Consider the following 141,380-nt stretch of genomic DNA (forward strand, 5'->3'; position numbering starts at 1 on the left):
GTAATTAAATTCCATGTTGCCCTGCATCTGTTCAGTATTAGTATAAATCTGCCAGCATTCTATTACGAATGCCGTGAGCTTATTGGCTACGCTACTCACTATCTATTCTGTGGTAGATAGTGAGTAGAGTAGCAGTATTCGCTTGTTAACAAAATGACAGCCGCTTCAATGAAAAACAGTTTCTAGATGTATCTATGTATAGTGTTATGGGTGTTCTGTTATGTTTAGTGTTATGTATAGTTTTGTGGGTGTCTAGTGCTATATAGGGGCGTCTACTGCTCTATAGGGGTGTATAGTGCTATATCAGAATGTAGCGTGCTATATCAGGGTGTATAACTATAGTGCTGTACAGGGGTGTATACTACTGTATAGTGCTGTATAGGGGTGTATAGTGCTGTCTAGTGCTGTACACGGGTGTATAATGGTGTATAGGGGTGTATAGTGCTGTATAGGGGTGTATAGCGCTGTATAGGGTTGTATAGTGCTGCATAGGGGTGTATAGTGCTGTATAGTGTTGTTTAGGGGTGTATAGTGCTGTATAAAGGTGTATAGTGCTGTATACGGGTGTATAGTGCGGTTTGGGGGTGTATAGTGCTGTATTTGGGTGTATAGTGCTGTATAGGGGTGTATAGTGCTTTATAGGGATGTATAGTGCTGTATAGGGATGTATAGCGCTGTATAGGGGTGTATAGTCCTGTATAGGGATGTATGGTGCTGTGTAGGGGTGTATGGTGCTGTATTAGGGTGTGTAGTGCTGTATAGGTGTGTATTATGCTGTATACGGGTGTATAGTGCTGTATAGAGTTGTATGGTGCTGTATAGGGGGTGAATACTGCTGTATTTGGGTGTATAGTGCTGTATAAGGGTGTATACTCCTGTGTAGGAGTGTATAGTGCTGTATAGGGATGTATAGTGCTGTGTAGGGGTGTATAGTGTTGTATAGTGGCGTATAGTGTTGTATAGGGGTGCATAGTGCTGTATAGGGGTGTACAGTACTACACAGGGGTGTCTACGGCTTTATAGGGGTGTCTAGTGCTGTATAGGGGTTTATAGTGCTGTATAGGGGTGTATAGTGCTGTGTAGGGGTGTGTAGTGTTCTATAGTGCTGTATAGTGCTGTATAGGGGTGTATAGTGCTGTATTTGGGTGTATAGTGCTGTATAGTAGTGTATACTGCTGTATAGGGATGTATAGTGCTGTATATGGGTGTATAGTGCTGTATAGGGGTGTTTAATGCGGTATAGTGCTGTATAGTGGTGTATAGTGCTGTATAGGGGTGTATAGTGCTTTATAGGGATGTATAGTGCTGTATAGGGATGTATAGTGCTGTATAGGGGTGTATATTCCTGTATATGGATGTATGGTGCTGTATAGGGGTGTATGGTGCTGTATTAGGGTGTGTAGTGCTGTATAGGTGTGTATTATGTTGTATAGGGGTGTATAGTGCTGTATAGAGTTGTATGGTGCTGTATAGGGGGTGAATACTGCTGTATTTGGGTGTATAGTGCTGTATAAGGGTGTATACTCCTGTGTAGGAGTGTATAGTGCTGTATAGGGATGTATAGTGCTGTATAGGGGTGTATAGTCCTGTATAGGGATGTATGGTGCTGTGTAGGGGTGTATGGTGCTGTATTAGGGTGTGTAGTGCTGTATAGGTGTGTATTATGCTGTATACGGGTGTATAGTGCTGTATAGAGTTGTATGGTGCTGTATAGGGGGTGAATACTGCTGTATTTGGGTGTATAGTGCTGTATAAGGGTGTATACTCCTGTGTAGGAGTGTATAGTGCTGTATAGGGATGTATAGTGCTGTGTAGGGGTGTATAGTGCTGTATAGTGGCGTATAGTGTTGTATAGGGGTGCATAGTGCTGTATAGGGGTGTACAGTACTACACAGGGGTGTCTACGGTTTTATAGGGGTGTCTAGTGCTGTATAGGGGTTTATAGTGCTGTATAGGGGTGTATAGTGCTGTGTAGGGGTGTGTAGTGTTCTATAGTGCTGTATAGTGCTGTATAGGGGTGTATAGTGCTGTATTTGGGTGTATAGTGCTGTATAGTAGTGTATACTGCTGTATAGGGATGTATAGTGCTGTATATGGGTGTATAGTGCTGTATAGGGGTGTTTAGTGCGGTATAGTGCTGTATAGTGGTGTATAGTGCTGTATAGGGGTGTATAGTGCTTTATAGGGATGTATAGTGCTGTATAGGGATGTATAGTGCTGTATAGGGGTGTATATTCCTGTATATGGATGTATGGTGCTGTATAGGGGTGTATGGTGCTGTATTAGGGTGTGTAGTGCTGTATAGGTGTGTATTATGTTGTATAGGGGTGTATAGTGCTGTATAGAGCTGTATGGTGCTGTATAGGGGGTGAATACTGCTGTATTTGGGTGTATAGTGCTGTATAAGGGTGTATACTCCTGTGTAGGAGTGTATAGTGCTGTATAGGGATGTATAGTGCTGTATAGGGGTGTATAGTCCTGTATAGGGATGTATGGTGCTGTGTAGGGGTGTATGGTGCTGTATTAGGGTGTGTAGTGCTGTATAGGTGTGTATCATGCTGTATACGGGTGTATAGTGCTGTATAGAGTTGTATGGTGCTGTATAGGGGGTGAATACTGCTGTATTTGGGTGTATAGTGCTGTATAAGGGTGTATACTCCTGTGTAGGAGTGTATAGTGCTGTATAGGGATGTATAGTGCTGTGTAGGGGTGTATAGTGCTGTATAGTGGTGTGTTTCGGTGTATAGTGCTGTATAGTGCTGTATAGGGGCGTATAGTGCCTTATAGGGAGGTATAGAGCTTTATGGGGGTGTATGGTGCTGTAGAGGGGTGTATAGTACTGCATAGGGGTGTCTAGTGCTGTATAGGGGTGGCTAGTGCTTTATAGGGGTGTATAGTGCTGCACAGGGGTGTATAGTGCTGTGTAGGGGTGTATAGTGCTGGATAGTGCTGTATAGTGGTGTATAGTGCTATATAGGGGTGTATAGTGCTGTGTTTGGGTGTATAGTGCTGTGTTTGGGTGTATAGTGCTGTATAGGGAGTATAGTGCTGTATAGTGGGGTAAAGTGTTTTATAGGGGTGTATAGTGCTGTATAGGGGTTTATAGTGCAGTATAGGGGTGTAAACTGCTGGATAGGGATGTATAATGCTGTATAGGGGTGTATAGTGCTGTATAGTGCTGTTTAGGGGTGTATAGTGCTGTATAGGGGTGTATAGTGCTTTATAGGGGTGTATATTGCTGTATAGGGGTGTGTTGTGCTGTATAGGGGTGTATAGTGCTGTGTAGGGTTGTATAGTGCTATATAGGGGGTGTATAGTACTGTATAGCGGTGTATAGTACTGTATGAGGGTGTATAGTGCTGTTTAGGGGTGTATTGGTCGGATAGTATACTTTGTGCTGATACATGAAGTTGACCCTCACTAGATGTTATTTAGATTTCTCCTTTCTTACTGGGCACTGTAAATTTCTGGGAAACATTTACGACGTGACATTTATTGCGTGACAGTGAAAACGATCTGTACCGTTCGAAGAACAAGACAGCAACTGTAGAATATTTTTTTTATAAAATGATAAAACATGTTTTTTAGTTCATAATTTTTGTACATGTTCTAACCTACCTCTGATATAAATCCATGCCATTCCTTATGTTTTAGTCGGGATCATTTGCGTCCAATACGGGGATCATTTCCGGTTCAATTTGGGGATCATTTGCGGACCCGTAGCTCTCCATGAGTTCTCGTAGCTCAGTGGATAGAGCACCCGCCCAGTGTTCGGGAGGTCATGGGTTCGATTCCTGTCGGGGACTCAGAATTTTTCTTTGTCCCACGCTCGTGTCATGTTGATTAATTCACCTTCACAATATGTTAATTGTCAGTTATATAGATTACAAGGTTTCTTCGGCACGAACGTAAGACTTTCTTCATATCACTCCCGATATGCTGTATGGAAACCTCACTCATTATCAGCAGGGTGTAGATAAGGGAGGTGGTAGAGAGCAAGTATTGTATGAAACCCTTTTATTATATAAACACCAGTGAAATACCAGGATTTTTCCTTTTACTTAGAAAATCATATCTTCAGTGCATGCAGTGAAGATACTTGTGTGAAGATATCATTCCTTTCTGATAGCGTTTTTCTTTTGTTCTTTTAACTACACTTAAATTTGTTGATGTATGATCGAAACATCTTCGGATCTACTTCGGTCGTCTTCGGCAATCTTCGGTTATCTTAGGAAAATGTTCGGAAAATGTTCGGAAGCGTTCGTCTGGCGTTGGGAAAAATTTTGGAAAATCTTCGGAAAGTGGTCGGAAATCTTCGGAAAATCGTCAAAAACGTCGTCATTAGTATGTTTATATAATAAACAGAATATTACATGCCTGCTTGTGGATACGAATTTTATCTTCTCGTGTTCAACTCAATATCTCACTCGTTCGCTGCACTCACTCGTGAGATATCGAGTTGAACACTCGAAGATAAAATTTGTATCCACGCACGGGCATGTAATATCCTCTATATGTAGGCAGCGCTACTTTTGAACGCAATTAAAAATACATAATAGATTTCAGTGGCAGATCCAGACCTTGAGCTAAGGGTACACCCCGTTTTTTCTTGCTTGCCCTGCCGGCTTTTCTTCCTTCTGCGATTTTTGTTTTTTACCCAAAATAGGCGGGGGGGCGGGGAACGCACCCCTCCCCTAGATCCGCCACTGGATTTCATGCTTTCTAAACGTAGCAATTTATTCTTTTCATATCATTGATACAGTGCAAACACGGGTAGTTAATTGAGTCCAGGTTGTGCACGCGAACTTCACTCTTTTTAAGATAAAGCACTGATAAAAATGTTCGATAAATACGCAGAAATGCTAAGGCTTACCTTGTGTTTGTCTTTTTTTTTCTGGAGCTGAAGCAAGTCCCTTAAAATTTTCCCCTTTTTAACTATATAAATGCAAGCATATAAAATCCTCGGGCAATTCTGAATCGGAACGGAATGAAACGTCAAACACATAAATTTGCATTCGGGTCAGACATTACCTGAGAACTGTCTGTATGGTTGTCTAGGTCTTTTTAAAGCGAGTAATAAACCAAGCCTTAGAATGGTCTAGAACGACTAGAATTAGTGTTCATAATCCATATCTGAGAAAAATCAATACTTGGGCGGGATTTTTCACGGTTTGCGATAATCAAATAATGTAAAAGGTTTTTGTCTTTTTCCACGGATCCACAGTGAAAAAAAATAATTGCAGCAGCTATCAGGGTTGGCTGTATGCTCCTTGGGCGGTTCATGAACAAATATTGACGAGAGCTCATTTTTATTCATCTATGGCGCCATGCAAAAAGTAATTTTCCGTTTAAAAGTAATTTCCCCCCTCGGAGAGCATGACTCAGGGAAATCAACCCCGCACCGTCCCCCGCATCTCGCTAGCGTTTAGCAAACATTCTGGAAGGAAACTCGACAATTTTCGTGAAAGTGCTTTGTTCTTCGAGAACTATTTAAAGCACGAAAAAAAGAAAAAAACGAAAAATTATTCATATTGATCTTGCTCGAACATAGTTGGCTCAAAGGGTTTTTTGAGTTATTGATTCGATTCTCATATAATTAACAGAGCAGATTACATGTATGATGTAATAAAAGCAAGATCCTGAGTTTTATTAATTTTCGGACCATGGCGAATCAATGATCTTTATAAATTCAACCTACAACATGTCTCTATCCTTCATCTCTTTAAGTTATTTGTATATGTCTTGCGGTTTTTACATAGTTTGCCAGTGCTGAGTCACGCCGGAAAAAGGTCAGGAGTTCGGCAGCTGTTATCTATAAGCTGTTTTGAAAAAATATAAAAATCTTGACGTCAGTTTTGTATAATGCTGAGTGTGTACATGGTTCAATGCGAAAGAAACTGAGAATGTGAAAGTTTGAAGAGACAATACTGGAAGAATTTATCTAGGGTTAGAGACAAAACGAAGGCTTTTTCAACAGGGAGGCATTTTCGCGATGTTAAATAACATGCTCGATAAAATGCTTACCCAGCAAATGTTTGTTTGCTGTTCCATGTCTCGTACTTGACGTGCTGGTATTCTAGTTATGCCAATTTGCATGATAATAGAAAGCAAACTCAGCAAAGAAAAAGAATTGGTTCATGCTTTTAGCTGTGCACATATCGAGTTATGGATGCACTTGGGAAGTTTGGAGAGCACTCAAGAAGCTAGAGTTGTCAGAGTTGCTCTCGGCTGTCGCCTCGAGCTTTTCTGTAGAGCCAAGCGATTTGGAGAAGCACACGAAAAGGTTCAGAAACTCGAATATTTCTCACTTTTTGTTCAGGTTGTGTTTCAATGTTCGGCACGTTTTAGTGGGAAGAAGGAATTTCTTTCCAGTGAATATTTCCGTGAAGTGACTACAAAACCATCCAACTGTACTCTTAGTCTTAGTTTTAATAGTATTATTTTAATACGTATTGCAACGAGGGGGTCTAAGTAGTCTCCTTCGCAGCCTTTTTGTGGGATGTCACGCAACGCTCCCTCCAAAGAAACGTTGGTTTACCATGTTTACCGATAAATTTCCCACGATTTCTTTGGGGGAACGTTGCGTGACATCCCAAAGAAGAGGCTGCGAAGGAGACCAGGGTCTAAGGGTCTAATATTAAGCCATTTTCTGGCACTTTGTGTGAAATCACTTCTATTTTTCTTTGTTCGTGTATACATACGTACTTTTTTCTCTGTATGTGCTGCGAACAAAATAAATTCTTCTTCCAGCTTTAGCACTTGACTTCATGTTTCTCCGTACGCGTCCAAAGTTCGGCCAACAGCTCGGCTTGTGGGCAAGTTCGGCCGATGAGTAACACTTTTTTCAAATTTTCTTATCGTTTATTTATTTTTCTCTCAAGGTAATGATCCTTTTTACAATTTTCGACCCAGCGGCAAGACGTTTATTAACCTGGCAGTCGACTCTAGGAGTCTACGTCCTCTTGGTTTTAGCGGTAAGTTAACTTTCGTCACTGTTTATAAGCGAGCGTCACAGGTGCAGAAAATCAAGCAGACTCGCTGATCAACTGAGACTAGCAAAGGAAATTTATATCTAAATTAGACGCTGCGTCTCGATTATGAGCTCGACCTGATTCGACCAATTGAGATCCTATCACCGGGTAATCCGCGTATTCGCAAGCCCAGGGGTTTCGGAGCCTCGATTTCATGCCCCAAGGGCCACGATGAATTTGTCGACTGGGATTACTATTTGCTCTGCTTCAAAATGCTACTGCTTTTCGTTTTTTGGTGGAAAGAGATACTTTGTGGAGAAGCCTGTTTTATGTCAAAAATGGATACGTACTACGGTACAAAATACAGGTGCTGTAATTCGAGTTTTTAGTGTATAAGAGTATATAGTCAGTTGAAAAGCCATTCAGAAGTTCTTAGTTATCTGATCTTGAGAAATTCAAAGTTCGATGTTTCTGTTGAGTCTACACAATGCTTGCGTATCTGAATTGTCAGCTGTTGGTTGACAATGGAAAATCAGACAATTTGTTATCATGGACAATGTCAATGGCTTAATTTAGCCCTTACAAGTCCTAAATGATGCATGACCAGCTTTCTTTTAATAGTACAGTAATACTTTGTTAAAAGGGACACATTCTGTGCACGGTCAGTGTAAAACGCAGACTGCAGACCGGGGGTAAAATGCAGACTGAGGTAAAATGCAGACTGTAGACTGCAGACCAGGGGTAAAATGCAGACTGAGGGTAAAATAAAATATTAATAACAAAAAACACAATGATCAAATCCGAATCAAATAAAGACTTGGGAGTGTTCGTACACGTACCTGTAATCTTTTTACCAAAATCCCGAAAACTCAAACCAAAAGACGTTTCCTAGCCTTAGACAAACATTATATTATCAACCTCGAGATCTTGAACCTCCCATTTTGTTGCACCAAGTTCACAAGGGCCCGAACTAATCATAATTCTATGCATTTTACCTTTGTTTACGTCTCGGCCATTTTGAATTTTGTTAACGTGATTAGGTCTGGGACCGACCAACTCTTGCACCGCAATTCCTTCATCCTATTTTCATCGACAAAGGCTTAAGGTAATTCCTGTGAAATAAAAGTTACAATAGATTTTTGTTCAAACTTTGTCCACTAAATATTTGTCATATGATAACTTCAATTTTGAAATAAAAAAGGGGGGTGCCCATGCTCATTAAGGAGCAGTGAGGCATTGAAAATGCCCCATTTTGGCATTATTTAATGCTTATTATAAGAACGCATTCCCAGTAATTGTGACATCTTTGTAAGCCCAGACTCATAAGAACACGCATTAAACTACAGTCAATACATTGTGTCAGACCACAAATAAACGTTTAAGTTTGATTCAGACAGAAAGCTAAATCCTTGATTAAAAATTTGAACCAAATTTCTTGACGTGGTTACCGACTGAAAAATAGAAAAGACCACAGTGTATTTGCTATTTTTCTTATTTATTCAATTTTCAGCAATAGAAATTAGATCAGTCTTTTCTCATGCAAAGTTTATGATTAGTTGATTACAACGACTGGAAGAAAAATTGGGGTGCCCATGCTCGTTGGTGAGCTAGAGCCATTTTTCAACTGACACAACTCAATATCAAGGCAAATCCGTCATGTTTTCAATATGCGCGTGCACAAGCGCGCGCTAATGGTGCCATAAATTATGCGCAGTAAGGATGTGCAATGCAAATGTGAGGAATGACCTTAATAGCGTTCAAACCACTGTGTGTCTTAGCTGCTTCAAATGGACTTGGAATCATTCGGAACAAAAGGCAAGAAAAACACGACAGCACAACAACAGTGCAAGCTAAACTTGTAGGTATCGAGCCTAGTTTGTGAAAGACATTCAATCGTTGTTTACGACTTAAATATATCAAGAGGTTTGTGAATTGGTATTTGCTGAAAGGTGACAGTCGGCTATCCAAACACGAGAAATTATAACATTTCGGCGTTCTCAAATAATCGTTAGTATGACCATTTTGTTTTAAGAGATGCCAAAACTTGACGTGTACAAAATTCAACTTCTGAGTGAGGCCTTTATGTGTTTCGTGAGTCCTGATGTGGCATTTTACAAACACTATTTATTTTATCCTTATGACTCATTTTTTATTATTAATATTTTTTATTTTACCTTCAGTCTGGATTTTACCCCCGGTCTGCAGTCTGCGTTTTACACTGACCGTTCTGTGCATCTATACCAACTCTTCCAGGATATCCAGCCACCAAATCTCCCAGTCATGAAGGAAAGCACTCAAAGTGCCTTTGAGTAAAATAAAGTACCTTTTTCGGCCTATTTTTGGTATTTTGGGGTGAAAAATTTGGAATATTTGACATATTTTTATTATTGAATAGGCGGAGCTTTACGATCAATAACGTTTTCTAATCTTTCTAGTGGTAAGAAGATAAAATTTGCCAATATTTAACTGAAATATTCAAGTCCATTATAAATTGTTTTGCATTTTTGTCTTTTTTCTTTCTTAGATACCTGTAAGGGTGAGAACTCAATGTCCAGAGTGCACTGGCCAATATATAAAAACAGTCGACACTACAACAGGGGAGTGCATCAGTTGTTTCCCTTGTCCACAGTGTGACGGTGATTACACTTCATCAGTCTCTTGTGGAACAACTGTTCCTTTTGGTACAGAGATAAAATGTGTAATTCAATCAGACCCTGTGGTTCTTCCTAAGGCTAGCACGCAAACACCAGCCACAAGCATTCATCCCACTACTAGTTCCAGTGCTCCTACCAGATCAAGTATTAAAGGAACTGACAGATCAGATACCACAAAGAAGCAGGAGACTGAAAAAGAACTTGCGTCAGCAGGATGGAAGAAATACTCAAGTATCTATATATTTGGTGGAATATTTCTTGCAGTTGCACTGGTAGCTGTCTTGTACAGGATTAGCAGAAAGAGCAGAAAACAAGTACCACTACAACCAGATGATCCTGTCAGGCCTGATTCTTCCTCACCAACACAGTCAGATGTTCTTCCTCAAGACAATGAAACTTGCAGCATCAATTACACAACAAATGCTGTTGAATTTAGACGTCTCAATGGTCGTACATCTGAGATAGGAGATAGCAATCAGAGATCCCAGTGTTTTGCAGCACAAGGTTCTTCTGAAGGAAATAGCAAATCCTCAGATTTTGTTGCAGCTCCAGGTAAATAGTAATACATACCATCTTGCCTGTCTCTATGGTAGAATTGTAAATTTTAAGAACCCCTTGACCGTAGGCTATAATGGTGAGACATGATATGATATGGCCCTCAAAAATGAGCTACCATGAGTTTCTTTATGAACACCGGGTTCTAATGAACTACTGGATCTACCAGAGCAATTTAAAAATAAAAGCCATTAGAAGGCATTAATTTAATAAAGAAAATATGTATATGATTATTAAAACGAAATCTGATAGAAAATCGAGCAATTTTAGCTTTTAGTGGATTAATATCAGTACCAGAATAATTTTAAGTATTTTACAGTCCTTTTTACATTTTCTTAAAGCTAAAGATATAAATAATTACCTGAAATAACACCAAAAACAATTCTCCATGGAAAGGAGAGAAAATAAATTTCAAAGTTCAGAGAAATTGTGCAAACATAGGTAAATTTCATCATCAGTTTCATTTCACCAGTACTTTCAAGTGTTTCATACAAAGTTCAACATTTGTTTTGACGTTTGGTGTTGCTAGAAATGATTTTTTTTGGGAAGACATTTAAAACAGTCACACAGAAGTTGGCAATGTGGTGTAAATAATCTTGGTACTAGGTTTTTGTCTACTTGTTACTCAAACTTCTGCAGATTCCATCTTAAATACAGATATGATAATACTGTTGCTGTGAAATAATTTTTATGACTGCACAAGAACAGCATGGTAGTACAGCATTTGTATCAATATCCAGAAGCAAGAAACTGATAGTTCAGTTTGGTTTTAGTTTGTAGATCTATTTGGGAAGTGGAAGGTACAGATTACATTGTGTGTGATTCTGTTTGTTTGGCATGAGAGCCTGGTGTGATTTCAACTCCAATGTCAGACATAATTCTAATTTGAATTTTAATTTATGTATAATTATAATTCTTATTACAATTATTATTTCAACTAACACTTTAGAGTGGGTTAGGATTAGGGTTAGGGTTAGGGTTAGAACTGAAATTTAGTTTCAAGTTAATAGAGGGACAGAAAATACCAAATCTTATTGCAAGTCAACATGCTGACACTACATTTAATTTATTTTCTTGTTTACAGTTTATGCTGTTCAGTTGCATACCCGGTCAAGTCCTCCTGTACCGCTGTCTCAATTTCTCATTGTACAGAACGGTGCCATTGCTGATAGTATATTGGAGCAAGGAGGACCTATTAACTGGTCAGCTCTGTCACAAACACAAAAATACAACACAAAGGTTTTGAAGATGCCATATCCTCTTCTGTACAAAATTTGTCTCTTACTTGATATACCGAGAGCTGATGGGAATGATGTTAAAATGCTGGCATACAAGCTTGGAATTTCACTTTCTGACCTTGCCATTCTTAAACAGGCAGCCATAACACAACAACCAGATAATAATTATTTTAATTCCACCAGCTATGTTGTTCTAAACAAAAAGAATTCTCTTTTAGTAAAGGGTTTTGTTGATATAATGGAAGGAATTGGAAGGGATGACATCATCTGTCTGATAAATGACTGGTGAAATTAAAGATCAGATATCAATTTATTCATTAACCACAAGGGAAAATACAGACTTGTAAGCAGGTATGAATGAGGGGCCAAAAGACCTCAACCTTTTCCAACCAATTATAACACGCATATCAATCAGATCAACCATCATGACAGATCTATGGCATTTTGAAACTTAAACCCCCAATATATTTCCTGTTTCTCCTTACCACCCAGATGAGATCGTAACAATAATAATTATTTATGACCATGTCAAATAACATGATATGGTGAATTAATTTCAAAACTCGCTAAAATTATTTGCATTTTCCCATCACTTCCAGTAGTGGAGAGCTCCCTTCTTCAGTTTGTGTACAATTTTTCTACATGATTGAAAGAAGTGCAACTTACCCAGTACCTAGTACAGGGTAAAGGCAATTGAAATTCATTTGGTTCGATTTTTACGGCTCTTTTTTGTCACTTTTAACCAAAAGTTCTCTTCAAGAGTGAAATAGTTACCAATATTTTTCCACAAGCACACTTGGATATGACATTATAGATAGCTAATGAGGTGCATAGTGCCAAGTTGTTTATAATATCATCCATATCCAGCAAGAACGAGTGGAACAATTGTTTTGCTAAAAATGCCCACAAAATGTAGAAAGTTAAAATAACGTAAGAATAAAAATGCTCAAAAAAATACAGGTATGCTCACTATATTCGTATGGCATGGTATAATTAAAAATTATACCATGCTGCCCGAGTTTTCTGTCGAGTGAATACAAGGTCAATGAGGCCTAGCTAAGTCAACTATTACTCATAGAAAACAAAGGCAAGACACGACCAATAGACTAATTGGTTTAGTAGACACTAAAGGATAACAGCCTAAAATTATATGTATAATTTTCAGCTTCAAGAGTAGCATGTGCAATCGTTGTCTATCAGCGAATAAAAAATGAGAGAACCAATCAGATTTGTGGATCTCCAATAGAACACTAAGCCAATGAAAACTGCTGAATTGCATTATCTAGTGATCCAGTTCTCATAACCAGGCTTATCATTTCACAAGTAGGGGAGAAGATAGCATGTCAAAGAGAAGCTCAACTTAGTAGTCCGTTTTGTACCTTATTGAATTCTCTTAAGCTTATGTTTAATGATCATTATTGGTATCTGGTCACTTCGCTCCATGGTTAGATTGCTCCAAGCTGCTCCAAGTGAGTTTGCTCCAACTTGCATATAGATTATTCGTTGTTCTTTCATCCACTGCCAAGCCAAACTCAGTTACCTGTGTGGAGCTATCTAACTTTTAGTTGGAGCGAACTGACTTGCAGCTAACTAACCATGGAGTGAAATGACAGTAATTCTCATTATTGCTCATTATTTTTTTAATCCATACTTTGTTTGCAACAAACAGCAACCTTAAAGTCAATCCTGACTAGCAATTTTTGAAGTTTTTTTCTTATTAAATTGATGCATTGTCACTGCTGTTATCATTTTTGAAAATATATTCTAAGCCATACCAAAAGTGGTAGGAGAGTGTTAGTCATGGCAGTATTATAAACCTGCCCACTTTTGCAATGTCAATGTATATGTGCCACTTGTCACACAAGTGATCATGAGTCCCATGCATTGTCACACATATTCGCCAATATATCCAGGGCTGTATGGCTGAGTATGCTTGATTGAGGACCTTGATGTTATGGGTGAACTTACCTTTTACTGACACAATTCACTCACAAAGTAGCAAATTTGTTATAGGTGTAAATATCAAGGTAACAGGTGACTCAAACTTAACAACAGCCCAGATATCGCATGACTTAAGTTCACTAACTTGACATTCAGGTACCTCAAATGAACTACTCTTAGTTAAATAGTTATTTAATTGTTAACTTGATCCAGTCTGAGGCTTGGAAGTCTATGCCTTCTATTTAAGCTTGAGTTAATTGGTTCAAGGTTGTTTCCTCTTCCAAATTATTATACAGGGACTGCAGCAGAGGAAGGGGGTGGGGTGACACTGGTAGGGCTGTATCCTTTTCTTTAGGGTTCCAGATGACATGGATAATGTATGATTTTACCACTTGAGAGTACTAAAACAGCAGAGCAGTGGCCCTCTATTAATGTTTGTTTGTGTTGGCCAGAGTTTTTAGCCCTACCACTTTAAACTGGTCTCTGTAGTCCCTTTTATAGTATGCAAATTTGGAATTTGGAACATCTTTGGAACTCCAAATGAATCTTAGAACATCTTCTAGGTCCAGGCACTAAGAATGGACAAGAATAGGTAAAACGTTGTATTTGATTTAATCAGCATTATTAGGTTCTAAGATTTGAATATCTATAGTGATCTAAGCCCTGGCCAAACAATTGCAACATTTCAACCGAACATATGGCAATATTGTTCGACGCAACATGTTGTGCCGTAATTTTTGGCACCCTGTTCCAAACTTGAGCCAACAACACCCGACATGTCGCATACACCCAACATGTTGCAACACGCCACAACAGGGTGGCCAAACAGGTCCAACATGTTGCGCCCAACAATTTTGTCATATGTTATGTTCAAATGTTGCGATTGTTTGCCCAGGGCTTTAGACTACACGTGCTATTTTTTTACAAAAGAAAACCGTTCTTAATAGTTTTCACGTTTGCTGATTGTTGTAAGGGATGTTTTGTTTAAAAAGTCCTTGTGCAGCCTCATGATTGATAATAACCTTGTATAGAACTCCTCATTTAGGCTAAGAAAACAGCAATATTAGCTAATGTTGGTTTATTTAAAGTATGCAGGCATCCTTAGTATTTTTATGTTTAAGTGTTAAAAGTTTAAATCTTTATATGACAGTTTTGGGGTTTGACAACAGAAAGAATGCTATATAGACTGAAAGCTTTAAGTTTTGTGTGGATGCCTGGTATTTGTTTTGTTTGCTATGTTATTTCACATAAATGTTGTTTGTGTTCTCTTTTAGATCACATTTTTACAAATAGTAAGTTTTAAATAGCAAGTTTAGGGTAATAGAGTTATTGCATATCTACATTTTATGAATAAAAATATGAATTAAGTTATAAAAAAAATTGTGTGATATGTTGATTGTGGGTGCTAAACTTGGATATTCCCCAGTTTTAGCTGGGAAATATTTGGTCATGTGATGCGTGTAGACTAATCTGTGAGCAAAAATATTTGATGTCAACCCCTTGAGCAAAGCGAGAGGGTAATGTTCGAGCCACGAAGTCGTGAGCATACTTGACGGCATCTCCATTTTTGATCACTTCATTCTAGAAATTTTGTTTTAGCAAAATTTCTGTGTTTTTGTTCAGTACATTTGTTGTATTAATAACTATCCTAGCGTCACCTATGTTTGTTGCAGTAAACTATGTTAGGGCTGTTTATGTCTGATCAATAAACAAGACTTGTATTAAATTCGAAATTATTTTGCTTTCATTTCACTGCAGAGTGATTAGACAACCAATTCATTTTTAGTGCAGAGTGCACTATTGGGATGGTTATGGGAGCTGCCTGCTGCTAAGGAACTAAGACGCTAAGGTACTATGGTGCCATGGCGCTAAGGTGTAAACTTTAATGTTTGTTTAATTAATTAATTTCAATTAATTAATTAGTCTAGAGGCAAGGAAGTAGTGGGGGTAGGGTGGGAAAGGTACATGTGTACTCTACGTAAAACACGTTCTATCGCCGTCACTTAGCTTTAATAATAATAATAATAATAATAAAATATTTATATAGCACCAATCCACTATTTGTCCATGGCGCTTTACATTAAATAAAAAAATATTTAAGCTAAAAAAGAGGAGGGGAAAAAAAAATTAAAAATCATCTAAAAATTAAAAGAGTTAAAAATCTTGTTTAAAAAGATATGTTTTTAAATGCTGTTTAAAAATGTCAATCAAACTACTGGATCTTAGTTCAAGTGGGATTGAGTTCCATAGTCTTGGTGCCGCCACAGCAAATGCTCTCTCTCCATATGTTTTCAGTCTAGCTTTCGGAGTCGCCAGAAGGTGTTCAGAGGATGATCTTAATTTCCGTTGAGAGGTGTTGTACTTAAGTAATTCACTGATGTAGTAAGGCGTTGTTCCATTGAGAGCTTTGTAGACCAGTAGGAGAATTTTAAAAATTATACGGTAGCAAACAGGTAACCAGTGGAGCTGTTTTAGGACAGGGGTGATATGATCAAATTTCCTAGTACGTGTAACAACTCGAGCTGCTGTATTTTGAATAGATTGTAATCTTGAAAGTAGATGTTTTGGAAGACCATATAGCAGTGAATTGCAGCTATCTAATTTCGCAGTAACAAAGGCATGAACAACAATTTTAGCACTCTCCTCGTCAATGTACTTTCTGATTTTGGCGATATTTTTCATGTGATAATGAGAAGACTTGCAAATTGATTTTATGTGTTCCTCAAAGTTAAAACACTTATCAAAAATAACGCCAAGATTACCAGCTGAGGATGATAGAATAACTTTCCTCGCATCGCAAAGCTATATATTTGTTTCAGGTAACCCCTTGGCTCTCCTTGTGGTACCATTCTCCTTAGAACAAAACTAATTTGTCCTAAACGCATGCGTAGATTAGTTAGCATTCGTGGCTTCTATATTAGATATGGTGAAGGACACATTGTATACGGAATCACGCACAAATGTTGAGTGGTTTTCCTTATGGTAGAGCTCAACATGTAAGACGCATGCGTTCTAGCATCGTTAGTGTTATACACTATCTTTCCACGCGGTATTTTATATATCATGTCATGTGACCAAGGACGGCAATTATTTTTCAGGTAGCGCCAATTGTCCCTTTTTATTGCAAAAGTGAAACGTTACTGTGGCTGCGTAGCTTTTAGAATTACACACAGGTCGGTTCAACAAATATCATCTGCTGTTTTCAATCTACAATAGTGTGCTTGTCAGGGTTCAAATGTATTGCTTCTCCTTAGCGGCTTGTTTATTTCTTGCCTTAATTGTGTCTGTAAGAGAGACCAAAAAGTTCCTAAGTTAGTCGCTTTAATACTCCGCAAATTGTAAATTTGTAACAAAAGAAACCAGGAAAATGCTCAAATATTGCTGCAGACGCCGTGGCACCCAATGAAAGCGCAAATTAATTTAATCAGTCTTTGAGGAGACTCATTCATATCGGCCAAGTAGCGCTGTTTATCTTCAATACTTTTCGTTGAAATGCTTCTCAGCCATCAATATCGTTGTGTGTTAATTTTGAATTGTTTTATTGTTAACAACAAAGGTGGCAACAGAAGAAGAAAGTGGTATTTCGTGACTATCTGATAATTAAATTAGTTCCAGTTCATCGGTAAAAATTTGCATTTTTAGTAAAACAACATCGTTTCTGTTCCGTTTCTTCATCACTACATCAGATATTTAACTTTCTTTCATTTATCTCCAAAAAACAAGGACATCTTCCGTATGTTTTGGAGAAAACAAGGGTTTCATATTACATGCCATTGCGAGGAAAACAAAAGTATCAAGTTACAAAGTTGGCGTGAAGAACTAAATTGTCACGTTTGCTGCTTCAGCGTATTATTGAATTTAAAATGAACGAAAATCAAAGTAAAACATCAGTAGTAATTAATTTGTGCGTAATTTTTGGACCTTGAATGAAAATACAACCTTGAAACATACACACTGCAAAGGGGAAAAGCCGTAGCAGACTACTAAGATAGACACAAACCGGAAGTGAACCGAGCATGGGTGAGTACTTATGGGACTACTGTATCAGAGATATCAATTGCGCTCTGCACTATCTGAGATTGTCTCACTAGTTAGTGCAGAGTGCTTTGGATTGACGTTGCTAAAGTTCTATGGCAATAAGGCACTATGGCACTATGGAAATAAGGTGTAAACTTTAATGTTTGTTTAATTAATTAATTTCAATTAGACTAGCAGCAAGGGGGGTTAGGATGGAGTAGGTACTTGTGAGTACTACGTAAAGTTGATAGTGCATAGACCTACCTTAATTCTTTGAACTCTTCAAAAAGCTATATATTTGTTTCGAAAAGCCCCTTGCTCTCCTTGTGGTACTTTTCTCTTTAGAACAAAACCAATATTTGCTCTAAACGCATGCGCAGATTAATAAGCGTTAGTGTCAACTACATATCAGGTGGAAGATACATTTCATACAAGATCACACACTAACGTTGAGCGCTTTTCCTTGTGGTAGAACCCCAATAAGTCGTACGCATGCGCTCTAGCATCGTTAGCACGATACAAGGATGCTAATGCGACTGCGTATCTTTTGGAATTACGTCTAACTTGGTCCAAGAAATATCATCTATTGTTTCCAAACTACACGACTGCGTTTATTTCATCCTTTAATTTTCTCTATCAAAGAAAGCAAAATGTTCATACCCGCAGCCGAAACTCTCCCAAGTAAGCGGCATTAAAACTTGTCAAATTGAGCAAAAACCCAGGAAACTGCTCAAATATTGTTGCAGACTCCGTGGCACCTACTGAAAGCATAAATTTTATCAGTCTCTGATGGGACTTGTTCACCGATGAAGGATATAATCTCGGTCAAGTAGCGCTGTTTACTTTCAATACCTCTCGTTGAAACGCTCCCCAGTTTTATTAATCGATATCAGTGTGTATTTTAAGTGGTTTTATTGTTAACGCCAAAGGTGGCAACAAAACGTGCTGTTCCGTGACAATTTGATAATTAGATCAGTTCCTGTTTATCGGTTAAAAGAAAATTTGCGTTTTAAATAAAGCAAATAGTTCCTGTTCCATTTCTTCATCCGACATTCAACTTTCTACCATTTATCTCTAGCTGTGAAAAGAATAATAGCACATCTTCCGTGTGTTTTCGAGAAAACAAGAGTTTTAGGTTACATACCGTTGCGAGGAAAACAAAACTATCAAGTTACAAACGTTTTCGTGAAGAGGAAAATTGTCAGGCAGGCAGGCAGGCAAGTAAAGACTTTATTTAAGGAGGGTAGCACTAAAATAGTGCTGACTAGCAAGATCAGTACAAACCAGGAGTGAACAGCAGGGGTTATGTAGGAACTGTGTCATGAGTACTGCGTCAGAGCTACACATTACACTCTGCACTATCTGAGATTGTCTCACTAGTTTTGATTAGGCGTCGTCCTCGGCGTTGCTGTGTTCATTGACTCTTACATAACCCCAATAGTCCTCCGTCCTACGCACTTGGCACTAGTTAAAAAATGAAACAACCTCTACGGTAAGCATTCTTCAATGTACAATTACATACATATATATATATATATATATATATATATATATATATATATGGCAAAAGAAAAGTTATTTATCTAGAAATTTACTTTGCTTGTCACAGAAATCTGACGATGATGTAGCCTCGAGCCTCCCACGCAGACCGTTCGCTCTTAGGTTCGTCACGCTTGACGAGCCCTAAAATAGCCTCTGCACCCGTGGGCCGTGGAAAAACGCTCTTGTTGGACCTCTCGTTGACGTTGTTTTCCACGGGTTACATCATACGTAACTTGCTGCAATTCAGCAAGAATTCTCTGAATTCTCTAAATTCTCTAAATTCTTGGCATGATGGACGGGTAGAAAACCAATCAGAATCAAGATTAGTCGATAACATAGTTTTCCCGCGCAAAGAGCGCCTTACGATTGCCCGATGAACTTACCACGTCATTGTTTTGAACCAATCACTATTGAGCATTATCCATACGGGGAATCCCCGATTCAAGCCTGTCAAACGTATAAAGTTCAGGGAAAATGAATCGAATCCCAACGAATGCCTCTACAACGTGAGTACAGAAACTTGCGCGTTTGTTACTGTATGCTTCAATATTTACTCGATATTCGATCCAGAGATCCTCGAGGGTTTAATAGTCGTTTGTTACTGAATGCTTCAATATTGACTCGATATTCGATCCAGAGATCCTCGAGGGTTTATACTCGGTGCGTTGTGTCGTTAGGCAATACCGCTTATTAAGAGGTAAACTTTTGTTGAGAACTTTCTTGGATCTTGAAAATTTGTGGATGCTCTTTCGGGATTTGGTAGCTGGGGTAATTTACGGGTAAATTAACTTCTTTTCATCCTTGCACAAATGAGTGATCGTTATCCTTTCTAATGAATAATATCGATCGATATTGAGCTGTAACAAACTCCATCAGTTGATCTTGACTACTTGGCTACTCTTCAAATTGTTTGTATCTTTCAGATTTGTCAACTGTTTACGATGCTGCGGGGCCACAGTAACGTCATTCGATGAAAACATTAAAGCTCAATTGTTGTTTGGTATGTACATGGTATATTTACATAATTTTAGTTCATTTAAGCTTGCTTTAAATGTAAAAAAAGGTAGAGCAAAAACAATACGTGCTGCCTTGCACGTACATGCCGATGAAAAATTTTCCTCATTTTCCGCACATACTAATTTTCCTTGCTCGCCGTTGAGCGAGCCGGTAACTTAGTCACTCGATCTTTTCTATTTTAAAATTCTTGTAAGAGAAAATCGAGAACCATTTAACTTTCATCTTTCCCAAATACTGGTTGTCTTGGGTGATTGTTTTTCTCTGAGCGTTTTTAGAACATCTGAAAGGGCGCGAAGAATTGAGCTTAAGTTTTTCCTCTCACTTTCTGAAAGTGGCAATCCAAGCAATTAAAGATGTCTGAATAAAGCACATAATTTAGCGTAGGTTATGAATAAGTAGGTCTGAATTTAGCGTAGGTTATGAGAAAAGTGAAAGCAGCAGTTCCCTCTGTTGAGAATAAAGTAACTTAACAGTTTGCAGTAAAACACAATTAAGTGTTTTAAAAATGGACTAGTAATGCCGGTATTTTTAAAGGGAGAAACATAAATTCGTGTGACTGGGTTCCAGAGGTGATTCCTGCTCCAGGGTAATAGCCCGGTGTCACAGTGATATGTGTATCCCCGTGATATGTGTATCCCCGCACACATATCACTAGTGATATGTGTGTCCCCTCCAAAATGGCGACCAGTGATATATGTATCCCCCACCCCCCTCCCCTCTACTTTAAAAAGCAATATCCTCCTTGAAAGCGCTCTCGTCGTCTGGTCGCTTACTGGACGAACGACTAACCCAAACAAATCTCAATTTTTGTAGTTGAAAAAGTTTACGTATCTGCTGCTAGAATTGTGTTCTTGATCCTAACTGGTTTTCTGCGAGCAGGATATAATGAATTTAAAGTTGAACACCAAATGGATCTAGATATATTTCAATTTGAGTTTCACGGCACCGGATTTCTAGGACGATATTAATTGTGCGGTGCATTCTCACCCCTCGAGTAACGCATATTCTCCACTGTTCATCGCCTTGTTTGCATCTGAATTATTTGTGGAGTGAAACACATATCACGGCTTCGACCCGATCGCCATAAAATGATTAGTGGCACTCGTGTATCCCCTGCACCCACTTTTCAGTTCGACTTTTTGTAAGATATGTTAAGTCTCAAGCTGTATACATTGCTATACTGCGAATATTGCTAGCACGTTTCATAATATTCGACGTTCATTCTTCGGCAGTTAACCTAGATTACGGCTGTCTTCAGGGGATACACATATCACTGCGCCATGTAATAATTAGTGATATGTGTATCCCCTGCATGCGGTCGGCGACGGTGTACAACCGAGGTCAGTGAAACTCCAGAAATCCCAAGCTATGAATAAATGCCGGGTGTGAATATTTCTAGCAAGCCAGTTTTGACAATGCAAATGTTATGGGCATTTTTCTTCTTGGGTAGAAAGCCAATATAACAGCTGTGTCCATGGGGATACACATATCACTAGTTCATGAAATAATCAGTGATATGTGTATCCCTTATTATCCCGTGCACGCGTGCACGCGTTTTTAGTGGAATTATCGAGTTTCAAACTTCAGTGAACCCAAGCCGTGTAAAAACGTCGGGTGCTAATATTGCCTGCAGTTTTGACAAGGTTGATGCGCTATATTATAACAGTTGTGTTTCTGGGGATACACATATCACTGCGCCATGAAATAATTAGTGATATGTGTATACCCTGCACGCGATTTCAGTTTAGATATTTAGACATTTGAGTTGCAAACTCCGCAAACCTCAACCTGGGTATAAATGTCGTAGCGAGTAAGCAGCCAGCACGTTTCAGCAATAATTGGCCATTTTCTTCGATCAGGTAGATAGTCAATCTAACGGCTGTTTTTAGGGGATACACACTGAGATCACTGCGCCATGAAATAATTAGTGATATGCGTATCCGCTGTTCGAAGTTTTAGTCAGATATACAATCGAGTCGGTTGGAACTCAACCAAACTCAAGAAATCCTAATCTGCTCCGTTGGGCGCGAATTCATTTCTGGTTTCTTCTACTCTTTACAGCGCTCGTCGGAACCTCGCAACCGAGTCGCCATTTTGTTCGTTGAATGCCCAGGCGCGTATCAGTGTTTTGTGTATCCCCACAGGGGATACACATATCACTAGTGATATGTGTGCGGGGATACACATATCACGGGGATACACATATCACTGTGACACCGGCATTTGCTCCATCTTAATCCTGGGGTTGTATGACGCATTATTTGGGTAAAAAGAGTCGCATGTGATCTGTAAAAATCGTGTTGAAAACATTTTGCATATGATAGCTATAATTTAAGGTAAACAAATCATTCAGTAAAGGCCTTTTCTCATAAGGGGTAATCCTAAGTTTTTTGGCTGGGGGTGCATCGCTATTTCTTGAAATGCTCTCCCTATACAGAAGCATCTGTTCCTCACCCTGTTGTATGATGTCAGTTAACCTGGAATGTGTGGCTTCCATTATGTGAACATCTGAGGAGTGCTTTAGTTTTAAATCCCCAATGCTAATATTCACAACACACATCTCTTGGAAAAGAACATTTCAAATCCAGATGAGAGTGTACAAAATATGACCTGTATGGCTAGAGTTAACTAGGGTGGGTTGCTTCTTGCAGAAAAATTTAGATAATTGACTAGAAATCACATCAGTATAAACATCCCCTGCTTCGAAGCATTGCAGAAGTTTAATTCTGTATAATTTCTTATTTGAGCTGTTGAAAGAGGATTATAAAAACAAAAATTGCTTGCAAGTCGGTTATGGATGATAGGGATCATGTGTACTAAACTAAGGCCCCATCCACACATATCCGGATATTTTTGAATCCGCAACTTTTTCTTTCCAGATTCAAAAATTTCCCTGTCCACATGCAGCGTATTCAAATCAAATTCGCTTGTCCACACGTATCCGATGGTATCCAGATTCACTCTAAAGAAACTAAGCCTACATGTTTTGCCACCATATTGGTTTATTGTTCAGTAAGAGACTGGACACGATTTTGCTATGTCATCGGATTTGAAAATATCGGGATTCACCATCCATGCGTTATCAGATTCGTTGTGGATTTATTTTTTTCCACTCTGAAGAGCGGATTAAAAAATATCTGGATTCGCTGCCGAATTTGCTGGATGCATGTGGACAGAAGCCATATCCAGAAAGAAAAAGTTGCAGATTCAAAAATATCTGGATATGTGTGGACGGAGCCTTAAAGACACCTACAGTTGAGTGTAGACTGATACCAGCAATTGACACTCCATTGCCATCTCAGCAAACTTTGGCTGACAAATCAATCATAGCTCAATGGACAGTAGGTCAGATATTAATTTTCACAGATGCCATTGATTGTCATTTGATGTTAGTGGTGATCACACATTCGATATATCAGTTGACACTCGACTGATGCACTAATCAATGGCTATACCTTATGCAGTAAGCAGTACCTTATGGTCAGCTGTCGGTAGCTGATGTCAGTCGCCTGTTGGTGAGAGAAGAAGCTCATGGCAAAACCAAAAAGTTCATGGCAAGACCAAAAACCTTTTGGCAGAAAGTCAAAGCTTTTTGGTTTTGCCACAAGTTTATTTTATTTTGCCGTTAGCTTATTTGGTTTTGTTATGAGGTTTTTGGTTTTGACATGAACTTATTTGGTTTTGCTATGAGGTTTTTGGTTTTGCCTTGATGCGTATAGGCCACCATAATTTGGAAAAACCCCTACCCTAGGTCCCTTTGACCTGTAGTAATTTATGTGAAAAAGATGTGAGTGCAAGGTAAACAGTTGTCAGTTTAGCACAGAGAAGTTTTTTGGCACCCTATTCAAAAAGTTACAAAGCCCCAACTGGCAGGAGGGAGACTTGTTGGCTTTTCAAAAGGTCTCAAAAGTATGGAGAAGTTTGTGACCGCTGAATTCTAACAAATCCAGGCTATGGTACAAATGTGTATGTAGGTTGGTGGACTTGATCTCTGTACCTCTGAGCACCCTAAACTACTGACAGCCTTGCTGTCTGCAATATCATTTCTTTTGAAATATACAAATTCAGCACCTTTTTTCAACTATTGACTATTGACTTGCTTTTGCAGGTGGTTGCTCTTATCACTGCTTCTGGTCTTGTTTCTGTGCATGGAAAACGTCAGAAACCCAGGCATGATGAAATAGAAAGAGTGATAAATGAGACACATTCTGTTATTTGGAAATGTACTAATACAGAATGCCCTCCTGGATCTGGATTAAGCGTGCAATGTGGCTCCAGTATTCCATTTAGAACCCCAATAACATGTGTCCCTTGTGTTGAAGGAGTTAGCACCTCTAGTACACAGGATTATTCTACCTGCAGAAGCTGCAGGAATTGTGGCAAGCATGAACTTAAGACAGGAGAGTGTACTCCTGAGGAAGACACTACAGAATGTTTAGGGATATGTCAGAGGGGTTACTACAAGAGTAAGATCAGTGAAGACTGCCATGCTTGCAGTTACTGTTGTGGTGAAGATGTAAAATACCATGAAGAACAATGTGAGGACTCTGGACTTCCTTCTAGTAAACAATGCAGGCAAACCAGTTTCAAGTGTTACCCTCCAACAGAAGCAGATCATAAAAGGCAAGATCACCAACCACAGAATCAAGGAGGGCCTGAAGCATTAGAAATTGCAGCTGTTGCAGTTAGTTCTGTAATATTTGTCATCATTATAGTTCTAATGGTTGTAATTTGGAAGTATTATAGCTGGCAGGATATCAAAAGTTTCCTTAAAAGGTGTTGCTGTTTTTGCTGTAACCTTATGGGTTCAAACAATGGTGAGCATACATTTTATTTTGATGCCAATGGTCAGTGCCAGGACCAAGACTTGGAATCGCCTTCTTGTATGAATGCAAATGGAAGTCGTTTGAAAGAAGATGCCAAAGTACAAGGAACTGTGCCTTCAGGTGATCACTATTAGTATAATTAATAATTAATAACTTGGTACACATCCACTTTGTCTGAAATGACTGCTAATGTACAAATGTTTTTTAACCATCTGAAAGTAACGGCTACACAAAAGTAGCAGCCCCTTTTGCCTGCTAAATCCAAAAGTAATGGAAGCTGTTACTTTTGGAATTCTACGGTACACTGTCAACTACAACTTTGCAGATTTATTAAATTTGAGGAAATTGTAATTATTGTTAATGATAAATTGGTTTATTATTGATTTTGCTGTTGATTATATACTTGATTGTGATTATGTATTTGATGAAAAAAATCTTTTCAAAATTATCGTGGAGAATTCAGAGAAAGAAAAAAGGTTTCTTTTTTAGCCATGGTAACTCTGTGAGTCATTGGAGATCAGGAGTAAATACAATTTACTTCAGTTATTAATATGAATATGACATGAAAGTCTTAAAAAAAATTTAAAAAGGAGGCATCCTACAAATACATGGAATTTCCTTCAAATACAAATATATAATAAAAGCAGCAGAATTGAAAGTTAGGTCTTGTAAATACTGTACTGGTAATAATTGTATTTTGTGCTTAAACCTCTTCTAATGGCACTTTGCATTCAGTCACATGCAATCATTTGTAACTAGATTGTTATCAATTATTTCTAAAATAAACATATGCCACTTCCTTGTAGCTTGTGACACTTCATGCAACATACATCTTAAGTAAGAACATTAATAAATAATAAATGAAATTATTAAAGTATCAAACCATGTAGCCTGGGAGAAACCCGTACTAATAAGGGGACACAACATTTAAAGTAGTAGTTTGGTTCTTGCACTATAAAACTGTTAGAAGAAAAAACCAGCAAGCATTTGTTGATACTCTTCCACCCACATTTATTCAATCAATCATTTCTTCCTTCCTTTCTACATGTTTGCAAGCTAGCAAGTGCACTGCTCTGACTCACTCATTAATAAATTCAGTCATTCATGCAGTCTAATATTTTTTCATTGTTCACTTCAGATACAGCAGTGGTGAAAACTAGGACAGTGAAGAAACCAGTGTATCAACGGCTGCTGTCAGCTCCCACTGAAATTAAATCTGACGTTAAGTCAATGATGCGTAGGTCTCGCTCCCACCCAGGATGTCTCAAGGATCTTGATAAGCCAAAACAAACATCAGATTTGAAGCGTGGCTTCAAAAAGCTTTTCAGTAGTCCAAGAATCAAGAAAGGATATGGTATGTTTTCATTACTCATTTGTTTTACATCTACCAGTATTTTCATACTGCTGTATAATGTTATCACAGTCATGATTTACAGTGAATGTGACGTGAGTAACCTTGCCTGCTCATTACTGGACAATGAAAACAACTCACTAGGCAGAAAAGATACAGTCTGTTCCATCATCAGTTCAGTTCTGTCTCTTCTGAATTATGTTATTTCAAATAATTTTTAATCTTTATATCATAATAACTGTAATTTAATTTTGCTGTACCATTGTCTTATTATTTTGCTGCAGTGTTGGAAATTTAAGCACTTACCTGCTTGTCCATGCATGAGTGAAGACCACCAAACAAGCACAAATCATTACCATTCTTGAGAAATTATTTGACCTGAAATATTAATTAACCCTCCTTTTTATTTTCCATTTTGGCAAGAAAATCCTTACCAGAGTTCTTTTTTTAAATTCTTTTAATCTTTTTAGATGCCCAACTAAGTTTTCAATGAAAAACAACGTAAGTGTTTTCTAAAATGGACCATGATTGGCTTTCTCGTAGTGATAATTGAAACACTGAAAATTACACCAGGCAAGTACATTTCGAGAGTCAGTCACGGGAATGGCAATGGCTGTCAAATTTATTTTAGTTTCCAACACAGCTATTGTTATATAAGAATATTGATAATAAAACTTCCTGATCCCAACGGTTGCTTAAGAGTTTTTTCTGTGTTATTTTTTAGTTTATTAATTGTGAGCGGGACAGTCAATAGTTATTGCACCTTAAGTTTACAAACGTATGTGTAATTATTGCTATTTAACCTAGCTGATACTATTCATTTCTTGTCAAAAAATGGTAGCTGAATAAAAACTTTATGCTTTAATTTTCCACAGTTCGCGTGGCGACTGAGATGCCCATGAATGATCATTTGGCTTCCACAAATATTGCCAAAGACAGCTTTCCTGAGCCAGCCTCTATTGGCCATGGTGAATTACCACGAGTCTGTTTGCAGTCTGTTGATGTTGAGGTCCAAAAACCTGACACAGAAAGTATGTGGTTCTTTTTCTGTCATTGCAAGTTATATTTATTGCAAAGAATTAATTATGCTCATCCAGTGGGAAGAATTCTTTTTTACCAATATCCCATACAATGGCCAATAACCAGTCACTGAAATTTTGTTAAAACATCAGATATGATTTTGGTTCCCATGCTTAGATGGTCTGAGTACCAGTCAAGAAAATATAATTATTGCGGGTTTTCATATACAGTCCATGAATTCCTTGTGACTGCTTTCATAAGCAACCAGCTTCAGTTAGGACCACCTCTGTGACCACTGTTTAAATTGTCACTGATGCAGTGGTTTCATTAAGGGCCAGGCACCAGGCAAATTGACCAGCTGTGAGGATAATTTTTGCCCACCTGGTTTGATCATCTAGAGGGAAGTTTTTCTTATGAAGAAGTTCAGTCCAAAATGTTTTGCCCTCCTGTGAAAACCAGTCACCCTCCTGCTGAAAACATTAACGAAACCCCTGCTCATACTCTGTAATGAAAAGCTCTCATAAGCGACTGCGACTACTTTTGGCAATGGACGTTTTTCGGCGATACAGTGGCCATTTTGAATTCTGTTGTTTCAAATAGCTATTTTGGGATGTTAGGGGGCAAATACATACTAATTTGCCCCCTGAGCATCCCACAATAGCTATCTGAAACAATAGAATTTGAAATGGCCGCCGTATCACCAAAAAGGTCCATTACCAACCGGTGTTATCTTTTGTTTTTAAGCTCTTGTAGGTGACTACTCCAAGAGTCTGATTTGCAAAAGAGACACTGTACTTATGTGAATAAGTGATTCTGGGAAGGTTTCAGTCCCTGTGGATCAGTTAGTGGTATATTTGTGTACCTGTAGCAGGAAAAAATAAAGCAATTTGTAATAATCCAGTTAATGGACTAATAATAACTATTTACATTTCACAAACTTTATGCTTATTAAATTAAAGCTCTTGTTAATTAGTGATCAAACTCCATTGTTTCATCAGGAGGTCATTTACAAGATCTAGACACACTCTTGTCCATGACTAGCTCTAGTTATGACCACATTTTTGCAATTACTGAGGTGGTCACTAGCTTATGAGAGCTTGGACTGTATACCAATTTTATTCCGAGATACAAGACAAAGGTGGTAGCAATGGTCCAAGCTCTAAGAAACAATAGAGATTGTGTTTATGATCTGAAAATAGAAGTTCCAGGGAGGTAGTGACTCAATGACAACTACACATGCATGTTACGGAAACTGGGATAAGCTCTGGCCTGATGGGCCACTTGGCTTGTATGCAGACACTGCCATTACTAGTAAAGAGAGAGGCAGGGCTGTGATTCTGCCAGCAACACAACACAACACAAGGATCTGGACTGGTGGATATGAGTCTATTGTGCACTAACCAATAAGCCCCTGTGTCTCCATTTTCTTGTAATTTACATTATTTTTTGCAATGTCCTTATTTCTTTTGTTTTGACAAGTCTGTTTCCTTTGTATATAATAGGATTGCAAAGGCCTCCTGTTCAAGATCAGGGCACATCAACTACAGAGCTTCACCTGCTCCTTGCTGAGCCCCCACAATTTGCTAATATTCCACAAGCCTTCCAGACCAGGCTCTTGAGTGAAACTATGTCTGCCATCCCAATCAGATTTTATAAAAAAATCTGTATGAAGCTTGACACATTATGTCGACTGTCCTGGAATGATTTCCGCTTGCTTGCAGAAAAGGTCGGCCTCAACAAAGACACTATCTCGTGGCTTGAACAGAGGGATAATCCAACCGAGTTAATCCTACAGGAATTCAAATCTCAAAAGGATTGCTCCACTGAACGTTTTAAGGCAATCCTTGCTGAAATGGAAAGAAATGATGTCGTGACAGTAATTGAAGAGTGGGTTTTGGATGAATGGAGAAAACAAAAAAAATAATTTGCCATCGTCTTCTGTGGAAAGGGACCTAATTACAAGTTGTATTCATTGGTTTAACTTTTCACTCTCTTGAAAAATTGACAGTTGGTTGAAAACTGAATGCATACTTATTTTGTGTGTTTTGGTAATTTTTTAAAGGTTTTGTTTTGTAGGGAATAGGGGGCTGGATGAAACATGTTTTGCTCACCTAAGTAAAACAGTTCAGATATAACCTCTTACTAACCAAGCAAAAGGGCTGTACTGAGGAATATTGACCTGAGGCTGTGTGCTCAGTCTGTACAAAAACGATCAAAAGCCAATATTGCCCAATGCAGCTTAAGCAAGCTGGGTTAGTACTGTTAATAGTTTATTATGTGGCACTTGCACCATGCTTGTTTTAACTGCAAATTTTGAATTTGCCAGCTTCTGTAACATACAGGATATTATCTTCTTGGTAACTGCATGAAGTAGTGTTTGCTAACTTATTAAAGGCAAAATACAGGTCAAAAAAGGAACTTAGATGTATTTTTCATTTTGTATAGAATTGTTTTCGCTAGACAGTATGTTTGCCCAAAGATATGTGATCATGAAAAAAGCTGAAAAAAATTATTAGTGAAATACTTAAGTGAAGTGATATAGTTACTTGTATTTTCATAACATGAGCAGATTATTTGTGTAGAAAGTTTAAGATTTGTAGTGTGTTGTACGTTTTTTTAGTTGTAAATAACTACAAATTTCATAACTTTTGACTTTTGATAATACAAGGGAAAGAACTTACACTGATGACTGAGTTAAATTTTCTATTAATTTAAGTCTTGATGTACCAGATGCATGTTCCACTTAAGTGCTACACAGTGTGCAATGTGACAGTGAGTGTCCATTTGCAATAAGTACCATCCTTGAAGTTGTAAACATGTTATAGGAAATAGGACTGAATTCTACACTGCAAATGACTGTTAAATACCTAGCATATAGTTATTGTGTTATACGACTATTCCAGTGCAACTGTACGACACCCAAGGATTTTTTTCTTCTTGATATTAATTGCCATCGAGTGAACTCCTTTATTATCATACTCACAATATCAATTATTTAATTACTTTTTTGCCCATACTACGTGATCAACGTTTTTGTGATTTGTGAATAACATCTGGCACAGACAGACCCACTATGCGACTTGAGTGCAAAGATTGTGTCGTCAGCTGAGTTTTTTTGCCTTGTTTTCAATATGTAAATAAGATTATTTTCTGCAATTTGTTTTGTATGTAAGCATGATAATTTGCTATAGTTTATAAAACTGCTGGATCGGTGATTGATCCATGTCATGCAGATTTCTGTAAACTTTAAGTAGTCATATTTAGAAATATTTAATGTTCTATGTAATTTGAAGAAAATTTAAACAGATGTATTTAAAAATTACTACGTTTGCTATTTTTCTCAAAAATTGTGCTTTAAGATTTAGCTTTCTTTACTGCGTAATAAGGTGTAAAGACGTTTCTTAAAATTATTAAATCATTTCAGTAAATACTACATTTTTAAAGAAATTTATTTTCTCTAGTAAAATAAAAGGAAGTAAGACTCATGTAGAGCCTAATGATTTCTTTGGAACCTTCCTCGCCACCTTATATCTGCAAATTTCTTCAACCGTGTTCTGTCAAGTAAAGTTAGCAAGCAAAGAAAACAGGCCGGCGATGAAGGGGTGATTCTTTTGTCGCACAATTAATTATCCTTTAAACTTGCTTAATTCGCTTTTTCAGTACTTGAAAACGCCAGCGATTAGAACCCTTCCCTTCTCATCAGCGCCAGAACTCGGCAGATCATAGGCAATATCATTATTATGTATGCCTACAAAAATGATGCATTACAGTTCAAATGCTGCATTCATAGATCGCACAGGCATAAAAAAATCCCCGGGGAACTCTCATACAAAAAAGGGGGATGCTCGTCGGAAATTCTGGAAAGAAACCCTACAAGGTACCGAGATCCGGTGTTGTGGGCGTGGCTTGAAATGTTATTCACCCCTAAGACTAAAGAGGTACCAACTCTAAAACAACACATCATCTGCAGTCATGTTTTATTCGGATCAATACCCTTAAAGTATCAAAAAAGCTCCCTCTGTTGAATACATGCTGCCTTTGTTGACCCGTTTAATGCCAAAAGATACATGATATGGCTTTCAATCTAAAAGGTCTAGACTTTGTTTTTCTTCTGTTTTCTCCCTTTTTCTAAGGTTTCTCAGTAACTTTTAAGTTCTTTTCATTCGATCACCTTCATCAAAATGAAAATTAAAACGTTCTTTCGAAGTAAATTTCTAATTGCAGGAGGGGTTTCAATGATGATGGTAGCTGTACTTTTAAAAAAAAACCCGTGAATTCCTTCAAAATGACCGTCTTCAAATATTTCTTAAAACCTCCTTAAACCTCCTTTTAATCGTCCGTTAGAATCTGTGTCGTGGAATTGCTTGTTCGGACATGTAAAAAACACACTCATAAAAGATTCACGAAGAGTCAAAACTTGTTTTTCTACAAAACTCGTCCGGCTTTTCATGGAGATGTATTCCTGCGGTTAACTTTTCAGCCAGTTGGGAAGAAGCGGAAACCCAGACGAATACCTCAAAACAATACAAACCATATACCTGAAGATATTGATAACATCCCCAGATAATTCGCCTAACAAGATAATTATTCACAGACCTTTCATAGGCTAACGACTTGGGCGGATGAAAACAGTCCGAGTTATAGGTCAGCCTCGCCAGTTGATATCCCTACGAAAGCATCGACGTCTTGGTTCAAGGTGAAAGCCATAATGGCAAACTTGCTGGAAGTTCTTGGAAGGCGCTTCAAACACTCAAAAGGACCTATTAAAAATTCAATCATCCTTGTGATAGTTTATGGATTTGAGGAATTCATAAGAACACAATTGCTCAGGTAAGCGGCCTATTTTTTTATGAATAATAACTTCCTCGGCCTGTTACCCGGTGATGTAAGATGGTCCCACCTTACATGATTGCGTTTAAATGTGCGGAACCATGTTTTTCAATTTCCCACCCGATAAAAGAAAGATATTTCTGCTTTCATTCGTGAATGACCAAGCGCAAATAAATAATATACAAGTGAGAACAACTTTATCATTCAAGTCAAAAGTTAAAAGTAATTGAAAATTTAAATCTGTATAGGACGCTTAAATAGTTTTCTCCCCACTGGTTTTATGCCATTTTGTTTCAGACAAGAAATTCAGCAAATAGAAATCTCACAGCTGGCCCCGCTTCAAGCGAGGAACATTGAATTTATTTCCTACATCGGAACAGTGAAAAAGAGGCTAAAAGTCGACCCCGAATCCTGTCCAGAGCAACAACATCTATCTTAGAAACTGCATGGACTCTAGTTTCGCAAAAGTCATCTGAATATCATAGAAATCAAAGTTCGTTTTCTGTTGGTTTCAGCTGGTCCTTTAATTTGATTTTTGTGATCAGTTTTGCATGTCGCGTTTTGTCCTAACCACCGATCCATGTGGATTAATAATTGATTGCTACTCAAGGGAACATACGTAATAGCTTTGTGACGGATCTTTTGTCCATATTTTTTTTTCCTGTTTTTCCTTGTCTTGTCATTGAATCAACTAAAATTTTAGATTCTCAGTTTTGCCTTTTTTAACAAATAAATTTTGTTACTCAAGCTGACTACTTTATTCACGCCAAGTGGACATGTTATGATAACACGAATTAAACAAAAGATTTCCGTTGTGACTTCTTATGAGTTGTTTGTGGATCAAATGCCACATGTGAAAAATAGACATAATAATTTTAATTTTTTAAGAAAGACGCGTGACCAAACATTTGACGTGTATATTTAAATTGAATTCATTTTCTAGAGCTTGTATAGTGGTTCTGAAAAAAAAAATCGAAATTGCATTTCGCTATTTCGTCGGAATGTGAATCACAGTCTCCCAATTTCCTTTCCCCAAGAAAGTGTAAAATAAAACTTTACTCAGTTACTGCTGCGAAAATAACCAAACCTCCCTTGTCATATAACTAAAAATCTGCAATTTTCCACTCAGTTTATAATAGCGATAACCCCAACATAAATCAAAGTGGCATAGTAGACTTGAGTAAAGCGCGGAAAATATCGCCAAATCAAATTCTCAAGTTAGCATGAGGTTATGCATTTGATTTGCGAGCAGATAAATCTCTGCTCTTATTGGTCAGGATCATAATTGCTTTTCAAAGCATATCAAAACTTATGTATTTAACGCATTACTAAACATGTTTTCTCGCAACAGATGTCCCTGCAGAAATTATTTCATGTACAGCCTCGTTATGATGATGGGCCCCGCCCTCTTCCTTTTGGGCCTCGGTTTCATGACGAGTGAAGGCTTTTGGCAGTCCATACTCAAGACGAGTAGACTACAACATGCCAACGAGAGATGTAATTACCGTATGAAGTCGCTGTCTAAGCTTTTTCAGCCATTTCTTCCACCCATGGCGTACATTACCATCGCCTTATTGCATGGAGACTTTCTCGTGTGTTCAAGCTTAGGCTCGTTTAGTGCAACTTGCTACAGCAATATTCCAGACACGATTATCTCACAGGTAAGAAAGAACAAACACTGACAGGGGCGGATACAGGATTTTTTAAAGGGAGTGGCTGGTACTTTGGGGTTGCAGAATCCACGAGACATGCCCCAAAGACGTTGCAATTTGAGAATTGGAATCTAATTTAAAACTGTTACACCAGAAATACTAACAAATACTGCCACAAACTAGAAATTACTAAGAAGTGCCTGTCCAGAGTGTTTGTCTTTAATTCTGTCATAATATACACAATCTTTTTCATTTCTCTTTTTTTTTTTGGCGTCTCTAAAAGAAGGGGGGGAGTGGTTAGCCACCCAATCTACTCCACCTCCTAAATGTGCCCTTGACTGATCATGCTATTGATAAGTTGGCACTTCAGTAGTCTGATATAGTGCATCTTCTCTGCCCTAAGGTGTACACACTAAACCTAGAACATCCCCAGATAAGAAAATATTTCCATGGAAAGCTGAAATATCGAAACGTTGGGATAGAAGAAAAGGTAGATGTGATTAGCTGGTCATATGTAAGTGGACTCGATCAGTGTGTTCACGGAAAAGCTTGTTATGGATTTGAATTTTATTCGCCACCGGTGGATTGTTAAGCAAACAGGAACAACTAATACTCGTAACGTCAGTTAATTTAACATGCAGGAAAATGTAAGAACAGAAGGCCTACATGTTTTTCTCCTATTTCATCGCTAATCAGTGGTTCTCGCTTTTTACTTGACCCCCATACTCTACCTTTAATATTTATCAACCGAAAAGGTATACGGTAAAGATAAAAAAGCTGTAATTTTAAATGTTAATTGTGAGGAAATAAAGTATGTTATGTTATCTGTACTCCTCAGAAACCCACTGAGCGGAATGTTCTTAAGCTGCACATGCAGTCCCAGATCCTTGGTTTCGGCATCCTGATCGCGGCCACTCTATTTTCGCTGGGCCTCGTTTGCATTCGGAGATGCTGTTTTGAGGATGATACGCTTCCAAACCGTGACGACTTCAACGAACTCGAGAAAAAGATACTCAGCAGGTTATTCCACGATAAACTACACGTTGTGGTGGAAGAAGACATAAAGAAGAAGGTAAACGAGGCGTTTCAGCTTAGCAGAACCAGCAGAGATGTGAGAGAATCGTTTCACAAAGCCAAAGAAGCACTGACAGCTGTCAGTCATCTTGACAACAGAAATGGAAGATACAATCGATTGGATCTTGATGATGACGACACTGAGCTGCAGCTTATGGATTCCACGCATCTGTGATCTATAAATAAATTCTCTTTAATTTAAACAATCTAGATTGCAAGGCGGTGTCCTTACTACGCCGGAGAAATTTCAAAACGCAGTTTTATTTCTGCGGTTAGGACTACCGTCTGCACTAATCCGTCACGAAAACGCTCCTCAAACCGGAGGAACTTGAAAAATGGCAGATTTTCGTTTTCGTGTGGACGGAAAACATTTTGAAAACGGAGCTTTACGAAAACGATGGCAACACGATAACCAAGTGATTTCTCTGACTGGTGATTGCTGAGTTTTTATATTCCTCCGGCGGAGTGTGGACGGAAAACATTTGATGTGTTTTTAGAGTGAAAACTCCGTTTTCAAATTCCTCCGGCGTAATGTGAATGGGGCCTTAGAAGCTGGAGATCAGTTCGTTACCTGCTTTTTTTGCTTTTCATCTTTGATTTTCGTTTGCATTACATGTGTGTCTTGCTCTTTGCTCTGGAACTTATTGACATAAGTAGAAATTCGTTGCATAATGGTTTAAAACGATGAAATAAAGAATCTCATAAGAATTCTTGGATAAAGTGAAAATTCATTTCTTCGTTTTCTCCAGTTTTTCTCAGTTTAACAAAACATGAAATAGGCGTATGCTTTGAAAAAATTCTAATGTTCAGTGCACGTTATTAAAGTAACAGAGTTTTGTTCAACTGTTTCCAGCCACAGTCAGCTGCTGTGATGTTCAATAGTAGCAGTGTTATTTTTCCCGTTGTTGATGCCTCTGTTAGGTTGGGGTTGCACATTTCTTCTCTTACGTTAAATATTCCTTTGCTGAGATTAATACAATACAACTTGGTTTCAACGATTGTAAACTAGAGCAAATTATGATGAGGGGCTCATAATGCGTGGGCCAGTTTGAAATCCACAAATATATTGAACAGCAGCTGTAATTGTATTTGTTTTCGTCAAAAGAAGATCGATTTTCTCTTGTTTTCGCGTAATAGAAATTCAGTACTGTTCATGGTGACAAATGGATTAGGTTAGTGGCAGTCGAGAACCAGCCGTAAAGTATATCTATGCAAAGTGTGCTTTCCATTTCCTCGGCTCTCGCCTCTCCCAACCTGCAACACAGGCGTGCAGTCTATACCACCAATACAGTCTTGTATATACATGTCATTCACGCATATAGACTATTTTAAAGTGGAACAGGTTATTAGTTACCAACAAAACTGTCGCACCGCGTCGGCGTAAGGAGTTTGTGAAGCCAGGACCCTACTGGTGAAGCTGATGTTTGGAGGCTTAACATTCCTCAGAGGGTTAGCTAGGCATGTCACTCTGACATTCGAAGAGCGCTTCCACAAACGACGTTTTTTTGTATTCATTCTATGATATCAGGGACTGGTATACCATTAATAGCTCATGAATTTAATAATCATGAATTGAGAAAATACCGCGAGGAAGACTGATGATGATGATGATGATGATAAATCAAACTGTTACTTTATCTCAATGAGAATGCAACCATATTTTACTGTTGACTTACAACCTCATTTTGACTTGAACTGTAAAGTGCTTTTAACAACATATGTCTTGAAAGTACATTACCATTACCAATTCTAGGCTTTAGGTTTCAGAAGTTCTGATTGGTTCACTGCGTTATTTACATGAGTTATTGATTGGCCAGAATAATAACCTTGGAGTTGGTTTTAATACATGCAACTTAAAAAAGTTGTAACACTGAAACATAATCAAAGTTAGCACCGACACCTTGATTGTATGCCAATCAAGACTGATTAGTCCTTGTTTTACACTTGATTGACAAAAGAGAATTAAGCTTCTGTTGGTCAGGATAAATTAAAATGCGCGATTTGTGAGCCAATCAAAAGCACAAAGCGCAAAACCACACAAACATGTTTATTCGCTTTGTAAAGTTGTACGAAAACAGCGAAAAGCGCTTTAGCATCTATAACCCTAACCCTGACGTTTAAAACTAAAATGATTTTAATTTTGTCTAAAAGAAACCCAGGCATATTTATCCACGGTTGCAAATTTGAACCAACACAAACGTCAAACATGCAGTTATCACCGCACCAATCTAAAATGTCCGCTCAGGTTGATCAACAAGAAAAATGCTGTGAGGTACTTTTACTTTGCATGTTTCGAAAGTTTAGAACTGACAAGGCGGACAAAATTGCATTTCGCGCAAAACTCTTTGCTCGCAATAGAGAAGAGCAGTTCAGAAAGGCATTCATAATTTAGGCGCAAAACTTGTCCAAATTTTTTCATACTTCAAAGGCTTTACCCTGGGTTTTCTCCTTGAAAAGTAGAAGTCAACTGTAATCGATGTATAAATTGGGATGTAACTACTAGCATTTTAGTGCGGCAACAAAAATGTTGTTTTTCCTTTGCGAAACTTGAGCTTAAATTACACATTTTGTATCCCACTGAGGAATGCAGGGGGGACAAGTGTATGATAGTAATATTATTAACAAGAAACAGGGACAAATTAACGATAAAAAGGGCATCATAAATTTATGAGTTCTGTCTGTGAAGCGAGCTGTGAATTGGTATATCAGAACGTCAAAACAAGGATTTCTGCGACTAAGTTTCAACTGGTTGTAACAGGGCGATATTCACATAAAGCTATTCTATGGACAAAAACGTTTTTTCAGTCTTCCCGAATACGTATATATATCTACTACCTTTAGAATGTTGGAAACCGAAACCAGGTGATAAGGGCTGAATCATTTATTCTACTGACTTGTCAATTGAGATCAAAATAGCCATTCAATTTCTCACCTTTCTTTCAGCTCTGCAATTTTCCACGAATCTCTATGTGGTATACCTTAACATAAATAAACTAATTTTCAAAAGAAATTATTCAATTTATGCGAATGAGTAAAGAGTTTTTGTGAGCAGCCAGTTTAAAATACGTCGCCGATCATAGTAAGCCCTGACTCCCGCGTTGGAAGTGGTACAACCTTCAAGTGCATTCGCATCAATCAGATTTTATGACGGTTTAGGAGGAAACGGCACTTGAGCTAGCTCATTTATATTTATTGCTAAGAAAACACTGATTCTGAGTCGGTAAAAAGGGGCCTTGAATTGCGCAAGCAGGTCAAAATGTCAAACAAGTAAGTAAACATCATTTCAATGTCTTATTAACGATATAATTCTTTTTAGACGTTAGGTTGAAAATTACACCGTCTGCACAGCAATTCGAACTTTACAACATAATGTAGGTTGTACATGGTGTCCTTGAAATAAAAGCTTCACGACGACGTAAAAGCCATTTTCCTGCGCCATATAAATAAAGATTATGATTTGAGGCAATTATTTTTTTAGCAATTATGCGAGTGTGTATATTTTAGGTATTAGTGAACAGCTGCTAAGAGAAGTATACAATTAGGATTTTCCGCCACTCCTTAAAACCCCTTTGCCTTAAGTTTACTTTCATTATATCCATCCGGTTTTTTTTCACATGAAGATATTGCGCATTCAATATTGGCGACAAAAGGATATTTCACAAGAGAATACTCGGAGTTTACCCTATTTTTTTAAATTTTAATTGGGGGTATTAGAAGTGAACTCGAAACCCCCAAACGACATTTATGTAATCAAACGATAATTTGGGCTGATGGTTCATGTATGGCACCGCCTAATAACTTGAGAAGAAAACAAGTCCGAGGGTCAAGGACCGAAAACATCACAAGACAACATGCATAAATTGAAAACATTCGCTACATTAATTCGTAAACAGCTGTTGATTTTGGAGCATGCGTTGTAAGCGTTGTGGATAAACACTTTAAAGTTTGGTGAGAAGCATTTAAACGGACACAGTTTCACCGTGATGTGTTCTCCGCGACAATAAATGGCTTCCACAACTGCGGAGACTGCTCGTCAAGCGCGATCCCAAAGTGAATCTGCCGCGCCAAGAAGATCCATTTTCCGCGACTTACTCACTCCCGCCGACAGCGAAACAAGGTTTGGTTGAGCTAGGCAGAAAGTAGAATTTGTTGCGATCAGTGTTTCATTTACTAAGGAAGTTCTGCAGTTATTGCTAAGATGTTGGGTGTTAAAGTCGAACGTCCTTTAATCTCGCTCGTTATCTCGCGAAGAATCGGAAGCTTTTAATTTTGCAAATTCTACCTCCGAAACATATTTATTTAGAATGAATCCGAATTTCGCTATTTTATGCGTGTGCTTAGACTGATCGAAGTGACATTTGCTAACGCCAGTATCTTTCACGTATTCACTAGTTGATTGTATGTTTTGTGGTAAAGCTTTCTCTGTTCACCTTGCCTCTGTCCGTGTTTTAACGCGGTCTATCGATCGTAATTAAGTGTTTATGCAATATTTTAGAATGTCCTAGCTATTTCTACATAGCATGAGCATCTCTTCCTGCACAATTCATAATGTTTCCACTCGAAAAAGCGGTGAACTTTCAGGGGAGCCCGCCTGTATCCAGTCCATATTTAACAAACGGTACTGAAAAATATTTTCAGCTTTACTACAAGTACTTTAAGATACAATTGTAGTCAGCGACGTCAATATAATAAGCCTGCTATAGATATTATTCAAATTTTTCATACAGGGCAGCTGTCGGTCACAATTGTAACATTGCAAATAACACAAGAAAACAACTGACATCTTTTTCATTCTCTTGGTCAAACCACTGCCTGAATCATGCATAGCTGTCAGAGCGAACACACGGCCTGCACAGGTCCACTTTGAGATCAGAAACTCAGGAGGGGAAAAATACTCATCACTGATGTTTTTGAAACTTCCTTTTAATTAACATAGTTTCTCGCTATCTGTTTTACAGACGAAGGCATTTTTCTGATCAGACAAAATGAATTTCCTTGGGCTGTTACTTGGGCTGTTTAAACAATTTGTAGTCATTGGAAACTGTTATTGTCAAGGTTAAAAATTGCAACAATTCCACGTTTTCATTTATATACAGTAAATGAAAAATTATTCAAGAGTTAAAGTTCTTAACAGTGCGACTCCAGCCACTAGAGGAAATTTACATTATAATTTACCAATTTGTAGTCTTTCAGCCAGCGTAGAATTAAAGCTGTCAGTGATGTTGACAATTTTTATGACGCATTAACCTGTGTGCATAAGTAATAAAAATGTCCCGAAAAAACAAGTGGCTTGGGCAAAAGTGCTTTTTTTTTTTTAATTTCACGTAGTCACTCAGATGCTCAGTAATGCAAACTAGGAACACCAATATTAGTTTTGTTTTCATTAAAACGAAAAAGAATCACTAATTACGCCCACGATTTGCTGAATTTCGCTGTTTTGGTCGAGGTTTTTGGCCTTTTATTTCGATGGACGCTGCATTGTAATATCTCGTGACTCAACTGACCTTTCATTTGACAATAGATTTTATATTTATTACTATTTTCTCGTAAAAGGTGTTTTGATATTCCCTCACCAACTGTGGAGCGGAGCACTGGTGGACGGGAGATACAGCACTAGTACCAACTTGTTATCTGCCAGTCCCCTTACCCTCCAAAGCCATCTACGAACTACCTACCAGGATAACTTCAGCTGCAGTTTTGCTTGAGACATCTCTCGCTCTTCAATCAACCCAACTCTTGCATGATTTACTAAATCGAGAGAAAAAGGAAAATCAAACACTGCTGCTCTTGCGGTTCGCGCGACTTTCAGTCTCTAGTCAAAATAGAACAATGTTTTCATTACTTGAGTCCATAAACACGTCACATGTGATAACTGCATGTGACTGCTGCGGTTTTCTGCTCACTAGGTGCTGCAGCGTGCAACATACTGCAATTATTTTTGGCCAATAAGGCGATATTCAATATGGAGTGTCTCATTTAAACCAAAAACAAAACAATTACATAGAAGTGGGTGGACCAATCACAACTTAGAAAAAACAACACAAAGAACGAAGGAAAATTCGTGGCAAGCACACGTTCTTGCACTAAGCGGGAAAAAAAACTTGAGTGTCCAAGTCGCATTATCGTTGCTTTACCTCTTGCGTGTGCGTTATAAAATGATTACGAAAAGAAAAAGACTGCTTGCAGCCTATATGACGTGAGATCATGAATCAATCACGAGAAATAATTAATAGAAAATAACAGCCATGTCCTTCCTACTCTTTGTGTTTATTTGCCCTCGACTTTTGATTGACTTATAACACGTTTCTGTTATTCTGAACGTTTCTCGTAAAACTTATGAAAACGGAGTATTAAAAACGAAAAGCTTGTTAACTTGACAAGCAAACCATCGTCACTGTTTTGCCTGCATGCTTCCTCTCTCGAGAGTGAGAGTTGCAATGGACCGCTTTGACGATGTCACGCAATATCAACAATTTTGATATAAACAGAAACCAACCTCCATAGATCAATTCATCGTACCAAACTCATTAAATATACAACATTTTGTAAGAATCCATTACAAACTCATGGAAACCTGGTGCCTCAAACCTGCCATTTTTTTTTACAGAAAAATGCATGTCATAGGACAAGCGCTTGTTCTATAGCATGTAGATCTTTGCAGAAATGGCAAACTTGGGGGTCCCATATTTCCATGAGCTTCCGATGGGTTCTTACGAAACTTCGCGTATTCACTAAATTCGGTATGATAAGTCTAGCGATGAGGTTTGTTTGTTTTTTTTTTAAATAAAAAAGAAAAAATAGGAAACGCGTGACATTGTGGAGGTGGCCCTTTCAACCAAGAATACACTCTATACCGAATAACCAATGACGTAGTTTCACCGAGATCCATTAATTTTTGCCTCCAATTTGAAACGTAACTAGCAACGAATCAGAGACTATATAGAAAACATTCTATTGAGTTACGTCTTCAGATCGTGATCTTCAGTACGCAATTCTTCAGGTTGAATCTGAGACATAACAACATCTCTTGAATATCTTGCGAGGAATAAATTAAGCATTTTAAAAGAGACAAGTGTTTGCAGATTGAACGTATTAAGAAGTACTTTTGTTTTCTCAAGTAAGAGCTCATTTCGGCTCGGCCTGAACTCGGAGGCTATTTACTGCGAGAGGGAAGAAACAAGTATTCACTGTCGTTTGTTCCTGATCATTTTTCAATTTCTTACAACAAACGTTGTAGAAAAAATCTTCACTGATAAAAAAATAAAAGTAACTAAAAGACAGGCGTATGCTTAAGTGCTTATCCCGTGTTATTATTCCGATAAGAGACTTTCTCTTCTGTACAAAGTAATCAATGCTATTACTCTTACGGAAGTCGGTAAAAAAGGTTGACCAGAATCACTGAAAAGACGTTTTCTTTTTCTTTTGTTCGCAAAGATCTCACGTTTATGTATATTATAAAACGCCCATGAAATATTGAGTTCTTGATTCATTGTAAAGAAATTAAAAGGCAGAGAAAGAAATATTTTACTCTGACTCAGAAGAAAAGACTCAGCATGATTTTTAATTTTCGAAACAATTTTGCGCACAATTAAAAAATAGACTAAAAACTGTCTCTCTTTTGTGTGAAACTCACGATTTCTGGGAACACAAAAATACAAGCACATTTTACCAGGATTTCTGAAGAATATATTTAACTGTCAGAAACCGCGATGTTTGCTGAGCTTTGGAGGCAAAATGTTTCCATGTGACGAGTGCTGCTGTCTTCACCAAGCGCTTCAAGGAGTCATTGTGTTTATATTTTAGAACATTAGGAAAATATATATTTTAAGTGCATATCCCCTTTGTGGTCATAAGCGTGAATGAGATAAGATACTTTGGAGGTAATCTCTTCGCTTCTTCAATTTCTAACGCCTGTGGCAATAAACAATGCTGTCTTTAGAATATTCTTTGAAAACAATATCTTTTAATCCATAAATTTTACAGTCACTAGTGGACAATTGCGCGCTCTAAATGGAAAAGCGATGAAAATATTGACAAAAACACTGACGCGTCGAGAGAAAATTAATGCGCAGGTGGCGATTAAAAAACTACTGAGATACAAATCATCGTTCTTGGGGTCTCTGACGACAGAAACACTAGGACAAGTAATTTTTCAAGCGAGTGCTATTCCCAAGCATTATTAATATATTTGACAAATGTATTCAACAGGAGAACTCAATCACCTGTCCGTTTGACGATCACCTTGTCATCTAATTGGTCGAATTTACAAAAGGAGCCCATGAAGCCGCTGGAAGCCATTCGTTTGTCATATTGTCCTCATATTGCTGATCAATAATATATGCTCGCTTGGAAATTTCATAATTCGTTAGATTAACCAAAAATTGCAAGATGGCAAACGGAAATACGGCAGCTCGCCAAACTTCTGACGATGTTCCTATGTTGCTTCCACCTCTTCCTCCCAGTTTAGCAAGCCATCCAAGGTATTGTACGCAAACCACATTTTGAATATGTAAAATACATTCATCCTCGCTACGTGGTTGGAGTTACTATGTTACAATGCGCTGCTTCGCGTGAAGACCAAGAGGCCCATACGCTGGCAACCCCGCAACATGACTTTTTCCCATACAGAAAGTTCTTTTTTACTTCAGAACCTAGTGGCCATCGACTTAAGAATGTCGATCATTGCTAGATTCGATTTTATTTTCTACATCTATATTTTGAGACATATTTGCTCGATCAGGAGTTGCATTTTCAACACATGCACAACACATTCACTAAACATTAAACGTACAGTTTATTGTTTGTCTCTCAGAGCAACACGACACTAGCGATGAATGTCATTTTGGTGCTGATCTCGCACACCGCTGATTTTTTATTGCAATCGCAAATATTCCGGCCGGTGTTCGAAAACAATTCGTAAATGCCTTAGACTGTTTTACACGGTATACCTTAATTTATGATATTTTCTGGTTTTAACATCATTCTATAAATTATGTGTCACAACGTGTGTATGCTATATATTCTCCAACAAGCTGTTTTTCTTAATCAAAATCATTTTTACGTTAGCAGATACGCGATGGCGTGCATATACTGTTCACAAGCTTAAAATTTGTGAGGAATAATTATCCGGGAAGTGTTTAACGCGAGAAACGAATCATGTAACGAACATGAAACCGAGTAGTGATAAAAATTACTAGGTGGATGTGAATTATGAATTGAACAATCATTCATTGTTAAACCGCACCGTATTTCGATTCAGCCTCGGTCCATTCTAAGCGGAAAAAGGTTTAGTGACCAACAAGTTGAACTGAAAGTTTGCAAGTGGTAATGAGTTTAATGTTTTGACAACAGGAAAGCTAACTCCGTCATGTTAATGCGAGCTCTTGGCTGAATTGTTTTTCGCTTTAACATGAAGATATTAGATCTACAACCGGGCAGATATCGAGATGTTTGAACCACCGAATAAATGAACAAGTGAAAAATTTATTTTATTTTTCGTGTGAATTTTCAGAGCTGCAAGTGTTTATTTTTCATTAACTCAGGAGAGTGATTATAGCGACAAAGTTAAACAGAAAAAAGAAAACAATTTAAATTAGCCGACAGCAAGTCCATAGTACAACTAGTTAAACAAGAGACAGCCTAGTTATTCGCATATCATTTGTTACTCAAAGGATCAAACCACAGTTTCTCTTTACTGTTCTGCCGGGATAGTAGTCATACAATTCTAAAAATGATACCTTTGGAAGAATCTGGATCTAGGTCAAGGGTTAAGACGAGATTCATGAGATAGCAAGTCGTTTATATTCTCGCCGCCTGCCTTTAGTCCGGAGAGTCGCGGCTGATGTTTATCACATGTGATCTAACAGAGAGGAAGAACCGGCAAATTTGTGAAGTTCACTTTTTGTTCATACCATCGGTAATAGTTGCAAACCTAAGAAGGGCACCAGAAAATGGTTAGGATCAGCATGTTGTCTGGCTGAAATCAGACTTAGTGGGTTGATGTTTGACAACAACCTGGAATGCCTGCTTCTCATTATTCAAAGATAATTTATGCGGTGGACAGGTTTCATCCTTTGGTAATTTTGCGTCGTCTTCAGCTAATAATGTATGCGACCACGAGAGGGTAATATACCTCTCTTGATGCGGCATTCGTGTTACATGTCCTGACAATAAGAAATCAAAACGACAAGTTGAGATGTTCTTATCTTCCCTTATCATGAGGATTTCAGATTCACATTTTTCATCTGAAAACTGAAAACTAACCCGAATTTTCTTTTTTATCCAAAGTGCTTATCTTAACGGGGTTCCCGCTGCGATATTTTGTAAACAAACCAGTCCATCTGATAAAGAATTACTCAATACCCCGCCGCTAATGGAATCGTATGCTCTCCTTAATTTGTGCTTTTCTGACGGCATAAAAACCCTTTTATTAAATATTTGATGTCCTTGTAAATTTGATCTTTTCCCGAATCTTTCAGATAAGTCACGTTCTCGTTAAAAAACCAAATTTTCATGTTATTTTCCACGATTTTAACTCGTCAACGTGAAGTTCACCGACGTCAGTCAAGAAATTATAAATTGAGGTTTTGATGCACAATTTGACAGGTAGAAAATTTCAAGCCTGTTGTGAATATCATATCACACCAGCTGTAGTAAAATCAGACAGTCTATCTATTAAAAATTCTGCTTTTAAAAATTTTAGAGAGGTAAATATCGTGTTAAACCCCGGACTGAGTGGCCGGTGCGAGTGCTGCGGTGGGGGTTTCTGTTCTGTGTTCTTGAGCGACACTTTGGGGAGACAAGCTACTTCCGCATTGCCTCTCTCCACCCAGGGGCATAAATGAGTAGCGGCAGATTGACAAGGCAGCCTGAAAAATGCTTTTGTGCTAGTTTTGGCGGGCAAGCTCATTCAGGAGGAGTAGCAATCTTCCCATTTCCGTTATGTTACATAGAGAAACCAGAACAGGCTCGGCGGTGGGGGCTCATTGTAATTTGGGCCTGAACACTTAACCTACATCATTGACGTTGTGGGTTTCTGTCCAACAAAGTCTCTCATAGCAACTTCGTCGCTAGTCTGTTTGTTTGTTTTTAAAAAATTCATTTGGATCTAAATCGTATCCGTTCATGCTGACTATAAAGCATGCATTGCATGCCTGTTTTTTCGTTTTCGTCGATGAAACGGATGAAAAAGATTTGCATCTGTAAGTTATGTTTCCGTCCGTGCTGTTCAAGCACTTTTTACAAAGGAAAGGCTTTCGCACTGAAAAGAAATGCAATGGAAAGTCTCTCATAGCAACTTCGTCGCTAGTCTGTTTGTTTGTTTTTAAAAAATTCATTTGGATCTGAATCGTATCCGTTCATGCTGACTATAAAGCGGCATATCGTATTTCTCTTATCACAAGAGTTCTCATCTCAAGCATGAGCGGTGCTGTATTGCATCGCTTACGGCAAAGGACCATCCAAATTACTACTTGATACTGTTGTCAGAAAGTTCGCACGCATTGCATGCCTGTTTTTTCGTTTTCGTCGATGAAACGGATGAAAAAGATTTGCATCTGTACGTTATGTTTCCGTTCGTGCTGTTCAAGCACTTTTTACAAAGGAAAGGCTTTCGTACTGAAAAGAAATGCAATGGAAAGTTCCTTCAATACTTTTTAGGAAACTGTAATTCTCAGTTTTAGGCAAAAAATAACCTGTTTTCATCAGAGACAAAACTATACATATTAATTCGCCTATATTAAAATTCCGCGTCACACGACCGCCTATAAATTTCGACAAATTGACACATAAGTTCTTCCAAATGTCACCGAAGAGAAGTACATACTAATAAGAGAGGAAAAATGAAACTCTCTATTCACACTTATGAGTCAGGGTTTCGTTAATTTACATATTTTTAGTGAAACACGAGACTAAATTATTGTTTTTCGTGAAGTTTAGCTGGGTTGCTGCGATACCAAAACCCAAACCGCAAACTTTCACCTGCTACTTTGTTATGGTGAAATCCTGAAAATAATACTAAGAAACCATGATCTATACACTCTATATACTTATCACCACTTTCGGTTTATGTTATGCAGTTTTCATGAGAAAAGTCTGTTCGTCAGTTTCCGAAAAAGAAAAAGAAAATACCTTGTTTCGTGGAAATCTTACGATCAGTTGAAAACAAAGCGACAATGAAAATGCGTTGTGGAAGATCAATGTGTAATTTTTCTGCCATCCTATAGGAAGCATACCGTTCATTCCGCTAGTTGTCGTTCTAACAAAAAATGACAGATATTTCAGCATGATTTTCTTTGTCGATTCGTGCATTATGACCCTAGGTTAAAACCACTTTATATTCCGATTGCAGCTTATTACGAAATATTGCTTTGCATAAGCCTATTTTGCATTGTTTTTCTATTATTACTGGATTATAATAGTGTAAGAAACTAGGTGAAAAAGCCTTGTGAGTTTTTCATGATTGCCCGTAAGACGCCTCTGCGAAACTATTGAAAATTGTTTTTTCAACGCCAAAAAAGGTGGTTTGCCTTAATTAGAATTCAGACCTGTATTTCCGGAAATTCGTTATTGATGAAACATGGCTGAATTTTCCATAACGTCGTCACTTGTGTCGTTAGCAAACACTATTCGTTTCTCACTGATTGTGCTGCGAAGTTTTCATTAACTTTTTTCACTTGCATAAGTTTGTCAGGTGCATGAAAGTGTGATGTTTACTCTGCCGGAGTACTTAATAATTCATGAATTTCCGAAGCATTTGACGAGGGCTGAATATTGAAGTAATGATGTCTACCGTAGTGGGCTGATTTAACGCAGAAATATTTTTCAAATCTGTGAAGGTTTTGAGGGTTTTGCGGCCTTGCTGGATTTTCCCGCGAAAAAAACGAAAATCAATACAGAGGATTGCGCATGACTGCAAAGATACAAACAAAATATGGCGACGAACGAAGGAAGAAAAGTTAGAATACAAACTAAAGTCAAGAATAGCCCCAAACCGGTTGCTATCACCACTGTTGCGAATGAATTTGATTCTCTTGGTCCTAGGTATCGACTGAGGGATCTTCTTTCGTCAGACAAAAGCGAGGACAAGGAAAGGTAGGCGTATTATGTTTCGGACAGTTCCTGTGCAAGATACCTTATTTGTTTTCACGTAAGCTCAGTCGTCCATCGTTTACTCGAAAGTTTGCCCAAGTTTGCTGGAGTGAATTAACCATATAACTAGCTTACTTTATTTCTGGATAATGAAAAAATGAAAATGCACGAAGAAACAGAAAAAAATATGAGCTTTGTAATGTGTTACTCCCCTTCATTGCAATCGCAAAATTGATGATGATTGTCTAGAGAATAGATAATCTTGTTAAAGGTTATTTGCAGGCTTTTTGACTAGTCATCTTGACAGGTATTGTATTGAAATCGCATCAAACTGTAATGCTGTCAAACCCTGTGGACTTTTTTGACCATTCGTACACGAAAATTGTCGAAATTACAGCAGATTGTTCTCTCGTAGCCTTATTTTGAAGGCTTTTATTACCGCCTACTGTGGCTAAAACAAAGTTAAAAAATATTTTCTGCCATTTTATTTTTATAATAGCCGTAGGGTTTTCTGTAGTGCTAACATTTACAGTAGAACTCTCAGAAAACAAGAAGTTGTCCTTTTAAATACAGCTGTAAATATTAACGACGGACATTTTTGGGTTTGTTTATTTTCAACTGTCTTAGGTTGCTCTCTGGAGAACTCTCACCTTCAAACGCAACAGCTGCGTTGAAGGTTATTTTTTCCCAAAGCTATTTTCCTGATTTATTCTGATGTCTGTGGGTTTCAAATTGGAAACTATCAATTTTTGGCGATAAGAAACCCAGTACGTTTTAATGGTTTAGAGTGATTAGTGAATTGTCTTGAACTGGACTGGCCAAATTACAATTTTAATGTTTTTGTAGGATGATTTGCAATTCAAATATTAAATTAGTTGGTCAACATCTATTCACTAGGTGCTCAAGTTTCTGTACTTCCTTTAGTGCTGTGTTTTTTCTTTGGTGGTGTGAATTCACACTGACAACTTCCTAAGTCCAATGGTTCTTTGTTTCTTTGGCTGAGGACAAAAGTTGTGATGAATTTAAACAGTAATATAATATGAAAGCAAAAAAGCTTATTATAAATTTAATGAAAGTGCGTAATATACAGGAGTTGTGTTTGGAGAACGTAAACAGTACCTGCTTAATTAATCACTGGAGTGGCATTCTTGTCATTGTCAATGCACTTCAAATTTCAGACCTCCATTAGCCTAAACTGGAAGATGACTGCATGCAAATACCTGCATGCATGCAAAATCTTTTTTAAATAAGGTTTGCATTAAAAGCAGTTTCAATGCAAAGTTTAAACAAACAAATTTTAATGAGGGAAAAATGTTGCTGTTCTTGCACATACAGATGTATTGATCAAAGGAGGAAAATTATATTCTCTGATGCGAAAATAGTCACCTGACTTAATAATTAATTTCATAATTTGGAGTTGTGTGCTTGATAATTTTCATGTACATCTGGTCTGAGCTGTTCAAACAGTGGATAGATAAATGCTATCTGCTAGATAAATCACTATCCTGTGGATAGCATATATAGTTTGTTTTGTCAACACTTGTCCATTGTACAGTGACTTGTCCGGCAGATAGTGTTTATATATCTATGCCATCCCTTGAACAGCTAGACCCTGCAAAGTAAATGTCAATTCTTTTAGTTATATGCTTTCTGTAAAATGCTTTGATACACTGTTCAAGGTTTTCTCTGATAATGTTTTAATGTTACAGGGTGCGTGTTGAACATTATGTTCACGACAAGTCATTTAAAGAGAGAGTTAAATTCTATTTTGTAACTGATCAAAGATCTAGTAAGTGGTGTATATTAAATTATATTAATTTATTACTGCTTAAATTATTAAAAACCTGCTAAAATAAACAAGTTAAATATTGTTGAAAAGTCATTTTTTGGTGCTGTTAGAAAGAGACCTCAGAAGATTTCTATTCTTAAATGTAAGTGTTTTTGAAGCAATAGAATTGATCAGTTGGCTTAATGCTAAACAGAGTTTGATTACCTTACCATTACATTTTCTATCAAATTGCATCAAATTGAGTTAATTATTAAGAAATTTAAAAGCAATTTTACTTGGTCACTAAATAAATTCTGGTGCCAAATTTTTTGTGTCTTCACAGTACAGAATCTCTTGCTGAACCATTATATTAAGTCATCATTGTAAGGCTTTGTTTTGACTTTGTTAAAAGCTAAAAATAACATGACTGCAGTGTTCAAATCTTGAAATATGATCGATATAAATGATTATCAATTCCTTAATTGTTTAATTAAAGTGATTGAATATTGTGAAGAACAAAGAAGCCATATTAGGAATGGTTCACTTTAAATAGTTTTATCTTAATTCTTTAATTTTGTTATTGAATTTTTTTATACAAATGTGTTTCAAACTAAAAAAAAATACTAATGTTATAACCTATTTAATGTTTATTTGTCTAGTTTTAAAACCATAATAAAATCTTAATTTTGTTCAATGATAGCATGATACAGTAATTAAAATTGTTTCTCTGGTGAAAGGCTGAAATCATAACATGCTAAAGTCAGCATCAAGCTGATATTTTGTTTTGCAAGATATCTTAATATTTTGTTTGTTCCATTATAGGTATAAGATGGCAGATATTTCGTTTCACTCTGAAGATAGTGTCATGTGTACTGTATGTTGTTCGTAGTATCCAAGACACAGAACCTAACTTAGCAGGCGGGTTAGTATGTGTATGCTGTTAGTGTACCGGTAGTGTGATCTATCCAGGAAATGATCATACTTGGATACTTATGTCAAAATTTTTACGACAAGGATCTGTTAAAAATATTTCTACTTTCCTAAAATGACTACCTTTTATTGGATTTCTAGTTGTAGGGTGGTTATGCAGTATACCAGCTCCTCTTAAAGAAACTCAGTGTCTATCACAAATCATTGTTAATTTCAGTGGTGTCCTATAGGCAAATAAATTCCCGAAATGAATTCTGCAACTGTTCATATTCTTCATTTATTACACTGTTTCTGTTTTGTTGCTGGGCATGTGAAATACATGTCAAGTAAACCAAACAATCAAGATTTGAAGTTAATCAAGGTAAATTAATTAATGACAGTGAATGTTTGCCTGGATTAACTTCAAGTTGATTATAAGTGCCTTACACTGTTGATAAATTTTAACAATAACAAAGCTTTAAGGAGTTGCATATTAACTGTGAAATAATAAGTCAGTTTTGACTACAGTAACTCTATCTTTATTATTATTAGGTGTTTGGAGATTAATAAATTAGTTTAATTTTCTTCAACAGTTTTGGATGTCCTGAAAATAGAACAGCTAACCCAGAGTGGTCTTGTCCTGAATACAAAAATGAAGACTTGTAAGTAGTCCTACAATTTCTGAATCAATAGAAAATCATCTTAAGTAAGCTAGCTGCTCTAATTGTACATCTTTAAGCTTCAGGACTTAAAATTCTTGCTTTGACTATTATCGCAAGGCTTGCTATAGACAAAAATGACCAGGCTGTTAGCCAGATTAGCCAGAAAAGTAGGCATCCAAAATGTGCTATAGGGGCTGTTCGAATGAAAAATAGCCCTTTTCACGGATAAGTTATCTTATTTGCATTACAATGTAATCCAACGTGGATGCGAGGCAATTTCAGGCTAAAACTACAAATTAGCCTGAAATGAGCAAAGGTAACCGTGTAAAGGGCTATTTATAAAGCTACATGTGAAAATTGTCTTAAAAAGTGGGTATCCACAGGACACCTGAACCCTCATTTGGCCAAACACTTAGAATGTTATTACCAGTTAGCTATTTTTCTTAAATAACCTTTATTGACAATAATTCATCAAAGAGCTACTTCTTCCTTGCTACCAGTAATGACTAATTTGTTTGTTGGTTGATGCATGGTGTGCATTTCAGTGCTGGGTAGTTTGTCCAAAGGTTAAATGATCCTTCAATGACATTTACAAATTGGGAAGCTTTTAAACTACATGTCGTGGTGATATTAAGGAAATACCATTTATAAATTACTTTTTGATGTTCAGAATGTTGTAAATTCAATCCTTTAGATTTCAAACCTTTCTTAGAGAACATGTCCCCAAGACCCTCAGTGGGGAGGTCTCTGACAACCTCTTCTTAGTCACAAGTGACCCCTGCTCTGTCATGGACCTGATGCTCATTTTGTTCCACAAACTTCCAAAGGACCATAATAATGATATTTATGGCATACAGTCATTTATGGACACCAAAGAAATATCATTTACATCCACTAGATCAATAGGCCCACATGATTTTGATTTGTCAGTGACATTTTATCATTGATAATAATCGATTACTGTTTTATTATAAGGTGATTACTCATTAATTCAGGGTCCGAAATTGCGCTTTCCTGGTTGCCAATGCGACTAAACATTTTGCACTGGTGACCAGAATTTTACAACTGGTCGCCAGCGGGCGATTAACTATTTCATGCCACGATAATTGCACAAACAAGAACTTTGATTTTCAGCCAAATCGATTAAAATAAAATTCAAAGCCGCCCGCCAATTGGTCACTTCCATTTTACCTTGCCGCTGCTTTTGAAGTATAAAACCCATTTTCCTGTTATCATAAATCTACCACAACGTTTTACAGCTATGATCAGTGCGAAGCTTCGCCGCAATGTTTTTTCAGCGGTTTCCCATAACATACGTATTGCAGGAGCAAAGGAAGCCCCATGTGTTCTTTTGCCATGAATATTTATTCAGGCAATGTGGTGTCGAAAGATGTTCTTAAATCTTTTCTGTAATTTATTACAAAGTAGAGACGGAACATCCGCGAAGAAATTAGATGAAAATTTAGATATTCTGTGGGCATCAAACAGTGGAAATGTAGATCTGTCAAAGTGGTCAAAAGATGATTTCAGCACTGGTTTGAGTCCTGATTACATTGAATGCAAATATTTTGCCGGCAAGCCCGTGGTGACCAAAAATTTTGGTTTTGTTTCGCTACAAAGGAAAAATTTTAATGACACTTTTTGGCAACCACATTTTTCCATATGGCGACTGCAAAAAAAATTTCAGTCGCCAGTTGGCACCTGCCAAAAAAAGTTAATTTCGGACCCTGTAATTGCAGATAGATTACTCATGGAAGTTGTTTATTGTTGATAAATAATGTCTGTTCACTGTCATGTCTTTGTACCTTTTCAGTTTTTGGTGGTCATTGTTGTGGGTTCACAGACCTTTTGAAATATGGATTGTACAAGTAAGTTCCTAAAGAACAGCATCATGGGTTCCTACCTGTACATCTTCTTTGAGTTTCAAAGGTTTTTTGTGATTGTTGTGTGCTAAAACTAAATACAGCTTCCAAATACTCCCTGGATTGTGCTCTTGATTAATTATTGCAATTTGTTATAATTTCTGCTAAGAATAAATACTCCAAGGTACCTATGGGTGCTCTGGCCGAGGTTATTGCATTGTGTTCTTGGGCAGAACGCTTAATTTCACAGTGCTTCTGTAGAACATGCACAGTCAGGTGTGTAATTGGGTAGCGGCAAATTTAAGGATGTACTGGGACAGACATCCCATCTAGGGGAGGACTAGAACTACACTTAGTTATTTGGTACTACCAAGTCCAGAGGTGTAGGAGGCGTGGTGGCCTCATGGTTAGTGTGTTTGTCTCTGGATCAAGCGTCCAGAAACAGAAACAGGGATAAGCTCTGGCCTGGTGGGCCACTTGGCATGTATGCAGACTTAACCTTACCTTACCCACCTATGGGTCAGGAAGAAGGTAAATCACCTGTATGGCTTTGGTACTTCCAGAGAACACAGAAATTAAGGTTACTCCAAACCTTCCTGGGTGTCCTCCAGAAAAAAAAATTGGGATGTGATGAAAGGTCTCACCTCAGTCATGAAGTGTGTCCTGTTCATAGTCTGTTGTTGCTCTATCTCAAAAGTCCCACTACTAACAGAGTCCTGACAGTGACTATACACACTTTTGCACTTGGTATGCCTAGTAACACCATTGACTTAGGCCAATGATTAAATTACAAAACTTCATCCAATTTACACCTATACAATAACTGCATGATATGATATATTCTCTCTAGACAATCATTGCAGTTTATAGTATGCTGGATGCAATTCTCCTTGGTTACTTAACTTACAAGGTAATTTCTCTAACTGATCTGTTGTTTTGTCTTAGAATGCACTGTTGATCCAGTTTATTATTGTACAATAATACTTTTGTTCTTGATTTCCAGGGAGGCTCAGTCCTTAATCAAATTGTAAATGGCCGTCTCATTGCAGAGGTTTTTCTAGGGTTACCTTTTTTAGTATCTGTAAGTAAATTCATTGCTAGTTCTCTTTTCAACCTCAGTTAATATTTTTTTTTTATAATACCTGATAAATATGAACTAATCTTTTGCAGATATTTTATCTTCGACTTAGAAATTTGTGGCTCCCTTTGTTTCTCAATTGCTGGCTTGCTAAGAGTGCATTAGATACAATGCTTGTGAGTATAACTGATCAGTGATCATTCAATGGTGAAGTACCATATGTCATGTACGTTACGTAGTTATTTACAAGGAGCTTCATACTCTGTACATGACAAACAATTGAATTCTGCATCAATTTATCAATACTGATAGATCCTGCTTCAGTGAGAGTTGGAGCCATTGAAAGTCTTGGCACAAGAAACCCTTGTGGTTGTTATCTAATTCTTTTATGACAATATTGGGCAATGTCTTTTACTTGATTAAGCAATTATGTATGTTTTAATTAGGCAATTATGATTTATTTGCAAAAGGTTCCAGCATCATTGCTGAAATATTTGCAGGCTGTAGAATGTAAGCAGTAATGATTGCATACAAGTTTGCAGTTCCAGCCGAAAAGTCAGAAATAATACGTGTATTTTTAAAATGCTGAGACATTTCCATTGGTTTCATTAACTTTTTTAGCAGGAGGGCAACTGATTTTCACAGGCAGGCAACCTGTTTTGAACTGAACTTCTTTAGCAGAAAACATTTCCTCTAGATGGTCAAACCAGGTGCCCGGCTCTTAATGAAAAAGTCCTGCATTTCAAAACACATCCGCTGACTCATTATGCAACACGTTTGAGTAGTATACCTTGGAATATCCCACTCGCCACTTGTATTTTCTTGGTATACACACGACCCTTTAAGCAAGTGTGCATACCAAGAATGTACAAGTGAAAAGTGGGATATTCCATGATATACCACTAGAAAATGCTGCATAACTATCTTATGCCATGCCATAGAAAAGCAGTGGCCAACACAATTAAATGAGACATACGCAAAGTGCATGCTGGGAAGGTTGGGTGTAATGCCATCAAGTATATGTCAAAAGCTTTTCTGTTTTCTGATTTGCTATAATTTCTATGGCATGTTTGTTGGTATACATGAAAAAAAATGGAATGCCCCTGGTGATGCAATGATTGTAATTGGTAATATGATTACCTGTACCACATGCTGCAGAATCAAGAATTATATTATATTGATTGATGCAGCTTATTTGCAGAATGATCTTCACAGACTTGTCCTCCGCCAGCAGTCTGCATTATCACAGAAAGTTCTTAGAGTGATTGCAACAGTCCTCTGCATCATTTTTACTGGGTAAGTCTAAGTTAGACATTGTGCCATTGATGTATCATTCACATGGAAGGCCATCCCAGCAAAATATTTTTTTCCTATTACCCGCTCTCCTCTGAAAACAAAAAGGAAGTAAGAAATGATTTGAAGTGAGGGAGCAATAATTATTATTACTTGTGATTTCTGACAGAGTATGTGGCATCCATCACCTTGAGAGACCTGCTTCAAAGTGGAATTTACAAGTGTGTCTTTGGTTTGTGGTAGTGACTTTCAGCACAGTTGGATATGGTGAATATACTCCAAATGACTGGCCAGCACAGACATTTGTTATGATCATGATAGCCTTTGCTCTCATTCTACTTCCTGTTGAGGTAGGTTGAATGGGATAGTTATTAGCTCTGGTACGTTCATTCTCTTAATGACAAATTATACTTTCAGTTTGGAAAAGTATATCATTAAATTATTGTTTAGTGAATTTTAATATATATTGCTGATAAATTAATCTTAAGGGAACATTTTGTGGCAACACAGATTATTTAAAAACATTAATATTCTATTCAAGGTAACAGGTCATTGGTGTGATCTTTTAATTTATTTACTTTGTGGTATGTAATAATAGAAACCCATTCTCCATTAGTAAGAATGCATTACTAAAAAAATGCATATTATACTGAATTTATTTAGCAACCTGTGATTATATTACAGTATGAGTTTAGTTCCTTTGGGTACACCCTTGTGTAATTATTCACTTTTTTCCTATTAGTTAGAGCAGCTGGCTTTCTTATTGGTAACTCGTCAAAAGGAAGGTGGCGCATTCAATCGCATGCTGGCTGGCTCTGACAAACATGTGGTTTTATGTGCAACAACCCTGAGACCAACTATGCTGATTGACTTCTTGAATGAGTTCTATGCTGATGGTAGATTACAGGTTTGTTCTTGACACTCATTTTTTTACTTGTTTTGAGGTAACAAAACAGAAGGATGAGTTTAAGTGGCCCCATATGCTCACTTTGCCATACAAATCATACTTTTAAAACTTATACCAGTTGCTTTGTCTTCCTTACCTTTGCTCAAGTTGACATTAGTGCCCTGTTCTAGTTAGCCTTACTTTAATTCAACCATTTTCTGTTATTTTCTTAGGACGTTCATGTGGTTCTTCTTTGCCCTTCGGATCTTGACAGCACTTTGAGAATCTTGTTACAGGTACCACTGTGGTCTCAGAGAGTAACATACTTAAAAGGATCGGCCCTTATTGATGAAGACCTGATAAGAGCCAGGTATGAGTTGGCAATCAGTGCTTAAGTAGTACTTCCAGTGTTAGGAATCAATTAAAAGGGAATGATGAACTTATGACAAACAGAACTTGGACATTTGTTGTGATATAGATAGAAATACATGTAGGTTAGGCTATTGGTCATGCAATGGAACTTTGTCTGTCATGCCAATCGCAGAGCGATGATCCCCCTGTTATGCCATATATTGTGTGGCTATTGCACTTGCCTATTATCAGCAGCACTGTCATTGAGTCTTGATCCACCTGTAGCCTTGATCTTCACGCCCCATAACAAACTTGCTACTTTATAGGTGAATTGTGTCAACTGCAGGAAATTTCATACGTAACATCAACGGCCCATCAACCATGCTCAGCTGTAACAGGTGCTATGGGTTACTGCTCTTATTGACAGCCCTGATAAGTGTTTGAAGCATAACTCTCTAGGAACTGCAGCATTAACTTGATGTAGTACCATGTTCTCAGAGCCAACATCAAAACTTCTAGCTGGAGTAAATTAATTTCTTTATCTTAAACACTTGTTCATTGTAACATTTTGATCTTTCAATGTCAGGGTTGAGGATGCTGAGGGATGCTTTATACTCACAGACAGATATGCAGACGACAGGGAGGCAGCTGTATGTTGAATAGACTTGTGTTTTCATGTATTATAATTTTTTTTGACAACATGTGGCTGACATGTATAATCTATCATACTCGACATGTGTTCTTTCTTTCACTTTAAGTATTACTTTTAACATAAAACAAGAAGACATGCAAGATGTTGGATGTTACAGCCAGTAATACACAATGTTACAGAAGTGTTGCTGTTCACTTACATACATGTAGCTACTACAGTTGTGGTACTTTAAAACAAATGAAAGCAGAGTAAGCATGATCACCTTGAGTTCCAGCAACAACAACAGCACATGAACTGAGCAAACATACAACTGAGAAGTTTGAAAAGCATTGATCTTCACCTTGGTATAATTATATTGGTTTTAGGACAAGCACACCATTTTGAGGACCTGGGCCATCCAAGACTTTGCACCAGCCACACCTCTATATGTGCAGATCCTTAAGCCAGAGAACAAGTTCCATGTTAGCTTCGCAGGTAAGAAAAGTAGAATTTTGGTCTTGCTAGAGTTGAAGTGTCAGATTTTTTGAAAGTACTGGTAATGTATTTATAATATTATTGTTGTTATTGTTTTCAGAGCATGTAGTCTGCGAGGATGAGGTCAAACATGCACTGCTGGCTAGTAACTGTGTATGTCCAGGAATCTCAACTTTTTTCACTCTTCTTCTCCACACTCTTCATGAGCAGTAAGTTATCCTGCAAGCAACTTAGCATGGTAATTTGTAATGCCGGGCAAAGCCCTAGTAAGGATCCTCAAGAATCCTTGAGGATCTTTATTATGGTCTTGTCACGGATCTTAATCAAGATCCTCAAAGATCCTGGTTAAGATCTTTAAGGATCTTTACAATTTTTGCCAGGATCTTCAAAGATCTGGACCAAGATCCTAAGGCTCTTCAAGGATTGTCAAAGATTCAGCCCAAACATTTTGCCAAGATTTGGAAAGATCTATAAAAGATCTTTGATTTAAGGATCCTTGCAAGATATTTCAGAGACCTTTAAGGAATCCTTGAAAGATCTCTATCTTTAAGGATCTTTGGTAGGTTTTTTATAGATCTTACAAACTCCTCAAAGATCTCCACCACCAATGCCAACAGTGCTAAAAGAGACTAGATAGTACTGGCTCATTTATGGTACATTGTGAAAAGTTAGGTCCAATTCCTCACCAACTAAAGTTAATTATACCGATAATCTCCTACAGCGGACCTGTTGTTCGATACGTGCTAACTTACAGCTAACCCAGAGGAGGGATATTTAATGATATATTTCAGAGTGCTCTTTAATTATGTTCATAATTTGTTCACTCCACTGAAGTGCACAAAGCACAGGAGTTTCATTAGAAAATAATAACATGACCCAGTGTTCAAACATGCCAAGATATTGAAATGATAAAATCATTATGGGTCTGTTTCAACAAAAGCATATTATTTACTTACTTACATCTGTTGTATGATGTTGTTCTTCAGGAGTGGATCAGAGGATTGGCATGATATTTATGGCAAGTGTGCAGGAAATGAAATATATGACATTCAGTTAGGTAAAAGTGAGATCTTCAGACCACATGCTTACAAGACATTCGCATATGCTGCCTTCCATGCACACAAGAAGTAAGTTGAAAATTGATTCATTGCTTGGTTTGGTGCATGTTATAGTCGTAGTAATTTTTCTTGGACAATTCTGTCCAAGGGGGAAAGGTGCAATGAGGTTTACCCTATGTAACGCACCAACCCGTGAGACAAGGCCAGACTACAACACCAGAAATTACATGCCCTACTTGTTTCGATAAGTGTGTGGGTTCTTTAACATTCCCTGCTAACCATGTTACAGTGAAGATGCAGGAGACAAAGCCTATGGCTTATAGTCCCTATCTGAGAAGACTTGAACGTCTAACCATTTGCAGATGTAATTACAAAGGCAGCACTGGAACCCTTGACCTCCCACACAGCAGACTGATGCTCTATTAACTGAGCTAACCAGGTGGCTATGTGCAAGCTATGACATGAGCATCAAGTCATTTTTGTCATTCTTTTAGTGACCATATGTAGTTCAGTAGTCATAGATAATAGTTCTTGCAAGCAGAATTGACTGTTCCCTAAATTTTGTGGCAGATGTCAACATATTTTTACAGAGAGTGTTGATTTTAGTATCAAACTTTGTCTTAAAGGATATTGTGTGGGCTTATGTGCAAGTGATCCATAGTTACTTTGAATTGGGTCATAAACAATAAAATTGAGTGAGCATGACCAGTCAGATCATAAAAACGGAATTCTAAATGTGACATTTCTGATTATGAGAAATATCACATCTTTCACCAGATTTTCTTGGATGACAGCAGAGTACTATTCAAAGTGAAATGTTCCACAATAATGATCAGCTTGCTTCTAATTGTTTCTTAAACAAAGAACTGGAATATGCAAATGTTATATCAGTCTGCACATGTGCCAAGCCATTAAACAATACCTTTAAGGTGCCATTAAAACTCATCGTTATTTTATGGCTTCATTAGTAACATTGTCATTGTCATCAGAGTTGTCGAGAGAACTTTGCTAACTTATCTTGCAGTTTTTGTATTGTATCTTGAAATTTTGTGGATGCAAGGTCTCATCAGACTAACTTGTAAGGCCCTGCAAACTTTCACTAGCAGTAATCACCCACCCTCAGAATGTAATGAATTGATAATTACTTAATTAAGTTTTTAATAATAAGTTAATATAAGCCCAGCACATATTGTTTGGAGAAAAAGTTGTCATGAGGCTGGTGGCACACAACTACCAGCACTTAACTTGGATTAGTAGCAGGGACAGGAAACTACTGCTACCATCGAAAGACTCATTGCATGTTGGCTTGTGGCATTTTTGTCGAGGTTCCCCACAATATGAAGATAGTGACCATAAAGTTGACCATTGATAACACATATCATGTCTGATGTACTTTAGTTACCACTTGAAAACTACACTTGGAAAGTTTTATGTAGTGCTCATATTACTCTATGTATTGTTGTTCATTAGGTATGGAGTGACACTCTTTGCAGTTCGTCCAGTGGGGAAAAATAAACGCATTATGTTAAACCCTGGGCCCTCACATGTGATGAACTATGAGGATCGTTGCTTCTACATTGCAATCTCAAGTGAAGAAGACACTGCATTCAAAGCCTACAAGGAGCCAAAAGAGCCAGTTGGCTTGTTTAAGGGTAGCTTTCGTCAAAAAAATGACTCCTTTATCACTGCAAGCTCTGTAGCTCTTGAACTAAGACCTGAACCAGGTATAACACTTACTCTGTAATTCAGAAATTTTTTTTTTTAATAATTGAGTGTAGTAGTAACTGTAAAAGAAGTAAGCACAGTTGGAAGTCGGGGTTTTCTAAGTTATTAGGCAGTGAATTTTCCAAGTCATGTAGGGAGGGGTTTGGTAAGTTACCTGCAGTAGTGGACAAACGTCCTTGGGACACTGATGTAATGCCATGGATTAACTGGTTTTACAATGGAAGTTTGAAAAAGTACTGCTATCCTTTTAATATTGCATTGCTGTTCTCCACTCCCCCACGCAATACAATGTTGAAACTCAGGAGAAACTGCAGGCACACGTTGTGGGTGGGTGGGTGGAGGGGCTGGGCCAGGGTAGTTGCATTTGTGTGCAACTGTTTGTTTAGTGTGTGTGAAAAAGTGGCACAAGTGCAAATTTGTCCCAAGCCTTTTCTTGCCAAATGCTGCTTACCATTTACCAAGAAAACAAATTTTTAAATGGCTGACAAATTTAAAGAATTTACCTGTCGTCAGCCCTTCAGCTGATGTTTCTGTAGATGTTAGATTTGGTGCCACCTGAAAAGGGGTTTCAATCTTAAATGTTCACCCGTAAATATTCTCTCCATAGTATGACTGGCCCTAGTCAGTCTCCTTTTTCTCTTCGAGTCACCTACCACTTTTTGTATTGAATTTGGTAGTCCAAATGAGAACCACTCACTTTTAGTCTATGTACTTTTAATTCATGTTGTATGTTTACCTACCAATTTAGTTGGCCTCAGGTACTTAGATGAAGCTCCTGCAAATGGTGTTGGACACACAACCTCTCATGAAAAAGTCATGCCTTCCTCAACTCTCAAACCAGGGCGTGATCAGGGATCTCCTGAGAGGAAAGTTTCGAGAGGGACTAAGGAAGTTAATTTTGATATAGCGGATTCTAGACGATCGTCAAACTCCGTGTATGTACCCAATGAATCAGATTCTGAGGAAGGAGAAGCTTCTGAACAAGAGCTCGATTTTCTTGATGACACAAGTAGAATTCCTAAGTATGCATTATTTTATAGCTACAAAGATTATCATAGTATTTAACAAAGGTTAGCAGATAACTCGTCCTTGTTTTCTTAAAGAGGTAAACTTGCATTGGTGCAATGGGCACAATAAAGGACAAAGGTCAAAGGTTTCATGTCTCAGTTTCATGTGTTTTATGTCAAGAATAACAAACAATTTTCTGTTCCAAAGGGGACTTAAGTGCTGCACAATGCCCGTGAAAGGCAGACACTTGTCCCTTTCAATCCAGTAATGTGTGCTTCTAGAAAACATCCATACCAGCCCAAGGAGGGTAACTGGAAATTCCAAGGGGAAGCAGGATCTCAAATAACAAACTTTTAAAAGGAAAGTATGAACTAAAAGTACACTTTCCAGAGGAATTGGGCAAGTGGGATGGGGGAGGGGGGTCAAACTAGAAAAACCTCTGTGGGAGGGGTATGGATATTTTCTGAAATGACACAGTGTAAATGGTTACCAGCAAACTGTTAGGGCAGCCTTCAAAAATGCAACAGATTGGTAACTCATCCTCAGAGATGAGCAATACTTTAACAATCTGCAGAAACCAGAAGAGTTGAACAGTGCCGGTATAGCTGAGTCATCTGGCTCTTCCTATCCTAAGAATTGCACCACACCTTACCTTTCAGGGCTTACATCTTTTTCGTAGTCATTTGCAGCAGTCTGATAAATAAATTAACAAGAATTGTGTATTTTGTGATTGCGACAGTTACGTGGTAGGAGTCCCACCATGCTCATTGTATATTGGGCGCACACCTATAAGATGCCACCTCCTGAAGACTCCTAAAAAGTGTTGTTGTTTGGGACTTAGGAATGAGGTGAGTTATGTGGTTAACACTTAAGGTCATTCCACTGAAATAGAACCTGCACTTAGATTTTTGTGGAAGTTTGCTTATTGATTGTTTATATTATAGGAACTTAAATTTTGAAATAAAAATGAGGGGTCCCCATGTTCGTTTAGGAGCAACGGTACCTTGTTTCTACCCAATAAATCCTTATAATAACACCATGATTGTAGTCACGATTGCTTGCGAAATTCACGTTTCCAACGACTGAGTTTTGTTCTACACTGAGAATTGGTCCATATTTATTTTATGCAGAGAAATTCATTACTCAATTCAAAACAACAGAAAAAAATGATAGGTCACCATACTCATTTGCGAGAAAATGATGATTTACCTCTATGGCGAAGTCCAGCCGTAAAGAAAAAGCCGCCATTTTTTAATGCGTGTGCGCTAATCACGCGTGAAATTATGCGCAGTAGGGATGCGCAATGCAATACTGGGGAATGACCTTAAAAAGAACGATTTTGCATATGTATGAACTTTTTGTAAATAACTTGAAGTGTATGCTTCCCTGGTTGACATAATCTTGCTCAGCCCTTGATGATGTACATGCAATCCATCGTACAGTTTTGAGAGTTTGAGTAACTTGTGCCTACTCCCTGTTCTCTTTACTGTACTAGAGGGTGGTAAATTGCAATTCACATGAACTATTTTGCCTTCACTACACAACCGAACACACTCAAAGGTTGAGACATGGGCGCGTTGGTCAGCCAGGCCCAAGATATGTTGTAATTGTGACAATAAGCCTACAACAAAGTTGTTGATACATCAAGTAACATCTTACATGTGTCAAAGCTGGACACATAAACCCCAAAAAACTCTTGTTGGGAAAAATAGGGACAGTTTACCCCCAACCAAATGCAGTGGTGCCACCTTTGGGGTTTTAAGGTTGATATATAAACAACAGAATGAAAAACAAATCAGATAGTGCTAATTACACAATAAAAGTAAACCTTTTGTAAAAGTGCTAGTGGCAAGGCTGACTGCACAATGTCTTAAGTTTCTCAACCATCTCTTTTTACAAATGCATACTTTGCATACCTCGCATACTACCCTTGCACCCACTTCTCTAATCCGTGTTGACAAAATATTAATTTATGTCAATACTGATTATCACAAATTACATGTTCAACTTTCTTTGTCAGGCCTGTTTAGACAGAGATCTAAATGACAGTGCAAGATTACACCAGAGGCAGCATGGAGCTATCATTGTGGCATCTCCTGTAGCAGAAGCTGGATTGTACAACTTTATTCTTCCTTTGAGAGCTTACCAGCGCCCTAAGTGCACCCTTAAACCTATTGTGCTGCTTCTAAAAGAAGAGTAAGTAACAACTAATGACAGACAGAAAATGTGGTAATTTTTTTTATGCCTAGCACTATAAGCAGATATTACAGACCTTTAGAATGGCCTACGAGTGTGAGATAAACACAGTATGAGTACGATTTTCAAATTTTGAACCAGTGACGTTTCCAGATCTGCCGCTCTTCATGCTGGTTTTAGGTAGAGAGGGTAGCTCATGGGATGAGATGGGTATGTGATATGATAAACAAGAATTGAAAAGTCATTCTTGTACTTGATCTCGTACTCGTATTCAAATCTTAAGTCCCCTAATGTATGCAGAGGGCCACATATATCTAGATGTAACCCTTGGTGTACATTACAGGCCCATGGTACTTAAGGTACCAGGTAAACTGTACAAAACGCCAAATATACAGCATACTCACACAAACTGCATACAGGGTAATATTAGACTGAGGTATACAGTGGTGCCTGGCTCAGAATACACCTGGAAATTACCCTTTCAAAATGTGGCCTGATTTCCTCAATTAGACTTACATATTCCAGGTGTACCTGAATCTAAACCAATTGATACCCCTGGAGGAAAAACCTTTTTTCAGCCTTGGACTGTTGGATAGAACATTTCTAGTGTGCCCTTTTTCATGTTTTTCTGTTTCATGTTTTTTTGTGATGAATCAATGTACACATATCTTCAAAGAACTTCTCAATCTTGTATTTGGTTATTGCAGACCCAATGAAGATTTCTTGATGGCAGTTTGCCACTTTCCCATGGTGTATTATATGATAGGAACTATAAACAGGTAGGGAATGACTATTTGCTTCAAGGTTGTTTGTTTAGTTTCAGTAGAAGGTAACTGCTTCATCAAAAATCATTTCCTTCCCACATTCTTTCATAAATGATCTTTGACTACCTATTCAACTGTTTACCATTTTAACCACTTACTTTGATGTTTCATGAAAGTTAGTCTCTGATCAAAAGTGATAAATTTCTAAATGATCATTTCTTGCAGTCTAGATGATCTTCTCAAAGCTGGTTGTCTACATGCTGACAGCATAGTGGTGGTAGGCCATCGGTGTCATGGTCAGATGTATGATGAAGAACACATGGCAGATGCTAGCACCATAGTAGATGTACAGAGTATCTACAGGTAAAATGCTCAATTCAGCTAAGCCTAGCTTGTAAGGCACACAAAGCTGAAATTGTCCCTGTTTCTGTTTCTGTTGAAATGAGTTCCAACTCTTTCCAGTACAAAGCAGCTGCTGCTTTTCAGTAGTGGCTGATTCCCTCTGTGAGATGCGCCTGCAGGGACTCATGGTAGTTGTATTCATCATCTTGGACTGGATATTTGTTTTGATGAATACAACTGCCATAATTCCCTGCAGGAACATCTCATAGAGGGAACTGGCCATTGTACACATGTTTTTTATTAGCTCAGCTTCACTTCCTTCAATGCTCTCTAAAGCTTGTCTTGTAACCAAAGCTTAACTTCCCTCATCACTCTGAATATTAAGAATATTTCCTGAAGTCTTTCACAATTTGTTCAATCTGTGTTTGTCAGATGCTTTCCAAGAGCGACTCTGATTGTGGAGCTGACACATGCCTCCAACATGCGCTTTATGAAGTTTAATGCTGACATGGCTCTTCCTCCTGGACTGCAAAGTGAATCATTGGCCAGTTTTAAAACACGAAGCTTCAGAGAGAGTGTTAAGGTGTGGACAGTAAATCAGTTGTTAAGTGCACTCAGGGTAATTTTTATAAGTTTTCCCTAATCTGCTATAACAACTGGTAATTCAATTCTCTTTTCAATTTAGAGGAGAATCAAACAGCAGAACAAGGACCACCTCAACTACATGTTCCGCGAGCCTTTTGCTGCTGGTCACGTGTTCAGTATGAGCATGCTTGATACTCTGCTCTATCAGGTAATTGTTCAATTTGACCTAAATCACTACATACATAAACCTATTTTGATGTAGTATATCAAACATGAAAGACCTTGTTTGACCAGCCCACCAAACACCTAGAAGGGAGGTGAAAATACTTTGTGTAGGAGAGAATTTTTGACGAACTTTGAGTTGTCTGGAAATTTGGTCAAACTTGGTACATTCTCAATTGAAACTAAAATGAGTTTGAGAAAGTACTATTTAAATACTAGTAGTCAAAATGACCTTTCAAATCATTAATTTCAAAGGTGTCATTTGTATGGGAATATAATTTGAAGGAGCGTAACCAGCAGCTAATTGGGCAGTCAGGCTGATAGGAGTTGAGAACCTGGCAGAATCTCCATGCAGGTGCCCCCACTGTGGGTCCTGACTGTTTGAGCCATTGTTAAGTTGTGATGCTCAATGTTGTTGTTCTTGTAGGCATTTGTAAAGGAGTACATGATTTACCTGGTCAGACTGCTGTTAGGCTGTGAACAGTCTCCAGGATCAGGATATCTCTCTTCAGTAAGGAAACGACATATCTCCATGTTTTTACATAAAAAGAAGTTCAATAAGATTATAACAAGTGTTTTACTTTAAGATTACTCGTAAATATTATATATTTTTATAATAATATTGCATTAAACATTTTGCATATATTAGCGGAAGGTAACTGAGGATTACATTTGGATTGAAACTTATGGAAGGCTTTTCCAACGACTTTGCTCAACCACTGGTGCAATTCCTATTGGCATCTATCGATCACATGTTCCAGAGGTGAGGAGACATAATTTATGCTTCATTTTTGATTGACTTGTTGCAACTCTGTTGTTCTCTTCTTGCACACTGGAATTCCAGGTGAACAAACTTGCTTGGTTCCGAAAGTCAGTGTGTTGTGTACTGATACCGGTACTTGTTATTTCCATGAACTGGTTAAAATGAACATCCAGTGTGGTTTTCAATTTAAGTGCCTCCCATATCCGAATTGTCTGGCAGTTTCAAATCATGCGGTCATGTCAATACGAATTTGGGGCCAGATTTACAAAGCTCCCCTAAGTAAAGATACATCCTTGTAAGGACTGTTTCTTTACAATGAACTTTTTCAGAATAATGCTTGCTCTGTGAGAGGGTAAGATAAATCAAATCCTGTACTGATTGGCTGCCCAAGGAGGCAATATGTGGCTATCTTGCCACATGGGATTACCCTCTTTGTTCTACCAGAAAATGTTCTTTATGCCTATAATAAATCCTTTTATTGAGCAAGCTTGATGTGGTCAAGGTGACTGGATATTAACTGTGTTTTTTTGTGTTTATGGACCTCAACTATGTCTTGGTCCATGAACATGCAAAAACCAGAACTTGGTCAATAACCAGTCATCTTGACCGATCAAGCTTAGTCAATAATCCATTTGACTTAGCATAAAACTTAAACCTGGGAGGGCTTTGTGGATCCAGGCCCTTGAACCACGCTGCAGACTGTACATTACAAACTGGTTTTAATCAAATACCAAATCTTCATGCACCAAATGTAATGTTAGTCGTAATTTTGCGCCATATTTCTGTCATGTTGTGCATCTGCAGCAAAGCATGCAAATGCTCTTCTGTATTCAGTTTTATCTGCAAAAGTTCTCTATACCTGAATGAATCAACAATAAATTTTATTAGCTGTTTTCAAAACTCTTCTCACTCCTTTTTGTGTTCTCATAGGAGGACTTCACAGATGCTTTTCCTAAGAGAAGAAAGAAAGAGATTCGTGACATCTCGGACATCATAGAACACAGAATGAAAACTCTAGATATCATTGGCACTCGTGAGTTAGACTGAACTTTATGCAGGAATCCGATGTGTTGTATATTTAACAAATAGATTCCATGTTGCTGTATAATAGATCACAGATTATGTCAAAATGTGGTAAGAACAAAGAAGTGGCACAGGAGCTGTTAGTGACCTCTTAATATGTTCTTACCACAGTTTAAAGTTTTCTGTGATCTGTTGCTGAACAGATGCATGGCAACATGGAAGCTATTTGTTTTATATAAATTATAAAAAAAAAAATGATTGTTAATAACTTCATTTGTGCATCTGTCCTCCAATAAATGATAAGTAAGAACTAATCAAAATGTGAGAATAATTCAACTTATTATATAAAGCTAGCTGTATATACTTGACTGTATACTTTTCCATGATTTGAGTAATCCTATACAATTTTTTACATTTAATGCACAATGTCCCATTTTTTATAAAGTACTTGTTATTTCTAATTTACTTTCTTGAAAAGGGAGGCACGGTGGCCTCATCAGGTTAGTGCACTCGTCTCTGGATCAAGCAGTCTGGGTTTGAGCCCTGGCCAGGGACATTGTGTTGTGTTCTTGGGCAAGGCACTTAACTCTCACAGTGCTTCTCTCCACCCAGGTGTATAAATGGGTACCGGCAAACTTAATGCTGGGGGTAGCCCTGCGTGGACTAGTATCTCATCCAGGGGGGAGTTGAAATACTCCTAGTTGCTTCATGCTACAGAAACCTGAGATAGGTGCCAGCCTGATGGGCCACTGGCCATAGGCTTGTATGCAGACTTAACCTTACCCACTTTCTTTTGAAAAAATTAACTTGACATCTTTATAGTCAACAAATGATGGGAACAACAAGCGAGTCAATCATGACAATTGTGTTGTTGATCAAAAAGAGTAAATTAAAGAAAGCTTGTGGATATATATTGTCCAGACGCTTTTTGGACTACTGGTAGTTTGTCATGTGCCACAAGGAAAGATTGTGTAATGAGCCTAAAGAGCATCTGCATTGCAGACTACTGAAAACTTGCAATCGGACAAATTTTGTATTGGTATGTGAATGTCAATCTTAAGTTGACTAGCCTTGATTAATTGAATGTATTTTCATTGTAAAGGTTGTTATATTCTATTTTTGCAGCTGACATGACCCACAGATCAGGCAATTCCTATGTGATAGTTAACCCTAATCCAGAATTTGAGTTACAAGAAGGTGATATCATGTAAGCGACAGTTGTCTTCTCTTTGTTCCTCTTGGATATTGAAGTTGCACTATTGAGAACATGTAAAATATAGGATCACTGTGGTAGTGTCTCTTTAATTTTCCCTATTGTCATCGTCGTCATCATCATCATTATCTTCATGGGACCATGAGGCCTGTTGGTTGTTGGTTTCTGTAGTTGGAGATTGAGTGTGAGAGGCCGATGAATGGCCCTCTGCAGGCTCACCATAGGTATACTGTATTCTTCCTAGCTTGTCCAGGGTTCTGACTGCCAGGCAGAGCAACACACCTCCCATGAAGGATTATGTTAGGGGTTAGACTTTGTTAGACAAACCTTATTTTTGCCGATTATGTTTTTATAGCACATATAATAAGATCATCCTCCTATATAAAGGTTAAGGTGATTCCTCAGTATTGCTTTGCAGATCCCTACTGCACATGATTTTTGCGTCTTTACTGCATGCACATGAGCACATGCATGTACACAGCATAAGCGATTTCTCTCAAGCTAAGCTCGATGGTGAAATAAATGCTTGTTTTCTCTCAAACTAGCATGGTGACCTATATTTTTATTACATAAGTAATTTTGGTGTAAAAATTATCCTTTTTAAGTTAAAAATTAAGAAAAAATTGCTCGGAAGGGTAAAAAAGATATAGCTAAAAGAGTGCACAAAACCGTTACTTGAGAATGCAAGTTATGACCTCTAAAACAACGATTAGAGGATCGTTTTCAGTCAGTGTCATTTAGAATTGTGTGATTTTTCCATAAATTATATATTACATTTTTCCAAGTACCTGAGACTTTCTGCCTATCAAGGTTTTTTCAAGTATTGCTTTAATAACCTTTGCTTGCAGCTACTGCAAAATGTATTTTGAACTGATGAAATAACGTGTGTGATTAGGTATAAATGGGATAAGATTGGCCCATCATCTCTTAAGCAAGTATGGTGACCTATCCTTTTTATTTTTTATTTTGAAATGTCAGTGCTTGGTAGGGAACATTCAGGGAAAGTTTCAAGAAAATTGTTCAGTAACTTTTATATCTGAGGAATCACCTTAAGCTGACATTTCATTTCAGAGGCCTTGTAGACAGTGTTTTGTTGCTGTAATAGGTAGTGATGACATATTTTCAAATTTACTGCGTAATCTGATCTCGAGGCTGGGAGATTCAAGTTTAGCAACTTTGTTTTGACAACATTGATGATGTCTTTAATGTTTTGTTTAGTTACCTGATTTGTCCATGTAACACACACACATCAGATACAGAGGAAGAACCAACTGATCCAGACATGAGTGAAAACTTGCCCAGTACAAATCTGTGACAAGATTGGTAGTATTGAAGAGAAGAGCTGCTCTGCTGTGGGTTCCTTGAATAAGGATCGAATCATGACAAGTGCTGATATTCCCACCTGAAACAATCGCTGAGAGATGTGTGGTTGATAAACAGCTAGAGCAACCGCATCAAAAAACATTTCTGTGGTCTTGCCCTCTGTTTTTGTGTATTAATCAGGCTGGGGAGACCGTGTTTTTGAACGAAGATGCTTACAATCTCCAATGTTTGTAATACGCTTAGATGCATGCGATTGCCAAGCAAGTGTATTCCAGAAATGGATTCTGAACTATGGCAGTTTTAATTATAGTGTCAAGTTGACAGAGCAGAAAACAAAATTTTATAAAACAGATACTGAGATTATGAGAGATATTTAAATAGAGATTCAGACTACTAATTTTGTAGTTGTAATCACAAACCTGCAGTGAAATGAAACTACAAAAAAGTGAAGTTTTAGTGCTATAATAGTTGTAGTTTAAGACCAGATTTTGTGTGCTTCACAAACAAAAAGAATATTGTCCAAGAAATTATGTGAATTTTTTCACTTGGTAAATAAATGACATTATAGGTCATTCTCAGTCTTGCCACAACTGTTGTCTAATAATTTAAGATGTTGTTAAGAATGTCATCTTAAAAGCTTATTTTATTTAATTCTGCTTTATTATTTTAATTGTTATGCTGTAATGTGCTAAATTTAGCACATCTTGTGGGAAATGAGCAAAGTCATGCCACAATGTGACAACTTATTTGTAATTTGCAGAGAAATATGACTTAGATTTGTGGGATTTGTCAATTTTACTGCAATTATTTTTAAACTAATTTGCTTGCTGGCAAACATAGGTAATGCTGTCAAAGTTTTGTCCTACCATCAATAGTTAATATTTGTTGCATTGTGTATATATTAACTGTCTGCACATGTTATGTGGCTATTAATTTTATATCCAGGTTACTCTGGAGCAGCTATATCTGTACAAATTTATCTTTAGATGTGTTGAAAGAATTATCGTGTTGTAAATATGCAATGTTTGCAAAATGGGAGCTGTTTCCTCAGGTTGTGTCTGAAACTCAGTAAGAAAATGATTGTGTAGTCCTTTATAAGAGAGTAGCAAGGGTTTTGTAGGAAAAAGGTTAGGACTAATGTCAGAGATAGAGGTTTTTGTGATAGCATGCCAATTAATTTCATGTTATTATACCCACCTAGTGAATGACTAAAACCTTTAAAAAATTCTTGTTCTGCATTTGGAATGTTGGACTGTCCTATATAGGTTCAAGGCAGTATTCAGAACAATTTTGGGAGTCACGTTTGTCAGCACATGGTGGTCTGCAAGTAGCTTCTATTTGAGTTATAAGCCTATAATGGTAATTTAAGACAAAATCCAATAGGAAATCGAGCGATTTCAACTTTTGTGGACAAAAACCTTGTACCAGAATAATTTTAAGTATAATAGAGTCCTTTTTGCATTTTCTAAAAGCTAAATATATCAATAATTATTTGCCTGAAATAACACCTAAAACAATTTCCCATGGGAAGTCGACGAAATAAGTTTCAAAGTTCAGTGAAATTGTGCAAACACAGGTTTAGGTCCAGTACTGGTGTTATTTCACCAGTACTTTCGAGTGTTTTATATGAACTTCAAAATTCATTTTCAACATTTGGTGTGGCTAGAAATGATTTCTTTGGAGAAGATATTTAAAACAATCGCGTGGAAGGTTGCAATACAATGTAAATAATGTTGGTACTAAGTTTTTGTCCAGCTATTACTTGAGCTTCTGGTGGATTCCCTCTTAAATTGTGTCCAAAATATCCTTTTTGTTAATGTTGTTATATATCAAGAGTACACTTGACTCTCGGTTCTTGATTAGTCACTGGTCGGCAGAAAATGTTGTTAAGTTGTTGCTTTTGATAAACGTTTACAAATTTTTAGAATCTAAATTAATATATTAGATTTAACAGAGTTATGACTACCAGTAGTTCTGGTGACTATGTTTGTAATAAATACCATTTATTAAACTTTTGAAAATTGTTTTATATCAGATTCTTGTGCCAGTAATGGAATCCTTTCAGATGATGGAATAAAGCTTCTTCTTTCTATTATCCGTAAAGAATATGTTTGTTTCTACATGTTTGTTCAGACAATGCCACTGGTGTGGGAGGGGGTGGGAAAGAGACAGGGACACCCATGTAAAATAGAGAGGAATATCACTGCAGTTTAAGAGGATCTTCTAGAAGGCATCAGAGGCTTGGATTCATTTTTGCCCCATGGATAAGTCATAGTATTGGCAGCAATTTGGTTTGTGATGCAGCACATACTGTCATGTGTTAGCTATAGCTTGTCCAAGGTTTTTTGTCAGATGGGGAGCAGTGCAATGACGGTTCTCCTAAATAACTGAACACCTGCAACGGGCTGTGTCAGAGAAGGTTTTAAGAAATCCTCCTTATCACTGTTAAAATGTTTTGTGCTCCTTCTGGTGTCAGTTCTAACGAATTAATCCTATCACAAAGCAGTATCTGATATTTAATCTTAATTCTTCTTTAACATTGATCAGACTCTGTCCCAAGCATAAATGTCAAATTCAGCAGCAAATACTGATATCTGGGAGGACTGGGAGTGACCTGAAGGGTCAAGAGTGACATCAAGTAAAAGAGGGGTTCCTTACATTGGAAGGAAATAGAGCCACTTGGCTTCTTACTCACTTGGCTGAGAGAAGCACTTTTGAAGATATCGAATAGTGAAAATTCTTGTGTTGGGAAGTGATGGAGTTGACCATCATAACTTTTAGAGAGTGATACATAGGGCGAATGTGTGTTTAAGTTGTGTAGTATTTGCACTTGGTCGAAATACGATAGTAACCATGGTTTTTCCTTGCCACTTAATGTTGCTACTGACAAGGGAGATTTGGTGCTCATGGTTAGTGTTGGACTCTCCTGAAGAAGTGCTGTGGGCTTGACGTGTGAGGTGGAGGCCTGGGACTAGTCAGGCAATGACCTCAAAACAAGAATGTTAGTGAACATATTTTTCAAATGAAACAAATAGACACAAAAAACATTTAGTGAAATATACCATGAATTAGACTCTTGTGTAGTTCCAATTTTTGATTCAAAATTGTAAAAAAATACATATTAGTTACAGAGACCTTACATTCTTGTTTTGACAGCCGATTTGACATCATAGTTTGACTAGTCCCAGGTCCCAACCTCCCGTAGATTCTGACCCAATGAAATTTGAAATTTCATGTTTCCAAATGGCTAAAGAATGGTGAAGAAAAACAGCCATTTTTGGTTTCAATTTCCATACCATGATCTCAAGTAGATTCCATCAAGTAAATAACAAAATATCTGTCATGTACCTTTAAGGTACTGCAACATGATAACCCTTTTATTACACAACATTGAAAGTTTCTATGCGTTGGACAAACCTTTATATAGCAATAAAATAACTGTACTTGATTCTTACAAAAGTAACTACACTGTCTTTGCAGTTGGTTCATTTCATTTCAGAAGAAGCAACATGCATCAGAGATTTGATTCAGTCTCCTCGTCCTGGTTTTCAATTTCTTCTTGCAACTGTATTTCACCCAATTCCTCATTACCTTCCTTCTTGGCTTTCCTCACTTCTTTTGCCTTTAACACTACTTTCTTAAACAAGTCACAGTAGAATTCAACAGCAGATGGTGAGTCATCATTTCCAGGGATTGGATACATAATTAGGTTAGGATTACAGTCACTATCCACTACACCAATAGTTGGAATATTTGCCATTGCCGCTTCTGTCACTGGCTGTGTTTTTGTTCCAAGTGATGGCAAATGCAAAAATACAATCAGATCAACGAGTTTGGTTGTTCCCAGTAACATGTAAGAATTAGTCAAAGTTCCTGCCCGCCATTTCCTAGTGATGAAGTACTCTCCACAGTCTCTTGCAGTTCGCTGTGTCAATTCCTCAAACTGTGGATGTGTTGAAACAAATAAGATTATTCCTCCTCTGTAAGCAATGTGTGCAAGGACGTTCAAAGCCAGCTGAAAATAAATGAGAAGATAATAGATAAATGACTGCCCAATCCAAATAAGTTACTTACTCATATTTCTGTTTTAAATTCCATGCCTTGAAGATTAAAGCTTATCAGAGTGTCAGGGTGTGTTCCTGTGGGATGATCTACATCAGGATCAGTGATCTAAGATCACTCAGATCATGGAGCATCAAAGGAACCAATGAATCCACTCTAAGCGCAAAATGTTTTAATAACAACAACCCCAAACCATACTGCCACCCTTTCCCCCTACCCCACACCACACATTCTCAAACAAAATATTAACCCACCAAAAAAGGTTGATTATTCCAGATGATAAACAACTCATCAATTCAATTGTTAACAATATACATACCCTCAAATGCACTGCCGTCTGGTTGAGATCAATGATATGATGATGTTCTCTTATGCCATAGAGGTAAGGCTTCATTAGTGGATCCCAACAGCCTTCAAAATGGCCAAGCTGTACATTGGCATTGAATAGATCTCTCAATGTGAAGAGTTTGTGTACTTCAAAGAAATCTGGATGCTCCAGAATTTTCTCCACTCTAGGAACGTCAAAAGCATCTGCATGAAAAGGAAGATGTGTTAGGTTCAACCTGCCTACCGTATATACGTACGACTACAAAAAATTACATTTTATTTTTCAAGTAGAAATTGACTACAGAGATGCAAAATTAAATGCTTGAATTGAGCCATCAATCAAACAATTAGTCATTTAGTCGGTCACTCAGTCAGTAAAATAATCAGTCTGTCAATCAGTCAATCAATCAATCAATCGATCGATCGATCGATCAATCAATCAATCAATCGATCGATCGATCAGCCAGGCAGGCAGTCACCTTAATTAGTTTACAATATTAATGCTTCTTAAAATGAATATTTTACCAAATAATATATCCTTTCGGCATGTAGAAACTATCTTACCACCATCACTTGGTTTAACTACATCACTTTCTTCAACAGGAGGACGGTTTTCTGACGGAAACTGATTATTATCCGACAACTGACTGCAAAGGGCAGAACTATGAATAGAACAAGCCTGTCTCAATCTTGTCACTGGCGCCAAAAGAGTTGAGATGATTGGGTTTACTGGAGGAAAAATAGAAGAACGTTTTTTAAGCACTTTAGGAACTCCATCTGTTTGGAAAACGAATGCGCCATACCTCTAACCGATGAGAAATTCCAAACTGCTCTCATCCCATGTGGCGCCGCCATATTGAAACCCAGAAACCTACTTCATGTAACGAAATTGAAGTATGCCAAGAAATCCCAGCGAGCTGTGCGGGTGGCGAGAGGAAACTTGGCTTATTTTGATCGATATCGTCAAAATTCACATTATATTTGTTGTGCATGTGGGCTGAAGGAAGTGATTTTGTCCATTTGAAGATAGCGTTGTGGCATGCAAATGTAGTAATGTAAAAGGCGCACCCAATAAGCCATTATTGAAAGGTAAATAAGTTGGTATCCTCCCTTGTTTGACGTCACGTTTGATCAGGCTCCTCGCATTGAAGAAGAGAAGCTTTTAGTTTATAAAGCTCATGTGTGGACGACCAAAGGTGTTCTTTTTGTCCGTCGCCAACTTCAGAAAGGACGAAGGTGAGAACTTATGGTTTGTATTTGTTATGGGTATCTGTGTTTCCCTTTCCCTTTCTGATACGATCGTTTTACATTTCAGAAGAACATTTCCAAGCAAGGAAGGACAAAGAGGATTTCTGGTTGTCAGACCGGCGAGAACGGCTACCATCATTTGACAGTTTTCACTGTAAACGCCGTCTGTGATGGTCGCAGACTCGTCCTTGAATAATCTTCGCTAGTGAACTTGCGGCATCTCGAATTCTGTTGATAATTTTATCGTCAACTTTGGAGGCATTTGACGAGTTCGACTTCGAAGGTGACCTTCTTTTGAAAGCGGTTTCGTTTGAGGTGTATAAAATATTAACTACTATTGGTGCCAGAGTGCAGATCAACCTAACCTTGTAGCGAGAGAAGATCATTATTTTGCTCAGAGAAATAAGCACTTTTTCCGAGACATTGCTTTATCTGAAAAATACTAACCCAGCTGAAGTCAAACATCTTTGCCCAAACAGTCAGAGTCATTTATGGCAGATCAGAAAGCAGGGACAAGTGGACAAGATGTAAAAGAAGAAAGCAATTCCAGCAGCCCTGAACAACCTCGGAGTCCAGGCACAAAGTCAACAAACAGTGATCATGAGTACATCATGCTGGCTGTGCCTGATATCGAATCTGATTCTGGGTCAGCTCTGTCAGGCTCTTCTGTGGATAAGAGCAAATCTCAGGGGAGTAGTGTGAGTAGTTTTGCTGATGTCATAACTCCTGACATGGAGGCTACCTTGGAGAAGGGTCCAACAGAGGAAGAGGTACAACACTTGGTGGAAGATGCAAAAAGAGATATTTCACACTTCTCTGCTTCACAAGAAGAGGTGTTTCCCAGTCAGGATAAAGGAAAGGATCTTCAGGAAGGTAGTCAAATACCAAGTGAAAACCATGATCATGTTGTAAATGCACTTGCTGTGGATGGTGATTCACAAACAGAAGATGACAATTACAGGGGGGAACTGGTAAGACAGCGATCTGCATCAGATGGTGAGGCCAACACAGGTCAGACTGAAAATGTTGCTGATTTCACTAGTGAAGAAGCAGTGCAAGCTAGATCAAGCACTCATCCAGGACACTCCGATGATGAAAGTGATGATAATGCCATTTTATTTGATGGGATCACTTATTTAGGATCCTCGACTGTGAATGCACCTGTCAGTGAAATTGAATTGAAAAGAACAATGTCTATCCTGCGAGAACAGACGGAGGTCACTATTGATGTTTTGCTATATGTTGGTTCAACGTCAGAGAGCATGATCAGACTTAAGGAACCTGGAACGCAGGCTGACATTGCAACTTATCGCATACAGAGGATTTTGTTTTGTGGTCGTGGTGATGCTGAAGGGAAAGAAAGGGACTGTTTTGCCTTCAATACTGTCCATGGAGACTCAGATATCTTCCACTGCCATGTATTCAAGTGTGAAGATCCTGAAAAGGTAAAGGGTCTCTACATTGTAAGCTCTAAAGAGGTGTCTGTAATAATACAAATTCAGTTAAAACAGATCTTTAAACTCCTTCATATGGTTTCAATTTTTATTTAGGTACAGTATATATATGTTTGTTTCTTGGGTATGCCATTGTGAAGTGGCAAGGCAAGATTCAAAAATGGTGGATGATTTCACTCTGCTCACTCTACAAAACTTGAGATCTGGGCAGAAAAAGCTGTACCGATCTGAGGTCGTAGTAAGAAGATTCCATTTAAGGCTACTCCTACCCATAAAAGAAGCAAGCTTTGGCTTGGTTGCTTCAGTGTCATAAAATATTACCATTCGCTGTTCTCAATAACATTGTTTCATTATTGTGATAACTTCAGGAACTCACTGGAAAATGTTTTTTTCTGCAGATCTTTAATGAACTGCTTTTAGTAACTGTGTTTCAGTGGTGTTTCTTCTTTTGAAGAAGTCCTTGGTGTTTGTGTTACTTTGTAAAATGAATTCAAGGCAAGTGACTGTACATGTAGATATGTGAATAAGCGATTTCAGTGGTTGGAATTGCACGATAAATTCACATATCTACAGTCACTTATCTTGAGCCAAAACATGTCATTAAGTATGGTCTGTGAGTCACTTGTTAAGTTTTAAAGCACTGTAGTTTTTATGCCCACAAATTTATTGGTTTTTACTGTCAACTAATAATGTCATATACTTTATTTACCCTTGGATTGTAGAGTAGCTTTAACAGCTTATGTCTCAACTGTTACCCTAGAATGTAAAAATTTAATTTGCTTAGTTATTTACTTTTAATTGTTTAGGCTGGAAAGATCTTGAAGACATTTGCTTTATCCTTTAGAAGACACAGGAAGGTAAGTTTAGTTTTATGCTTTCAAAATGGATTACATACTTCATTGTTAGACAATAATGTACAATGTAGAAGTGATAAATAGTAGTTCCAAATGTCCAGTGTTACAGAATGCAGAGTGTGTTGTCAAAATTTGATGCAAGGTACAAAGAGTAGAGATTAGTTTCAAATTGAACTGTCGGTAAGGGAAAACGTTGTGGTTTAAATTGATCTTGGTGTGACACATTTGATATGAGTATGTATACATGAAGCATCACCCTTCTCTCCCATGGGTCACATCAGGCCATTAATCAGCCCATTAGTCAGCCAGGTGATGCTATAGAAATACTCAATCTCATAATCTGATCACATGGAGTTTTTTTATAAATTATACTGTCTGCTTATACATGTATGTCTCGTTTTATTCTTACATGTGTAATAATTATAAGATGCAAAAATGGATCCATAATTTCAAACTTAAGGCAAGTTTAAACCCCTGCATACATGTATATATGTTGTATGTACATACATACTTGAACTTAGTCATTTGTGCGGGTAACCTGTTGGTATGCTGGAGGTTCGACTACCATCCCAGTCAGATTGAGCAACACCACATAGAATCACCGGACCTTAACACATCAATATTAAATCAATATTAACTGTTTTGAAAAGTATCCCTGATTAATGCATTTAAGTACCTTTTCGTAATTTCTAGTCATTTTCTTTTCTTGTCTTCTCTTTTAAATTGCATTCGGTATTAAAATTATCAAACTAAACAAGGAAAGAAACAAAGTGAGAAAAAAAGGAATAGGGAAATGTTTATTAGAATATTATGTAATAATATTGATCAATGTATTTAAAAGTTCCTGTTAATAAATAGCTATCTTGACAGGAACTTCTATTTGCATTAAAATGTTGATTCTTTAGAATTGATAAGAATATAAACCTATACCTAATTATTTTGAGTCTAAAAGCCTGTTTAAAACACAATAGAAAATTAATGTGCAATTAGAACACCTGGCAGAATAAAATCATGAAGTTAAAGAAGTTTGCAATGATTTAAATAATGCTGAGCTTACATTCATGGAAACTGTCAACATTAGTTCCTATCCACAGCACTCTGTGCCTTTTTGGTAAATATTTTCTAGCGGATCTAATTAGAAGAGAGGATAAATGAAATGTAATTTTACAATAAGTGGCTCAAATAAGTTACCGTTTACTGCTTTTTCTGCTGCTGTTCTTAGAAAATTTTTTTCTATTCTCTTTCCAACATGCTTTCTCTCTGGAGGACAAATATTCCCTAGTGAGTGTTTGCTTAATAAATGAAAAGTCAGCTAATTTTTTGCAGTTATTCTTTGTTGAATTAGCCTAGAACATTTGTTTCTTTTCTTGTTGACCTAATTAATTGAAACTGCATACCTGACGGCTAAAACTTAATTAGGCTAGCAAGAACATGCAGCTTATGAAACAAATATAATAAGGGAAGGTTTTTGCTGCCACCTTAAAAACAGAGTGCCCCTGGAGACACCTTATTATAAACTGAAACATAAATTTCCATGTTCTCTTGTTGTAAAGTGTTAAAAGTGTAAAATGTACTTTTAATAATAATTATTAAGATGATGATGATAATAGTAAAAATAATAATAATAAAAATAAAAATAATAATGATAATAATAATAATATAATAATAATAATAATAATTACGTTTGTTGCGTTAAAATTACATGGTTTTGTACCTGCCATATTCCTTCACTAATGAAATCTTTTGTTTTGTTTTTTTCTACTGAAGAGGAAACAGCAGTTACAGCAGGTGTCTGTTGACAATCCTACAATGGTCACTGGTATCAGCAACCTTGTCTTCAAATTTGATGTGACTCTGGACATTCTTGAGGAAGACCACAAAGGATTTTCCTCTGCTGCTAGGGACAAAAACTGTTTTAAACTTCGCCAAGACTTGAGAAAGAAAGTTTTAATAACGGTGCAACAGTTGACAAACAAGCATCTTATTGTGGAAAGGTTGGCAATTATTGTTTTCATCATAACAACAACAACAGTATCTCTAAGACTGTCACCTCTTGTATTTTTTTTAGTAGTTGTTTTCTTTTTTGGGGATTCTTCGAGGTTAAAGTTGATTATAAATTAATGTTTCGGCTAGTTTAACTGGCCTTCCTCAGGAAGTAAGAAAATGAAAGTCAATATAGCTGACTGAAAAGTGCACGCATATGGTCTGCAACACTGACTTTTATTTTGAATTATTATTTGCTCATTTTAATCTTGAAAGAATCTGTAAGTAGAGAGAGTGGAAAATAAGCTCTGAAAAACCCCTCTGTTCTATGAAATAGCAAATTGCAACAAGAAAAACAGACTTGATGTTAATTTCTGCACATGTTATGAAGTGTCTACTGGGAATTGTTATTCTCTTATTCTAGGAGGAATTCCAGCTAACCAATTTTAAGTTGTTGCAAACTTTTATTATCTCATTATAATTTTCCTTTTTCAGGTGTTTTGGACTCTTGATCTGTCCTGGCAAGAATGTTCGGTATTCTGACATGCATCTATTGAGTGAGGCAAGCTAAAATTAATTGTTTTTACAATCAAAAATGAAAATGAAGCATCTTAGTGATGGTTAGCTTGCTTGTCCTTTGGGAAGATATTCTCTGGCCACGAACTTGAACAGAAGTAAGCTGAAGTTGCCTTTGTCAAGATATAATACTCTCACCTGGACAGTCATTCAAGATATACTGCACACATTTACAATTTAGTTATTCTAGCACTTGTTATCATACCATTTACCGAGATCATGGATTGCTTGATTACTGATTATTTGACCCCTGTCATGTTCTCATTGCAAGGTGTCAAAATTTGGGTTCAAAATGAGACCATCTGTGGGGCCATATGGTCTAAACAAACACAAACAAAATAAAAAAGATAAGCATTGCAAATTAGGAAAAAAGCAAATGAAACTTATGGTATAATTTCAAATATGAGAAGTAACAAACTTATCATTGCTAAGTAAAATATCATTTTGAATTTCCTTCAGGTGTCGATGGAAGTTGCAGATGGTGGCAAAACTTATTACATAAGTGGGTTATGGGATCCAGCTGTACGTGACTTGTTAGTTTTAAACACAGAAACTCCAAAAGGTAGATGTCAGTCAAATGTCTATTAATATATAAAAAAACCCTTTGACTCTCAGATGTGATCAACATCCCAGTTCCTGTAACATTAATGGTCATTAATACCATGATATTGTACATCAACAACAAGGCAGGTGAGGAAAATTAAGAAAATTTTCAATTTCACAGGAAACTCGTCTTCAGGCTGAAAACTTGTTTGGTATGAATCCGGTGAAGGACAGGTTTCCCATTGCAAATTTATCTTTCTAATTTCCGTCCAAATGGATGGGAAAATAGTACAGAATGAAAACTCATCTTAGAGGGAAAACCATCTTAATTTCATATTGGATGTGAAAATGGCAACAAGCATTTTTTTGCTTGCCCTCAAGGAGAAGACTGAAACTAGAACGACTGCATGGCTGATGTAGCACTGTTATATCTGCTAAGTTCCTCAAATAAAATTTTGGTGCTTTACCACAACCATTTCATCTTCTTAAATACTCCATGTTGTTTTGAGCCTCTTGCTTTCTTGCTGTTGCCAGGAATGTTAGAGAAAACATCATCTAAGCCATACTTGTCGATCATTACCCAGCCTGATAATTGCCCCAGACTCCTCTGCCTGATTGCAGACTTTACCTTACATTATCCATCACAATCTCTACAAGCAATAAAAAAACAACTTTATTATGGTTATTGTGGTGTTTTTTTTTCTTTTTTTTTTTGCAGATTCAAGAATATTTGTGACAATAGCTGTGGACTTAGTTGTCACTGGAGTAACAGAGCCAGTTAGGTTCATTGTGGAGACAAAAGCTAAAATTTTCCCCAGTGGAGAAAAGTTTTTCTGGAGTCCCAGTAAACCAAAATTCCATGAAACATTTATCATGGAACTGAAAGAGGTTAGGACCGAATTTCTCTGGATAACCTAGAAGTGCTTCTTAGGGCTATAGATAGCTAGGTCTTTACTGAACTGCAAATCATAAAGGACAGATTGAAATAAATTAGTTAAAAGCAAATATCAATTTTTTAACGAAAAAAGGAAATGAGACAGGCTGTAATGAAATGAAAGTGTTCCAAAGAAGGAAAATATTCTGGTGCCTTTCAAATATTTAAAATAAGAGGGTTATACTCATAGATTGGTAGATAGTCGACAAATTTTCAAGAACTCGTAATCTGTTCAAACCTGCCATTCTGTCACTTTTTAACTGTAGGCTCATACCTATTTGGCTTGCTCTCCGTATTGCATTTGTAAACTGTTGTACTGAATGGGTTTACTAGTAAGATATTATTTTTATCATTGTCTCTAAGTTAAGCATAAAGTGAAGCCTTGGAGCTGATGGCTCATAGCTGCCGGAGCTTATCCCCGTTTTTGTAGCATGAAGTGGCTAGGAGTATTTCTACTCCCCCTGGACAGGATGCTAGTCCATCGCAGGTCACTCCCCTGCAATTTGTTAGGTTTCCCCAACAATTCACCCTTACCCATTTATACTCCTGGGTGGAGAGAGGCACTGTGTGTCTTGCCCAAGAACACAACACCGTGTTCCTGGTGAGGGCTCGAACCTGGACTGCTCGCTGCGGAGATGAGTGCACTAACCATGAGGCCACCGCACCTCCCACTAAGTTAAGCATACTTAGGTGTTCATGTTTGGTTTTGTTTTTGATAGGACATTGTTTCATTGCAGGTTATTGACACTGAGACAGGACTGAAAAGCTGTGAAGTGAAGAGCATCAAAACTGAACTCAGTATAGAAGCTTCTAAGAATATGGCTAAGAGGCAACCCAACCTGACAAGACAGCTGTCTGGAGGAAACAAGACTTCTGATGGTGAGTTTACATGTATTAACACAGACTGATGTTGTCATAATGAAAGATATCTAACAGTTACCTTGTTTTGTTAAAGGAAAATTGATTTAGTATCATCTGAAAGCTTTACATTAACCTCTGGCAGGGGATGTCTCTCGTATATGCAAACTGCATAGTCTCTGACCTGTTGTTACTCAGTTACAGTGAATGTTTTTAATACACCTCACAGATCTTTCTTGTTCTAGATCACTAGTATGAAATTGTTGTTTCTGCTTCAAATCGTAGATGCTGTGAAATTAACAAATAGATTCCATGTTGCTGACTTGCTGTACATCTAGTCAGTATTAGATCACACATGACTTCAAAACGTAGTAAGAACAAGAGAGTGGTCCATGAGCTGTTAGGCAAGCCTGTCACTTGCATGATCTATTACTCAACAGATGCACAGCAGCATGGAATCTATCTGTTTTATATAATTAAGAACCAAAAAAAATGTTTATGACGTCATCTGTAGGTCTTCCCTCCAATAGATCATAAGTATGAACCAATCAAAATGCATGAATAAATTGGCTTATGATGTAATATAAGAATGGAAAAGAGTGCATGTCTGTTTTTTTCTTGCTCTGCAAAAAAAACTGGAGCCTGCTTTGTAGCTTCTGAGGCCAGTGTAGTATATAGGGCAAGGGCACATCTGAGTGATAGACTTTTTCAGACATAAGTTGCTGCTCCTGAGGGTGTCAACTTAACTAAGGCTCTGTTGTACTTCCATGTACAGATGATGATGAAGATGATGAACCACTGCTATCTGGATCAGGTGATGTGCAGAAAGAGTGCACAGAGGAGGAGCTAGGAAGCTGGGCAGAACTGTTAAATAAATGGAAGGATGTCACTCTTAGGCCAAGACAACTCCCTGGACTCGTAAGAAAGGTGGGGCTGTTTTTGAGAGTGAAATCAGTTAGAAAAACATGGGTGATATTACATTAGTCTAGTATCCTTTTCCAAGCCATTTTGGGTCATCAGGAAATGCTTTTTTCACTTATTACTATTAAAATCAGGTTAAAGTGTGTAACACTGCATGATAGTGTAAATAACAGCACCTGCAAAGATGACTAGTAGATCTTTATCTTTAGTAGATCTTAGTAGATCTTTAGTAAAGATCTTTAGTAGATCTTTTATAAAAAATAACTGAGGAGGTCGTATCTGGTTTTGTGAATCACCTGTGTTCAAAGTCCTGTACACTTGATCCAATTCCATCTTCAGTGTTCAAAGGGTGCCATCATTATCTGCTTCCAATGATCACTCGTATAGTTAACTTGTCTCTTACAAGTGGCCAAGTACCTGATAGATTCAAGGTTGCCATGTTGAAGCCGTTGTTGAAAAAGGGTGGAGCTGATCATGAACTATTTTCTAACTTTCGTCCTGTCTCGAATTTATATTTTCTATCCAAAGTTACGGAGAAAGCAGTTGCAACACAATTAATGGACCACCTTAATGATAATGAAGGCTTATTAGAATAATTTCAGTCGGCATATAAATCTCATCACAGTACAGAGACTGTGCTTGTGAGAGTTCAAAATGATATTTTGAAGGCTATTGACAATAACAGATCGGTTATATTACTATTGCTTGATTTATCGGCTGCGTTTGATACTGTCCATCATTCGATTTTGTTATCTAGACTACAGAATCGCTTTGGTATTAGGAACACTGCTCTTAATTGGTTTCATTCATACCTTCACTCATGCGAACAGTTTGTTTCTGTTAATGGAATTGAATCGTCAAAGAAGAATTTACCCTACGGGGTACCACAGGGTTCTGTACTGGGACCCTTGTTGTATTCCCTTTATACAAGTCCGCTGGGTGACATAGCCAGAAAGCATAGCATACCATTTCATCTCTATGCAGATGACACACAGTTGTACTTGTCGTTTACGTCCAACTGTCCTAATCATCTATCAAGCTCAAAGATGGCAGTAGAATTATGTGTTAAGGACATTGGGGACTGGATGCTGTGCAACAAACTTAAGTTAAATTGGGATAAGACTGAACTTTTGGTTATTAGTTCTAAATATCGCCCACGACCACCCCTCGACTATATACGAGTTGGTGATGAAGTAATCAAGTCTAGTAAACAGGCCAGGAATTTAGGAGTTGCATTGGATCAATGTTTGGATTTCAAAGAACACGTTAAAATAACCTGCAAGAGCGCATTTTTCCGCATTCGTAGTATAGCTAAAATTAGGCGAACCTATCTCAGAGTACTACTGAGACTATTGTTCACGCTTACATAACATCGCGTTTGGACTATTGTAATGCCCTACTGTACGGTCTCCCAAAGTATCTGATTAATAGACTTCAGCTTGTACAGAACTCAGCAGCTCGCCTTGTTACCTTGACTAGAAGGCAGGAACACATCACACCAATACTAAGGAGCTTACATTGGTTGCCAGTTCATTTTAGGATTATTTTCAAAATATTGTTGTTAACTTACAAAGCTCTGAATGGACTGACCCCTGATTACATTAGAGACCTACTGCGATTTAACATTTCTGGTCGGACACTAAGATCTTCAAACAACAGGTTGCTTGATGAGCCTAGAGCAAATCTTAAAACGTATGGTGAAAGGACTTTTTCCGTGGCGGCACCAAGGCTCTGGAACAAACTACCCCTCCAGATCAGACTTTCATCATCAGAGGCAGTTTTTAAGGCTAATCTTAAGACTTATCTTTTTAAGCGTGCATTTGATTTGTAGTTTTTACTTTTTATTTGTAGCCTAATTGTATTATATAGCGTATTTAATTCTTAGGATTTTAACTTTTAGGATTTAGGATTTTAGGTTTTTAAAGAATTAGGATTTTAATTTTAAAGTATTGTAAAGCGCCATGGACAATTAGTGGAAAATGGCGCCATATAAATGTATATTTATTTATTTATTTATTTTATTTTTTATTGATTCATTTTAGCGCCTGCTGAAATTTATTTTAAAAAAAGTCAAATGTGCTTGCTTCATACAACACTTTGTTGCCATTTTGGCTGACTGACTTTATTTAAACATCTGGGTCTAAAACGTGGTTTAGGATACTACTTGTATATGAAAAATTTAAATATGAAAATAAGGTGAGATATATTCAGAAACTGATCATACATGTAGCAATACCACAGTTAAAGTAGTTTAAAATTGTAGAACATACAGCAAAAACTAGTTAAAATATTTCAGTTAGTTAAAACATTATACTCAGAAGCTGAGAAAATTTTGAGTTGCAAAAATTGCAGTAATCTGCTACCCTCTAGCGCATTTGGTCATGGGAACTCAACGCTCTCTGCCAGATTCTGAATTAGCATAAGACGCTTTTGAAGTGAATGTCTTGCAGTACACCCAGGTGATCCTACACTCTGTTTTCTCTTGGTATAAATTTCAGGGCATACCTGGTCCTCTCCGAGGACAAGTCTGGCAGATGATGGCTGGTCTGAAAGAAAATGATGAACTTCTTGAGGGCTACAAGCATTTCATTAAGAAGGTAAATCAGTATGCTAGATGAAGTTTGGATTGACTGACCGACTGACCAACTAACTGACTGACCGCCCGCCCGACTGCCCACCCACCCGACTGACCGACCTGCCAACCGACTGACTCACTGACTCACTGACTGACTCACTGACTCACTGACTGACTCACTGACTGACTCACTGATTGATTGAATGATTAATTGATTGATTGATTGATTAATGGATGGATTAATTGGTTGGCAGGACACTTGACTCTCACAGTGCCTCTCTCCACCCAGGTGTATAAATGGGTATTGGCAAACTTAATGCTGGGGGTAACCCTGTGATGGACTAGTATCCCATCCAGGGGGGAGTAGAAATACTCCTAGTCGCTTCATGCTACAGAAACCGGGATAAGCTCCAGCCTGATGGGCCACTTGGCTCGTATGCAGACTACCTTAATTAGTTGATTAATAAATTTGTTCAATATTAAATTTTTTTGCAGACCTCTTGTATGTTCATTTGATTTCATATTATTTTTTTGTTGTTGTCAGGAATCTCCAACAGAACAAGTGATCATGTGGGACATTCACCGTACCTTCCCAGCTCATGACTATTTTAAGAGCACCGGAGGGGAGGGTCAGGAGATGTTGTATAAGATCAGCAAAGTAAGCCTTGAATTTACATTTTTCCACTCATTAAAATAATTGTAAAAATGTTGTACAAATAAACTATCTGTCAAGCTCGTCAGTAGTTCAGTACACAGTTTATTAAATTTCAGTAATTTTATGAAGCATAATTTTGTAGCATGTAAGGCATATTTGGTAGCACCAAGCCGGCAAAACGTTCATGTACAAGACTGAGTAGTTGCTTCATCACAAAGCAAGCCCTAGATTCATTAAAATGCTGTTCATTTACCAACGGCCGTCTTTTTTAAAGGGAGCATTCATTTTCCCTATAGTTTTTCACAATCTGTGCCCTTTGGGCATAATTTAATATGTTATCAGTACATATAGGTAACCAACCAGAGCACATTTTTGCTCATACCCATGGCATACGTATATGATAATTCTTCTTATTTTTTTCTTGTCAGGCTTATTCTGTTTATGATGAAGAAGTGGGCTACTGCCAAGGGCTGTCATTCCTATCAGCTGTGCTGCTCTTACATGTAAATTTCTTTTCACTTCCTATTGGCTCTATTCTATAATAATTATTCCTTTCATATAAGTATTTATCTACTGCACTGTATTACTAAAACTGATCAAATATTACATTTGTAGCTTCCAGAGGAGCAAGCCTTTGCATTGCTTGTGAAGATAATGAGTGACTATGGGCTGAGAGAGATTTTTAAGCAAGATTTTGAACAGCTGCACCTGAAGTTTTTCCAACTGGATCGAATGATTGAGGTGAGTGCTCTCTGAGAAGTAATTTAGCTTTCAATACCCCCATTGGGGGGGGGGGGGGGGTCATAGTTTTTTTTTCTTTGCAATACACAGTTTTGCACTGGTTGTAAGTAGGTAAGGCATGACAAATCATGAGTTTGAACCTGTTAGACTTCGTGTTGTGTTGATTGGCAAGGCCCAGCCACACATAATCTTGCAGTTCTTCTTTCCATTGTGATGCCGGCTGATGTATGACTGGATGTGGCAACTGGGGTCAACTGGTGCAATAGGTGCAACCTGTGAAGACGCTGGGATATTACTGCAAAGGACATCAGTCAACATTCACAATAAACTGGAAAACCTGGGACTTGGCTCGTGGCTTGTTCTGGTTATGTGGCTCATTTACTACGGACATAAACGCGAGGTAACCATATTTGGTTTGTTGTAGGATTCGATGCCAGACCTCCACAGCCATTTTCAGTACAATGATATCCAGACCCACATGTATGCCTCGCAGTGGTTCTTGACGCTGTTTACAGCCAAGTTTCCTTTACCAATGGTCTACCGTATTATGGATCTCTTCCTCTGTTATGTAAGTCAATCGGTTGTTTACAATAATAAACAAAGAGGACGTTAGGTAGTCACAAGAAATTGCACCAAAGTTGCCCCTTTTACTGATCAGGTTTGAACAAGTACTTTTTACATTTGTCAGTCGGAATTTTGTTTCCAAAAACAATTAAATCCGCAGTTTTTGGATAATAGTTTTTCGGAAAATGTTCATTCGAATTTCGGGACTAGCATCCCATCCAGGCGAGGGTAGAATTACATCCTAGTCGCTTCATGCTACTTCAATCGGAGGTAAGCGTAGGCCTGATGCGCCACCTGGCTCGTATGCAGAATTTATCCGGGAGGGTTTTCCGCCGTAAACAGCCAGTTACTCTCCTTACGCTAAACATGCAATAAGGCGCAAAGTTACGATCATGAATGTAGCCTGTTTTGTGGTATTTCATTTTTATTCAGCCTGTTGCTCTTCATGATTTTTTTCTTCTAGGGTATGGGTGTCATTTTTCAAGTTGCCTTGGGCCTCTTGAAGGTAAAACATCATGCTGTTTAATTTTCTTGCACTGTTCTCGATTACCTGAGTTTTCGTCGCAAATTTGATCTTCGTTCAAGTAACATTATGTATTACCTATTTCTTACAAGGCTGGATTGTTTCATGTAGTTAGTAATAGAACGTAAATTTACTATCATTTCATTGGCTGAAATTTTGTTTTCATTTCCCACAGGCATCTCGTAGAGAGCTCATCCAAATGGATTTTGAAGATATTCTGAAGTATTTCAGAGTATCCATGCCAAAAAAGTACTTAGATGAAGAAGAATATAAAAAGCTTATTAACTCCGCTCTTAGCTTTAGGGTACGTGATTTCTTCTTTATCTTAGTAAACCTTTTGAAATTATCTATTCACCCAGTTGGCATGACATCCTTTCTCTCTGTTGACAGTTAATAAATGTGTAGTTTAAATGATTTGTTTCAGGTTTCAGGCAAGTTATAATAACATTAGATGTTAAGTTTTTAAAGGGGGTTGATTGGTCACCTATGTTACCGAGCACGCCTTGCCCACAAGTAGTTTCAATCCACACAGAATCGGTCACGAACATACACCTTTTCTTGAGGCGTTACACGATATCGCAAAAGAACACTTGGCTGGGACACTTGAGATTAGCTGGGGTGACTGTGGTGTATGTTTACATTACTTGCAAAAAAATTTCGGACGATTTTAATTTCGGACAGAAAAGTGTCCGAAAATAAAACCGTCCGAAATTTTTAAGCGTCCAAAATATTTACAGTACAGTATAAAATTTTTAAGGAGCTCCAAAGCTCTCAGTTTCCTTTATGAGGCGACCTCTAGTTGAGACACGGCTTAAGATACGTAACAGCTAGATAGAATTTGTGTTATTTTCTCCTTGGTATATCTCTAAAACCTTGAGGTTGCAGTGAAACTGTCATTTTCACAGATCAGTCTAATTCATGTTTTGTTGGTGAAAATTTGCTTAAGCTATGTTTCAGCAAAGTGTCCTAATTTTGTCCGAAATGAGATTAAAAGTGTCTGAAAATTAAACGTCCGAAATAAAATCTCCGAAATTTTAACATCCGAAAGTTTTGGGAAATAATGTATGTCACTTGAGATTAGCTGGGGTGACTGTGGTGAATGTGCAAGACATTAATGCCATCTGGTCTAAATTTCAGGTGACCAACAGAAAAATGAAGAAATACGAAAAGGAGTATTTGTTGAAGAAAGACCAAGAGGCACAGCTTGAAGATCCGGTAGAAAGACTCCAGGTAAATTGCCCAGTGTTAAATTTCTTCATTTACGTTGAATAGGTAACTGGTTTGAGCTGTTATGTGTGCGTTACGCGTTTCCTCGATGTTTGTAGTTGTTCTCTTTGGGTTCTAGATAGCTCGAGCTCATGTGATTGTTGTTTATTGTTCCTTGATGGTCACATGGCTCATTTCGTATTCTAAGTGCGAGATTCGTCGAATCGGCGAGAGAGTTAGTAGTGCCTGTATGAATTCCTCGGCTTTTCTTCATTTTTCTCAAACTCACTAATAATTTATCAAGTTTAAACAAAGGAGATCATGACCGTGACGGTGTTTGGATATCTGATCTTAATTAACATATAATTTTACAATTGTAATTCTCCGTTTTCTCCTTAGTTTTAGTTTCGATTGAGAAGACATATCAAACACTCAAGACAGTGTTTGACCACATTTCCAAACACCTCGAAGTTCGTCAAAAATACTCCGCTGCGCGTCGTATTTTCAACTCTCTTCTCGGTGTTTGGAAATGTGGTCAAACACGATCTATCGTGTTTGGTATATTACCTTAAGTGTCTTATGTGAGAACTAGACAATACCTAGACCAGGAGTAAGGGTGATACAATTTCTTAGTTTTATCTAGTTTTATAAAGATTTGTTCACATGTTTTCGCCATTGTGTTTCTCGTTAATATTGTTTGCATTCAAAGCACCTTACTCATTATTTTTCTGTTTTTTTCTCACCAGCGAGAGAACAAGAGGCTGTTTGAAGCCAACATGAGACTTGAACAGGAAAATGATAATCTAGCTCACGAACTGGTGACTACTAAAGTGGAATTACACAGCAAGCTTGCAGAGGTATGTTTGAGTGGCTTCATATACTGTGAAATGTGTACTTGAATGTGTTCGCGAGTGCAGTTTTCTGATTGGTTAGTAAAGATCGGAAGCTCTTCGGATATCTACGAAGGTTTACGAAACTGGAAATTGTTCGTGCGACTGATAATTTTATTTTTCGACTCGGCGAAGAATATGAATTTTGAGGCCGTCACGCCTTCATTTTGGGATTCACTGTGTTGCTTGTGGTTTTGTTTGTTAGGCAGAGGAGAAGGTGGAAGAATTGTCCAAGGCTCTTAGCAGTACTATTGTGTCACTGGCTGAAGCAGAGGACCAGCGAGAAAAGTTCAAAGAAGAGGGAGTTCAGGTACCCTAACAAGCAAACAAACAAACAAAAACAAGTAAACAAGTAAAATCGAACGTCGCTACCGCAAATTTAAGGCAAATGGGATTAGTGAATGAACAATTATTGGACGAGGCTGAGCAAAACATCGTGATTTGTCAGTGGTGAGTAGATCAATTATTTGCCGAAGCCGAAGGCTGAGGCAAATAATTAATCTATGAGACACTGATAAATCACGATATTTTGCGATAACCGAGTTCAATGATTGTTGTATAATTCGATCGCCAAGTTTGTTTTCACATTTAAATCACCCTCTGACAGCTCTAGGAAGCGATCTGCCATTTTTCAATCGAGATCGTGGTTTCAATCACGCATAAGCAGAATATTATTTGCAGCAAAGCGCGTTCAGACGTAATAGGCATGAGCAGACCATTATTTGTAGGTAGATATTTGCTGTGGTGGACCTTAGGCCAATGGGAAAAAATCCATCTAATGATAATTCCACTTATTTTCTGCAGGTGAAAGAAATGTGGCGGCAGAACATTGAAGTGGCAGAAGAAGAGAGGAAGCGGCACACCGCCATCATCGAGGAATACAAAAAGGTAGCAGTAACATGGCCTTTGATCGAGTTTTGTATATGTAGTCACTGACTGACTACTTTGTGTTGTAGATCTGCTCTCGAGTGGATGAAAGAAGTGAGAAGTTAAAAGAAGATTTACAGAAGGAGCTTCTGGAAGTCAAGGTACTCTACCTTGAATTCTCTTAGACGCTCTGCATGGAAGGCGTTACGTTCGTTTAGCGAGCAAACTCTAAATGATCTCTACAGTAGGAATAATTGACACAAGTAACCCTTGCCTCTCTTTTGTGCTTTCTTCGTTGAAGCCTCGCTCTCGTTCCCATTGCCAAAGTTTCACTCGTGTCAATAGCTGTTATTACAGTTGAACCTGCGGTCCAATATTCTTTTGTTTAAAAAGGCATACAAACGAGGCGAAAAGGTCAATACAAAGCAGAATTGACCCTTTCGCCTCGTTTGTGTGTCAAACTCATTACGACCGATACAGTCTCGCAAGTGACTTTAGCGGTCACTCGGAACGACCACTGACCGTGTGATTAATAAGACAAATATCCTTTGAATTGCTATTCGACCACCCCTCCCTCCCCCACCCCCACTATCATCGGATGAGATGAAGTTCTATCGTTTGTCTTTAAAACGGTTGTCAATTTTTTTCGAAATAGTAGCTTTAAAGTGGCTTATTCCCGACATAGTCAATCGAACCCAATCGAACTAAATCGAACTCAATTCATGGATTGAGTTCGATTGACTTCGGCAATCGAACCAAATCGAACTCACACAAATATATTGGACAATCGAACTTTTGATTTTTGAACTTAAGATTTTTTGTAAAACTGGTGTTGAAAATCAATAACAAGTTTTTCGAGGCTCGAGTTTCTTCAGTATAACAAGTGTTTTTCGTGTTTTTGAGACCATATAACATAATCCTTGTTCAAGCGGATATATTCACCGGACACAATCGAACGCAATCCATTGGATCGGCAATCGAACCAAATTGAACTCACATAAAAATAATTGGACAATCGAACTTAATCGAATTTTTGATTTCTGAACTCTTGATTTTTTGTAAAACTGATATTGAAAATCAATAACAAGTTTTTGGAGGCTCGAGTTACTTCAGTATAACACGTGTTTTTCGTGTTTTCGAGACCATATAACATAAACCTTATTTTGTTCAAGCGGATTTACTCACCGAACACAATCAAACGCAATTCATTGGATTGTGTTCGATTGAGTTCGGTTGACGAACCCAATCGGACACAATCTTATGGATTGAGTTCGATTCGGTTGGATTTGTGCGATCGAGTTCGATTAGTTCGGAAATCGAACTCACACGAAGTTCGGTTTTTGATTTGGTTCGATTGCCGAACTCAGTCGAACTCAATCCACGGATTAAGTTCGAATGGGCTCGTTTGAGTTCGATTTCCGGACGTTCGATTAACTATGCCGGGCTTATTCAGGTTGAACAGATGCCAGTCACCCTTTTGAACCGAGACAAATAGCCACTCACCATTTTCTTTTTCAGAGACGCGTAGGATCGTGCGAAAACTGCGCTGCTCTCTTCTCAGAGGAAGGTTACGTGTCGCTAGATGGAGACCAGACTGCTACCTTCAAGACAAGTGTCAAGGTGGTGGACTCCGAGCAGCGTCTCAGAGAACTGGAACTAGAGCTGGCGCAGACCAAGCTTTCCCTGGTGGAATCCGAGTGTCGTTCCCAGGACTTGGAGCACAGGCTCGCGGCCATTGAAGCCGCGGCTGGTGAAAGTAAATCATGGTTCAAGAGAATCAGTTTGGTCAAGGATGCTGGGAAGTGATTAAGTTTTGCGAGTTGTTCATAGTCTTGTCACCTAAAACAGTCGGGGAAACAATCGCCAGTTGATGAAGAATTACAGTCTTTGCGACTGGACTGGGGTTTTAGCTTTCGTCTCCAAATTGAAAAGCAAGTGGTCGAACCACTAGCTCGTGCTAGTTTTTGAATCCATAATAAAAATCGAAAGCTTAATGAGTACTTCAACGAAGATTTTAATTTCAAAACTGCGCTTGTTTCCCCGACTGGAAATAAACGAGATGTCTGATAAGTCCTAGTCATCTAAGTTTTCGTTGAACTGCTATTACTTGTTATCCTGGCCCTCTATGTTCATTTCCGATAGTGTAACTGATCTGTTTTTAGAGAATTGTAGCTATTGAAATGTTGGTTTGTTTTTGTGAAAGGTCTTGAGTGTAATAATTATCTGCTGTTGAGGAAGGTGTTATCCAGTTAGGCATACAAGCTGTTTGGGGATCTCCCAGCAGGATTCAAACCGGCCAGCCTGTTTTCAATTGGAAACCTTTTTGTTAAGTTTCTTGGGAAACAGAATTAACTGTTTCCCTTAGGACCAGTCATTAGGTGTTTATTGTCAGATTCAATCGGAAAAGAAAACAAGAGCAGGGAATATGGAAAAACAAAGTCTTATCCTATATTATTATTTTATCTCATCTTGACCAAATCAATATCGGGCAGTAAAGGAATGCATCTGGATCGGGTTTATTTGAATTATCAAGCAATGTGATAAACTTGTTTCCAGGGTCTTTTTAATCCGCTGATTCTCAATGCAGGAGATACTCTGGGAACGAGGTTTGAAGTAGAAGCGAATCTCTTTTCGTCCTAGACGACATATTTGCGTGGCTGAAAAATGGGCGAAAAAACACGTAACTCTGGCAGGGTGTAACTTAGAAGGGCGAATTTTCATTTCGCAAGCTTCAAAGATCAGTTGTAAGAATTAGTTCAGTCGCAGTTCTTAATGGTAGCCTAAATGGTGACTACTGATAAAATTATCTTTGGATTTGCTTGAGCTTGGAGCTAAGAGCTTACTTTTGTGTTTGATTTTGTAGTTCTATTCGAAAATGAATTGTTTTTTTCAGAGGCGGGTACTTGTACATTTGGTTGTCACATGTTTTGTAAATACAGCATGGCAGACAAAGGACAGTGACCTTTGTTGATATATTTGTGGAGTTCAGACTGCTGTTGTTGTTTTTTTCTGTTTTATTCGCGACTTCCTTTGGAAACTAATATATTTGTTAGCACAAATTAAACTGGAAATACCCTCGATATAATGTAAAATAATTGTAAGGATAATATGAAAGGGGTTTAATCGGGCATAATAAACAAAGCTCTCTGTTCAGAAGTGTTACACTTATTTTTGTGGTCTACGAAAATAGCCCAAAATGTTTAAGTTTGAAGGGAGTTCCTTCCGAAATCAGTCTTCTGCTTGGCCAATTCGTGTTCCAGCTAAAATACGTACTGTAGATCGGCAACCTCGTTACCAGGGTGTCTCCTCTCTGGGCCCTCATCTCGCGCAAGTCAGCAAAAGCTGAGCTCACAGCGTAAAAATGTCCGGGACGGGTCCGGGACGCGCAAAAAGCACGGGGAAGAGGATCCTTTCTCTGTCACGTAACGCTGCGCTCTCGGGTTGCGTGACAGAGAGATGGCCAGAACTAGACCAGAAAGAACCAGGAAGAGGTAAGGGAGCTCACCCTTTGTTTCGGGACTTCCTACAGCCGTAATACTACCTTAGAAAGTCTAGAACTTTTCCCGTGTGGATTCTAGAAGCAAAGTTTCTCCATCTATGGTAGCTCAAGGATTGCTTTCATTCATGCTTTGCACTATATTTTCTTGCCAAAATCGTTGACCTGTCTGGAGTCAAGGAGTTCTTGTCTCTTTTTCTGTTGAATTCCCTTACATCCTTCATTTACTTTGAATGAAATTGACGGAGAGCAGGATACTTTTAAGTTCATATTTTGGGGAGGAGGAGGGGGTTAAAATTTACCCGGGGGCGTAGCACGATTCCGGCAAAATTTGACTCGTTCCCAGTCGTCTCGCACCGGATTCGTCTCGTCTCGGGATTCTTTGTTTGCACATTTACACGGAAGCGGGTCTCCATGATAGTTTCTGATTGGTGGTCAGGTGTTCCAGAAATAACGATGAAATAGCCTCGATCTAGCTCGATCTTGTGCTGGCATAGAAACTCGCTGAAAGTTTGCATACAAAATCGAGTTGTCGAATATTGAGGCAATTTGGTTGAAAACTCTCGAGGCAGCTGTTCGACCGAGTATTGCACACGATAAATTTGAATTTGGGAAACTTCACAGTGACACATTTCGCCGTTGTTCGCTTCAGCATGGATTGCGGTACGATCGGGTGCGATTGGTTTCGGTCGTGTGGATTTTAGCGAGGTAAGTGTCAGGAAGATGTTCGATTCTATTCTTGTTTGAGTGACTTTTTCAACGGAATCAAAGCCGGGTTAAGACGCTTTCTGTCTGATGAATTGATGAAACTGAATGATGAAATGAATTGATGAAACTGAATATAGCTTTACTAAAAGTTTCCTGGTGTCGCTTTATAACTGTAACACAGTATCAGAGTCTATTAGTTAAGCGTATCTCTATTAATGGAGAGTAAGCTTATATTTCAAAGTGTTTGTAGCTAGCTGAGAACAAACAGGTAAGTTAACCGCATTTTGAATTTATTAAGTTCCACACAAGGTGTCCTAAATACCTTGAGGAACGGCCCCTGAAATACAGAAGAAAAAAATCTATGAACGCAAGTCTGCGCGAGATTACGTTCTTCTTGCATGATTTTGTGCTGCTATTTGTCACCCTGTAATTCATCGCGCGCGTGCATACGTCCATGAGATAGTGTGTGTTCCTAATTCTTCTTCCTGTTATGTCAGGGTATCTAGAGGATGTTTCCATTATAGTCAGCCATTCAAAACGACGCGAATGTGACCTTCCAAACTATATGTAACTGTTGTGGAATTTAAATGCAAAGATTCTAAATGGATAGATGATCAAAGACAAGATTATAATGTCTGACTTTCTGTGGATCTTCTTGGTTGTTATCACTGCTGGTATGTTTAAGTTTTTTATCCGACTCAATTAGTTAATTATTTAATAGATGAAATGTTTTACACCATATATCAAATTAATACCGTAAAGTTCCCCAGCAACCCCTAATCAAAGGCATCAAATTATGTACTAAGTTTGTAATGCAGTGCAAGCCTGATGTAACGAAATGCCAAGGGACTGGCAATATCTTTTGTTGTGATGGGGCTTGTAATTGCAAGGTTCCATAGGTTTTGCAGTTCATAATTTCAGCCTGGCTGAATCCTTGTAATTTGCACCTTACGGCTGTCCCCACCTCTCTCTTGTGCTACAGCTCTGAGTTGAGGCAAGCGCAACAAGCATGTTCAAGAATACTGAAAGTTTAGGAAGGAATCCTGTTAGAATTGATTGGGTCCGTAGTTTTCATCATTAAAGTTGCTTGGTGACTCAAGATGTCCGTGGACCTTTAAAATAACCCTTTCCCTACCATGGGCATACACATGCATATGTGATCCTAGGTTGTGTCCCCTTCTTCCTTGCATTTTTTCTTCCCTACCCCCTCCCTGTTTATGCCTGCAATGAAGGCTACTTACTATCAAAGATGTAAGAAGTTAAGAGCAAGTCATGCTAACAAACAAATCAGACATGTAAAGAACTGATTTGTCAGAACTAAATGGATGTACAGTATTGGGTCATCACAGGTCATATAATGAGAAAATATTTAAACTATTTTATACACAATTCTGCAGGTTTGTGTACTGTAGCTGGTCAGCAGTGTACGTCCAATCCATGTTACTTTAATGGAACCTGCACTGAGAGTGGAGGTAATAACTACACCTGTCACTGCCCCTCTGGGTTCACAGGTAAGACTATATCAACACGCTGCCAATATTAATGACATGGTTATTTTAAAAGCAATAAGTCACAAGCCATACAGTCAGTTCCAATCAGTTCCTGAGAGCAACATCATATATGACCATATAATACACTGTGCCAGCAAAGAGATTTCTCATATTTAGTGTTGTATCCTAATTCTAAATGCTGAATCAAAAGAGAAGGGTTGGAAGGAATATAGGGAAAAAGATGGGTGAGAGGCAAGATAAAAGAAAGGACGAAAGCTAAGCAGGAAATAAAAATGGAAGAATGGGAAATGATGGAAGAGGGAAAGGAAGGGTGAAAAGAAAGAAAGAAAATGATCTGTTTCCTTTCCATCCCATACCATCTCTATTTTTATTTATTTTGTTATTTAATATGAATTGTTTTACTGTATGTCTTTATTGTATTCAGCTAAAAACAGGCCAATTTGATTTTTTGTTTGCACTTCCATGCAAATTGATACAGACCTGTACATTTGTAATTTTCTCAGTCCTGTTATTAATATATCATATGGGTAATCATATGTGCATGTAAGTTCATAATAGCAATTAAAGATTTACATATTTTGTGATATTTGAAAATTCTTTCAAATTGCGCTCACCTTTAGAAACAGTCAAAAAATTTTCAGAGAATTTCCCAATACCACTAATAGTTGGAACACAAAGAAAACAAATTTCGGGCAAGGAATAATAAGAATTACACTCCTTAAGGTACTGGGCAGCCTGAAAGTCATTCTTACTGTAAGGCTCCAGATAACATCATCTCTTTAAGCACACTAAAAGTACATCAGAATCTGTGATTTGAATGTCCGATCATCATAAACCTTCCCCAATAAACTTCACTTGCCAGTTGGGCAACCAAAGGACAGAACGTTCTAGCATTCCTTCTCTTCCTCCGATCAAGTTTTTCATGTGCACTGCCTGTATAATATGTCAAGTGATCAGTGTATGTTTGCAGCAGAGCTAGTAACCTCAATTTTGTGTTTAATTATTTAATGTTACATTGTGTCTGAATGATTTTGTTTTGATCGTGCTTCTTCTTTTACACCATCCCTTTGAATCACATTCAGGGAAGAGATGCGAGGCTGTGATAAACATTTGTCATTTTAACCTGTGTCAGAACAATGCTGTGTGTCAAAGATTTCAGACTGGAGGTTATAAGTGTATTTGTCATGCTGGATTTACTGGTGAGTAATGGTAATTCTTTTGAAAATATCAATATTGCAACTCCAAACTCCTTCATTGTTACTATTTTTTTCAACGCAAATGAAAGTGATACTTGTAATCTGAAACCCCTTGTCCTGAGTCCTTCGATGTGGTTGTTGTGTTGTGTTGTGTCCTTGGGTCAGTCATTGGCTGGGGAGCAGGAAGATAGCACAGTGATGAGAGCACTCACCTCCCACCAATGTGGCCTGTGTTCGATTCTGACCCAGTACCATATGTGGGGTGAGTTTGTTGTTGGTTCTTGCTTTGCTCCAAGCCTTTCCTCTGGGTTCTCCGGTTTTCCTCTCTTAGTCTATCTCCACAAAAACCAAAATCTCCAAATTCCAATTTGACTGGGATAGAGGACCTGTATAAAGCCAGCTAAGGCTGATGAGGCTTCTTCTCTAAATATTGTAAAATTTATTTTTGATTTTATTTTTTATACATTCAGTACAGGTGACTCATCCCAGGATCATTAATTAAAAATGGGTTACAGGGGAATTTTAGGCCAAATGCACCCCTACTCTCACCCCCTTCTCCTGCCCAGTTATGTTTCTAATGGTTTCAAGTTAATTTATTGTTGTTTTATTTTCTTAGGAATCCATTGTGAGACAAACATAAATGAGTGTAACCAGACAGCTCTTCCCTGTCATAATGGTGGTACTTGTGTTGACGGCATTGATGGTTATAGCTGTCAGTGCACACCTGGTTTTTCTGGACCTTACTGTAATGTAACAGTTACAAAGTGTGATGGCAGCCCTTGTCAGAATGGTGCAACTTGTGTGGAAAATATCTTGGGGTAAGCAATGAGCATTACTGGTGTATTGGTTACCAAATATCATAGGTCAGGAATGTGGGCAAAGAGATGTACATGTAGTCTACAAACTTGCATGCATGGTGTGGCTTCTTGCACTTTAAGCTGGGTTGGCAAAAAAAAAACCCAAAAAACTGTTTACTTACATGGTCTCACCTGGCTACTCTGCTAGGTTGTTATTCCAATATTCTTATGAAAAGTTTGCAAAATCAGCTGCCTACTTTGACAAATACTTGAACTTGGTGACAACCTTGCTTTGAGCCCTATGCATGCATTGCATGCCTGGGATACTACAGTAGGTATATGATGTACGTTGTTTTCCATCTGTAACTAGAGCATCATGCATCGTACTAGTGGCCCCGGGGTCATGGCTTTAAATCTCATTGAAGCCATTAATAAATTGCTTTTACTTTTAGCCATCTTCAGCAAGACATGTAGAGTTATTGCAATCTGTCTCTTCTTTAGGGGTAGGAGGTTTCTCACCCAATCCAGTTTGCACTATCCAAGTGTGACTGCCACTCTTTTTTGGAGGTCATCGACTTAGTGTATTTTCATGCAAGTTAAATCTGTTGATTGTTATAGATTGTAATTAAGTTCACCAGACTCCAATTTATAAGCTATTGGATGACTGGAGAGTGCAAACACAGACTATTTCTCAGTCTGAGTGCGATTTCAAGAGTGAATGCTGGGGCAAACTCAGTTGACTTCTCAGTGTGAACTTGAAAACTTAATTGGGTGTGAAACCTTCAACTTACGGTAGGTAGGTAGGTAAAACTTTATTTATGCAGGGTGGCCCATTCAGCACAGTGGCTGGTATCCAGAGGGGCCCTGCTAAATACAATTTCTAAAAATATAAAATGTCTAATAGTATAAAATAGTTATAAAAATAGAGTTAAAAAAAAAACTAACGTCTAGTAGTTGAAATAGTTATATAAAAAGAGTTTAAAAAATTGAAACCAGTTACAAGCATGAACTGGTAGGGAAAAAAATAGATATCATAAATTAGGTGCTATAAATAAAATAGGCTTTGACAAGATTTTTAAAAGAGGAGAGTGATACAGCTTGTTGGATTTTACAAGGTAGTGAATTAAAAAGGGCTGTGCCAGAAAATCTAAAAGTACGTTTGCCAAGGCTAAGTTTGGGTTTGGGTAGATGGAGGTCAGCCTTCCTTCGAGTGTTGTAACCATGTACATTGTAGTTCCTAATGAAATAGTTACTTAAATACTGAGGAACTAAGTTATGCAAACATTTAAAAACTAAAACACATTTGTGCAATAATTTTGTCTTTACTTCTCATTAGAAATTAAATTCCTTTCAGTTATAACTGCACATGTGTCACTGGCTTCACTGGGCTAAACTGTGAACAGAACATTGATGATTGCTCGGTAAACCCTTGTCAACAGTTTGAACAATGTGTTGATGGAATTAACAGTTATCAATGTGTTTGTCCTGTTGGAACAACTGGTCAACGGTGTAATGTTAACATTGATTACTGCTCTGGCCAACCTTGTTTAAATGGTGCAACATGCAACAACTTTCAAGGTGAGCTTTTGAGTGTCATGGCATGCATATTGCAAAGCCTTATTCCATAATGGGCTAGCTCTGTACATCTACCAAGAGTCAGCTAAAACCTAATGTTCTGATATCGTGTGTAAAATGCTGCTGTATTGTAAAGCTGTACTACAGTTTCATAAAATACATTTATACTTGAAAGTCATCGTTTAGCTATGGTTGATCAAATGTGCCTCAAACTAAACTTAAAACAACAAACAGTTTTCTTCACCATCACCAGGGACCCCGGGGTTTCATTAAGGTAATTCCTCTGAAATAAAAGTGACAATAGATTTTTGTTCAAACTTTGTCCACTGAATATTTGTCATATGATAACTGCAATTTTGAAATAAAAAAGGGGGGTGCCCATGCTCATTAAGGAGCAGTGAGGCATTGAAAATACCCCATTTTTGCATTATTTAATGCTTATTATAAGAACACATTCCCAGTAATTGAAGGGGTGAGTGCAAAACCATGCTAAGTGACGATTTGGGTGAAAAAAAAAATTTTCGCGAAAGGGCTTGAATTTTTGCATGTGGTCTTCAATGTAATAGAAAAACGCGGCCCTGTATTTTTGTCGCCGGTTTTTGCTTCGTTTTCGAGTTATAACGTATGCAAAAATACTTGGCTTTTCCTAGCCATGTCTTTAGGAGTTTATTTGTTGAACAGGAAACAGGCAGACTGTTTATAGTGTATGAAGTCAAAATCAAATCTCACAGCATATATAGAGCGGAAATCTGGGAACAGATTGTTTACATCGGCTATTGTGACGTGAGCACAACACGTGAATCGATCGAGCGGTAAACGAAATACCATCGAACTAAAAAGAGATGTGCCGCATTAGAGCTCTGTCAACTAATATCTTAAGCATTGTGTTAAAGTACCTTGTGTGCCTGCCTGGTGGTTGAGAGGCATCATAAAGCCTCGATAAACCCGTAAGTCATCAGCACGTTTTAAAGAATCAAAATGTGTTCTGAAACTTCGAAGGTAGCTGATATACCGTAATCGTGTTATCGGCGTTCGAAGTCAGATCGAGCCAGGCAGCAAAGTCCAAGAGCAGTTCTTGCCCAAGAAAAATACCCTCTCGTGAGTTGTGGCCCATTTGCCAAGTGTTGCTAGTGTCAAAGTTTGGAAAGCGAGAACTGGTTTTTGAGTGATAAAATTTGTCTTGTATCGACCGCCATGTTTTCCCGCGCACGAGGTGTAAAGAGCCTTCCCGGCATGCATTGCGATCACGTTCTGCTCGCGTTTCTCGAACTGGTAACTAGATTGTTTCGGCTTTTTTCATTTAAAGATAATAATGGCCAACAAGTAGCGATCGATTGTAACATAGATCTGTGATCCAGGTTGCTTTGATTTTATTTCATATCGGCATGATTTGTAGTGTTTTGAACTTCTGGGATCAGCGGACATGCAGATGTCTGGAGACCCGTACGTTGCGCAGAAGGGTTAATTTGTTAAACTGTTAGGCGGTGCGTGACATAAAGCTACGATCGCGTTTGTCGAAAAATATGTATTTATCTCGTGATTTTTAGCCATTTAAGACGTTGCTGTATTTGGAAAAGTGCTTATTTGATGTTTATTTGTTCAGTGCAGATAGTCATTGTCCCAGATAACCAAAGTAAGTTCCAGATGTTAACACTATTTTCCGGCCGCCATATTTTACCTATTTCAACCTGAAATCAACATTTTTGAGCTTATACGTTGTGTGAAATTAACATTTTGCTGTTTTCTAAGTGAAATCAACATCCTTGCCGTCACGCGTTAACGTGAAATCAGCATTTTGACCTATTTAGACCTGAAATCAACATTTTTGAGCTTATACGTTGCGTGAAATCAGCATTTTGCTGTTTTCTAAGTGAAATCAACAACCTTCCCGTCACGGGTTAACATGAAATCAACATTTAAACCTTTTTTGACCTGAAATCGACATTTTTGAGCTTTTACGTTGCGTGAAATTGACATTTTGCTGCTCTCTAAGAGAAATCAACATCCTTGCCGTCGCGCGTTAACATGAGTCAACGTTTTAACCACTTTTGACCTGAAATCAATAAATTTGAACTTATATAAGTTGCGTGAAATTGACATTTTGCTGGTTTCTAAATAAAATCAAGGTCCTTGCGGTCGCGGCGGGCCGATCCTTTGTTATAATAAACCGAGGCGAGACTTCGACTTATAACAAAGGCTTGGCTTGACTATTATAACAAAGGGTCGGCTCTGTTTATCATAACAAAGGCCCGGCTTCGTTTATTTGAAGACCTCGGCGGGAAAAGGGCGCTAGGCATTTTAATCAAAAGTGAACTTTGTCGAAAACACTCCAAATTTCCCATACAGTTTTGTTTAGGTATGTTTAACAATGTCCCGTAGTTTTTCCGCTAAGCTTCGCTTCATTTTCGAGATATTGCGTATGCAGAAAAACCACTCGGTTTTCCTAGCGGCGTCTTTATAAACGAAGCAAAAACCAGCGACAAAAATACAGGACCACGTTTTTCTATTACATTGAAGACCGCATGCAAAAATTCAAGCCCTTTCGCGAAAATTTTTTTTTTCACCCAAATCGTCACTTAGCATGGTTTTGCACTCACCCCTTCAATTGTAACATCTTTGTAAGCACGGACTCATAAGAACATGCATTAAACTACGGTCAATACATTGTGTCGGACCACAAATAAACGTTTAAGTTTGATTCAGACAGAAAGCTAAATCCTCGATTAAAAATTTGAACCAAATTTCTTGACGTGGTTACCAACTGCAAAATAGAAAAGACCACAGTGTATTTGCTATTTTTCTTATTTATTCAATTTTCAGCAATAGCAAAGCTTATGATTAGTTGATTACAACGACTGGAAAAAAAATTGGGGTGCACATGCTCGTTGGTGAGCTAGAGCCATTTTTCAACTGACAGAGCTCAATATCAAGGCAAATCCGTCATGTTTTCAATTTGCGCGTGCACAAGTGCACGCTAATGACACCATAAATTATGCGCAGTAAGGATGCACAATGCAAATGTGAGGGATGACCTTAAGGGCCAGGCACCAGGCAAATTGACTGGTTGTGAGGATGATTTTGCCCACCTGGTTTGGCCACCTAAAGGAAATTTTTTTTATAATCTTTAATGTTCATTGTCATTAATTGATTTACATTTTTACAGTTAGACTGGCCTGCAGTTAGCTAGTGCTAGTCTAGGCTGGCCAGTCAATCAAGATCTAGTCCCCCCCCCCCCCCCCCCCACCCCTCTGGAAATTTCAATTGAGCTTCATGCATTTCTTTAAGTTTCTTGGTCTTACAGAACCCCCCACCCCCCCCCCCCAGGAAATTCCAATCCCTTCTGTGGGGGGAGTATGGATATTTTCTGGAACTGAACAATTACAAAATTATGTTTTTACATTAGAAGTTCACTGTTCAAATAGTTTTGCCTGGCTGTGAAAACCAATTGTCCTCCTGCTGAAAATGTTAATGAACCCTTGGGGACTTGACTAAGACTAGCTAACAAGAATATTCTCACAGGTTAAAGGTAGTTCTTATTGACACTAGCTTTTGTTAATTCTACTTCATTCCGTTAATTATGGTAGAACAGTAGTGGGAATTTATTTATTAATATTGGGATTCCAACGTCAATCGGTTCATGTAAAACTTGCACCTTCCGTGAGAAGATTCTTCAATTGTCAATTAACAACCACATTAGCTGCCTTAATTTGTACACCGGCATGATGTGTTGTGTGAAGTAAAGAAAAGTAAGTAAACACCAGCCACAGTGACTAGAAAGGTAACTGAATAAGCTAGAAAAGCGTCTGCTATCTGAGTGCTTGTTGACATTATCACGAGACTCAAGATCAGATGTAGAATTAATAAAATACATTGTTTCAGCCACGTGTAATATTTATTTATGTATTTTAATTGTGTGGCTTTAACATTCCAGGGAACTTTTCCTGCACATGTGCTGCAGGATTTGAAGGACACCTTTGTGAAAATGACACAGATGAGTGTGCCTCACAACCTTGTTTCAATGGCGGCACATGTAAGGACAAACTGAACGGCTTCACATGTGACTGTCCTGCTGGTTTTATCGGCAATCAGTGTGAAGCCAACATCATCGAGTGTCTGTCAAACCCGTGCCAAAATGGTGGTACATGTATAGAGAGTGTTGGTCTAGTTGGGTACACATGCTCTTGTCCAACAGGATTTCAGGGTAAGTTTTGCTTTTGGGTAGGCCCGAAAAGTTGTCATCCACCATGCAAATTAGTTAGTTTTGAGAAAATGTTCGAGTTCCTGTGAACTGAGGTTAAAACATCGCGGGGTCCATGTAGGTCTTTTACATGTCGCCTTGTTGTTGCAATAAACAGTTGTTTGTTGAAATATATTTTTGCAGCGGTTTTGAACGTGAGTTAGTAACTTCTTTGATAGTTTTTGTTTTTGGGCAACTGATTAGGATTTAGGAAGCCCCGTGCAAAGTAATTTTGCACACAGCCCTTTTTTTTTTTTTTTTTCAGTTAGATAATCCTGTAATGACGGATACTTGTACCTTGTATCATCCTTTCCTCTCCCTGCAGGTCTCCACTGTGAATTTAGTAGTTCTTCATGCCAGCCCAATCCTTGTCAAAACAATGGCACGTGTAGCCTGCATGGCAACAGTTCAAACTGCACGTGCCCAACCGGTTGGACCGGTTCTTATTGCAATATTGATGTGGATGAATGTCGCTCGTCACCATGTGGAAAGCTGGGCTCGTGCCACAACACGCCCGGTGGCTATAACTGCACTTGCTTAGCAGGATTCACGGGTGCACATTGTGATAAGCACGTGGACGAATGTCTTGACGATCCTTGCCAGAACCAAGGCACCTGCGAGGATTTAGTGAATGGCTACAGGTGTACTTGCACTGCGAGCTTTTCTGGAAAAAACTGCGAGGTTCCACTAAGTGACTGCTCTGCGCAGCCGTGCAAGAACGGAGGAACGTGCCAGCTCGGTGGAAATGGGTTTAGCTGCTTATGTAAACCGGGTTATACCGGTTTGACCTGTGACATTGACATTGACGAATGCTCCTCCAATCCGTGTAGAAATGGTGGCACGTGTGTGAATAATGTTGATAGTTACCTATGTCAGTGTGCTGAGGGATATCGAGGAAGAATTTGTGAAGTGCTGTTTTCTGTTAGTTTTCAACGTGGATCATACCTTCCTGCCTTGAATTTTCGATTGTTCCCATCGGAGGTGTTCTCATTTAGATTCCGCACAACTCTGCCGGATGGACTCTTATTCTACCAGGGAGGAGTAAGTAAATAACGGTTTTACAATAACTGCCTGATTTCTCGCCCGCTGATTGGTTCATTTTTATCATCAAGAAGAGTACAGACGGTTAAAATTTTAATTTATGCAAGCTCTCAAGTTCAACTCTCAGCTGTCAAACTTTCAACTTATAAACCAATGAGATTTTATGGACTTTTTTAAGTAGCCAATGAAAAAGTGAGAAGAGCTATCGACAATGTTCGCGTCATTTTGAATAAAATTCACTTGTCTTTGTTTACGGCAAGTTTACGGCGTCTTTTCCCCTCATTTATTCCCGGCATTTGACCATTTTGGGGTCTTGTTATTGTTAAAAACAAATTGACGTCAGTTTTTTATGCGTCTGTCCTCTTATTGATGATAAATTTCGTCATAACATTGTCAAAGTTTACTGTGGAACCACTCGCCTGGGGCTTGTGGTTCCACAGCCACTTTGACAGTGTTATGACGCAATTCATCATCAATAAGAGGACAGACGCATAAAAAACTGACGTCAAATTGTTAAACTGATCACCCTTTTATCTTATTGCTATCAAAATTACCCACTCGTAAGGTTGTCTCTATAGGTGCTGAAGACGACATTTTGTACACGTCTCCGTCGCCTTCTCCTTGGATTTGATTAATTATAACTAAATTTGTTTCTTTTTTGTTTCTTCCAGGACCTCGCAAAGGAGCACCCAGACCACGTGATCCTAGAGCTAACAAACGGTTCAATTCGTCTGTCGTTCAACACTGGCCTGGACACGGCAACATCCAAGTTAGGAAGCAGTCTGAACGACGGGGCCTGGCACCAGATAACTGTTCAGATATCTGGTTCCCAGGCCACTTTATTTACGGACAAGGACATTTGTGGTGCTGCGTGCCCCTCAGTCACCGTCAGTACAACCAGTGATGGTAGCTCACAGTTTTCTGGCCTGCCTTACTTTGGAGGCCTGAGAAAGTTGGTCCCGCAGATAAAACAGCAGCTTGCAACTGATGGCTCGTTTGTGGGATGTATCAAGGTATTTATGCCCTCGGTGGCCCTTAGAAATAGTCAAGTAGAGATGCTTCTTAACTTGCATTTTGTCTTCACAATGCGCCGAGTTGATCAACTCACATTGTTTGCATTCGTTCTTTTTTTTTTTTTAGGACTTTCTATACAACAATGTGGATACCGGTCTACAGGGTGTTTTTGCTCAATCGTACCTAGTCTCCACCGGGTGCCAGAGACAGGATGTCTGTAGTAACCATGGATGCAGGCATGGCGGCGCATGTGTAGATGAGTGGAGCCAGTTCAGTTGTCGCTGTCCCCAAGGATTCGTGGGCTCTTTCTGCGAGCATCAAATCACAGCCACGTTTGATAGCGATGGTAATTCTGGTCTTAAATTTGCTGCCGCTAACATTACATCGTTTTCTTTGGAGTTTTCAATTGATCCCACACTGCCTAGCGGAGTGCTGGCGTTTACAGGGGTATGTCTTCTTTAACGTAACGACAATCAATAAAGGTAAAAAAGTCTGCAAGCGAGCCAAGTGGCCCATCAGGCCGGAGCTTATCCCGGTTTCTGTAGCATGAAGCGACTAGGAGTATTTCTACTCCCCCCTGGATGGGATGCTAGTTCATCGCAGGATTACCCCCAGCATTAAGTTCGTCGGTACCCATTTATACACCTGGGTGGAGAGAGGCACTGTGAGAGTAAAGTGTCTTGCCTAAGAACACAACACAATGTCCCCGGCCAGGGCTCGAACCCGGACCGCTCGATCCGGAGACGAGCGCACTAACCATGAGGCCACCGCGCCTCCAACGACAATCAATACTTGTTCGAATTCATTTCACCTTTGGGAATTGTACCCAGTGGGGAACAAAAATTCTCTCTATTGTTTTGTTATATTATATTTTTCCAGTTGTCATTTCTTCTTTTGACTTGATAATGACGTGAAGTAACGCCAGAACGTGGTCCAAAAAAAAAAAATCTTTTAAATGTTTTAGACTTTTATATTTAAAGAACGTGTTAGCGTTGAACTTTGCTAAAAAATGACAGTCGATATCAACTGTCCTCTTAGAATATCGGAAAAAGGTCAAATGCATGGTATGCGGGTTACGAGAGATTCGGAACTAATCACCAAGCCGAGGTTATCTCAGCTCAATATACGATTTCATTGATTCCACAAGTATTTGGCAGAAATCTCATACGAATACAATTTCTCATCAGTAGAAGATGGGTAACAGGCTCTTGTTTTCGGTACAGCTTCCGAACACACTTTGACGGCAGTGAAGTTTAGTGGTCAACGCGAAAGAACTAGTTTGCGAGTATAGCGAAGAATTTCTGAGCTCGCTAGTACTGTACAGAGTCATTTGGGGGAAAAATCGAATAGCTGTAGGAATCTCCCACTTTTGACCTTGTAAGAAGTGTATAGAGACCAGTAGGGCTAATCTATACTTAACTGATGTCTAACTTCAATTTCAGTCATCGCAAGGGGATTTTGGTCTGGCCTTGGACCAGGGACGTTTAATAGCAGCATACGCGAAGTCTTTCTTCGAAAGAAGCAGCGATGTTATTGGCCAGAACTTTTCTGATGGTAGATGGCACAAAGTGCACGTCAACGTCACTTCCGGCAATGTCACGATTAGCGTAGACACATTTCAAACTGTCCTAACACCGCCAAGAGGTTCCCAGGCCATCACGGATCTTGATGATAATTTATACATGGGAGGACTTCTGAATCAGTTTTCAGTTTTGGGGATTACTCTAAACAACAAATTTGTAACGTTTAGTGGTTGTTCAAGAAGTGTTACAATAAATGAGGAAGAAATTACGTTCGAAACTGCACAAAAAAGTGGAGGATTTCTTTTGCCGAAATCGAGCTGCAAGAAAGACGAAAACTGTGCACCAAGCCCTTGTGCCAATGAAGGAAAGTGCGATGCTACGTGGACTGGGTTCGAGTGTCGTTGCTTGAATGATTTTGTTGGCAGCCAGTGTCAAAATGGTAAGGAAATTGTCTTAAATAGAAAAAGGATTGTTTAATTGTGTTTTTTTAACCAAGGGGGAACAATGGGTGTACAAAATTGATCTTTTGAAAACAGTCAAGACATTGGGAAAAGGATTATTATAATAGATAACTCTCTCTTTATTGGCCGTTACGACACGTTCTAGCCATTTCAGGATACTTAAAACATTTTCTAACAGTGCATTCTGCGATGCAACTATTTGATGAGCTGTATGGTGTTCCTCTCTTGCAGTTTCTGAGACGTCATTTTTATCGAATGACAGCAATGTTGAGCTTTCACTGAACTCGTCACATTGGAGCTTCGGTCAGAGTGGATCTCTATCGTTCAGGACTCACGAAACACATGCTCTGCTTATGTACGCCGGGCGAAAGCCTGGGGGAGGAAATTTAGAATTTCTTCTTCTTGATGTCACTTCCGGTCAAGCTAGATTTTCCGCTGACCTTGGCTCAGGTATGTTTCTTGTTTCAACCATAAGTAAAATTCGCGTTTCTTACTCGCGGATTTTTGAATATATTTCGACCTTCTTCACGCTTGTTTTTCAACGCATACGAAAGGATTTTATGCCAGTATTAAAACTTCTCATTCTCTATAAACTCTCAATGCAAATTTTAAACTGGTCCATTTTCGTCCCCAGATGCCGCGCTCCTTTTGGTTAGCACCAAGAATCGCGACCTCTGGGAAGGTAACACCAGAAGTCCGCGATTTACAGACTTCCCGTCACTCTGCGCATGCTCAGAGTCAAGTCTGACAAATCTGATTGGCTGCATTCTCGTCCCCAGAGCCCACGATCCTTCTGGCCTGCGGCAGGGATCGAGAGCTCTGGCCGGACCCGATTTTCTGAGCATGCGCAGAGTGTTCGTTTCGTATTCTCAGCCAATCAGATTTGCCAGATTTGACGGGAAGTCCGTGAATCGCGGACTTCCGGTCTTGGACCAGCCTAGAGCTCTCGATCCCTGCCGCAGGCCAGAAGGATCGTGGGCTCTGGGGACGAGAATGGATTGGCTGAGAATACGAAACGATTACTCTGCGTATGCACAGAAAATTGGACCTTCCCAGAGGTCGCGATTCTTGGTGCTGACCAAAAGGAGCGCGGCCGCTGGGGACGAGAATGACACTGGTCTTGTCAAGGGTTATCGAGTCTGCATCGCGTCTAACATTCAAGTTGATCATTCAAGTGTCGGTTTTTGTGTTTATTGTTGCCCTGTTAAAACACAAAGCGATGCGCACTGACGGGACATAACGAACTTACTCGTTCGATTGAACTGTCTAAAATTCCAATTCTTAAATCCAATTTGCTACAACTCAGAGCAAATTTCGTGCATTTCAGGATCGAGTGCGGTGTTGATCAATACACCCGTGTCCGATGGCGACTGGCATCACGTGGCCTGGACCCGAAGATACAAGCACATTACTCTCACGCTGGATGGAGCGACCACTTTACAGGCAGACCTACCTGGAGCAGACGCAGCGTTTAATGCTGCCCAGGAGCCTGTGGTTTCTGTTGATATTGGAGGATTCCCAGCTGGTGTATCACAGGCCAAAGGTAAACTGGGATTCGATTTATATCGGTTTTGGTTGTCTGTGTGTTGTTTGATTTTTTCATTGGTAAACTCAACCTGCATCCTGAACTTGATGGCCATGGGTTTTACTTTATTGTCCTTAGCGTTTTGAAAGTTATTTTATGGCATTGTTTGGAAACTTAGTAAACTCGAGCTATCGGGTTATAGATAGTATCGTGTTATGTCGTCTGACAGTTCTGTGATATACTTCTTTAACTTTCTACTGGTTATTTGGTTCAGCACTCAGCGACCCAAAAACAAATTCAAAAAAGACTGACGGATTGTTCACTGGAAATCAATAGTTATATTTACAATTCTAACAGAATCGTGTTAATAAGTGGTGGCTTGTATTCTTTATTCCCCCTTACTTTAGAAAGATTAATAACTTGTAAATTTTTCATTGTAGGACTTACTTCACCAAAATCTTTCAAGGGTTGTATAAAGGATATCAAGTTTAACTCACGCCGTGTTCATTATCTGTCGCCCAACTCTCAAGATGGCCTTAACGTCACCAAGAAACGCGTCACAGTAGGTTGTCAAGGAAACTCAACCTGCTCACCCAACCCTTGCCCAGCCCACAGTGTTTGCGTGCCATCTTGGAATGGTTTTAACTGCACTTGTGACTCTGGTTGGACGGGCGACAAATGCGATATTCGCATTCCTGACTGCACAGTAAACAACTGCACGAATGGCGCAACATGTGTTAATGTCACGGACGGTTTCAGGTGCACGTGCGCCCAGGGATATACGGGTCGGTATTGCAAGGACAAGATATTTTATTGCCGGTCCACACCGTGCAAGAACAGTGCGACATGTCATGAAATATCAGGAGGTTACAGGTGTGACTGTGCTGTGGGATTTACCGGAAAAGACTGCGAAACTGATATCGATGAATGTGCAAGCGATCCTTGTAAAAACAGCGGATCGTGTTCTGATCTAACAGGCAACTACTCTTGTCAGTGTCCTGTGGGCTTTGCTGGCAGAGACTGTGAAGTGAACGTGGATGAATGCTCACCAAATCCTTGTTTAAACCAGGGAACATGCCTTGATTTGATTGCGAACTACAGTTGTCGTTGTTCCCTGGGTTTTACTGGTAGAAACTGTGACAGTAATATCGACGAGTGTTCTTCGAACCCGTGCAGAAACCATGCAACCTGCCTTAATTTGGTTGGTAACTACAGCTGCAGTTGTGCTCCGGGTTACTCTGGTAGGAATTGTGAACTCGACGTCGACGAATGCTCTTCAAACCCGTGCTTAAACAACGCTACATGCGCTGATTTAATTGCAAACTACAGCTGTCACTGTTCAATAGGTTATACAGGGAAGAACTGCGAAGTTAACATCGATGAGTGTTCTCCTAATCCTTGCTTAAACCAAGGGACGTGTTCTGACCTTGTGGGGAATTACTCCTGTAGTTGTCCCGTAGGGTACAGTGGGAGAAACTGTGAAGATGACATCGACCAATGCTCTCCGAATCCATGCTTGAATCAGGGTACTTGTAGCGATGGCAATGGAGACTACAGTTGTTCATGTACTGTGGGTTATACTGGCAGGAATTGTACCGTAGATATTGATGATTGTAATCCTAATCCGTGTCAAAACAACGCTACATGTGTTGATAAAACTGGTGCCTATAGTTGCCAATGCTTGCCGGGATTTTCCGGTGGAAACTGCGAGACGAACATTAATGAATGCTCTCCGAACCCGTGTTTAAATCAAGGTAGCTGCAAGGATCTGATTGCCAATTATAGTTGTAAATGCCTACAAGGATTTACAGGACGAGATTGTGGAACAGACATCAACGAATGCTCTTCAAATCCATGCTTAAACGACGCTACATGTTCCGATCTAGTTGGAAACTACAGCTGTCACTGTTCAGTTGGTTTTACAGGAAAAAATTGTGAAGTCAACATAAATGAGTGTTCTCCAAACCCGTGCAGGAACCAAGGAACCTGTTCTGATTTAACAGGAAACTACAGTTGTAGTTGCCCTCTTGGCTTTAGTGGAAGAAACTGTGAAGTTGACACTGACGAATGTTCTTCTGGGCCTTGCAGGAACAATGCAACTTGTACCGACCTCACAGCCAACTACAGTTGTCAATGTGTTTTGGGTTTCACTGGTAGAAATTGTGAAATAGATGTCGATGAGTGTTCTGCAAACCCCTGCGGAAGTCACGGTACATGCAGGGATCTAATTGGAAACTACAGCTGCAATTGTGTTTCAGGATACACCGGCAGAAACTGTGAAATAGAAATCAATGAATGTTCTTCAAGTCCCTGTAAAAATCATGGTACATGCAGTGACCTTGTCGGGAATTATAGCTGCAACTGTGTTTCTGGTTACACTGGTAGAGACTGTGAAGTGGACATCGACGAATGTTCTTCGAGTCCCTGTAAAAATCATGGTACATGCAGCGACCTTGTTGGGAATTATAGCTGCAACTGTGTTTCTGGTTACACTGGTAGAGACTGTGAATTGGACATCGACGAATGCTCTTCAGGACCGTGTTTAAATCATGGTACATGCAGTGACCTTGTTGGGAATTATAGCTGCATCTGTATTTTTGGCTACACCGGCAGAAACTGCGAAGTGGACATCGATGAATGTTCTGCACGTCCATGTTTAAATCATGGTACATGCTCTGATCTTGTTGGAAACTACAGCTGTAATTGCATTCCGGGTTTTAGTGGCAGAAACTGCGAAACAGACGTCGATGAATGTTCTTCAAATCCCTGCTTGAATCATGGTACTTGCAACGATCATGTCGGAAATTATAGCTGTTATTGTATTTCGGGTTACACCGGCAGAGACTGTGAAACAGACATTAATGAATGTTCGTCGAAACCCTGTTTAAATCACGGCACATGTTCTGATCTGATTGGAAATTACACCTGCAGCTGTATCTTGGGTTACAGCGGTAGAAATTGTGAAGTTGATATCAATGAATGCTCCTCTGATCCGTGCTTGAACAACGCTACCTGCTCAGATCTGATAGGAAACTATAGCTGTAGTTGTTCGCTGGGATTCACAGGACGAAACTGTGAAGTGGAACTCGATGAATGTGCATCTGGCCCATGTAAGAACCAAGGGACTTGCACTGATCTCATAGGAGCGTTTAGCTGTAATTGCGTCACGGGTTTTACTGGTAAAGAGTGTGAAGTAGACATTAACGAATGTTTTTCTAAGCCTTGTCTAAATGGCGCTACGTGTTCTGATCTGATAGGCAATTACAGTTGTCAGTGTCCATTGGGGTTTGCTGGTAGAAACTGTGGCGTTGACATTGACGAGTGCGCTTCTGGGCCTTGTGAGAACAGAGCAACTTGTACTGACTTGGTAGCCAACTACAGTTGTCAGTGTGTTTTGGGTTTCACAGGAAGGAATTGCGACATCAATATAGACGAGTGTTCTCCAAATCCCTGCAAAAACAGCGGGACTTGTTCAGACTTGATCGCAAGCTATAGCTGTTCTTGCGTACCGGGTTACACGGGGAAAAACTGCGACACCGACATAGATGAGTGCGCGTTCGATCCATGCAGACACGGTGCCACGTGTGTGGACGGCCTGGCAAATTATACTTGTACTTGTGCCACTGGTTACGCGGGAAGAAACTGTGACGTGGACATTGACGAATGCGCTGTGGATCCCTGCAAGAATGGAGCCAAATGCACTGATCTTGTCGGAGATTTTTCTTGCAGTTGTTTGGCAGGTTATACGGGAAAAAGCTGTGAAATTAATATAGACGAGTGTAATTCCAGTCCTTGTATGCATGGCGCTACTTGCCATGACGGAATCAACAATTACACGTGTAGCTGTGTTCCCGGATTTACCGGAAGACGATGTGAAATTAACATAGATGATTGTTCACCAGTTCCTTGTCGAAACGATGGGATTTGCTCTGATGCCGTTAACAGCTATCATTGTGACTGCGAAGGGACTGGTTTCAACGGTTCACAATGTGAACTTGACATCGATGAATGCGCCTCAACTCCTTGCGTTCACGGCGCTTGTAACAATACCGTGGGATCGTATTTCTGTGACTGCACGGGGTCTGGGTACAGCGGAAGTTATTGTGAACTTGATGTGAATGAATGTATCACATTGTCGACGCCTTGTCTTAACGGCGGTACGTGTCGAAACAGCGAAGGTTCTTACCAGTGCGCGTGCGTGGCGGGTTATAATGGGAAAACTTGCGAAGTGAACATTGACGAATGCGCGAGTGACCCGTGCATTCATAATGGCCGATGCGTTGATCTCGTTAATGGTTTTTACTGCAGCTGTACTGGTACCGGCTTCAAAGGATTTCGCTGTGATATCAACGTAGATGAATGCGCAACTGGTGAACACGAATGTCAAAATGGCGGCGTGTGTGTAGACAACGATGGAGGTTATAGCTGCACATGCGCGCCTGACTACACAGGAGTGTTGTGCGAAGGCAGGTTACCGATTGTGTACGAACCCACGGCAAGTGCACGCAAGCAGAACAAGCAAATGGAACTCGGGTTGTCGATAGGATTTGTACTGCTGGTGGCGTTGATAGCGACCGTGTTACTGTTCTTGTACCGTAAGAAACAAATGAGTAAGATGAGCGGCAGGTACTACCCGTCCGATGAAGAGTTCAAGGGTGGAGCTTATTCCATGACACAGCTGGAGAAAGACGAACGACTGATCTAGAGCTCTGAACTGAGCAACAGTCCTTCATACAACGCTAGAAACTAGCGAGCATGAAATACCGCACAGAAGTGAGACTTCTTAAGCTTAGCTCGACTTCTACTGACGTGTAGCTTCTACTTGCGGGCAGAGACGAAGTTAACTGACCATTTGATGGTTTGCTTCAGCTGAGAAAAAATGTGAATCACGCGGAGCCTTTCTCTACAGACACAATACATCTATGCGTTTTCTAATTTTATATTCCGCGCTTAAAACCAGGTAACTTGACGTGCGTACCAGGTTCAGATTCACATCAGAGGAATAAGCGGATTGCCGAGAGACAAACGAGTAAATCACCGTTTATTTTTGTATTTATGTAAATAGTGTACATAATCCCCGCAGCGTATGTAGTTTTTTGTACTCAATCACGAAACGTCGTCAGCTTTTGTAATATATTAGAGCAGACCGCTACTTCCGCGAAATTGTCGCGCTGCTCTGAATACGAATACTAGCAAATTCATTTTGTAATTAAAGTTTCTTTTTCAGCAACGTAAATGCTGTTATTTTTTTATGTTGATGTTTATTTTATCGCTGAAAAAAACTCATTTTTTGCCTGCCGTATTTTTAAAATGTGTTTTGTCGGTTATGTTTTTTGATGTTATTTTGATGCCAGAAGTTTTTGACGGATTTTTTATTATAATATATTCAGGCTATATTGTGAAAATGTGTATCATATCAGAAAGAAAGATGCGTTGATAAACTCATGAGAATCGTTTACACTTGTCTGTTTTATTGGCACTTTCGTGCTTCTGTCTTAAGTCTTACACTGTAATTCTCCTCAGTGGCTACCATCATATTTGGAGCAGATGGGGAGGAAGCATGGCGCTGTGGTGAGAGCGCTCGCCTCCCACCAATGTGGCCCGGGTTCGATTCCGGCCCTGCGCCATATGTAGGTTGCTCAAAGGGTTTTTCTCCGGGTTCTCCGGTTCTCTTCTCTCCACAAAAACCAACAGCTCCAAATTCCAATTCAACCAGGATAGAGGACCTGCATGAACACCAGCAAAGGCTAACGTGGCTTCCTCTCTAAATATTGTAATTTATTTACTTATGGCCATTACCCCCAGGGGGTCATAACAACGAGGAAAAGTGAAATAAGAGAACTTTTCTTGGGCGCTGGTCAATTCCAGAAAAACAAAATGAACAAAATAAACTTGAACAAAATTTTCAGTTAATTTTGAGGTCAACTGTGCATTTCCTTATTTCCTTATTTCCTTACTGTACAAGATTTCGTCAATTCCGTGGAACATTAACCGCATGAATAGATGTTTGGTCAAAAGGGAACCTGCATTACAGTTGTGTACGAGGAGTTCACGGGTTCGAATCCCGTTCAAGCCCGATTATTATTTTCTTTTTTGAGGCTTTAATTTCCCGCCGCTTAAGTTGTTGATCATACATGTCTTTCAATCTTCCCCCGCAGTTCAAACATGTGATCTTTCTTACATTGATTTACACACGTTGCTCTTTATAGTGGTCAAAGCGCTCATCTACCCCTAGCTAGTTCAAGCATGCCACTTAAACTGAAAGAAACAAATAAATCAAATAAGCATAATAGGCTTAAAAATCCCAACTGGCGGGAGGCAGATATTTACAAGCATGACCGAGGAGTTGGTCTAGAGTCTACCGAGAAACAACTCCAGAACCCAAGACCCCCGGATTTCAAGTCAGGCGCCCAAACCACTAGGCCAGGCTGCCTCCTTTAGTAAACTATTGCCTGGTTGCAGTGCTGTCAGAATCAAACATACACCCGTCACTGTGGTTCCACTAGGCTGGTCTTCGGAGTCGGAGCAGTCAAGAAAAAAACAAGCAACGGAATCACAAACGTCAAAGAATACAACACAAAGAACAAGCGATCAAGAACAATGGCTGCGAACTCCCACTCCTCGATTATTTCTCCCCGTTCATTGTCTTCTTTAACTCTCCGGGTCAGAACACCAAGCCCGTCCATAACTCTGTTCTGCACTGTGTTCAACGCGTTGCTCCGTTTGGGAACGATCGACACTTTTCTCCTTCGTATTCGCTTCTCTGAAGCTCCCGAAGGTCCGCTGGTGAGGTTAATAGCCGGCTCACTCTTTGATTTCATTGGTGATGATGCTGCGCCCAATGGCACCCGCTGATGTTGGTCTTGTATCCCGTTGACCCGCGGGACTGGATTTTTTGGGTGTATTTCGATGAGTGCAATTCGTTCCTCGGCAGTGTTGTTCTCATTTTGGACAATATAGCTCTGTGCAGCCATCAGATTGTTAGTCTCGTCGCAGTCGTAACACGCCTGCTCGGTTCGTTTGCCGCACCATTGGTTGATGCCTTTTCCCTTGGGTTTCCTAGTGATGACGAAAAACAGAAACGAGGCAATCCATTCGTTAATTATTATGCGCAATCGTTCGGGCATGCGCGTGGGACCAGCATAGTAATATCGCAGTACAATACACGTGGAGAGAATTGCGAAGCAGACCAGGATCATCAGAATCAGATAATAGTCTCCAAGCAAGGGTATGGCGTCCGAGGTGGAAGGCAGCGTGTTGGACGCGATGTTCAAAAATACCGTCATGGTCAGCAGCACTGTGATGTTTAACGTGATCCTTTCACCTGTGATCGGCGGAAGACAGAAGCCGACCAGAATGAAGGTGACGATAATGGTGGTAGGGACGATAAGGTTGAAGATGTAGTAAAGAACCTTCCTCTTCATGTGGATTGTAAAGGTGATGTCGGCGTACGGATCAGGACAGCACACGTAGTAGAGCTTGTTCTCCGTCACAGGAACATCTATCACCTCCCATTCACCGTTCTTAATGTAAGACGACATGTCGGCTTTCGTCTGGCTCGTGGTCATGTCCAGGAACTTTGTACTGTAGGTCCAAGATCTGAGAGAGTAAAATTCTTGATAAAGCAAAGTACAGTAAAACGCGAGAGGGCATTTCTCAATCTGGACATTTTCAAAGAATATAATTGTGAGATCGCAATTGTAGTGATCAGATCCCCTTTAGGACTTGGTATAAATGTTGCTTGGTTAATTGCCAAAACTGATTTCCGTGTAAGAGTTAGAAGGTCGCGCGCGTTTTGTCTTGACCGAAGCATGTTTGTCACAGACACATAAGCAAAAAGAGGGGGAGGGGAGGGAAGGGGCAGAGGGTCCCTGGGCCATTTCCTCGATCCATGATCGCTGTTTGTCATCAGTGTGTTTCAGAACATAGTATATGAAAGTCACTCAATGCAATGCAGTTTGAGAGCGAACTGGAGAAAACAGAGGGGCTATTTATAATCCAATAAGACGAGCGCATTCAAAACAAGTGCACTATGATAATGTTTCAACACGGATGTGCTTACCCGAATTTCAAGTAACAGAACTGCTCGTCATAAGGAAAGAAGCGGATGTTCTGTTTACATGATGAGGTGAACTGCGTAGCAGCAAACCACGTGATCGTACCGTTGCTGCGAATCACCACCTTGGTCTTGTACTTTTCCAAACCACCAGCAAAACCTTTAGCAGCACTGAAATATACAAGAAAAAAAAAACTATCAGTAAATAAATTAATGATACTGAGATTATTTGTTGAGGACTATGACAGATACACTTTCTAAATAGAACATTTATTGTTGGGTTTTGATTCAGATAGAAACAGTTAGCACTGTCTAGCCAGTGTCTAAGCTTTCAGTGGCGACAAAAGCTTACTTGTTATAGAGAATTATGACTGGCAGCCACACTAAATATGGTTCTACGTTGATTTGGCTGATTCCTTCGTAATGGTCTGGGTCCCACTGCAGAAAAGGGTCTTTCCATTTCTGTAAAAGAAGGCGAAAACAAAAGTGACACTTTCGCTCTTATTGGTACAAACGGAAGCATATCACCTCGTTCGAGGTGATATGCTTCTGGTACAAATAATATTGATATTAGTTTACTACTAAGATATTAACAGTCTTCTCCAATCTGATGGCAAATTATATTCCACCAACCTGTGTTGTCCAGACATTAACTTTCAGTATCTCTGCTTTCTCGTCCTATGAGAACCACAAAATTTAATTGCATCAATTAACGGTCATATCGCCGAGGGGTAACCCGAAAACACTCGGACCCCCACTATGGACCGGGTCCGTGAACTATCAATGGACCGGTCAATGGACCACCCCTACGGACCCCTCTACGGACCATCCCCCAAAATAGAATAAAAATAAGAAAAAAAATATTTCACTGATGGGTTGTCTAATAGATAACTCATATCGGCGAAATTTTGCGTGTTACACTGTGCAAATGAAATAATTAACACGCCCCCCCCCCCCTCCCATAAAAAAAATGCCTTAAAGCGTAAGGAGCGTAAGGAGATGCCGATGGCAAAAAGAAGGAAAGTTTTTAACTTTCATTCGTGGCTCAATCTGGCTATGGGCGGTGTGTTTTAGGTTGTTTAACCTTATTTGTATCTGTAATTCCGCTGAGCAAATTATGAAGCCTGGAACGAGTTTACGAATCCACGCGAGCATGGGCTGAACAAAATAGCAGAGGGGAAAGAGCACAAATTTCGAGACTTCCCAGAGGCTTCCCAGAGGCGTCCTGGAGGCTTCCCAGGCTTTCATATACTGTATGGCCACAGCAAAGGAAATGGCGATGTGTAATGATATAACTTGCGCCCGAGCCTGAACCCAAGAATGTTACATTTGCACACTGTAACGTTGGAAATTTTGCCGACACAAGTAATCTATTAGACAACCCATAAGTGAAATGTTTGTTTCTTATTTTTATTCTATTTTGGGGGGGTGGTCCGTAGAGGGGTCCGTAGGGGTAGTCCGTAGACCGGTCCATAGGTAGTCTGCGGACCCGGCCCCTAGTGGGGATCCGCGGACCGGGGTCAGTGTTTTCGGGTTACCCATCGTCGAGACAGTAAGAAATAACAAGAAAAATATATGACGATTTGTGGTACGCTCGTTGAGATAGCGCTAACAATCAAGATGTCGGTGCATCCTTGGAAATATTTGGGAGATCGGAAAACACTTACTGACCTTCCAATAAGGTTTGAAAACCTTTGGAAAACGTCATCTTTGAAAGTTTTCCGACGAAAAGTCTTGATGTCAACTCTTCGGTTTTTCTGCTAATGTGCAGGAATCATCGCAGTTGTTTAAACAAAAAGTCAGAATAAGTCAGTCAGTCAATCGTCAATCAAGCCTATTAAGTAACTTTACTTAAAATATTTGTTTCCTTTAGTCTAAGTGGCATGCCTGAGAAATAGCTAGTGTAGTTAAGCGCATTGACCAGATTCAGCGACAACAAATTAAGAATCAGTCAGTCAGTCAATCCGTCCGTCCGTCCGTCCGTCCGTCCGTCCGTCAGTCAGTCAGTCAGTCAGTCAGTCAGTCAGTCAGTCAGTCACTGAGTCAGTCAGTCAGTCCACGGTCAGTCAGTCAGTAAGCATGTTTACTTATCTAACAAGGGAAAGTTGTAACTCACCACATCCACAATCTGAACGAGGCTCAGAGAAAACGATACTTTGACCACATCCTTCTCGTGAAGCGCTGGTCGAACTTCTTTGTTGTAACTTTCACTGTAAATCAAATCTTGGAGAAGACGATGTTCTGCTGACTTTGCAATTTTATTATCTGGCCCCTTCTCTCCCGGTTTAACTAAAACAAGGCAAAAGCGAAGCTTATCAACCGTAAATTAACAAAATAAAACAAAAGCTTAAGCTATCAAGAAAACTGTCATAAACTATGGCGGGAATCTGAGAGCACGAGAGACACTTAGAAAGCACGTGCACGAGCTGCCAGAGAGTGTTGTAAACGTTCAATAACCTTTCTTGAACCATAGCTTTTAAACGTGTTGATGTCTGAAAAATTGACTACCGCACTGAGTCGTGGGGTGAGTACGTAGTTTCATGCTCAATGCTATACCTCTTGGTGCAGGGGTGTAAGTGCTCGTTGGTTTTTCCGAAGGTTTTTCCGTGGGTTTCGAGTATGTTGAAGCAGTTGTAGAGTCGATGTTACTCGGAGGCAAGGTTTGTACCCCTGAAAGGTGAAATAATACTGCAGAATTATTATTATTATTATTATAGTAATTACCGTAGAAGCTCTCTAAATCTTCAGCTAAATATAAACATTGAGCTCTAATGAGAGAGAAGTCGTTTTTAAGTCCAGACAGTTACCACAAGGAAACAATAGTTTTGAGCGGTATAACTATGTATATGTTTTGGCCACCGTCTTTATTTTTATCTTTACTTTGTAGAGAGAGTAATTACATCAATGAAATGATATGTTAACAACGACAGAACGGAAATATTTCTCCCTCTCTCTCTCTCTCTCTCTCTCTCTCTCTCTCTCTCTCTCTCTCTCTCTCTCTCTCTCTCTCTCTCTCTCTCTCTCTCTCTCTCTCTCTCAAAATTCAGGGTCCCCAAAAGAAAAGAGCCTTCTCCTCCACCCCTTCAAGGAAAGGGAATTTTAACAAAGCTTTGAATTTTTCTTTCTGTGGCGAGAAATTTCCTTGAAATAACCATCAATCATCGCGTTTCTCGTTTCCCGCCTCCTACGAGTAAATACAAAGGCGCCTGGGAACGAGCCAGTTAAACCAATCATGTCATGATGAATGTTAAGCCAGGCATTACACTGACTTGCCTGCTATTTTAACACGTGTCAGTCACGTGTCAGCATTTTAAAACATTTGTCGAGCAGCAAATGTTAGCTTCGTAGACGTAATATAGTCTTAGTGTTTGTTTCAAACGCTAAATTCGCACGTAAGCTGTTTATACTCATTTGTCCACGTAAATAACCCCAGCAGATCTTACCCGGCGTTCTAACAAACGGCCCCAGTGTTAAGAAATCTTGGGGAGACCAGATAACCAAGAACTAGTAACTTTAAGAGTCCAAGCCTTGTTGGATGCCCTACCTGTCCAGTTAAGACGCGCTGCAGCAGATTCAGCATGTGGAGCCTTGACCAGGTCACATGTAGTGAAGCATTTCACCAAAAAACACCGATCGTCCAACAGATACGCCAGATATCCCTCGCCTTCCTTACAAGCACGTTCAATGCATTCTTCCATGTTAGAGACCTCGCCTAGATGTCGGAAATCTCCTGAAAAAATTCCTCTTCTTATAGTAACATTATATTGAATAGTTTCATGTTTACATTGGCTAGGAGATCCTGAAATAGAAAACAGACAAAAAAAATACAGACTCGTAAAGCATGCGCAATCAGGAATAACAAAACCAGCCAGGTGGGAGGACAAGTATCAGTGCGCGAGCGAGCGCATGGAGAACGCGCGGTGTAGCAAATAAAAAACGCTGAAGAAACGCACTAGGAAATTACTCGACCTATCACGTACGCAGCCCCCTGCGTTGGGTTATTTTTATTTTAAAGTGAAAATCGAATATGATTGTTAAACTTCGCATGTCAGTCGTGCGCCGGGTAATTTTCAGAATCAAGTGCCTCGTGTATCATTTTTATTATGCAAACTTGAAAGTAAAAACTCGAGCGACCGGTTGGGATGAAATAATTTGGAGATTCAATTTTACAATCTGATTATGCAATTTGATTTAGCTGCACTTCACACAGAACAAAAAATAATGATAAAAAAGTATTAAATATTCTCTCTCTGCTGGTTCAAAACTATTTTCTGTCGCAGGATTTTTTTTCCGCGTTATCGCAGGTACATGACATCTAGCTCAGTTCTATCTCCTCGATGTTTTGTTACTTCAACAATTTTTCCACAGATTATTTAAACTTTCTGTGACAACGCTGTCGTTTTAAAAGGGTAGATAAGTTAAATGTTCGCTCTGAAATACGTAATCGAGTTATTACAATATAAGCCTAGAGCTGTTTAGATATGGAGAACCACAGTATTGTTATGTCTTCCGGCCAGGAACAAGAAGAGCTTCAATGTATGTATCATCAACAAACTCTGTTAGATACGGGGGCAGACAGGATAAGATACATTTTACAGTTTTTAAAAGCGTTAACGATACCAAAGAATATTTTGCATTCAAGACTCACCCGAGGAACTGTGAGTTTGGCGCGTCGTCCAGAATACAATAATAAAGTTGAAAATCCATGAAGCGGCATGTTTGTTGTATCTCATTTTAATACTTGACAAACGTCTGATGCAGAACTTCTACAAGGGAAATAATCAAACATATATTGTATCTCCTTTTAAAACTGTAATTAACATCAAGGTAATTAAAAATGTTTAACTCTCTGGCAACAAACATGCATCTTTCTTCGGTAAATAAACCAGTATAAAACACAATGCCGATGGTATGGCATTTTGAAAAAATGGGAAATTTGTTTGGAATAAATCAAATGTTATTCCTTACGGGTTTTGCATGCGCAAAGACTTTATTTCAATTCAAGCTTATTCAGCGAGATTCAGTTGACTTGTCTGTTGAGAGACGCCACTACAGTAATGTTATAGATTTTCACTAGAGTTGTCAATGTTGCAATGCAGATAATACATGTTACAGCTGTAAAATTATTGACAAAAAACGGACTAAAACAACGAAACAAACAACGCTTCTGAGAGAATATTTAGAGCAGCAGCTAACAATGAATAAAAATATACCCTAGCTTGTGCTCGCAATAGTGCGAAAATTGATTAAACAAGTGCAATTTAAGATTTAGTTTAAAGCCTAAAACCAGAAACTCACCTGATGGTTTTCCTAAAATTCAAGTTATGTGGAAAATATTGATCATATTTTTGTTTAAGCGTAGTATAATCGAATATCTCATTAAAAAACTTTCTAGTTCTCATCAACCTACTTCATGGATGCTGGTTTCGGTTGTCGTAATATTGTTCAATAAAATATTTACATCGCAAACTTGCATAATAAGACAAGTTTAATACCTGCATCTCCTGCTGTGAGAAGAAAAATTCATTAAAAACAGCCGCTTGTATCTTAACAAGCAGAGCGTACGAGACAGGTTGTTAAATGAAACTTTAAGTAAAAGTAATTGGAAACGTCTATTAGAAAATGTAAAGTAAAATGTTTCTATCTAATGAAACTGTTTTTCTAACCATCAGAATGCAACACTGACCGCAATGAACTGTTCTTGAGCGTGCTCTGATTGGTTAATATAATTGTTATATGTGCCATAAAAACACAGCCACTCAGAATACAGGAATTAAAGCCGTGGCAAACTCGACGGTATAACACCAAACCTTCCCAGCATGCGCTACGTGTATGTCGCCTTGATTGTGCTGCCCACTGTATTTTCTATGGTATGGTATCAAATAGTTGTGCGCTTTGTCGTGGTATACCATGGAACATGCCTCTTGTCATTATATTTTCATGGCATACCCCTCGAAAGCGTTGCTCAACTAGTATATACGCTTCACTGCTATCGACCTCCCCATGAAAGTGCCGAGCGAACGTAAAACTGTTTGCCGGAATTTAAACTGAAGACACAATTTGCGCCAATTGCTTTCGTTTTTTTTTTTTTCGCTTCGGGAATTAACATCGAGTAACATAATTGTTTCTTTTTTCCTATATTTATTTTGTGTCCCCAAATTAGTATGGGATTTTCCCAGGCTACAAGGCATTGACACTTTAACAAAGTTTCTATCTATCCATCTATAGAAGTGCTTTGGTGACGAAGATGAATTGAACAGGATTCGCACGTAGCCAATCAGCGTGCGCGCATTTTCTGTTTATTTACCAATGAAAACATTTGAACACCTTCATAGCATATGAAGTGAAATTAAACCTGATATACTGAAAGCGTCACAGACTTCCGGACCTTGAACGATACTTCATCGTTTGACATGTACTGGTTCGAGGAAAGAACATTAGAGCTTAGATAAGAAGTAGGTAAACCTCGTTCCTGGCTTGAACAATTAAACTGGACAAAGAGAGAATTAAAATAATATATGTTATTTCGACCGGTGTTTTATTCTTTTGAATTTTTTTTACAACTCGCTGACTGGTAATCTGAATATGCGGAATATATGTGGAGATTACAATCGAAAAAGGAATCTAAATAGCGCTAAAACAGGTCGTAAAAATGACAAATGGAGCTGAATCTATAGCCATTAGGAACACTCCTCGCTGTTGAATACGCGTGCAAACAAAAATAATAAAATGAAATGGTTTTTGCTCGTGATTAAGAGAGGTATTGAACACTGTCCTGCAAGCATCAGTGTTTACCGAGGTTAGCGGTTTGCCGTTGTGTGTATCTTTTGTGGTTTCGTCTCTGCTGAGCTGTAATTCGTTAAACAGATTCTATACCCAGGTTCTACCTGTTCTTGGAATAAACATAACAGATCTATTTGAGTGAAACCATAAGCCTTCGCCAACTTTTCAGAAAAGCTACTTAACATAAACCACAGGATGAATTACACGTTTTCAAAAGAACACACTGAAAATTCAAGCGATAGCTATGCAAATTTACGAGAATACTAAGCACGTTCTAGCAGGTGTTAGTCTGCATATCGCACACAGCGTTCAGTTTATGAATTGTTTATCGTCACGACGCCACAGGACGCTGCTTTATATGTGGACAAGACAGCGAACTGGCATTCATTTTGACAACAATTTGTCGTTTTGAATGCGGGGGATTTCGGTTTGCCAGATTTTAATCTATACTACCTTTCGACATAAAGGTCGACATTGCTGAATGAGGTTACGTGTCGAGGAGCAGTTGACTGGTCGATATCTCAAAACTGGCGATATTTCAAAGGGACTTCAAGATTGTTTGATTTTAATAAGTACACACCTTGTTGCGGGAGTAAACCTGGAGAAGTTAATCTTAGTCGAACTAGACTCAGCATGGAGGAAGCTCAAATAAAGTCACAAGTTATTAAAGCTGACAGCTCGCTTACAACGACTCTATCAAGACTTGCAAACGTTCGAGTACAGGTTGAACTAATTCAAGAAGACACCAAAAGATTAAAGCAAGGATTCTCAGAAATGGCTAAACGGATAAATGTATTGGCTGCAAGTTACCACGAAGAAAGGGACATAATGTTAAAACAACGCACGAAAGCATGAAACTGCAAGTTTGGTTGATAAACTTCTCACTGCCTACAGACGAGAGATTTGGCTTCTACCTGCAACTGATAGTCGCTATTTTTCATTACGACAGTTCCTTGAAGTATTCAGTATTTTTTCGGATTTGAAACTCTTTCATCATTATAGCATACATCAAACAATTAGCTACAGTACACATGGTGTCGAAAGCCTGCTGAGTAATAATTAAAAATATCGTCACTCAATGTTCAGAATGTGTAATTTTAATTTTCTGACCTTGAATTCACAATGCTGTTATAGCCCTTTGTTATCAGTTTACCCCGCGTGCGTTCGGTGTGGGAGATACCAACTGCTCACAGAGTATTTGTTATTACATTCGCCCTTTTAGAAGTGCTCAGGGGAGCCTGAAGATTCTTACCAATAAGCAAATGAATCATAAATTTAAAAAAATAAACAAATAAATAAATAATCAAATAAATATAACGAATAAATATATACGACTAAGAATTTATAAGAAACGGTTCAAGGAAACGTTAAATTACTTCCAGTTATAAAGATGAAGAATTAACTAGAATTGGAGTAAAACTGAAGAGGTTTTTCTAAAAAATATATTAACGCTAGTCACGGTAGAAGATTAATCTGTTGAATTAGTTTTCAGTCGGCACAACTTTACCAGACATTTTTTGCCAAACACAGCTCCTGTTTCACTTGTAGTCATTTACCTTCTTATTTTGAACATGACACAATTAACTCATGTTGTTGTTAGAGAAAGGTGAAAGACTTTTTAAGGTATTGTTTTGTTTCCCTTATAGCCGCTGCCGTAGACTCGTAGCCATAACGCTGTATACCGATCGAGGTTCAAACAGAAGAAACTAACTGACTAAACTTAATTTTTGCTAAACGAAAAGGTGAAGTTGAATTTTCCTCTTGAATTTTGTAGGCTTGGTAAATACTGATTGCTCGGGTGATTGATATTGATTTTGTTCACGCCAGTCACAGAATATTGCATTTTAAAATTGTTTTTATAACAGCACCGGACGCAGTCTTATTCCTTTTTTCTTTACTGCCACTTGGAGAAAGGAAAACAGCTGCGTGCGTTGAACTTCGTGTAACCGGGGTTGATCAGGAAGAGCGAAAGACATTGTCGCCTGGTATGAAGAGAATTAAAAATCATCTGTAAAACTGCAAAACAAAAACAATTATCAAAACGATGGATTTGGAGGCAATACCAGATTAACTCCTAAAACTTAATTCAATGGGGTCAAGGACTTTCCAAAGATGCTACTGACAGAGAGACACTTATTAAATTTATAGTCAGTACACTACATGATGTTACACCACGTACTTACGGTGCATCTATGAAGCTGCTGGAAGTCTGCATGTTCAGTTATGCAGTTTACAAACTTCCCTCGCTACCTCATAAACAAAACAATGTTCTGACGATTTTGCAGAGCTTTAGACTCGTAACAGATGAATTATCGCCATTTCCATGCAGCCAGGTTGCTTTCAATGTTTTGACAGTTTGTGGATGGGTCTGAGAAAATCCAAGCCCCGGCGCTCCGAGGGTTATGATGGTGTAACTTCGACTGATGAAGTGAGCAAGACTCTGCAAACAGTGGTAACTGAATACAACCCAATTCACCAGGATTCTGTCACTTGTATCGATGCATTTGCACCTGGAACTTGTGTTACAGGGAGTAAAGACTACGTAAGTATGTCATTTTCCTGGGAGGTTTGAATCCTATGTTAAAGTACTGACTGTATAAACGCTATATGGAAATCAGGAAGCTAAAACCAAGGTGACCTTACCAGGGGGATATCAGTTTCGGAGGGCGTGATAAGCAGCACGTACCCCCCGGGGAACTCCCATATTAAAAGGACGGGGGTGCTCGTTTTACCCTTTAGGGGTTAAAAACGCAGGTTTGCTACCACTTACGGTGTTTCGGCCTCAAACGATCCACAGTGGGGGCTTTTGCCGTACCTTTTAGGGTATTGAGCTGAAAAAAAGGACGGGATAATTTGTTGTGTTAGAATTGGTAACTCTTAGGGGTGAAAAAACTTTCAAGCAATGCCCACAAAACAGGCTCTTTGTACATCTTGGGGGTTCTTTTCCTATGTTAAAGTACTGATCATCAGTGTATAAACGCTGCATGGAAATAGGCCCTTTGCAGGATCCGGTCACATGGTACGGAATAAATTATGCTGGGACGCAAGTTACACAGTGGGACTTCCAAAACAAGGGAACTTGTACCAGTCCAGCCCGACTTACCTTTGTTTTAGAAGTTCCACTGTGTAACTTGCGTCCTAACATAATTTATTCCGTACCATGTGACTGGATCCTGCAAAGGGCCTATTTGGAAGCTAAAACCACGGTAACCTTACCAGAGGGATATCAGTTTCAGAGGGCATGATAAGCAGCACATTCCCCCAGGGGACTCCCATATTAAAAAGGGCGGGGTGCTCATCACACCTTTTAGGGGTTGAAAGAGCAATTTTGGTACCTCATAGGGTGTTTTAGCCTCAAACAGTCTACAGCTGGAGCTTTTGTGTACCTTTTAGGGTGTTAAGCTGAAAAAAAATGACAGGTGATAATGTGTTGTTTTAGAATTAGTACCTCTTAGCAGTGAAAAAAAATTTAAGCAGCATCCACAAAACAGGATCTTGGTACCTCTGAGGGGTTCTTTTCAAAATGTCCAGAGAGCACCCTTTTTAATATGACAGTCCTCTCCAGGCATGTACCTTTACATAAGGTGAACCATGTTGCTCTGTAAAGGCCTGGAGAAGGTTCTGTTCCTCCACCTTTTTTTTGTCCTACAGTATATCACTGTTGGGATGAAATATGACCTGATAGGAATCAAGGATTTCCTTTTTTGCCTCAGTGATAAAAGTTACCATTTTTTTTGCTAAAATTGGGCTTTTAAAGAATATAGTCCATTCAACTATCAAACTTTTATGGTTGGACGAATGACTGAAGAATAATTTACTGAGTTAAAAGACAAGTGTTAAGAGGGGGCTAAATGACTTATGAGGGGGCTAATAGACTTTAGGGTGGGGGCTAACAGGCTAAGGACTACTTGTCTTGGGGCTAAGTGAATGGTTTGCCTTTTTGTGGTCATGATAAATACTCAGCATATAAATAATGTTTTGCATGTACAGATACTCAAATAAGATGGACAATATACTATAATTCCAGATCAGCAGATTATTACTTAATGCATAGACTATTCTTGAAAAATCCTCATTGTTTGTACTATTTGTATTATTATTATTTTTTTTTCATATGGCAGTCAGTGGTTTTGTTTGAGTGGAAGCAAGGTATCCCACATCATAAGTGGACTGGTCATACAAGAGATGTCACTAAAGTATGTATATTTATAAATATGCTAGTGGAGTATGCTGTTTATAATACACAGGGTCATGGCAAATGATAGATTTGAGACACCCTGACTGGTATATTTTGAGTGAGTCTGAGATTTTCATAGCATTGTAAAAGAACTTGTGACTCTTGTGAGACCACTCATTCTGTCAAAGAAAAGTTGGTCATACGTTTATATATTTACCAGTGTCATTACTGCCTGTGCTGGTTGATACCCTCAGTGATCGGTTTTGTGAAATAAATAATTTGAATAGCTAAGGTTGTACTTGCAAACTATCTACAGTTGAAACGTGGTTGAAACAAGATTGATGATAGCACGTGTATAATCATGGTAATTTATATTATCAATATTACATGTAGATTAGTTCAAGGAAGGACAATATTATTATTTTGCTCTCTTGTTTTCCACAGGTAAAACATGTAGGTGCCACAGTATATAGTTCTTCTAGAGATAAAACAATAAAGGCATGGCATCAAGAGAAAAATGATCCCATCTTGACCTTTGAAGGCCACAGGCTGGTGGTAACTGCTATAGATCTAAATGATGGTAAGACATCAATTTAGCTATTTGCTTGAATGTCTGTGTTTGTGTGTTTGGGGAAGACATGCTCACTAACCTTAATAGTCAATTTGCCAAGCTCATAACAGGCTCATATTTTTATGCTGTGAGTGTTCATGCTAAAAGTCAGATATAGATTTTTAATCATAATGCATTTATTATATGGCCAGCTCCATGAGCGAGCAAGATGAATCAAATCCTGCGCTGTGATTGGCTACCCGAGCGGGCAAGATGGAGCTATCTTGCCCACTCGGGACTACCCGCTGTGTCCCGCAAGAAAAATTTCCCCGAAAGCCATATAATAAATCCTTTGTGACCAAGCTTGTTCGGTCAAGATTGGTCAATTGTTACTTATCTTCTATGGCAAGACGATCTCAGCAAGAGCTTGTTAGAGCTTTGTGAAGGAGATCATCTTAAGCTCAGTACTTTGTGTGGAAGGCTAGAGTTATCATTAACAGTAATCAAAATGTCATGGTTGCCATCATTCAGATATATGCATGTAGCAGAATAGAGCCACAAATATTGCATAATTCAATGTCCACAACTATTACAAGTTGCAAACAGTCTACTAAGTATTGTGCTGATTTTTAATACATCATGATTATAATTTTACCTCTCTTGTAAAAGTACACTTAGAACAAAGGTTAGGAAACTGTGTATGGCCATCTTGTTAGAGCATTTCTAAATTCCCTCTTGCCCCTGTTTTGAAGCAAGTCAGGTGCCAACACTTTGATGTGAAAAGATAAATTTGTTTATAGGAAAGTCAAGTGGTGATTTAATTTGTATACTAGGATTTTAAACCTGACAATAACAAAAATTAAAACAAAACAAAAAAGGTTTTAATACCATCCTATGCTTATGACCTTAATTTGTAGATGGAACATTATTATTCTCTGGGTCAAGAGATAACTGTGTGAGGCTTTGGGACACCACTAGAAAAACAAGTGTCAGTGAAAAGGAAGTGTCTAGAAATCTGGTGAGAATTGTTTTGTTCTTTAGGCATATTCATAAAAGTTAGCTCTTGACAAGGAACTGCTTTGGGAGGTACTAACATTTTTTTCAAGGGGTGGAGTGGTCTCAGAAGGTGGGTTTAGATTAAGATAACCTTCATGAGGTATGCTTTGATTTGTTTTATGGTCTAATGGTTATAATTATAGGTAAGTTGTGTGAAATGGATTCCTGGAACTCAGACTCAAGTTGCTCAAACTGGGGAAGACAAAATGCTAAGGTACATAGTACAGTGACAGTATGTTTATTATTGTATTTGACACTGACCAGGCTAATTGGAAAAGGGCATGACCATCTGACTGGTTCTTGATTGTCCTGGTTTTTCTATTTTTTCTTCCCGTCAAGGTTGGGTTTTCCCATATTTCTACTACCCTTCTCAATTTATGTGTAACCACACAAACTCTTCTTTAAGATGCAGCAGCAGGTTTTGGCTTGGTTACAGTAGTGATCAGAGCAAGAAAGATGAGATGAGATTGAGATGACTATATTATTGACTTATCTGCATGTTTTGGTAGACACTGTAAATGTTTTTGCCTTTTACTCTAGAGTGTGGGATACAAGGAACATGCAGCCTGTATTTACGTTTCCTGCTCAGCAATACTTTCAGGTATTTTATCTCTTAGGAGAATAAGTTAACTGCTGGTATCTGCCCAATGAATGAGATAATTTAATTTATGACTCAATGTCCATAGGTTTGGCTTTGGCTATTATAAATGATATTTGAACTTTAACTCTTGTTTTGATTTTATAAATCAGTGCATCCACAAAGCAACATGAAAGATACTGCTTTAGGTGACCAAAAATTGCATAAAGGGGAATTTCATACAGAAAAAAAAAAAACTTTTTAATAACAGCATACTCCATACATTTAAGGGAATAAGGCATCTGTATACCGATTACTTTAAATTAAGATGTGTATTTGCAATCCAAATTCCCATGTTATTTCTTTATCTACATTTCGTTATGGCTTTCTGGTATTATTATCATGACTTTTACTAGTAACTGTCACCTTTTGCATGCATTGTAGACCTTGATGTTAGCCAGTATCTCCTGTCATTGTGGGCAGGCACTGACTATGTATCTGGAGTCCCTAGCATGCTCTGCAGGACTTTGATACAGTTTTTTTTCTTTGTTTTCCTGTTATTTTTTTTTCCATTGATTTAAGGTTACAGTATACCTTCGGGTCGGCAATTTTCTTCAAATTTGGATTTTTGGGTCAAAATAGAGGTCGAAGAATAATCTCTAATTTCTGAAAAAATTTTTTGAAAAAGGCTAAATATTGGCGGAGAAATGGCGGTTTTACGTTTTCACCGGAAGTAAAAGTTTACCTCTTGATTGACAGCCCTATGGCGCGTATGCAATCAACCGAGACGATTTTCGCGGGAATTACCTATATGGATGTCACGAATTGACTACTCAGTTGATCAGCATTGTTGTTCTGACTAACCAGCATTTTTGATATTAGGCGTGTCTCTATTAAGTTATAAGTAAACATAGACCACGTTTAAACCATGGACCGGTTCGAAAAAGCGAAAACAGCGAAGAACGAATGAAAATACATCAATGAGTGAAGAAGCGAAAGTTCGCCACGCGGATGAAGCTATAGTTATCGTATAAGGCGGGCAAATATTAGTGGTGAGAGAAAAGAAAGGTTCTGTAAAAATTTCGGAACTTGACAGCAATAACAGGGATGCTGACAGAGACTCTTCTGATGAGTCCGATATCGACGAATCGTCGGACTCATTGAGACCATTTGAAATATTATCCATGCACAGTTGCTCACACACAGTAGCTCTCCGCGCTGTCTTTTGTTTGTTTCCTTCGCTCAGCCACTCTAGCGTTCGTATCCTTTTTAGTCTTCCCCATTTTGCCAGACCAGCTTCAAGAAATACCGAGCTACAGAAAAATTATCTCTCTGCCTTCGGTTCCTTGAGCGCATTGCGAAACACAAGAGTTTTTTAGAGATTCGCGCGTAAATTTCACCAGGAGGTTAACGGTAGTAAACTTTCCCTGCACTGATTGGCTTAGTTACCTGAGAACCCAGTTGAAGGCGTTTGTGGGCGAAGTTTGTTCGCAAAGCAGAAAATTTTTCTTAGTGCTGTTTTCTCGAATAAATTTTTTCACTTGAAGCAGACACTTAAAAGAGTTATAACTCAAAGGAAATTTGTTCAATTGCTCTTAAATTTGGACAGTGGCTAGTTTAACATATAAACTACAAAAGCGTGTCTGGGAATTGTTAATTTCGAAATACTTTTTCTTCGAGAGCGATTTTTGTACGATCACTCCACATTTTTTTAATCCTATTTCGAAAATGTTCTGTAACTTTTTACTGCAATCGAATATGCCAAAACGCAGACACGTTTTTTAAGCGCTTTGGGCCCTGAAACCGGGGAAAAAATTAAATTGGCGAAAAACGAAATTCGCTTTGACTTGTAGCTTTCGAAAGGTGATTCGGGCGCTCGCATTTAGTGGTCGTGAAAAATTCGACAATTCATTTTCTTTCAAAATTGTTGGTATAGTTTGATAGCCAGCTCCATAAGCTTTAATTTGATATAGGGGTTTAGTTATCTACTGCTTAAACTGCACGCGCTACATCGCTTGCGCGCGAGACACCCCTGAAGGTATACTGTAACCTTAAACCAGCATTTTGGAGTTTCACCAATAAGGGAAGGATGGATTTGACAGCAATTACCTAACATTGCACACCCTGCCCAATTTTCAAGGTACATTTAGTTAACCCTTAGTAATTGGTGCCTATTGCTTTTATTTTGAAGACATATTGTGATTGCTCAAGAGATGGACAATTTATTTTGACATGTAGCAATGGATTCAATGGAAAAGGCTGTGAATCCACTGTGAGTTACATTTCTGTTTTATGCTGTTATTGATGAAACACTATTTAAGTCTCACACAGGTGCATGCCCTACATTGAACTGAACCTCTCGCAAGTGGACACTCTCAGGACCAGAAAAAGTGTCCACTTAAGAGAGGTGTCTGCTAATGGTAGTTGTCCGTTAGCCAAGGTTCGACTGTATGTTTAAACTATATAAAAATTTAGGAAACAAGTGGGAGCTTCTTTCTGCACTAAGTTGGAGTTGCAGCTGGCCTCCAGTTCAGGCGGTCTGCGTTCAGGCCCTGGCCGGGGTTATTGCATTGTGTTCTTGGGCAAGAAACTTAACTCTCACAGTGCTCTCTCAAACATGCACACCCAGATTTGTAAATGTAGCCGGAAATTGAATGAAGTAAAGGGACTAACATCCCATCTAGGTGAGGACTAGAACTAGTCAGTTAGACCTGGTTATTTGTTGCTACTAAAACCAGAGACAAATGAAAGTGCCATCCTGTTTGGCCAGTAGGTTTGAATAAAGACTTGACCATTCTTACTGTCGACTATAACAATAAAGAGCAAATCTGTTTGATTGACAGCTTTGGGATGTGAGAGCACAGCAAATGATCCGTCGGTACATTGGCCACTACCAAACTACATCTGCTTGCACTTTCCTTCCTCGTTTGGAACATGTTTGGTCTAAAGATCTGTAAGTGGTATATTAAAAACAGTTTATTTTCAAAGCTAATATATAGATTTAGGCCAGCCTAAAAGCGTAGCTCCTGGGCCAGGTTGTTCAAAGCCCTATTAAGCTAACCCAGAAAAACCTAGAATTTTGATTTGAGTTTTGTAACTTTGCAGTGAGGTTTTCTGTATATTGTCTGGCCTTCTGTTTTGAGTTTTAATAATCACCCTATACACAAAACAAAACAGCAAAAACATTTGTATGGAAGAAAAAGTTACAATTTAACTTTTAATCCTGGGTTAGCGTTAATCGCCTTCCGAGCAATCCTGCCCTGTTTCCAACAAGTAACCTAATATGAGCCCACGATCCAATCGATAATCAGCACTTGGTCAGCGGTCAACTTCAAAAAACACGTGATCTCAAGGAGTTGTAAACTTGAGCCCACAATATGGTCACGTGATACTGGTCAGCAGATACCTTGTTTTGACAGGTGTCAATTGATCATAACATGGATGTCCGATATTAAGGAAGTACAAGGTAAACCAAGGCTGCATGTCTGTCAACCTATTATTTGGAGTATGGCCGCCATGTTGGGCAACTCCGTCGCCGTCGTCACCGTCGTGCGTACGCGCCCACAAGCAATACCACTAGCCATGATAACCATGAGAAAATCAACTCAAGGGTTTCTTTTTCTTTCCTATATGAGTATAGGGCTCCGCTTGGCAGCCCTTTGGGCTGCCGGAACTCTGCTGTAAACAGTATTGCTGGGTAATGTTTTACTGGACAGGACAGCAAGGAACTCTCAAATAAACATAATGCAAATTCCTAGAAGATTAGAAATTTCTGTTGGAAAAGTTGAGAAATATGTTAGCATGATGTCATGCACCTGCATAGCCAATCAATCATGCAGCTGTTTACAAAGTAAACTGATGTTATAATATAGTATTCAAAAATGGCATTTGAATGTTTTAAATTTCTTCTATTGCTTCTGTTTATCAGAATTGCTACAGCCTCGCATGATTCAACCGTGAAAATCTGGGAAAGAGAAGGAACAGGTACCTTGAGAAGACTAGTAATATGTTCAACATTTCCCGTACAACTTGTTGCACTACATTGTTGAATTGCAATTTGTAGAGCACTATTACGTGTATTAGCAACTGTTTTTGTAAGTTGCAGCAATTTGTTGCACAGAGAAAATATAAGTCCAACTCCTGTATTGGACTCCTGTGAAGGCATAATATATTTGCCACAATGTCAGGCCCTCTGGTAATGTTCTCCTGGTTTTTCAATTCTCATGCTTTGGCAATATACCAAGCTTGTAAATTTAACTGAGCTAAGACTGAATTTTTCATGTAATTGAGTAGATGTCAAACACATTTACCATACGAGTGAATGAGTACCCCTAGCTCCGACCATCATCTTTTTTTAATTTGACCCAATTTTATCATGAGTGCTTTGTGAGTATTTGCTTCTTGTTATACAGAAATCTCCAACACCATTGTTGGAAAACACACCCTCTGATTGGTCCAACACTCTTTTTCTGATCCAAGAATATGTCTCTCATCTAAGCTTAACTGTAAACTTGAATAAAAGTTTGAATCAGTTCAGTGTGCAATGTAAACCTTCAGCCTAAGACTGCCAGAGAGTTCTAATAAACTACAACTACTAAACTAATATTACTACTAATATATGTAAGATGAATTCTTAAGTGAGGGTACAAAAGACTTTCAATTATTTTCAGAATGTATTACCACTCTTGATTGTGCTGGAGCTGGTCCATTGACTGATCTCTCTGTGTGGGATGATGGAAGGTTTGTTTTCGTCATGTCAAACAATCTCTTTATTATAACGTTTTATGTATTGTACATCCAGTTTCCACTCAGCATCTTGTAAGGAATTGGGCAGCTTTTCTTTTATAACTTTGTTTTGTACATGTATTTGACTCTTTGTTCCATAAATCTGGATTCAACTTACGTTACTGAGTTTCTAACCACAACTAGCAGAGTCGTTGAAATTCTTACTGAAGTTCCAGTTAATCCTGAGAGTACAGAAATGGCTTGCTAGTGCCAAGAGTGCCGATTAAAATAAGCAATTAAAATTGTCATTTTTTTAAACATGTACCGAAAAGCGAACAAACAAAAAGTGTTCTGTAACCCTGCAGTTATTTCTTAAAGTTGTTCCTGTTTTCTCTAATCATTTGCACTTTTTCTATCATCTAGTATATGCATTTCCACAACAAATATGGGCGTGTTCCAGTGCGTATTGGACTCCTGTGAAGCCAAACCACAGCTCAGGAAGAAATGTCAATTTTAGCTGTTTTGCACAACGGTGTAACATATAACATATTAGACAAAAAGTAGAAGTTTTAATTCACCCCCAAAGATAGGAATTTAAAATTTCCATCAGGTGAAAATGTTTAAATTGTCATTTATGTATGTAAGTTTATTTATGCATCAGGGTTGAACCCTGAGTATGGCAACACAATTTGCTTTTGCTAACTTATTTACTTATTATTTAGATATTGAACATTCTCAGTCATAAACATTTTATTTTGATTTTGTTAATTTTTTTTAAGAATTTTCTATTTACATGTAAAACTATTAAAATCAATGTAATAGTTACATACAAATCACAATTTCTTTGCTTCTTGAAGCTCTTTCACTACCCAAGCTACTGAAGTGGGCCGCCTTCCTATCATAAACCATTTTTGTAGTCACTGCACGTCTGATCAACAAGTAATGTTCTTCATGCAGATTCATGAATGATATATTGTTGGTTCTAATTGCCATTCGTTACCAGCGTAAATTCCCAGTGTTGTGTAAATATTGGGCTTGTAGCGTAATGTAAATGTCACTCCCAAAGTCCTGAGACTTCTCTCGACAGCCCACACTTGCTCTTTCTTTGTGAAATCTTCATTGTAGACGAGAATAGTATACTCCATCAATTGGTTGTCACTCGTAAACACATTGGCAGCACTTCCCAGGGTGCCACTCACCACTGCTTTGGCAACACTGGTCCAGATTTCATCAATGTTAGTGCTGTAATACAGAGGAAATATTATTGCATCAGATTCCAGGCCGTTTTTCTTAGTTTTTCAAGATTTCAGATCTAAATTACTTAAATTGATAGTGTAAAAATACCATATCAAGAGCAGTCCCTCTTTCTCCTTGGTCCGTCACAGTGAGAGAAAACTTGAATGGTAAAATGGTTGTGCATGACTGAGAAAATTACATATTCACGCATGTTACTATTTTCAACTGCAGTGCAAATTTATCTTTATTTATCTTTTAAAAAATATAAATTGGTCGGCTCTCAGCTAATCACAGTAATATGACTTTCTCAATCATTAATAAAGGTATAAACTTTAAAAATTGGAATTAATTTTAAAATGAATTGGTTTCTTGTGGAGAATGAGCTTGTTTACACTACTCCTGAGACTACGTACGTAAAAACTTGGGTTAGACTGTCACAAAGTCGTTTATTTTTCTGGTTTTACAAAACCTCACGCTCTCCTCCTGGTACTGTACTAATAGCACATTGCGTGAGCATCGCGTTTTGTCACGCAACACACTCCGCAGGGGATACGTGCATGAATGTCGATTGAGAAAGATGGGTTGAATATCGGTAAACGAAATTAACCAAAGTGAAACCAACTAAAGACGTCGAGCGCACTCCACTAATCTTTGATTACCGCTAGTTACCGGTATATGTAAATTTAGATCTGGAATTTTTTCGAAAATTCCGGGCTTCCGGTCAAATTGGTATTCGGCCTCCAAAGGAGCGAAGCGCTGATCAGAAAGAACCGCTTGTTTCCAAACAAAAATATTATACTTTTCTTCCTACCTTGGGCAATTGAATAACCACTTCCCTGACTTGTAAGAATGTTTCTTTGCTAAATGTTTCACATCGTCGTTGGTAATCTTCCCACGTTTCTTTGTCTTTAATTTTTCCCACCTTTCAAGAAGTATCTGTTTCTGAGGTTCGGGAATCGACAATGGGAATTCAAATACGGTTGGTCGTCGTTGAGGATCACCTGCGAAAACCGCCATATTTACAAGCTTCATAGAGGAAGGTCGGTTTTTTTCAAGAAAGTCGCTGAGGGGATTACTTCCATCGAAAATTATCCAGCTCTCCATTTCGTGACCTGCCATGTTCTTTCTCGTCCCCAGTCTGCTGGCTGGGGGAAGGATTCTGGAATAAATCGGATATAAATTTGCCCGTAAGTGGAACCTTTTTAGAAATGATTATTTGTTAGATAAATCGAAGTCATAATGGTCCCTGATTAATTCTGACTCATTGGTTTGTTGTGTGCCCCTGTCAGTTAATTGCAGCTGGACTTCCCTCTAGTCTTGTCACTGAACTCTCCGATCCCTTCCTTGCCCAGGGCTCAAAATAGTTCAGGGACTGGACTTAGGTGACTCGGAATACCGCGAAGATTAGCCAAAGACAGGTAAGACACAGCAAGTGGAATCGTGCGCTGGATGATTTGTATTTGTTCAATGAAGGACGGGGCAGCTCACGGCGTACCGAAGGCCAGCCAACTGAGCAAAACTGTTAACGTGGGAAGGACGTCCTACCCTCCCGAGTGTTACTAAATGGAATAACGGAGTAACGAGAAAAACATTTAAAGGGTTAAAGATAATTTGTATTCAGCCTCGCTCGTCTTGCTTGCCTCTTTTGACAGATTACATGACACATGTGGACTCATGCCTTTTGACATTTTGTGACCTACGACGGAACCACCGTAAGAAGGCAGGTTAGTAAAAAGTTTTACAGAGTTCACCAGAAGTAAGCCTGTCTTTTAGCCCGAGCGCGCATTTTCGTTTGATCGCTGGCTCAGAAGTCTCACAGAATGCAAGTCAAAAAACATTTTGGGTTTTTTGTTTGAAAGTATTCTAAGACATTTAATTACAAAAGGCAAAAATTAACGTTTTGCATTTTTCTCCTACTTTCCACCCTTTCTCCTCGCGCCCACTATTTTCCCGGGCTCCCACCCCCTTGTCCCAGAACATGACTAAGTATCTAAATGACTGTATTTTGTATACTTCAGTGGTGGAGATAATTTTGTAGTGAAGGCTAATAGACATTTGGATAGTTCCTCTAATTCTCCCTGTTTGATTATACTAAGAAACAAATCTCTGTAGAAGAGAAGACAAAAGTAATTACTAGACGGGAAATACCAAAATGTATTGATCGAGGGTGGGGGTGGGGGTGGTACTTCCAGAAAAGTTGGGTGGGGTGTGCGGCCCACTTCTCAACACCCTTTCCCTATTTATGACCAAAATCTGCGTTTTTTGTTACCCTATTTATGACCTGACCAAAAATTCGATAGCCTATTTATGACTGTTCCGGCTGACACAGTTGCCCTAAACATAAGTTATGAAGAGCTTTTATTGAAGGGCTTTTATTGACGGTCTTCAGGAAACATACCCAATTCAAGACTGGGGTGCTAAAACCATTCCCCACTTATAACCAAAATGGCCAAAATCGATACCCTATTTGTGACCAAAACGGCTGAAAAACCCTACCCTTTAGGGCCCCACATACCTATAAAGCCCATATAAAGGAGTACCCCCGTGGTACAGTGTATAGATAATCTGTTCAGTCTTTTTTGATATTAATAACTATTGAACTGTTGGTTTCCATGTATTAATTAATTAATGGAAATAAAATGGGCCTGATGAATTGAACTTTTGGTTTCAGTCTCTGGATTCAATGTAGTCGTAGTCATATGGACTTTATGCTTTTAGCAGTACAGAAACAAGTAGAAAGGAGCGCTATACCATTATTCTTGGAAATCTGTATTCTCGGCTATGCAGGGATACAAGTAGGGCGTGGCTTGAATGGTTTTACTCAAGTCCTTCCGCGTTTAGGAATTCCTGGCCTTGCTAAACTGATCGTGACGCATTCCTTTCTGTTCCCCTTCGTTTCCAGGTCGTTTCGCCGAGCTTTCCCTTGTGCGGTCCACTTTGCGCAACGGTGCATGTTCATCGATGGGTTCCCGATCCCCGTGAATTCGCAGTGGGTGCCCTTCCCCCACCCCTAACACACAAACTCAGACTTCGAGTTTCTGATCTGTAACGTAAGTTCTGATAATAAAATCTGAGCTGATATGATGGGTGTCAAGACCAGGTCGACCTCCAACATGGATAATGATTGATGGGTGTCTGTCAGCTCTAGCGGGAAACTGAAGTGGATGGAAGAGGAATGCCAAAGCCTTATGGCATGTAGAGATATAGATATTCCGAGGTATGATGGGTTTTGTGGTGACCCCCGCCGCAAGAGCGAGAAAAAATCCGAGTATATTTTTATGCGAAGCATAGCATTTTCAATACTGTTGAATTGCAACAGATTTAGAAACTGGACCTACTTTCATCCAGTGATTCAAGTGAAGTAAACAAATCGGGCCGAAAATTCGTTGTTATATCTTGACTTGTTTGACTGAACCAGCAA

At 38.7% G+C, this 141,380-nt stretch overlaps 10 protein-coding genes across 15 annotated transcripts in view; 7 read left to right on the top strand and 3 right to left on the bottom strand.

Moving 5' to 3' along the window:
* Positions 1 to 5,683: 5,683 nt before the first annotated feature.
* On the top strand, positions 5,684 to 15,633 carry LOC145493078 (uncharacterized). Its single transcript, XM_081472487.1, has 4 exons — positions 5,684 to 6,283; positions 6,882 to 6,974; positions 9,496 to 10,177; positions 11,265 to 15,633. The coding sequence occupies exons 1-4, from the start codon at positions 6,083 to 6,085 to the stop codon at positions 11,705 to 11,707; spliced, it is 1,419 nt and encodes a 472-aa protein (XP_081328613.1). The 5' UTR covers positions 5,684 to 6,082; the 3' UTR covers positions 11,708 to 15,633.
* A 3,765-nt stretch (positions 15,634 to 19,398) lies between these two features.
* On the top strand, positions 19,399 to 30,461 carry LOC145493061 (uncharacterized). Of its 2 annotated transcripts, none has more exons than XM_081472475.1 (6): positions 19,399 to 19,424; positions 19,842 to 19,918; positions 24,044 to 24,881; positions 25,900 to 26,115; positions 26,988 to 27,143; positions 28,635 to 30,461. In XM_081472475.1, the coding sequence occupies exons 2-6, from the start codon at positions 19,889 to 19,891 to the stop codon at positions 29,054 to 29,056; spliced, it is 1,662 nt and encodes a 553-aa protein (XP_081328601.1). In that variant the 5' UTR covers positions 19,399 to 19,424; positions 19,842 to 19,888; the 3' UTR covers positions 29,057 to 30,461. The 2 variants fall into 2 exon arrangements, with proteins under 2 accessions (XP_081328601.1, XP_081328595.1); XM_081472469.1 differs by lacking the exon at positions 19,399 to 19,424 and adding an exon at positions 19,432 to 19,615.
* Positions 30,462 to 30,620: 159 nt separating this feature from the next.
* On the top strand, positions 30,621 to 35,384 carry LOC145493140 (calcium homeostasis modulator protein 5-like). Its single transcript, XM_081472539.1, has 3 exons — positions 30,621 to 31,962; positions 33,314 to 33,623; positions 34,453 to 35,384. The coding sequence occupies exons 1-3, from the start codon at positions 31,841 to 31,843 to the stop codon at positions 34,861 to 34,863; spliced, it is 843 nt and encodes a 280-aa protein (XP_081328665.1). The 5' UTR covers positions 30,621 to 31,840; the 3' UTR covers positions 34,864 to 35,384.
* Positions 35,385 to 37,812: 2,428 nt separating this feature from the next.
* Positions 37,813 to 72,234, top strand: LOC145492946 (potassium channel subfamily T member 1-like). 3 transcript variants are annotated; one of them, XM_081472337.1, is made up of 30 exons: positions 37,813 to 37,955; positions 47,730 to 47,780; positions 49,487 to 49,566; positions 50,368 to 50,467; positions 51,048 to 51,116; positions 52,930 to 52,984; positions 53,829 to 53,888; positions 53,982 to 54,059; positions 54,149 to 54,232; positions 55,258 to 55,352; positions 55,519 to 55,699; positions 56,092 to 56,256; positions 56,469 to 56,605; positions 57,173 to 57,236; positions 57,604 to 57,712; positions 57,813 to 57,921; positions 58,699 to 58,839; positions 60,241 to 60,494; positions 61,244 to 61,517; positions 62,243 to 62,351; positions 63,524 to 63,699; positions 64,407 to 64,478; positions 64,689 to 64,826; positions 65,238 to 65,388; positions 65,491 to 65,598; positions 66,040 to 66,123; positions 66,262 to 66,375; positions 67,306 to 67,408; positions 68,524 to 68,605; positions 69,830 to 72,234. In XM_081472337.1, exons 1-30 carry the CDS (start codon positions 37,945 to 37,947, stop codon positions 69,924 to 69,926), a joined length of 3,351 nt encoding a protein of 1,116 aa, XP_081328463.1. In that variant the 5' UTR covers positions 37,813 to 37,944; the 3' UTR covers positions 69,927 to 72,234. The 3 variants fall into 3 exon arrangements, with proteins under 3 accessions (XP_081328463.1, XP_081328453.1, XP_081328457.1); XM_081472327.1 differs by lacking the exon at positions 37,813 to 37,955 and adding an exon at positions 38,007 to 38,805; XM_081472331.1 differs by lacking the exon at positions 37,813 to 37,955 and adding an exon at positions 42,254 to 43,168.
* An 859-nt stretch (positions 72,235 to 73,093) lies between these two features.
* LOC145493128 (small ribosomal subunit protein uS2m-like) lies at positions 73,094 to 75,204 on the bottom strand. The gene is made up of 4 exons (XM_081472529.1): positions 75,127 to 75,204; positions 74,888 to 75,052; positions 74,316 to 74,527; positions 73,094 to 73,949 (listed from the first exon to the last, which is right to left on the bottom strand). The coding sequence occupies exons 1-4, from the start codon at positions 75,176 to 75,178 to the stop codon at positions 73,449 to 73,451; spliced, it is 930 nt and encodes a 309-aa protein (XP_081328655.1). The 5' UTR covers positions 75,179 to 75,204; the 3' UTR covers positions 73,094 to 73,448.
* A 47-nt stretch (positions 75,205 to 75,251) lies between these two features.
* Positions 75,252 to 93,521, top strand: LOC145492969 (rab GTPase-activating protein 1-like). Of its 3 annotated transcripts, none has more exons than XM_081472349.1 (23): positions 75,252 to 75,559; positions 75,639 to 77,016; positions 77,832 to 77,882; positions 79,146 to 79,160; positions 79,647 to 79,873; positions 80,358 to 80,424; positions 80,898 to 81,000; positions 81,700 to 81,869; positions 82,653 to 82,794; positions 83,549 to 83,700; positions 86,193 to 86,291; positions 86,814 to 86,927; positions 87,353 to 87,427; positions 87,540 to 87,665; positions 88,090 to 88,233; positions 88,693 to 88,734; positions 88,928 to 89,056; positions 89,890 to 89,982; positions 90,705 to 90,815; positions 91,054 to 91,158; positions 91,653 to 91,736; positions 91,805 to 91,876; positions 93,234 to 93,521. In XM_081472349.1, exons 2-23 carry the CDS (start codon positions 76,063 to 76,065, stop codon positions 93,519 to 93,521), a joined length of 3,363 nt encoding a protein of 1,120 aa, XP_081328475.1. In that variant the 5' UTR covers positions 75,252 to 75,559; positions 75,639 to 76,062. The 3 variants fall into 3 exon arrangements, with proteins under 3 accessions (XP_081328475.1, XP_081328483.1, XP_081328492.1); XM_081472357.1 differs by having other exon boundaries at positions 75,642 to 77,016; XM_081472366.1 differs by lacking the exon at positions 79,146 to 79,160.
* Positions 93,522 to 96,508: 2,987 nt separating this feature from the next.
* On the top strand, positions 96,509 to 116,255 carry LOC145492936 (uncharacterized). Its single transcript, XM_081472316.1, has 13 exons — positions 96,509 to 96,593; positions 97,317 to 97,430; positions 98,513 to 98,629; positions 99,243 to 99,444; positions 100,778 to 101,001; positions 104,930 to 105,199; positions 105,561 to 106,276; positions 106,948 to 107,289; positions 107,417 to 107,737; positions 108,733 to 109,252; positions 109,506 to 109,724; positions 110,602 to 110,817; positions 111,240 to 116,255. Exons 1-13 carry the CDS (start codon positions 96,530 to 96,532, stop codon positions 115,502 to 115,504), a joined length of 7,590 nt encoding a protein of 2,529 aa, XP_081328442.1. The 5' UTR covers positions 96,509 to 96,529; the 3' UTR covers positions 115,505 to 116,255.
* A 94-nt stretch (positions 116,256 to 116,349) lies between these two features.
* Positions 116,350 to 123,651, bottom strand: LOC145493238 (neuronal acetylcholine receptor subunit beta-4-like). The gene is made up of 8 exons (XM_081472661.1): positions 123,504 to 123,651; positions 122,400 to 122,654; positions 121,412 to 121,525; positions 120,972 to 121,144; positions 119,489 to 119,533; positions 119,208 to 119,317; positions 118,862 to 119,026; positions 116,350 to 118,398 (listed from the first exon to the last, which is right to left on the bottom strand). The coding sequence occupies exons 1-8, from the start codon at positions 123,586 to 123,588 to the stop codon at positions 117,288 to 117,290; spliced, it is 2,058 nt and encodes a 685-aa protein (XP_081328787.1). The 5' UTR covers positions 123,589 to 123,651; the 3' UTR covers positions 116,350 to 117,287.
* A 3,463-nt stretch (positions 123,652 to 127,114) lies between these two features.
* LOC145492876 (WD repeat-containing protein 31-like) lies at positions 127,115 to 137,623 on the top strand. Its single transcript, XM_081472256.1, has 11 exons — positions 127,115 to 128,180; positions 129,760 to 129,834; positions 130,260 to 130,395; positions 131,283 to 131,383; positions 131,565 to 131,635; positions 131,962 to 132,022; positions 134,190 to 134,270; positions 134,842 to 134,951; positions 135,927 to 135,982; positions 136,669 to 136,738; positions 137,147 to 137,623. Exons 1-11 carry the CDS (start codon positions 127,962 to 127,964, stop codon positions 137,238 to 137,240), a joined length of 1,074 nt encoding a protein of 357 aa, XP_081328382.1. The 5' UTR covers positions 127,115 to 127,961; the 3' UTR covers positions 137,241 to 137,623.
* A 48-nt stretch (positions 137,624 to 137,671) lies between these two features.
* Positions 137,672 to 141,380, bottom strand: part of LOC145492886 (UPF0696 protein C11orf68 homolog) — a 4,717-nt gene continuing 1,008 nt past the window's right edge. Inside the window, exons 1-2 of the mRNA XM_081472265.1 lie at positions 138,771 to 141,380; positions 137,672 to 137,965 (exon numbers count right to left, since the gene is read on the bottom strand). The exon at positions 138,771 to 141,380 is cut by the window's right edge and continues 1,008 nt beyond it. Of these exons, the coding sequence (XP_081328391.1) occupies positions 137,683 to 137,965; positions 138,771 to 139,078 (591 nt within the window). The 5' untranslated portion in view covers positions 139,079 to 141,380 and the 3' untranslated portion in view covers positions 137,672 to 137,682. The remainder of the gene's footprint in view (positions 137,966 to 138,770) is intronic.

Source organism: Orbicella franksi, chromosome 1 (genome assembly GCF_964199315.1).
Source record: "Orbicella franksi chromosome 1, jaOrbFran1.1, whole genome shotgun sequence".
Classification (NCBI taxonomy): Eukaryota; Metazoa; Cnidaria; class Anthozoa; order Scleractinia; family Merulinidae; genus Orbicella; species Orbicella franksi.

What these genes read in the sequence shown, in the direction of transcription:
- LOC145493238 (XM_081472661.1), bottom strand. Translation starts at nt 123,588, where the DNA reads ATGAGATACAACAAACATGCCGCTTCATGGATTTTCAACTTTATTATT. An exon ending in CCAAACTCACAGTTCCTCGG is followed by an intron (nt 122,655 to 123,503) that starts GTGAGTCTTGAA and finishes TTTCTATTTCAG; the next exon opens with GATCTCCTAGCCAATGTAAA. An exon ending in AGCGCGTCTTAACTGGACAG is followed by an intron (nt 121,526 to 122,399) that starts GTAGGGCATCCA and finishes TTCACCTTTCAG; the next exon opens with GGGTACAAACCTTGCCTCCG.
- LOC145493061 (XM_081472475.1), top strand. Translation starts at nt 19,889, where the DNA reads ATGAAAACATTAAAGCTCAATTGTTGTTTG. An exon ending in ACAAGGAACTGTGCCTTCAG is followed by an intron (nt 24,882 to 25,899) that starts GTGATCACTATT and finishes TGTTCACTTCAG; the next exon opens with ATACAGCAGTGGTGAAAACT. An exon ending in CCAAAAACCTGACACAGAAA is followed by an intron (nt 27,144 to 28,634) that starts GTATGTGGTTCT and finishes TGTATATAATAG; the next exon opens with GATTGCAAAGGCCTCCTGTT.
- LOC145493078 (XM_081472487.1), top strand. Translation starts at nt 6,083, where the DNA reads ATGCCAATTTGCATGATAATAGAAAGCAAACTCAGCAAAGAAAAAGAA. An exon ending in TTGGAGAAGCACACGAAAAG is followed by an intron (nt 6,284 to 6,881) that starts GTTCAGAAACTC and finishes TTTTCTCTCAAG; the next exon opens with GTAATGATCCTTTTTACAAT. An exon ending in AGATTTTGTTGCAGCTCCAG is followed by an intron (nt 10,178 to 11,264) that starts GTAAATAGTAAT and finishes TCTTGTTTACAG; the next exon opens with TTTATGCTGTTCAGTTGCAT.
- LOC145492946 (XM_081472327.1), top strand. Translation starts at nt 38,693, where the DNA reads ATGGCTTCCACAACTGCGGAGACTGCTCGTCAAGCGCGATCCCAAAGT. An exon ending in TTGGTTACTTAACTTACAAG is followed by an intron (nt 53,889 to 53,981) that starts GTAATTTCTCTA and finishes CTTGATTTCCAG; the next exon opens with GGAGGCTCAGTCCTTAATCA. An exon ending in ATCGATCACATGTTCCAGAG is followed by an intron (nt 66,376 to 67,305) that starts GTGAGGAGACAT and finishes GTGTTCTCATAG; the next exon opens with GAGGACTTCACAGATGCTTT.
- LOC145492969 (XM_081472349.1), top strand. Translation starts at nt 76,063, where the DNA reads ATGGCAGATCAGAAAGCAGGGACAAGTGGACAAGATGTAAAAGAAGAA. An exon ending in ACAAGCATTTCATTAAGAAG is followed by an intron (nt 86,292 to 86,813) that starts GTAAATCAGTAT and finishes TGTTGTTGTCAG; the next exon opens with GAATCTCCAACAGAACAAGT. An exon ending in TGTTGTATAAGATCAGCAAA is followed by an intron (nt 86,928 to 87,352) that starts GTAAGCCTTGAA and finishes TTTTCTTGTCAG; the next exon opens with GCTTATTCTGTTTATGATGA.
- LOC145493140 (XM_081472539.1), top strand. Translation starts at nt 31,841, where the DNA reads ATGGCAAACTTGCTGGAAGTTCTTGGAAGGCGCTTCAAACACTCAAAA. An exon ending in ATAAGAACACAATTGCTCAG is followed by an intron (nt 31,963 to 33,313) that starts GTAAGCGGCCTA and finishes TTCTCGCAACAG; the next exon opens with ATGTCCCTGCAGAAATTATT. An exon ending in CAGACACGATTATCTCACAG is followed by an intron (nt 33,624 to 34,452) that starts GTAAGAAAGAAC and finishes TGTACTCCTCAG; the next exon opens with AAACCCACTGAGCGGAATGT.
- LOC145492876 (XM_081472256.1), top strand. Translation starts at nt 127,962, where the DNA reads ATGCAGCCAGGTTGCTTTCAATGTTTTGACAGTTTGTGGATGGGTCTG. An exon ending in TTACAGGGAGTAAAGACTAC is followed by an intron (nt 128,181 to 129,759) that starts GTAAGTATGTCA and finishes TTCATATGGCAG; the next exon opens with TCAGTGGTTTTGTTTGAGTG. An exon ending in TGCTATAGATCTAAATGATG is followed by an intron (nt 130,396 to 131,282) that starts GTAAGACATCAA and finishes CTTAATTTGTAG; the next exon opens with ATGGAACATTATTATTCTCT.
- LOC145492936 (XM_081472316.1), top strand. Translation starts at nt 96,530, where the DNA reads ATGATCAAAGACAAGATTATAATGTCTGACTTTCTGTGGATCTTCTTG. An exon ending in CTGCCCCTCTGGGTTCACAG is followed by an intron (nt 97,431 to 98,512) that starts GTAAGACTATAT and finishes AATCACATTCAG; the next exon opens with GGAAGAGATGCGAGGCTGTG. An exon ending in TTCCGCTGACCTTGGCTCAG is followed by an intron (nt 109,725 to 110,601) that starts GTATGTTTCTTG and finishes CGTGCATTTCAG; the next exon opens with GATCGAGTGCGGTGTTGATC.
- LOC145493128 (XM_081472529.1), bottom strand. Translation starts at nt 75,178, where the DNA reads ATGGCGGCGCCACATGGGATGAGAGCAGTTTGGAATTTCTCATCGGTT. An exon ending in GAATTTCTCATCGGTTAGAG is followed by an intron (nt 75,053 to 75,126) that starts GTATGGCGCATT and finishes TTTTTCCTCCAG; the next exon opens with TAAACCCAATCATCTCAACT. An exon ending in AGTTAAACCAAGTGATGGTG is followed by an intron (nt 74,528 to 74,887) that starts GTAAGATAGTTT and finishes CTTTTCATGCAG; the next exon opens with ATGCTTTTGACGTTCCTAGA.